Here is a 144179-nt window from a genome sequence, read left to right as displayed (position 1 = left end):
CATCTGTACCTCTTCAAAGTATTTTTTTTCCTTCTCCCTTTCCCTCCACTGTTCCATAGCCTCAAGCTCCAAGTGACATGCTGTTTATTCTGGCTTTCCCACCCCCCCTTTCCTGTTTAATTTTTTTCCCCTTAGAAGAATTCATGCAGGCTGAGAAACAGACTTTCTCAGATCAGTTTTATAGAGTTCAGCCGCTCTGCTGAGGGCTGGATGCTGCCAGTTTAAGAGGAATTTTCTCCTACTCATTTTCCCATCAGCTGGTCTGCGGGTAACTCGATGACCAAAACACCCACTGCTGGAGGAATCAAAGGGAGAACCCCTATTTTATCATATCCCTCATTCAAACAAACAAACAAACAAACAAACAAACACACGCATCGGTGAGCTGTAGGTTAAAACTGGTCAGACCCAGTTTGCTTCCCCCATGAGACTGATGCTGTTGCAGTCATAGGGTTTCTGCACAGACGGCAGCGCACGTACGATATGCCTGCCTGCTCTGCCTTCCCACAACCACAGCACACCCTCTCCCTGGGCGGGGAGGCTCTTGTGTCGCCCATGCGAGCAGTGAATTAAGGAAACCCCAAGTTTCCCATGCAGCACACATTGCTGGGCACTAAGGAGTGGGTTTTCCATATCACAGTCCCCATCTCTAGGATCAGATAAACGTACCCCTCTCCCTAAATTCACATGCCATGCTGGAGCTTGCCAGGGGTCTCTGGGAATCTTGCAGTTTAAGTAATAAAAATTTACAATCAAGTGACCGCAGCAACACAAGACAAGGAAAAAAGGGCAAAGGGATGGCAACTTTCTCTTAGGTAAATGTCCCCTTAAGGGAACAGTTTTCTGCTAAGCTAAATGCACTCGAATCTATAAAGTTCACATGAGCAACCAAATATTTGCTTATTCCCCAACACAGATGCTGAGCCCAGGCTGGGGGCTCTGAGGTTCACTGCCTCTTCTGTTCTCACAAAGAATCCTTACAGCAGACCTAAGCGGCAGGGAAGGGAGGTTTTTCTTCACATCAAAACACAACAGGTTTTTTGTTTTGTTGGGTGTTTTTTTTTTTATTTATTACCTTAGCATGGATTTACTTATATTACAGGTTTCATGGCAAGGATGAGCTTCTTGGAAAAGTGGTGAACTGAGTAGATTCCCATACTCGTGGGTGACCACCACACACAGTAAGAGCACTCATCCTGTTCTCTTGCAGTGAATGTAAAAGCAAGAACCCACATTTCAGCAGTTAACATAGAAATACATCCAGCAGAAGAAGCAGTTCATTTCGCTGTAAACAAAAACCAGACTATGCATCAATACATGCTTAGTTTTGAGGCCCCAGGTGCAGCAGAAATTGCCTGATCAAGTGCATGCTGAAAAACACCTCTTTGGATATACGAGAAGTCTGGTAGATCTCATTCTGTCTCCTCTGAGCGATTTAGGAAGAACTGGTGGATGCTAAGCTCTTTCCTACTTCTGGAGGTATCCCCCAAGCTACCAAAATTGCCAGCATCATCAGTCCCAAGTCTACAAATCACGTTAACTGCTCTGACAGTATTAATGCCTGCAGTTGATTATGGTCCACCAGCTGGTGATAACTTCACACTACAGCCTCTTACAGGCTTCAAACACACTGACTGTGAATGCTCCTGGCAAAGAAACGTATCCCCTCCTTCTGGACACAACCACAGACATGAAGAACTCCCATGATTTGGCTGAAGTGTTTAAAAAAGTCGTTGTACACTTTGAACTAAAAAAATGGGAATGGCATTTAGAAGCCAGGGTTTTTATTTGATGGCAACCATAATCATAGGGAAATTTCCAATCATAGGTTCTGTGGTTGCTAATTAATAAACCAGTTTCTGATGAGGGGCAAGCACACGTGAAATACAAAAACCAGCTCAGAACTCAAAACAGATAGACTCTGCCAAAATTTTATGCATGGAAGAGAGCAAGGAGCTGGCAAGAGCTACCTTCATTGGAAGTGAGGACCCGGATGCATACGGAAAGGGAACGGTGCTTATTTCCTAAGTGACGCTCAGCTCCAACAAGGCTAGGCATGGTCCCTCCCGCTGCCCCAAGCCATGATCAATTTGACCCAAATAATTCGACAGATGCTGGTCCAACCTATTCTTAAAAACCTCAGCAATGGAGATACCACACCCTTAGACCCATTCTTTGCTTTCATTAGAGAAAGGCAGTGCAGTTTCCTATTGGAAATTAAACCCATAACTTCTTGCTCTGTGCTTGTGGCCAGGAAGAAACAGCTCATTCCCTTAATCCCTGCAAGAGACCTTTTCAGACTAGAGGACGTCCTTCTTTCCTTCAGACTCCAGAAGCCTGTCCTCCATAAAACACAACTTAAAACTAAGTCTACAGAACAAAGTCCATAAAATAGAGCTTAGAAAAGCAGGACTACAGTTACGGGACTCAGGATCCTCCTTATCCAGTGAAAAAACTCTTGATTCAAAAAACTTTAAAAGCAGGGTGTAAACTAATCCATTTTTCCATTTTTATTTGGTAATCAAAGTTCTCCAGACATTGCTCATTCTTGCCAACATCCTCTCCACTTTAACTGAGCCAGACCTTCTTAGGATCACTCATCCAAAACATCCTGAGCACCCCAAACGCAAAGGGCCCTATCCACCAGCCAACACCTGACACAGCACCAGGAGTCAGCCAAGAAGCCACTTTGGGACACAACTCAGGAAATCAGCCAGCAGTGCTAGGGAAGGCGTCCAACAGTGCCACCAGAGCAAAGAATGTACCCCTCCACAACAGGGCTTCATAATCCTTTTTTCTTCCTCAATCTTTACCCCAGAAACACATGAATTTTCAGATCTCAACTAACTGGCACACCTAGGATCAAACTCAAACCAGGACTGAAGCTCCAGGGATGAGTTTAATTTGAGCCCTCGGGCCACAGGCAGGGGTACGGAGGGGCCTCAGCTGAGGCCACCCAGCACCCTGACACACATTGCCTGTGAACATGTTTATTATTTGTTAAATTCAGCTTTTACAGATATTTCCATCCTTCTCAGTATCTGGGTTTTATTAACTTAAATATTCCATGTGTGTTACTTATTATAGCATCCTATAAAAATCTTTCTTTTCCTGAAAGCATTTGCTGCACCCACTTTGAATTTTACTTGGCCTGTCTATTAAAATTCATCAATGTTAATGCTTAAATCATAAAATAACAGTCGCAGATGAAGAGGTGCACTTAGGTTGAAACGAAGCTTTCAGGAAACAAAGTGTTTCCATTTAAGAAATGTTTAAAAAAGAGCACTGAGAACAGCAAAGTTAATAATATGCTTTGCTGCATTATTATTTACTGTGCTTTAGTCTCACAGGCAGTTTTACTGGCTGACTTGTCTTCAAAGTCTGAGCTAGTCTGAACTCACCCTGAGCTTCTAATGGGCTCATAAAACTTCAAGCCAGCAGGTTCATTTTCCATAAATATCAAACTGCCTTTGAAGCACTGTAGGAGCATGTCTTCTTTATCCTTCACCTGCTTGTGTCCCAGGCTGGCAGCATCCATCCTATCATTCTGTTTGAAGGGATACTTAAAAAACTCCTTTGATAAATGGGGGTCTGCAGCTCCTGTGAGAACCACAATAACTTATGTGCATGTGGTGGCTTTCCTTGGAGGAAATACTCCAAAGCAGTGATCAAGGCCATTCTCCACAACTATTCAGGCAAGCAGTGACACCAATGGAAACGTCAAGGATGGAGGTCTGGGGGAAACCCTTAACAAGAAAGAGACCTTGGTGGGCCCCAGTGGGATGTTTCTGAACACAGCCTCAAAGCTAGGTCAGGTTGCTGTGAGACTTTCCAGCCAAGCTCTTAACATCTCCACAGATGGAGATGGCATGGTCTCCAGTGCTGGACTACTTTCTCTGTGAAAAACTTTTCCCTTATGCCCAGCTTTCTCCTGTTGCAGTGTGTGCTCGTTGTCTTTTGCCATCACACTGTACAGCCCTGAGGACAGTGAGGAATTTCTCCATATGCCCTCTTTGACACGGCCCTCTGCACCCCCTGCGAGTGGCTGGCACCCCTATCTGAGATGCCTTCTGCTCCCTGATGGATGAGGGCTCCAGCCACAGCAAAGTTCTGGGAGTGAAATGAATGGGACAAGAGGAATGTGCTGAGCTGCACTGGAAGAGGCACTGGCAGCTATTACCATGCCAAGACAAAGAAGGAATATTTTCCAAATTTTTTTCTCTATGTGTCATCTTTCTCTCCCAGACAGCCAGGCCATTTTCCTACTCTTCTGCACCATCTACAAAGTTGGTGTCGCCAGTCACGCTCTGCTGCACAGCTTACTCTTGCCATGTCCTCCTGTGCCCTTTACACCTTTTTTGGCTTTTGCTGGGATATCTCTGGCCTTCACCCAGTCAATCTCTGAAGCATCCAGAAGGTTGCTAAAAATCACAGGTCTCTAGGTGTGGCATTGCTGTAAGACACAACCACACAAGGAAGGCTCCAGACTTACTCAAGAGGTCTGTCTTCCATCTGAATCTAGCTTTTGGCTTATACCGCTGAGAAGTTTTTAATGTATTTTATGTACCCTGCAGAGTGAACAGGTCTGGGTAGACCAAATGTGCGGTAAAGGAGAGTGCAGAGCAGTTATCTACATCCAACTAGACACCAGCAACAAGAATAGCTGCTGGTGTCAGAGTCTAGATATAGTCTTAGAACTTATACCTGGTGTTTTAAAGGCATGTTTAAAGCCTGTTTTAAAAGAAGTTTTACTAAAACATTAAATGAAATTATCTTTAGCAGAAAAGGTGGCTGCATCCTATATCTGGAAACAAGAAGTGGATTGGCTAATACTTCCCAGGAGTATTGGGGCACTCTTGGTACAGGTCAATCCTCTTGTAACTCCTTGTAACTCTTGATGTTGTCCATCCAATGTGTATGTTTTATTCAGAGCTGTATATATGAGGCTGAATGTATGTGTCTGACTCTGAATCATTTGTTTAATACTGCATTTATTGAGGTAGTCTCACACAAGCTAAACAGTGCCACAGGTATGAGAGGGATTTTCTGGAAACTGATGATTCAACTGGAGTTCATACGTGCATATGGAAATGCAACTTGTGGTCAGTTTCTTAACTTTTACTTACAAAGCTCAAACAGGCACAAAATAAAGTGATGCTTCCAAAGACCCTAAAAAGTAGGCTGTCTGCTGGCTGCTCAGTGCAGTACCTGTCCAACAGCATTGGGGCTTGAATCCACTGAATGGCTGTTTGTCTTCTTTAAAAATCCATTTAAAGCAAAAAAAAAGACATCAGCAGGAAAATAAAATCTCTTCTGAGCACATAAAACAAAGAAATAAATCTTTTGCTCATTCTTCCACTATTTCAGCGGCTATTTTTCCCACTAATTTTTAAAATCAAATGTAATTAATCCTTTGAAACTCAGGTTTTGTTTAGCTTGACGAAACACTAACGAAACAAATTCATCGTTAAAGCTGCCAGGCAGGGCTGGGCAGAATACACATCTTTAAATATTTAAAGACTTATTTAGATAAACACTTTAATTCCTTAAAAATGGATTAAAATTATGCTTCACAAGGAGAAGCAGAGGGGGCAAACTGAAATATCAACTGATTCTTTAGCAATTTACTAAATATTTTACTCTTCTTTACTTTGATGTTATATTCACCTAAATTCAAGACAAATATCACGATAACCCTGGAAATCAGTCAGGAAAATAAACAGAATGCTAGCAAAATACAAGTAGATAGCTGTGTACAGTAGGTCTGGGGTCCAAGACACAACATTTGGACTAGGTAGGCTTCAGAAAGGAAAGGGAAAATATTATCTACAGTTGAATCTACATGTAAGTTAGTTGATGTCAGTCATAAATTTAAAACAACACTGTATGCTGAAAGGCATGCAAAAGAGAGCAAGCTCAGAGACCAGGCACAGAGTCTGGATGGCCCCCAGTGAAATAGTTGCTAGATTAGAAGTACAGCTGGCCGAAGAACGGGGATTTTGTCTCGTGAAAATAATATGAGGTTTTGACATTCTTTGTGAACGTGCCTGCACACGTACGTGTGTGTGTCCAGCTCTGTTTGCATGTGTGCCGGGGTAGATGCCCTCTGAAAAGACAATGCACCCACAACTGTGGGCACCTCCCTGTTGAGATGCTCCCCTGCGTTGTTGGGAGGTCGTTCTTCCTTTTGATTGGGAGTGGGGATATGAACCTCTGTCTCTTCTCTTTTATGTGCCAAGGGAATCAAATGCACCTTCCAGTTGCCAGCAATTGCACGTTTTTGAAAATTTTTTTTTTTTTCCTCTTCCTGCATGAACTTGCCACATCCTCCAGCCCAGAGGATCTGCCAGGAGCCACGTTGGCTCCTCCCTGCCTGTGCGTGCATTTCCTCTCGGAGGAAGGCTTTCCCATTCCCCCCCACCGGCTGCACGCAGAGAAAAATGGTGGACGCTCTTGAAAATCCCATCTGGCCCCTGCGCACACCTGGGGAGCAGGGCTGGATCTCACCTGCCCTGCAGGGAGTCCCCCCGCAGTCACAGACCCACCACGGTGTGACTGCAGGATTCGTCCCACTTTTATAGGCACTTCCTGAGGCGGCTGCAAAAGACACATTTATGAGAACTGAACATTATTGGAAAAAAAAAAAAAATCCCCCAAATTTTTCCTCCAGAAGTGATGTGCTGCATGCTCAGCTGCACTCCACAAACCGCTGCTCACCAATATGTGGACAAATACTCAGGCAAAAGGGAAAAGGGAACTTCTCCAGCTTGCTTGAGCTGAGCACAATGATTATTGTGAAAAAGATGGATTTCCTGAACAGTGAAAAAGCTTCCCATGCCTAAGTTCTGAGAAGTGGTTATGAAGAAAACCTTTCTCAGAAAGATTTCCAGAGCAGTACTGAATTCTGGAGAAGTTAGGGTGGAGTTCAGGGGTACATGAAGGGTTTGTGCTACAAAACTTCCCTAAGACCCCTACAGCCAGGATTGCTTTCCTGCCCTTCATGCTGCTCTGCAGCGTAAACCCCCCAAAATCACTTCCTCGTCATTCCTCAGCTTCCGAGTTATAACACGGAGTGAGACTGGACTTCCTCGTGAACCCATGGGGACCTACACACTGGTGGTACCCCAGTGCCACCACGGACGGATGGATGGAAATAGCTCTTGCATTTTCTGCAGGCCATGATGACATTACACCATTCAGAAAATTTTAGCGGGGGAATAAAACTGAAAAAAATAATTTTTCCACACATAAACTGCTTTGGATTAGTTCACTTTGTATTGTGGACTGTTCAAAACGCCAGGGGCAGACAGGGTAAATGAAGGGGAACCCAACATGCACTCCACAGTCAGAGCTGTTTCGGAAGACCTTAATTCATTTTTGTGTTTTTCCCCTCAAAATCTTCCACCTGAAGTGCAGCTGATCTGCAATGGCTTTATTCTACTTTGTCAGCCCCTTCTTGCACGGGGAAAGCACAGGATATTGCTCTGATTAAATCCATTCTACTTGATATGAGACTCTGGAGGTTATAACTGAAAATTATACTTTTAGCCTTCTGGATAGTTATTTAAAGGATTTATTTAACTTAATCTATTTTTAACCATAGCTCTACCTGACCTTGCTGGGGATATTACCATGTCATGGTGAAAACAGGGGTTTGCACTTGATGTGAGAATTGTAAAAGCAATGGTCCGGAGGCCAAAGGCTGGTGTTTATATAGTGCAAGGAATACAAGTGCTGCAACCCTCCTGTATCCCCCGTCCTTAGCAGAGATACTGGGACCAGCACCGGGGCGAGGTGAATTTTTCATGTTCCCAGCCATCACCTCCAAGTTACAACGTTGCCCAAACTCTCCATCACTCTGCAGCGCTGCCACTTGCACCATTCGTGTTGCCCAGAGGAACACACCTTACAGAAAAGGATTTTTGCATTAGCCTGATTAAAATTCTGAAAGTTGATTTGCAGAGTTACTGTTTGTCCTGGTACAACGATGCTAATACATGGCATCTCTCGTCCTGTGCCAGCTCTCCTCTGCCAGGATCACCGAATAACCAAATAACCCCTTGCTGTTACTAGCTGTCAGCTAAGGAATACAGCTGTGTGACACCACACCACACGGTGAAGCTGAGTAAAAGCTACAACAAAGCAAACAGTAGTCATCTGGTCCACGGAAAATTGCTTTGTAACGGGACAATCTGAAAGCAAGCTCCAGGCAGGCCACAGCCGACCCGGACGAGGCTGAGAGGTTAGTCTGTGCTTAGCACAAAGCCTGTTGTGAGCGGAGGAGCAAAAAGGCCCTTGCAGGAAACTCCCAATTAAAAATTTTCTCACCGACTCATTACCCAGTGCTGTATTTATAGGCCAAAGGAGAAAGGGGCTGTGGCTGTTCCCATCAGGCTTCATCTGCAATCAACAGAGGTCCTAAGAATTTCTGTTTTAGAAAAAACACATTGTTTTGCTCTTTCCCATTCAGAATAACAAAAAGACCCGTTAAATACAAGCATTATGCAGTTTGTTGTGTTTTGTGGTTTAAAATTTTATTATTATCTTTGTGATGCGTGCCAAGTAGTGTGTGATAACCAGATCAGCCAAAGACACAAAGAGAAACTCTTCGGATAGCAAAGATGCTCCAGTTTGTACTATTGGCTGCCTTCTTTTGTAAAACCTGACTAGATGAAAAAGGAGAATATTAAAACTCATGAACATACTAATGAGAAAAATAAAATTTCATTGCTGCCACCAGCATCGTACAGAAAATAAAAAATGTGAACATGAAGAATGAGTAAACTAAACTCCACTTTTTCGGTCTTACATGAGAGTTATCTAAAATTTTCTTTTCCTTTGCAAATATTTCCCCCAGAGGAAAAATGCAAAAAATTTGCAATTTCACGGGGAAAAAAAAAAAAAAAGGAAAAATTAATCAAGACAGCTTTTAACAAACCAATTATTTCAGTAATAACGTCTTGGCTGGGTTTTGAGGTGGGATTGTCAGCAGCCCTGGCATTGCCCTGCTGGCAGGTGCACCCTGACACTTTGCCGTGGCTGCCCCGCTGGTCAACAGGCCAGCCCGGGCTCACCAGCCTCGCCGGCAGCAAGCACAGCCAGGCCAGCGTGACAGGGCCGGTGGGGCGCAGGGAAGAGGCAAGCCCTGTACCACCCCGATCCCAGACGTCCTCCTTCCCGCGCATCCGCCCCCTTCCATGGCCTCTTTCCCTCCGCTGACCACGTCCCTGCTGGGATGCAAGCCCTGCCAGAAAGCTGCGGGAGGGAAGGGTTAGCATTGGAAGCTATAATTAAACTTCAGAGCTCCATGACACCACTGTCCAAGCATGTCCGACAAGAACGTCGCTGCGGGTCCTCCAGTGCGGAGCAGCTGGAGACGGATATTTCCGACGGCGCCTCGGAGTGGGACAACGTTGCGCTGACGTATGTGGCCCTTCAGCAAACCACTGTCATTATGGGCTGCCGAGACTCTGAAGTCAGTGCAATGCTGCAGGGGATTTATTTTATTTATTTATCTTATTATTTCAATTATTTTTGGTTTTTTTTTTTTTTTGCAAATGGAGAGTGTGAGTCTGTCAGGGAACAAGGGGTATGGTTTGCAACCATGGAGCAAGGGAGGATGGGCAAGTCAGTTTAGCCCAGGACATGCCTCAAAACGGTTCGCAGAGATGTGCGAGGCCATTCACACTTGTAATTATGTTTCTCACGTTTACATTTAGGTTCCTTGTGCCTCTCTGGTTTTATTCCACATTTCAGACCAGATGGGGAGGTGGATGCAGCTCTTTGTATGCACAGCACAAGGGAAATGCCAGACTTCGGGGGATACAAATAGATGTCAGAGCTGGTTTTTGGTGTTTCTGACGCTCGCCTGAAATACTAGGAGGGGGAAAAAGGTGTCTGTCATCACGTTTCATTCATAAATGGCTCTTTTCTGGACAGAGATGTCAGAGGATTGAAGCAGGTTTGTGAAAACCAGAACATGTATCAGTTTCTCCCCTTTCTTCCACAAATCAAAGACAGTTTATTCATTGTCTTATTTTGATCCATTTCTAGTGCTTCTCCAAGCTTATGCAGTTCTTCCTGGTCAACCTGAATCAACCAGGAAATCTTGTTCAAAAATACCCATCCCCTGAAAGGTCTCAGCGTTTCCCACGTTACACTGGACAAACATCATCCCACCCCGCGCTTCTCACGCCATCCCCATTCACAGCCCCAGCAACAAGAAGAAGCCTGTGAAAATGCAAATAAGGCCATCAGGAAAGGCAGTTTGTTTTCAGATCATGTTTTGGGTGAAGTTTGCAGTTGAAATCTATCCAATTCCTTCCTCTTTTACATGCTATCCTGCTGAAATTTGGAAATTATAATGTGCAATCATTTGTTAGAGAGATAAAAATCACATGTAAAGGAGCTGCTTTTTAGTAACATAAGTGAAACACAGGCAGGAAAGTGAGAGAATAATATCCACAAGAAAAAAAATCCATCTCAGTAGTTATTTTCTAGATTGAGACGGTCTAAATACCAGCCTAAGTACTTGGTGGCCTCAGGGGGTAGAGGTAACTGGGCAATTCCACACAAGAAACAAAGACTTCACTGCAAATGCTGTGCCTCTCCCCACCATGCGGTCTGCAATCCCTTGTACACACACCATGGAGTCAGCACATCATCATCACACCATGAAGGTACTTTTTCCTGTACCCCTGTGGCCACACCACACAATTTGGGAAGGCGGGCATCGGCGTGATGGCCAGGCGCGCCGTGGTGTCTCTGGGCTGGATGCACACGGACTTCTCTGCATGGGGCAATGGCATTTCCATCAAACCACAGGCTGGAGTCCGAGGGGATGATTGTGAAAATGTTTTGTCATCTCCAGCTCTGCCCCAGGGCTGGGAATAGTCCGCATTACAGAATTCAAAACTGGTGATGAATAAAAATCATCAATAATGTTTTATCATTCTTAACAGGGAGACTGTATTTTCAAAACAGCCTACTGCCCCTGGCAGTTGAGGCTCAGACTGAGTAACTCCTGTGATGGTTTATCTCATCCCACCCATCTTGTTTTTGCCAGCCAGGTTGCCTGCAGGACACAGGCATCCTGAAGGACCGCTGGCAAGCACACAAACTAGCAGCTGTCATGCATTAACCAGTCTAGAGACCTGAAAAAGCTGATAATGAGATGAGAGGTTTTTTACTTTACTTTTTTTTTGTTAACTTTGCTGGAGGACCATTCACATTCTACCAAGAGGCACAAACTGAACAGAGAAGACAGAAACTTCAGGATGTCAAAAAGCCAGTTTCCTAGAAACCAGTTGAAGCAGTATCTCCCTTGTTATATAGTGGCCACTGAAGAGAATTTGAATGGGCAACAAAGGGAAAGAAATGCCTCAGACTACAGAAGTCTCACAAGGTTTTGGATAGAGGCTGTGCTATAGAGGCAGCACCACACTCCTCGGCAAGGTGTATTTTTCCACAGACACCAGCAATTCTGGCTGTGATGCTCCACCTGCCCCCTCTTCTCCCTTCTCTTCCATACTTCAGCAACCATCACCTCCACCTCATTCTCTGTCTTCCTCTCACTTGGGACACATCAACTCTTGAACCATCTCATCTCCTGATAATCAAGAAAAGAAGTAGCCCTGGAGCAGACTAGGAAGTTTCAGAAATCCCTGTTTCTAGATGACTGGTCAAGAATCTGTAGAAAAATAGTGAACTTGTTGTTATTGTGACCTAATCCTCCTGTGCCTATGGAACATGGTATGAACAGATTTCTGGGACCAGCTCCAGGTAGATGCTGGAGGTCCACCTGAGTGAGGGAAAGAAGACCCAAGTGTCTCATAGGCATACATAGAAAGTGTATGTGTCTCAGACTGCAGCTCACGCCTCCCTACATCACTGCTCGTGTTCCCAAACAAACATGAATGCTCTCTATTTGGAGACACAGTAAGTTAGACAAATTGTTTCTCTGCCTTCCCTTCTTGCTCAAAAAAGGCTCTTGGCTTCTTGCCCACCTTTTTTTCCTATTTCTTTATGCTTTACATTGCTCTGTACAATAAGGGGGGTGAGGAGCTCCTTGAGTTCACTGTTCCTGAATAACTAAGAATAGAGTATTTCTGCCCCCAATATGAGCAAGAACCCAATAAATCACATACATTTGAGTATTACAGTTGCAGAGTCTGGTATCCATTTCCTAGGGAGGCAGGAAGCCTTTTTCTTAAAGCCTTCCAAAATTTTAACTGTTAAGCATGAGAATGCTACTCTTGAATCATACTGGAGTTAAGGCAAAATAAACAATCTCTTACATAAAGTAAGAAAGTCCAGAGGGAAAGCTAGCGTGAGTAGAAAGTAAACTTCCTTGTTATGCAACTCATCTTGCCTAACTTTTTAAAGAAAACCTTAAGAACTGAAGCTAAAACGGCAGATGCAGAATGATCTTATTTCCTGTTGAACATTTACTCTCTCCAGCCACACAAGGGCTGTGTGCGGATGATTATCGACGCAGACTGCTCTGTCTTGCGAAGCAGCTCTAAGGAATGGCCGTGGCTGGTTCACATCACAGAGTCACTCCATACATACACAGTGCATACAACCATGTCAACGGTGATTTAATTGTGTCACCATTTTAACACCCTTTTCTTCTCTCCTCCCAGAAAACTGAATAACTCTGCTTTTTCTTTTCCTAAGTTGGGTACATTGCTTGCACACATCTTAGCAAGCCATTCGAGCAAATCCACTTACAAAGATAGCATCACTTCATCGAGTGTGAGGAATGAAAGTCTCTTTTCAAAGTCATTCAGTCCACGTCTGCACACCGGGTTTCTCGCAGGCATGCATGTGCCTGTAGGCACCACTCACGGACTGCCAGAGCAGAGCCAGCACCCCCAGTACAGCCTGCCAAAACCAGACTGCAAGCACATTTTGAGTACCGTATGGCAGATCTGGGTTAAAGTCAGGAGCAGTGTGGTTTTCCTCTTGATACAGGATCTGTGAGAAACAGGGCTGGGGAGATACCGTCCCGCTCCGAAGCAAGGTGCCACCCACAAAGTGCCTGGAAGCATCTTACCTGTTCGGAATGGAGCATCTCCCTGTCTCTGCTGAGTTTCCAGCAGCATGCTTGGCCTCTAATTTGAGAAAGGAAAAATACAGTCTGGCACGCCACCCTTGAAATACAGCCCACCCATCTATTATGCCAAAGCTAGTGTTTATAGTTTCCCTCAAAAAAGGTCACTGAGTACTCTGCAGCACTACACAGCGTGGGACTCTGTATCCACATGGGATGTCAGAAAACTCACTAAAATGGGAACTTAGTTCTATGCAGAAGAACCATATTTCTATAACTCGCAAAACCTTCTTTAAAGCTATGGATTTCCTCTTTCTCACATTAAGCAATCACAGGAGAAGTCCTCTAGATCTCCTGTGATGTCCTCTACAACCTAACCACCCTACTGAAGCCTGCAACTCATAACAAAGTCAAATGAAGCTCTTGTGATGTAATGACTTTAAAAAGCTACATGAAGAGCAAACTTCCTAGCACCACTTGAAGAGGAAAACAGCCTTTCTTGGTATTTTAATATTTATACAACCACAGCTAGAAACACACAGACTGCAGACTGTGTGCATGGTCTCACAAGCTAGCTGAAAAAAATTGATGTTTAATATTAAAAAATGTTAAACCTTGAATTTAAAGGGGTGAAAATCGTAACAGTAATTTGCTAGAACAGTTCCAAATTTCAATTTGGAAAATGCAATTTGCCATTCATTGTAGCTCAAAAAAAAATATTTGGATATACACCGCAAGGCTTTCATCGCTGCACAAAATATTCATCATCATCTTCACTCTTCTCCTGTAGCAAGTTAAGACATGGAGTCCCTCTGGTCGGCTACCCCAGCAAGCCCTTCCCCACTAAAAGCTTTGGTTGAAGCCATTAAAATGCATGAAAGTAAAGATCTACCTCAGACTGGTTTTTATTGTCTGTAGATTGAATGAAAGCTGGCCTTGGACTAGATAACAGAAATGGTGGTGAGACCCCACCACTCTTCCTACAACATCTGTGCCTTGTTGGGATCGTGATAGCGCTTGTGATGTTCCCAAGCTCTTGTGGGGACAGAAATGGCATGGTCTGTCTACGCTGAAGTTTCCCAAATATTCCCCAACTCCTGCAGACCTTTGCCCACCTATGCCCCCTGCGCTGGGACTTGTGACCAGCCCCCAGGAAGAACAGTCATTTTCCATTTCGTCTTGTTTAGAGAGTCCCTTTACAATTAAATGTCAATTTTTTTTCAGCCCCTGGATCAATCAGGCTCTTTTACTTTGAGAAAGGAGGTCAGGAGAGGAGAATGGCTCCCAGCCACAGCTCACCATTTCTGACCATAGTTGACTGCTTTGTGGGTTCTTTGGTTCCTCTGGCAGAAAAATCACCATAATTAAGTGCTAGGAGTTTGATGAGGAAACCTTTCCTCACACCGGAGACAGGAGTCTTCACCGACCTCTTTCTCTCACTCTTTGACAATGCACCAAAGTCACAACATAAAAAGCCTTGGAATTTTCCAACATTTCTGTTTCCTTTAAAGGCAAGAAAAGAGCTTTTTAGGAAAAAAAAATTACTTCTGTGCCAAGACATTCAAAATGTAGCTGGAGGAAAAATTTTTATCAGTTTCCCTCCAGCGAGCAGTTTGTGTCAATGGCGTTTTTGGAAGAAAGTGGAGTACAGAAGATTAAATAGATATTAATTGAGATTAAATAGATACTAGCTGTTGTAATGTGGGAAACCCAACCTTAATTTTCTGCCTCTTGGCTGGTTGACTTATTACACTTATTTAAGCAATTATGCTGGAAAAAAAAATGGCTGAGGGAGGAGGCTTGATTTCTGCTTTCTTTGGTGTTTGGTTGGGGTTTTTTTTTTAAATGTTCTCACTTTGGAGGCATTTCCAGAGCTTTTTCTCAGCAACTGGGACTGGGTTCCCAAACCTTTGGAAGAGAAAATATGGATGAGGGCCAGCCTAATTCATGGATGCCAGGAGCAACAGTTCTTCACACAAGGTGGCTTTTGTAGACAACTGTCCACCCGAAGAGACCCACGACTTTGCACCCCAACTTGTCACAACACCCTTTCATTTTGCAGGACCCACAACAGAGCAGTGTGATGAGCCAGGCTGTCACCAGCTCCTCAGCAACGATGAGAAGACTTCTTGTGGATTTTTTTAACATTCTTACCTCTCAGAAATACATCCCCTCTCTGGTTTCTCTTCTGCCTTTTGCAGTTCCTTTCCTCAGTCTGAAAACTCAAGTTCATGTCCAGTTCACTTTTTATTTCAATACATTGACCTCAAGCCAGGAAGTGTGGCAGGGAGGGTGGACAGCGCTATAGCATTACAACACTTTTAAATTTTCCAGATTTGGTACAGAAGAGAAGATGTCCTACAGTCTCTGACACCCTTGCTATCACAAACAACCTAATCTTCAATGGTAATCTTTGTATGAATTTGACAGAAGGTCCAACAAAAATTCATAAATATTAATACACAAATAATTGGAACATGTTTAAAAATTCACAGGAGTTCCAAAAGAAAAGCAACTTATCAAAAGCAGTCTTTTCACCAAAATGTATGAATCTTGGGGGGAAAAAAAAAATCAGTTCTAAGTTAGCATTTATGGTCAAAATAGCTTCCCCACCAGGGTTATTGCTCTAAGCAGCAGCCAGCTCTCAGGTATTCTCCTGTCAGTCTATCTCAAGCTTTCTGTAGGAGCTGTTCCAAAATGTTTCAATGATTAAGCATTCTGTGAAGTAAGAATTTATATCTTTTGTACCATGACTTTATACTTTCCATATTCCATGTAAGGACTGTAGCCAATGGACCGTGCACTCAGCTTTTCCTTAATCCAGCCACTTCACCACAGACAGAGCCACATTAGAAGTAGAAATGACCCACAAGCTAGAGCATGTGTTTAGGATACAGAGATTTGACATTCAAGTCTATGCCTACATAACACAAGAAAACTCCCAAAAGGTTTGTTCATCCCTAGATGGAGGGTGAAATTTTTCAAATGCAAAACTTTGCAAGAGATGAAAAACGTATACCTCTCTGCTGAATCTTTATGACCAGACACAGTCAACTATAAAGATTCAGTCATATGTTCCATCTGAAATACAACATACAGAAATGACAAGCCTGGGAACAAAAACTTAGTGTTTCCACCCTCAGGTCATAGCTCAATTTGCTAATTAACACCATGTTTGCACCCAGGGACTCTCTCCCACACTGCAGCCTTTCCTGTGTGATTCATTATCCCATATGATTGACAATTTGGTCCTTATTTTACCATTATATGGTAAAAATATGGTCCTTATTTTACCATTAAATATCTTAATCATGTATTAGCATGGAGCATATGCTACTGATTACAAATTGGGCTGTATTTAATGGCCAGGCAAATATTTGGTTTTGGTGAAATGCAACAAGCTTCCAGCCCCATCTATTGGCGTAAAAGACATTATTGAAGTGAAATTTAAGAGGTGTCATAAATGCCAAGAATGGAAGAACTCATAGTAAAGGAATATGGCATCATCTCAGTGACTGTCTCGTAATTCTTCAAATTGATCAAAATTTTAACCATCAAAATCATGAGAACTGTGGTTTGATTTGAGGGAGAAAAGAGAGAAAAGGATAGCTTTTGGTTGGGTATTTATGGCCAAAGATGATGCTCCCAAGCAAACATTTGTCTGAAGTTACATCTCCATATTTTATATATAAACTGAACACAGATGTAGAGGAGTGGAACCAGAGACATTCATCACTGTACAGAAAGGAAAAGGTAGCTTCCATGCCAAGCAGAAGTGGCTCCTGGAGGAAATGAGAGAAAAATAAAGACTTTCTTTCTGGCTCTTCACCTGGTGAAATCAGGAAGCAGGTTCATTTGAGGCATGTATAAAAAGCTAAATGGAACACTGAGTTTGCTTCAAGTGTTGTTTGTTTGTTTGGATTTTTTTTTTTTTTTCAGACGAAACAGAAACTTTACTGAAGCGATGAAAAAGAAACTTTTGGGAAAGGTGCATCACAACATCTTTGACAATAAAAAATTTGAAGTTCCTCATTAGCCAATGTTTTACTCCTATTTTATAAAGGCAGAAAACAGGGAACAGAAGCATAAGAGGTATTTTAATATTTCCCCAAAGTCCAAAAGTGACAAAAGAAAAGAGTTAGGACAACTAGGTAGAAACTGTGAAAGTCCAGTGCCACCATAGCGATGGCACATTCAATAATCCAAGCACCTCAGCAGTCCATTCTGTTCAGAGATCATGATGTACTTGCATTAAGCTTTGGAAAACTTCTGAGAAAGAAATATCTTTACCCCTAAGGTATTTTTCAAAGACGTCAAGCAGTTCACCCAAGGAGGGAGCAGCAGATGTGAACAAAGCCAAGCTCCACAGAAAACCAGCAAGTCATTTCCCTGGACTTTTCTAGGAAAACAGCAGCACAATTGGTCTCAGGGGAGCAAGAGAGACATACAGACTGACATAGTCACAGACTAGTTATGATAGTCTGTATTAAAAATAACTGTTCCACGAAGATTGTATTTTATGGATTAAAGCTGCATTTATTATTTATTTGTACAGAAAAAAGATCAGACAGTCAGGTTGTATACCAGTTGCACCTCAGTTGTGATACCCAGTACCCAGCAATGATGTTGACCACATCAATTCCAGTATGATTTGGAGTTCTAATAATGAAATCAGGTACCTTATAAACTGATAGTCTACAGATTGCCTGGCTATTATACCAGATAAACTACTTGAAGAAAAATGGAAGCCCTGGCTGCAGTTGGATGAGAATGCTTGATAAAACAAATTAGATCCTGGCTTCATATAGAGGTTGTAGATGTCTCATCTCTGGAAACATTCAAGGTCAGGCTGGACGGGGCTCTGAGCATCCTGATCTAGTTGAAGATGTCCCTATTGATTACAGGGGGGTTGGACTAGATGACCTTTAAAGGTCCCTTCCAACCCAAACTATTCTATGATTCCATAGATTTTCTTAATCTTTTTCTAGAATACCCATTTCCACATGTGACACTTGTATCTTGGTCCTGAGGTGTATGGAAGAGCATCACAATCTTTGCTGCTCTCTGATCAGAGTGATCCATTGTCCTAGAGGACAGCAGAGGCCACACCACAGAGACAATGTCAAAGCTGACATACACATATGTCCTGATACAATTTTGTAGTATTTCTAGCTCTTTCTTCCTGCAGACACTTCAAGAGTACCAGCTCCTATTGCCATTCAAGTAAAGTTGTCCTCTGAAAGGTCTTAAATTCCATTTATCCTCCAAATATCCACCTGGAAGCAGCTTAATTCCATCACCATCAAACAAATTCTGTTTTGCATTTTCAAAGCAGAAGTTCATCCCAATGGAACTTAAAAGTTCTTCAGGGGAAACTACTGCAAGTACTTTCTCCTTTGCAAAATGACCTGCCCAAGATTTAATCTTCCTCTATTACAATTACTTCTGTTTCATGAGAAAAACTCATAAAATTGTTATAATTGATGCTAGCTCAAACCACACATTAATTAAGAAATGAAGGAATATTTCTATTAATACTGCCTTTGTAATGCAATGTCTCTCTCCTGAAATGAACTGCAAGCAACTAAAAATAGCAAAATGAAAAACCTTTGGGGCAAGTATTGCCTCTGAAGTATGAACAGCTTCAGTTTTTTATTCAGCACACAAAATTCCTCAGCTCTAACCCCCTTCTGTTTATCGGCAAGGAGCCAATAGAAAATAGATTTGTAATTAAAATCCTTGGAATTCATGCTGTCAAGCTATTTATTAATATCATAATATTTAGACGTTGAGTTAGCACAAGGATACCACTGTTCAAGCTTTATCACCATATCTTTTAATTCTTCTGTTTGCATTTAGCCCTTCCAACCATTTTCAAATTTATAAGCTAATGAGAATTGTTTTATGAGTGGAGAATTAAGGTGCCCACACAAATATTTTGTCTTAGAGTTTAAGTTTTTTCATACTTCCGAAGAGTTTCTTTTTTTCCTAATCCACTTCTTTTGTGTGTGGCAATTGGACAATTGCTTATTCAGTTTATTATTTTATTTTTCTTGGAATTCTTCTACAAGTTATAGTCTTTTCCAATGAAGACTTTATTTTTATTTTTCTTTTTATTAAGAGATTTCCAACCAGTTTAGAATCAATATATCAGTATATTGTTAACAAAGCAGAATCTGTTTCCAACTGTAACAACTAGATATAAATGTATAACAGAAAAGTAACTCTGCACAAATCAAAAGATAAAGTCACAAAATATAAAACTTTTCACATCAGATAAAAGTTGCGATGGAGTTAAGGCTGATATTCCAAAACTATAACTTTGTGTGAAAGATGGTACCCCAAAAGTAAACAAAACAAAGAAATATAAACTACATCAAATAATTTTTTTTAATTCTAAAGAAATAAAGAAATTTGTAGTCTGTTTTAACACAAAATTCACACATGATAAGGAAAAAAAAGAATATATGTACTCAGCAGTTATACTTATGCCTGTGTTTGAGGCACAAAACCTCAATCCCAAATCTCATAGACATGTACAATATATTCTTCCACATTTTCCCCTCTTACAGTATCCTTCCAAAGCAGCTTTGGGTTGTTTTGTTGTAGAGATTTCACCTTTCCTGGGAAAAAGACATGAAGAAGAAAACTTCTCTGAGAATTTTACAAATCACAGAAAAGAGGTTTTGGTTTATGAAGAATTACGGCTAGAAAATCATAATTTTAAAAATCTTTTAAAACTTAAGTTAGGCAAAGGATTGCCATAAATTGAAGAGGAAATCTGAACAGCATCTTCATTACTCCACCAAAAAAAAATCTGCCTGATACCAGGAACTGAATTTCACAAAGGACTTACTTTTTCATAATTTTGAATAAAGAAAAAATGGGCTTTGCTATGAACATGTGGAAAAATGAATAAACGCTGAAAGACAAAATACTGTAATTTTGATCACAATACACTACCTCACTCAAAGAAAATGAGATCTTCTCATACTTATTTCCCACAAAGAACTGCCTTAACTATGGAGCAGAATCAGCACAGCCACAGCACAGTGCTCCAGCAAGCACTTGGTCAGGATTAACCTCCTCTGATGAATAAGGTCAGAGTGAGTCCATCCAAAACACTTAAGCAACCAAAGGCAAAAGATAAAATAAAAATCAAGAGACAATGTTCGTTTCTGCTGGCTGTTGAGTATAATTCATACTCAGTGCGTGAATGCATGCTCAGTATATGAATTCACACGTACTCAGCCCAGTGGAATCCCTACCATGGAAAACTTGCCAGAAGGTTGATTCAAGAGAAAAGATTTTAACTTAGGAGAGTTAAAAAAGAAACTATCATTCTCTTCTCTTACCAGGGAAAACAATGAAATAAAGGACTTGTTTCAACAGATTGTGTTAGGAAATGCCATACCGAATCATATTGATAGTCCTTTAGGCAATTTTAGAATGATTATTGGTTAAGGAAGTTGATTTTTAATTTCTCCTGTTAAAGACTTCCAATCTCAGTCTAATAATGAAGCCACTAATAACTATCCAGCCTTGAGGTAAATACTTCCAACAAATTTGCATCCGTTTCAATGAAGCAGACAAGAAATATGCCACCAAAGAAGCAAATTTGAAAATTTTACTTGCTATATGCTCAAGATGTTATTGATACCCTATATAGACATCATATAGCTATGGCAGAAATAGACGTTAAAAAAAAATCTACTTTTAAAAATGTTCTATAATTTAAGAGAACCACAAATAGATTAGCAGCAGGTGAATCAAAATTTGATCCCAGTTCTCTATGCTTGACATTTGGCATTAAAGAATTCACACTGAAACCAAAGGAGGAATGAAGGCACCCGTAGTGAAACTGCTGCTCTCAGTGATGCCCAGGGACAGCCCTGGGTCAGAGTTTTGAGAAGAAAATCATCTCCTCATTTCCCTCTAGACTTCTTTCAAAAATTATTTCCACAGGTCAGTAGGGAGCACATTGATAATCTCCCTCTGAAATTTTATCAGGAAATTATCAAAACAAATACAAATAGTTCTCAATGTTGTTTTCTCAGTGGTGTTTCTAGACAAATTAAAGATGCTTGAGCTGGCCTCAGTAGCAGCTGCTTCTGGGCTGGGAGGTCTTTACCACATCTCTACATGAGCCATAAGGAAGGAGGAGAGTCACAGAGCAACGGCTGATGAAATACAGGAAACTGAGACAAGATTAAATATATATGGATTATGACAGGAGGAGGTTTCTGCTCAGGCGAGCTGGTATCTACAGGTCACCAGATCTTAAGGACATGGCAGATTTGCTGGGTCTACACGGGTAACCAGCAAGGTACAGGTGCCCCAGATACCTTCTGCAAATGGCAGCAGACAGAGTAACGCTGATTGAAGACAGTGTCTGCCTAACCCTGAAAAAAAGATTTGTGACTACAATGTTAAGTACCTATATTAAGAGAGACTTTAAAATAAATATTTGGGGAAACATGTTTACAGTCAGAGTACCATAAATGCACTTTGCAGCCCTTCCTCACTGAAAAATATAATTGGAATCATTTGGTCTCATACTAAAATGGGATTTGTTATATTTCAGGGAGGGATTAGAGTATAAATCTTTCTAACTTACACAGGGAGATGGACATAGAATTCATCACACTGCTTTATTCCTGTCTTCTCCCACATTCCCTCTCTTTCTAGTTTTTCTAATTTGAGTTTCAGATTCAAATAGCTGCAATTATAGAACAATTCAATCACAGAGTGTGGAAAAGAAAAAAAAAAAAAAAGCTGCCAAAGCGTGGTTTGGCAGGACACGTTCTGTCTTTAAAGAAGGATTCAAATGAGAAGGATTGTTCAAAATAAAATAAACTTATGCAAGCAATTAGTGCAAATTCCTATAATATAGGTTATTTCTCTGTTACTATTCAGCTGCAACAGGCTAGTCAGAAAAGGAATTTTCCTTTTTATGAGTGTTGTTCAAGGCATCTGTATAAACACCTAGAAAACTCACTCATCACAGTTACCAAAATTGCATTAGGATTTCAAGGATTAAAACTAAATTTGTTAAACTGGGTGAAGTTTAGACTGAGGACCAAACTTAAAACCAGCAAGAAGGCTGTTTTACTAGATCTCTTGTGCGAAGTCGAGATTAAAAGAATTTCAAGAAATGAAATCAGATGTAGACTGAAATTATTAGCAGAAACAGATTTATATTCATCTTATTTTCATAATAACAAACAGCCTTCTGGCTGACATTTCAGAAAATTCAAACCATAGTCTCAAATTCCTTAGAATTTGGAAAACAAAGAGCGATTAAATCCAGGTTTCTCGTGTGAGTAGGACCCATTCAATCAGGAGTGCAGCGCAGGGATTCCCAGGCATGGGCCACTCAGCTCAGAAATGCTGCCCCACCCGTTTACTCACCTTGAGTAAAACATCAGGGGGCCAATATGATCCAGAAAGCTGACGCACAGCTTTATAGCTATAGAAGACCCCTGAAGATGCCACCACGTTATTGGTTTCCCTTGCCCTGCATGCAGGAAGAGGCACCAGTACTCCTACAGGACATTTGCACATCACCCATGTACCAGTACTGAGGCAAATTGACAGTGCATGTAATTTGGGGAACTTTCAGCCTCAGAACTGGAAGTTGGAAGATAGAGGAGGGTTACAGCTATGACTGCATAATGTTTTCTGCATCAGGTACAGACACCTCAGCAGCAATGAAGAACTACTGTTTAGTTTGGTTTCAGAAATATTACCTTACCCTTTGAGAAAGGGTAATCAAAGGTTAGTCTTGGCAATTAATTATTTGTTTGGAATTCTATTCTATTCAATTAGTGTTAATATTTTTACATAGGCTACACTCATAACACATAAAATAAATTAATACAGAACAGGCACCTCAAGCTTAAGATTTTGTTTGCTGAAGGTGTTACTGTAAGCTGTGACTGAGGTCAGGTTTCAGGTTAGGAACACTGTGTCGGAGAAGAAGAGCAGAAGCACCTGTATTATGTCTGTAATCCTCCTGACGACAGTTGTGATGATTGGTGGACCTTGTTCAGCCTGTCTTGTCTACAAACACCCACCCACCAAAACAAAAAAGGTTCAAAGTCAAAAGAAATAAATAACTTAAATTTTATTAATAACTTAAGTTTTATTAAGGTGTAGTTCACCTCGCTATGCTTAAAGCTAAGGAAGAAGTGAGATCTGGAAGTCCTAAGGACCTCTATTAGCCGTTAAGGCTTACATTGCAAAAGCCAGAAAGTGAGACACAACTAGCAAGCATCAGAGGTTGCCCAGTTACATCCCTGTGGGACTAACAAGACTAGGACTTGGAACTGTGAAACATCTCTCGGGGCCGTTGGAAATCTGATCATGAAAATGTTAAGGCACATGTGGTTTAAAATTAGCTGCATCAAACATTTTGTAAGAGATTTTCCCCTGCCTCTCCATCAGTTACCCTTCTGCTATCATATATTTAGAAATTTTTTTTTTTAATAACATCACTTGCCAGGTAATTCATAAAGAAAAATGAGCAACAGTAAAGCATTTACTAGAACTATTGATGAACAGGGAACAATTTATTTGCTGTACCACAGTAAGACAAACAAGTTGGACTAGTGGTCCATACATAAACTCTAATGATTGCATTAACCTCAATCTATTTCAGTAATCACTACTACAGTAAAGTTCACATGCCTGTTACATCCTCTTCTATCTCTGAATATCCTGTTCCTCTGAAATTAATGAGTTCAATACTATCCTCTTTAAAACCTGTTAATGGTCACCACCTGGCTTGCTCACACTAGATCATTTTGAAAATTTGGAGAGATACTTTACGTATCACCCTACTAATTCCAAGAATTCAAATAAATCCCCATTCTCTGAAAATGAGTCATCAGGCTTTGGCCCACCATCATTGTTTCCAGTCAAAACATTTGAAAAAGGAAATTACAGCAGCCAAGATAATCAAGCATTGAGTTCTTAGGGTGGATATTTTGACACCTTAAATTTTACCATGGAAATTTGTTCTGCTTGAATGAATCAGTAACCTGGAAAAAAAACAAAATGAGTAAAAAAATACTACAATAGGTTGTGATTCATTTTTTCACCATTAAGTGGCTACGTGCATTCATACCACGTTAAAGGACACACTGTGAAGAAGAGCAGTGCAAGTAGTAAGGAGAAGAAACCCAAACTAGCATATGCATCAGCAAATAAGTGTGACACATCCACCGGGTTTCAGACCTCCATCCCTGAAAAGGTGCTTTGACACCATAATGATGAGTCCAGTAGGAAAATAAGGGGACAAAGGAAGAAAGAATAGCTGAAGAAGTCATCTTTTCACAGCAGGAATCTTTTCCTAGACATTAGGCAACATGTTTTACACCTCAGGGTGATGTTAAATATTAAACATAGTGAATAACTGGGTCTAGAGTTTTTGCAAGCCCCATTTGGCACTTAAGATGGTAAATCCTTTCATTTCAAGCCTGGAACAGAGTACAGGTAGGCATTGACTTATCACCGTGGAGAAACTGTGTGCTGGCCAGCAAGATGCAAGGAAGTGAAGAGGCATGCTGTCCATAGGGACGGCATAGCTAACTAATGGCATCTATGTCTGAAGTGGAAGGATTTACCATTTTCCCTATTAATACCAATGATATGGTAGCAGGGAAGCAGAACTTAGAGAATCGCTTTTGTCAGAGACAAGCAATCACTCTGAATGTGCTTTGCTTATACTATTTTGAACGCACATATTTTAAAGTGCCTACTTGTGCAACAGAGGCTGGTTTTGTATCACAATATGAAAATACAGATCACACCTTTGCTAAGTGATGTAACACAACAATGGTCAACCACCAGCTCTTCCAAACATCCGTCTGCCAAACCATCCAAGGTAATTCCATCAATCACTGGCTCCATATTAACAAGTTCATGGTTGGTGGTAGTGCGGGCTGATGACTGTCATGAATTAGTTTACTTATGAGCCAGTGTCTCTTAGTCTACAGACTACAATCACACCTCCTGCAAATCTGCATAATTTCACTGATCTCATCAAAATTCCATCTATTTTGGGCTGAACTGGACCTGCAATCAGGCTCACGCAACACAGGGAAACGTGGCGCTCACAGTTTAACCATCAGCCATCCAGAAGGTCTGTCTTCTGGGCACACAACGTGCACCTACATGCGTCCCTCCTGCTTCCCAGCAGCCAGGAGCTCTCCTTGGAGGTCAGACCTCAATGTCAGACTGAATTAAAAGAAATTCAATACAGAATAGGGTTGGGCCAAAAAAACATACATAGACTGCACACACAGCAACACGAATTCCACCCTCCTCAGTTTCCCCCGAGAAACAAAATATAAAATAACTTTAGAGTGAGGCAAGGATTTAAAAATGCCCCGAATTTTGGTTTTGTTTGTCGATTGTTTTCACTTAGTAGGGGAAAGGAGTTAGAAAGTTCGAAGGCATTTGGACATTTTTGACTGAAAATTTTCACTTCAAGCACAGCAAAATCTTTTTTTTAAACTGGATAAAATTAAAAGGTTATCCAAAGGCATCAGTGATTTCAAAATTAAATAAAACCTCTTCATGTGGCACAGAGTTAAGCCAAAATCACTTTTTAATGTTTTCATTTTAACAAAAAGCATTGAAGACGTTATTTTGATTCAAAAAAAGCTTTTTTTTCAAGTTTCAGTTACCTTGCTGAACCACATCTCTCTTCTGACCAACTCTATGGAAACAGGATCTGTAAAGTCCATACAGTATATAGATTGGAGCAACTAATGTGGTGAGCATGGATTAGATCAGGGGTTTTCCAGCAGAAGAAAAAAAAAACCCAGTGTTGTTTCAATTTCAAAAGTTCACAATTAGCCTACTAAAAAGGGAGAGAAACGAGAATTAAATCTCCTTATTTTAAAAAGCTGTATGTTCATAATGTTTCTTCAGGAATCCATCTGGCATGCAAAACTGGATTCATAGCTAAGATAGTTGCATTGAATTTTCTGAAGATACTCAATTTTCCATACACACAGGTAGCCTAGGAGATTACTGTTTCTTCAAAAAGAAAGAAAAAGAAAAAAGATGTTTTCAGAGCTCAAGTGTTTCTTTTATTTCAGAGACTGAAGTCATAGCAGGTCACTAAGAAGAGAAACAAAAATAGAAATCTCTATTTTTCCTTGCACTGGATTCCTAAACCACTGTGCCAAGGCTTCACAAGCGAGCAAAGGAGAAACTTTCTTTATTGGTATACTCCTCGGCTGTAAGTACAAACTTACATCATCGCCCTTTATTGATCATTGGCAATATCTGCTCCAATGTTCATGCACAAGCATTACAGGACTAACTGTTTCTAATTTTCTTATCTGGAATGTAGCCCTTCCCCACAGAGTTTATAACGGTTCAGGCAATTTTAAACCCCTCAACAGGCTCAGCCAGGAGGGCCGCCCGGGGGAAGATGCTGCAGACACGGCCATTCCCCTCCTCGTCCCCACACTCTGCATTACTAACGGCAGCCTGATGCATCACGGCCAGGCAGACGAGCCACGCAGGCATGACTGTACCGTGATGTGATCTAAGGTACTCACATTTTTGCAGAGCTGTATGCATCTGGTACCGAAAGGCAAGGAAAAACTGTTGTGGCGTTTGACATTTTGAGGAGCGGGGAGGAAAGACTGTGGTTTCGCGGGTTTCCTCCCACCCTTTCTCCATCAGCCCCCCGCGGTCTGACACCAAGACTGTTTTCCTACCGTCTGGATATCAGGACGGCAGACATGAGTGCCAGACTGGCTTATGATTTTGCCTAGCAATTATCTTCTATCTTTTGATAACAGGCTGTACCCTTTTCCTTCACAGTCAACAGCTGTCCTGACACAGACATTCTCTGAAGCAACTCTGGAAACTGCTATCCACTCCAGTTTGGGGTTTCTGTCCTTTTTCTTTAAATATTTATATTGGAACAACCTGTTGAAATATGCAAGTGTATACAGAAAAAGCCTTGAAACTGGAGAAGATAGCCAGTTCTACTTCCTTCATCTACTTGTTTTCTTGCTGCAGTAGAGAGAAGCCAAAATACAAGGCTGGAAGGAGTTCAGACCTAAACCACTGGAACATGGTAATGGGTTTTTTCCATTACTAGATAGAGTTTTATCTATTACTTTGGAAAAGATTCTCAGACCCTACAAGTAAGAGGTTAGGGGAAGGTCAGTAAAAATGAGAGAAAGCCTCCTTCGAACAAGCCCCTGCTTCAACTATTTCATTTTATGAAACTACACAACAAACTCTAAAGACAGAAAGAATACAGGAAAAGATAACGACTGCAATCTTCAGTAACAGCTGTGGGACTTATTTCACTTGGAGAGGGGTGAAGACATAGAAGAAGATTTAAGCCATCTTCGTGGTCCCCTAAGCCCAGGCCAGATGTGCCTGTTCAGTCATGTAATATAACTCACAGCATCCTGCTATAATTTCAGCCAGTTACCAATGACCCCATGGGGCTGCTGAAGATCATTGCAAGCAGCAGGTGTTCCCTTGCAGGGAAATCTGCAGGGCTGCCAAGATGGAGTGAATGGAGGGGGAAGATGATGTCTTTTTAAAGCATTTACTCTATTTTCAATTGTTAGTAAAACCGTGATTCTTTATTACATCTGGAAAGAGCAAGATACATTCATTTCAGCTTAAGCCTTCATTTCCCTTTCATCCTCATTTGAGGTACTTGCATCATCTGCACAGTATTTCCTCATTAGCTAGCTTTCACTTGCTACTTAGAAGTCCCATTACTTGTACGGACTATATCTCTGCAGCATAATTTCATTGATATTTGTCTTGAGATAAAAATGATTATGGTTTCATGTAAAACAAAAGTTTACAGTTTTCCCTCTCCACGTAGTTCCTTCAGTAAATCATTTGCAGGCTCTCAGCCCACCCAATCCAAAGTGATGCCGATAGCTCTTGTCTAGCTGATGCGCTCTTCAGAAGTCCTTTGTTTGTAACCGTGAAAGTATCTGAAATCTGACTTGACGCTTTCCTCTTGTTCCTGTTAGAAGTGCAATAAAGGAATGGTGTGACATTAAGGCCCCATCTCCCTGGACTTCTCCATTCAGAACACCCCAGCATGGCTGTACAATGTTTCCCATATTCAACTTCTTCACCCACAAAAAAGCATGTGCATATCCTGGTGAGATCTCTCTGAATATATTCACTTTACTTAGGATGCTCTGGAGTTCAGCTGTACCTCATGAATCACTATTTATTATGAGATCAACCATGTGAAGCATTAAGCATGTTCCTCTCATCTAGCAGCTGATGACGATGAACTTTTAATTCATCCATTTGATTACGTAGGCTGGGATTTCTCAAAGGAGGCTAAGGGAATTAGGTGGCGAGATTAGTGGATTTCGATGGGCACTCAGAACCGATATTACACACAGATATTCTTCAGTATGTCCTAACCAGACTGCCATTTTACAAGCGAATTCCTATCGCTTATTGTCATAGGCTTCAGGTTCTTGACTTATAAACAACACACAGCAGCTACATAGATCATACACAGCACAGAAATTTAAAAAGGCAGCTCCTCTTAATATCTAAATCTTGAGATGGGTGGGGGTCCAGCTTTCCTGAGCAAGCCACTGTCAGATGAAAGGTTGCCAAAATAGACAATGCCATCACACTTGGGGATCCTACTCTAAGCTAAAGGACCATGCATGTCCTTCTGTCTTGTCTATTTTTATTCGATCTCATTTTATTTGATCTCATCCAACCTGGCAAGATCGGATCCACAGAAATATAAGCAACGAGGATATAAGTATATATGAATATATGAAAAGTAAAGCCCTCCAGACCCTTTCCCTCTTGCTGGATAATGAACATACTCAGGGTGATTAGCCAAGAAATCATGATTGATAAAATTATAATAACCACAGCAATATTTCTCAACATTTCCCTGGATGCATTGTAATGCAATTGATAATGGAAGAAATAGTGCCAAGACTGACTCCAAGATGCATTTCATGTTAGAAGGACCCCTGTCAGATATTGACAGGTCCATTTATAAAAATCTACAAAACATTCTTGATACACGTAACCTTAGATTTTTAAAGAAGTTAGGTAACCAAGGTGTCCCCACCTGTGACAGGAGGGTTGGAACTAGATGATCTTCCTTCTAGATGATCAACTATTCGATGATCCTATGATATGTTCAGAAATTTACTTCAAATCATTCTCTCTCCTCAGATCCAGCATGTAACTGTTCATCTAAATAAAATGTCTTGAGATATTCTGCAGCTGAACACAGCCAGGCAGCTGCAATGGCTCAGGCACAGATTTCTGAGCAGAGGAACACACCACTCCCACCGTTCCCACTGTTCAGGAAATAAAACTTTGTGAGAGATGTTCACAAACATTAATTCTCACATAGAAAAGCTAACTGCTGTAAGCGTCCTCCACAGCCACTGAAAATGAAGTAGCTGGGTTTGTATTATTTTACATAAAAGTTTTTAGAACTGCAATGTTGTAAGACATAATTTTGATTAGGCTGCAGTGCTGGTGTAGAAAAGATCCAAACCAAACCCTTAGAGGCTTATGGAAAAAGGAAGGAGCCTTCAGCACAGATGTGTTAACAGCACATATATCAGGCAAGAATGGCAGCCAACACAAGTATGATTTAAGAAATGTATTAGTTCAAATAACAGAGAAAGTGAAAGCCCCAGGACACAGAAAAAGCAATCTCTTTCCCTTAAAATCTAGAATCTGCCAGATTATAGTGCTATTGGGCTCAGTGCCATTAATACCATGCCAGACTAGGCAAGAATCCTCCTCCTCAGGCAGTGATTGGCAGGTTCAACAAAGGAACTCTTTCGAAAGTCAAATGAGGTAATATAAATGCCCAAAGAAATCAGAAAAGGCCAGGGGACTATTTATAGCCTGTTCATATCTTTTTAAGTTTGTGAATCTGACATACCAGTGAGTCAAACAAAGTCAATTAGCCCATTACTTTAGCGGTACCTAAGCAAAGCCAAAGACTATGCTGAGATTGCTTGGACTGATCAAAAATCTTAGTGTTAGCTCTGGATCAATTATTGTGCTCTCTACCACAAACCACACACTTTGAATTCCCAAAGCAAAACTTAGTTGTATCTCGCCTTCTTTTCTCTCAGATTAAAAGCAATACATTTACATAAGATAACATCCAGCACCTCTGATTGTTGTGCCAATTTCTCATTCTAATTGAAATAACCTCTTGTGCTCCAAGATTTCATGACTAAATTCCCCAAATTGTCTTCTCCTAATACAAATTTGCCCTATAGTTTTTGCTATTATGAAAGAAAGGAAATGTGCATATCCATAAAAAGGGGTTAGTGAAACAAATATTTGAGACCCTTGTGAAGGGGAGAAAAGCTGCACAGAAGACAGTCACACTGATGAGAAACAATTCACCCCAGGGAAGTCCATAAGAAGTTTTCACTCAGAAAAAAGCAGAGCCACAATGCAGCAACTAGAACATGAAAATTATTTTGCCTGCTGCAACAAAGATAGCACGAAGTGGAGGTGACTGGGTCCTGCTGCCTAGAGCAGCAGTAGAAGGCTGACAGGGTACTGAACGCAGGCAGATAGTGAGACTATCTGAGACACAGAACTCAGGAGTTACCATCATAGTAACACCAAACCAAGTCCTCAAAAAAAGTTACAGATGCCTAGATGCTAATGCAAAGACTATCAGCCATGTCTTTGCTCCATCTCTGGCTCTGTCATTATACCAAAACTTAATAGATGCCAAGAGATCCCTTGGATGGTACAAGAAAGGGAATTTGGATGCTGATGTGCTACACGAAGGGAAAATGGAATATAAATGAAGGAAACATTCCTGAAGCTTAAGTTTATAGCATGGAATCTCATGATCTGTCCTTTACCCTTAGAAAGCAAAGTTAGCACATCATCTTACTCCAGACTGTCTCTGTACTGTCATGTCTTGAGCCACAACTACGTTTAAACCTCAGCCTTGCAAGAGAAGCTGGTATGGTTGACCTCAACACCTACAGAAGGGCTTAAGCATCTAGCTTAAGACAGAGATGATAACTAAGAATCTAAAAAAAAAAAAAATTTCCTTTTGCAAGGAGGGAAAGGTTACTTGAGCAAAACAAGATAAGAGCCTATTGATGTAAGCAGAAGATTATCATCAACACATTACCAAGATTACAGTAAATGACTTGCGCAGTCCTCATGGTAGTTGAGCCTCTCGTGCGATTGTCTGCAGTTGAGAGAGCTGTAGACATCCCATAATACCACAGCACAGCACTAATCCACTTGCAGCTTCAAGATGGAAGACTTAAATTCAGTTTAGCATAAAATGAACAAGTGCAAGTCAATGTCAGGCCTAGCAATTCTTATTTTACAGCACTGCTTAGATTCAATCTGTGAAAATCCTCTCTTCCTCATCTTTTACACACACACACACAAAAGTATTTTTCCTCATGTTTACTACATCTTTCATTTCATTTTAAAAAATATTTTATATAGTGTATTTTATATTGTTTTCTCACAGTTCATGCAGGAAAGCATTTGCACAGCCTAAGACTGAAGCCTGATTTGCTGGTGTCACAGATCACTTTTTAGCAGGATGGCTGTCACCAACCAAGGATTCAGGAACGTACTTGGCAACAAGCAACATTGGATCAGGTTGTGAGTTCGTCTAAGTGGCAACCCAGACTAAGTTAGACCCCGTGACTACTGAACACGTCATTTCAAATAGGTCTCATAAACAGCACATAATGCTTCTCATCTATATACCTTAATGGTTCCATCATCCCAAGTCCTACCTCTTCACCTGCATGAGACACGGACAGCTTGGAGGAAACTATAATGAGCCTGAAGCCACACAAATATTTGTAAAAGGTATATGTAATAAAGCACTAGTATAAATCTCATGCCTTGTGTGCAAAATGCCCTCTCCTACACTATCCATTTTGGTCTGTTCAAACTCAGATGCACTCTGCTTGTTCCCACAGACTGCCTCGGGTGCCTTGCCGTGGACTGCAATGACAGCAGGAGTGATCTGTGAACTCCACTCACAGTATGGCTGGCAGGTACAGAGAGATACAAACTCCTTCCTTTGACCATACAATATATAGGCCTTGAGCATAATCTTGTGCCCAAGGTAACCTGAGCAGTTTCAAATTTACCCATTCTGAGCAAATCCAGAGATGTTATTGTCTGTGTAGATACAGCTTTATTCTCTACTCTCCAGTCGATAAGGACAGCATTCTACGACTTCTTTTTAAAATCCTCTAAATAGAAAAATGAGACTTAAGAGGCCAAGAGCTGATAATAGATTTTGCAGATGAACGTGTCAATTTTATTCTAATGTCCAAGAAATGCTGTAAATCAATCAGCCATCACTAGCCCAGAAGCATCATGAAATGTCAATGTTATTGCTAAGAAAGCTTAGGTGATACAATGAAGTTTAAAGCCTTTTGAGGAAATCCCTGTCTATTCATGAGAACATAGTGTATTAAAAAAGAAAAATTTTTTATTACCTTTCTTAAGATGTTTTAGTTTTAAGTTCTTCTCTGTTGAGACAATGAAAAATTTATTGATAAACCAATGCACTTGGATTTCATTTTTAAGGTATTTATGCGCTAAGGCTTCTGTTTTGATCACAGTGGGAGGAAAAAGCACTTAAAACACATGCTTGTGTTGAATGTAATAGATCAATTGATCAGCATTATCTTGCAAAGATATAGAAAAACATCATTTGGAAAGTATGATTCAGGGCCAGAGTTTATCTTTAACATCTACGTTCATAGCCTGGAAGAAGAGAACCCAAACACACAGAAAAATGCCTCCCATTTGCCATACAGATTTAAAAATCCAGAAGAGGGGTATGTTTCTTTGAACTAAGAAAAATGAATAGTTTGAATATGGTTATTCTTCATGTCCTTCACAGCAGAGCCTCACAGCATACTCAGAAAGCTTTGTGTGTCTTTTTTCTGTTTCTTTTCACAGGAAAAGACTTGTACCAGCATCATGGTGCTGGGCACAGGTGATGCCTTACTAGTAGTTGCCAGAATTTTGCTGGGATCAGCCAGCCAAATGTGGCCTGTGCTGTGTCTTCCTGATGGGGAATTTATGTTCACCCCATCCAAGAGGAATCAGATGTGCTTACTCAATCACATGCACAAAAAAGAAATTTGAACCTCAAATACCCAAAGCAAAGGGTGCAAAAAGGACCTAAAATCTCAAACATACTTTGTAAAATTTTATCTAGGATAAAGTTCTAGTCTGTTCAGATAAAGCACTGCAACAGAAGGGCAAATACTGACTGGAAAAACAATTTTCAATGAATTAAACTTTTTCTGTAATTTTTCAGTTCCTCCAAGGAAGAGGAAACAACTCAAGAACTCACACTGCCATGTCTAAATGTGTGTGGAACATGAATATATGCAGGTGACATATATATGTTTTATGTTGTCTTACACATATATATGCATCTGAGCCAGAGATTCTTTAGTAAAAAGCTAAGACAGAAAAAGCACTGAATTTCAACTCCCAGAGGACATTTTCCAGGTCCCCTGTTCAGGAAACACAAAGACAAGTTTACTTATCCACTGAAAATACTAAGGTGGAAATTACTGAGAAGCAGTAACCATGGAGCCCAAATTATACCATTTTTTACTGTCATTTTCCAGAGTTTAACAACACTACGATGCAGTGCTTTTGTTTCTGAGACATGGACAGGGCAGCAAGCTGCCAAGAAACATCTTTGCTGGACATAATGACTACTTGGTCTCCATCGAGGAGAAGCGGCTTAGCATAACTAAACTCTTCCATGACGCAGGGGAGTAGACCTGATGGCCAATGAAGGGTTCCTTCCAAATATCTTTCTGTGATTATATGCTCATTGTCAGCTTATTTCTCCATTTTGCTCCAAATTCATTGGGCAGGCTTGGATCTGCACCACTTTGTAACGTCCGGTATTATATCAGGACCTATGAATAACTGCCCACCTCCTTTATGTGTCTGCGCCAGTCACTTCTGCTTTTTTTTTTTTTCCCCTTCCCCCTGGTTTTATAATAATTTTCTCTCTCCATGTAACTACAGCCCTTGTACACAGAGCTCCCACCCAGCCCCCACATGCAGAGAGTCAGCGCAAGCAGTCTGACATTCCCGTGGTATATTCTCCGAAGATCTGCCAAAAAGATGCCGTTGATAAACTGCAAAAACCCACCACATTATCACAGGCAATTAGAGTTTCACTGCTGCCCATGACATTCAACTTTAAATAAACTTTGGAGGAGCAGCTGGTCATTGGAGAGAAATCTGAGAAGGAGCTTAAGGAGACCAGCAAGCACTGTGCTTCTCTTGCTGTTAGAAACGGTTTGTTTGGGTTTTCTTCAAAATAGGCAAATAGGAGAGAGGTCCAAAAGACCTTTTCTGAGGTCTCAGTGAAATTGCTCAGTGGATGACTTACCGTACAGCCATTGTGGCTCTCTACCATATGACCCATGTGTACTCTGATTCTTGGAGACATCGTCCAAAGCAAGGGGAGCAAGTAGCCTGGGCTAGGAAACAGCTGCCTCAGCTGCAAACTCTTTGGACTGTGACATCCTGTAGTCAGACATCCACTTACTGCCTGCAGCTGGCATCTTAACAATTGTCTACGTGGTAAATCAATAGCTACATGAGATTACCTGCACTGCCTGGACTCTGTTAGGGGAAAACTTTCTATCTGCTTTTAAACCCTTCACTGAACCACATGCGGAGCTCTGGTTAAGCCCTGGGAAGGAAGGCAAACATATGCAAGCTGTCTGCACTTGACTGCTGAAAGCTTTTTTGGGGTGATTAATGGGTCAGTTTACTTGATCTAGCTTTGAATCTGACCCTTTTCTCCATCGAAATATTTCAGTCATGTTACATATGTTCACAACAGATTTCTGTAATGCATCCTTTACACCTAGCCCATGGCAAGCGCGGTGGGACTCTCAAGTTGGTAACATCCTAGATGATACCATATCGATCAAGTTCAAGATCATCTGAGGAACCTGAACATAGACAAGTCCATGGGACTTGACGATATGCACCCCAGGGGCCTGAGGGAGCTCACAGAGCTAGTCACTGAGTCACTCTCCATCATATTGCAAAAGTCATGGCAGTCAGGCAAAGTCCCCAGTGACTGGAAAAAGAGAAACATCCCACCCATTTTTAAAAAGGGTAACAAGGAGGACTCTGAGAACTACCAACCACTCAGTCTCACTTCTGTGCCTGGTGAGATCATGGAACCAATCCTCTTGGAAGCTATGTCAAGGCACATGGAAGGCAGGAAGGTAATTAGAGACAACCAGCATGGCTCCATCAAGGGAAGATTGCACCTGACTAATCTGATGGTATTTTACGGTGAAGTGACTGCATTTCTGGATAAAGAAAGAGGAACTGATGTGATCTATCTTGACTTCTGCAAGGCCTTTGAGACGGGCCCACACAACATCTTTCTCTCTAAATTGGAGAGATATGGGTTTGATGGACTATTTGATGGATAAAGAATTGACTGGATGACCGCATCCGAAGAGTTACAGTCAATGCTCTGTGTCCAAATGGAAATCAGTAACAAGTGGCGTCCCTCAAGGGTTCGTACTGGGACCAGTACTATTTAATATCTTCATCAACAACATAGTGGGACTGAGTGCACCCTCAGCACGTCTGTGGATGACACCAAGCTGAGAGGTGCAGTTGATTCACTAGAGGGAAGGGATGTGCCATCCAGAAGGACCTTGATGGGCTGGAGGAATGGGTCCATGCAAACCTCATGAAGTTCAACAAGGCCAGGTGCAAGGTCCTGCACATGGGCTGGAGCAATCCCAAGCACAAATACAGGGTGGGCGAGGAGTAGATTGAGAGCAGCCCTGCGGAGAAGGACTTGGGCATACAGGTGGGGTGGCAAATTGGACATGAGCTGGAAATGTGCACTCGCAGCCCAATTGTGTCCTGGGCTGCATCAAGAAAAGTGTGGCTAGCAGATTGAGGGAGGTGGTTCTCTCCCTCTACTCCACTCTTGTGAGACCTCCCCTGCAGTGCTGTGTCCAGCTCTGGGGGCACCAATATCAGAGGGACATGAACTTGTTACAGCGGGTCCAGAGGAGGCCACGAAAATGGTCCGAGGGCTGGAACACCTCCCCCATAAAGAAAGGTTGAGAGAGTTGGGGTTGTTCGGCCTGGAGAAGAGAAGGTTCTAGGAGACCTTATTTCAGCCTTTCAATAATTAAAGGGGCCTTAGAAGAAAGATGGAGAGAGATTTTTTTCCCAGGGTCTGTAGTGACAGGAAAAGGTGTAAAGGTTTTAAGGTATAAGAGGGTAGATTTAGATTAGCTTTTAGGAAGAAATTCTTAACTGTGAGGATGGTGAGGCACTGGAACAGCTCACCCAGAGATGTGGTGGCTGCCCCCTCCCTGGAAGGGTTCAAGATCATGTTCGACAGGGCTTTGAGCAAACTGCTCTAGTGAAAGATGTCCCTTCCCATGGCAGGAAGGGTGGAACTAGATGATCGTTAAGGTCCCTTCCAATCTAAACCACTCTATGATCATATTGAGGAGTGGCAATATGAGGGACATATATTACTGTTCTGGGAAAATATATATAACGAATACCTACGAGAAAACAATAGGAGAATTGCTTCATCTTACTCTGAATTGCCATTCAATTTTAGCAAGTAAAGGCTACTACTAGTAACAAAAGAGACAGAAATGTCTCATTACATGGCAACAAATTAGTATAGAAACTGCAAGTGCGTCGTTGAACAGTTCCCAGCCTCACCCTTTACCCATTGTTCTGGTGAAAGAATTTGCTGCCTACATACACCAAGCCAGAAGAAACTAAGGGGTGAGGGGAACCTTACTAAGCCTTAGGTAAGAGTGCTCCCTTCTGGCTACAGGCCTGAAAGAAGAAAATCTGAAAAGAAGCAATCTTCGTTTGCCTACACATAAACTGAGAAGTCATGCATCATACTGTGCTACGCACTTAATTTTAAAAAATAAAGTTAGGACACACGCACCTGGGTGCAAACGGAGTATTTCAACACTATCAGAGACACTCACCCCGCTGCCAAGACACTTAAGGAGGGAAAATACTTTTTAAGGAGGGAAAAAGAATATCCAACCAGATGTACAAGTACTTTCAGCTGAACATTTCCACTAACACATTTCCAGAAGCACTAGTTGCACCATGCTTTCCCCAAACATTTCATTAATAATGTATTGTTTATACAAACTTCACAATGAATGGAATACTATCGAATCAAAGTGATTGTGCCGATTTTTGTAGAGAAATGGTCACTCTTCAGAGAGGGATTAGGCCAGCTTAATTACAGGAACACACAAGCCTATTAATGGTAGTTTTTCTTTTATCGACAGGCATGAAACACAAGAATTTAGACTATTTTGCAGCCAGGCATATTGCTCAAAATCACTTCCAGCTGTCACACCTGATGAAGCTAAGGAATGCTTATTTTAGTAAACAAAGTTTCCATGTCTTGATAGGCTAATCTAAGATTTTTATCCAACCAGTAAATTCATTTAACAGTTCTGCTTAAAAAGCATTTAGATGGTTAAGTAAACTGCAATGTACACAACCTAAGGGTAGTTTACAAATACAATTGAGAGGATAACTAAGCATGGTGCAATCCACGTGATTCTTACCTCACTTTCCATGTGAAAGCATACAGAAAATAATGCAAAGTAGTATTTTGTAAACATGTTTAGGTAACATTAGCTACAGTTTATGTAATGAACAGCTGACAAGACAGTCCTTACAAAATACAACCTGAAGTGATTGGGTTTTGAGTGACTGCTTTTATAGTTTCCTCACCCAGCGCTCACTCAAAGCCACTCTAGAGACTTTATTTCCCAAAGTATCTTCCATAATGTCAGGCAACTAGTTCATGTAATTACTCTCATATAGCCACAGTCGTTACCACCATTGACAAATAATGGTGCATAGCTCTCAGGATAAAGAGGGAGGGTTTCGTTCTACAAACACATCACTGAAAACATGAAATGTTTTCAGCCAGAAAATGACTGCATAAAATATATGTAAGATGATAACTACGGATACGGTTCTCACTCTGAATTATCCTCTATTCCTCTTTTAGATATGCAAATATTTTATGAAATGTCAAGTTGCTGGATTTTTTTTTAAATACCAGGTTTGATCTTTTAAAATATGTTAAAGATAGCAAAACCTAATGATGCACCAAAACGCATACTAACATTTTCCTTCTCAGTTACATCTTTAGAACCTCAAAAGAGATCAGTGTAACCTTATTAACCAAGGGAAACTGGTACAAGCAGATATGAAAGGCAGCTGCATGTTACGTGACAGATATTACAGTGCTTCAGGCATACAGCTCTCCTTTTCAAAGGCAAACACCGACCTCTATGGGCAATATGGAATGGTGCAAAAATAAGAGTACCAAAGAAAGGCCAGACACACGTGCAAAAAAGATGCAGAAAGCTTTGTGCACCTCTCTGTAAGACAAAGTCATTAGGCTGAAGTAGGACATGGGTAAGGATCCTTCCTCTGGATGCAATGATGGATTTCAGAAGCAGTTACGTCCCTCACCAAAATGGCTTTCATCGGTTTTGCGTCATCCTTCAGTGGAACTGATTTTGTCTGTAAAGAGACTTAATTCAACATGCAAAGCATGACTAATACCAAGGGAATGACTCACAAAAGCACCCCCCCAATGCTTGAACCTCGTGCACTGCAGGTGGTCCTGAGCCCCCAGGACAATGAGGAAACACAGGCTTGACTGCATGCCAACATCTGAGATCCTCCTGGCCAAGGCTGTGATGGTCATCCAGCCCCGGCCCCGGGGCTACATGGAGGATGTAAGGATGGGCAACCAGGATGAAGGCGCAGATGTCGTGGTGCTGGAGGATGGCCTGCTGGCAGTATGGCTTCTCCTCATCCCTCTTCAAAGACAGGGCGCTGCCAGCAGGTGCAGAACCATAGCTCTCCGTGTGACGGAGACTCAGGCCACACTGGGAAAAAAACCAAGACACAAACTATGACACATAATGCAAAAATATGAAACAGCACTTCATGGCCGGGCAGTGCGAAGATGGGACAACTCTCACCTGATAGCATGAGCACAGGCAGACCTGGACTATCCCCCAGCACCTTCAGTGCTATGGTCCAGTTGCAGGAGGCTAGTCTGACCTCTTCAGTGAAAAAATAATTAAACAGACCAAAATTTTAAGGTTTGCTAGGCCTCAGAACTGCAACAGGGCAAGACACTGCAGCTCCATAACGAACGGGACACGGGAAACGCATTGCTCCTCTTCCTGCTCTTTATTTTAATCTTCCTTAAGTTAATGACAAGGATGCAAACAAATGGAGTTTTCCTAATTGGTTTAGGATCAGTTTTCATGCCAAGATTTAATCCATCTTTTTGCAACAAAGGGCTTTTTAAGCCAATAGTGAACAACTGTAATTTTGTAAATATTCTTGCAAGTACAAATTCTTCATCATTAGATATAAAACTATCATGAAATAACACTAGTAATCAGTTTATTATATAGATATTTTTCTGAAATCCTGGTACATACACTACAGCTTGCTAGCAGAGAAAATCTAATTTTAAATTAAAGACATTAAGGGCATGTTTTAACCTAAAACTGTAGAAGTGATGTCTCATCAAAAGTAAGGAAGAAAGAAGAAAAAAAAAAAAAAGAGAAAACCTAAAAATTTAATAAAACTTACTACTTGCAGAAGATTGTAAAATGTTTCTGAATGGCATTTTTAGTCCTCACAAAGTTTTTTGGCCTTGCTAATTTAAAAGGCTACCTCCACAAGGCATATTGGGAATCTTTAATGTTTTTTACATTCCTATGACTTGCAGTAGGGAAAAGTTAGAGGGTGATGAAGTTAAGACTGAGTGATGGAGTTAAGTCATATCCAGGCCTTGCGCTAAAGTGATGCTGTCACAGAGAAGGAAATTAATGACCACAGTCTGAAGCTGTAAAAATGGATGAAACAGGTAAAAGTAGAAGGTTAAGCATTTAGAAGCAATGATATTCAATATCATACTCAAATACAAAGCAGTCTCAAATCTAATGTGACCTTCTGTCTTCAAAGAACTGGGAGTTGACAAGTTTATATTTAGAAATCGCCTGCTTGCCCTTTTTCCTATACATCTGTCCTCCTCCTGTTGGGCCCTGGAAAATCTCCATCAGCTACTTCATTGCTAAATCGAATTCTGCCTGCATGATATTGTTTGAAAACAGCGATATTACATGTTTTCATAGGGTATGAAATTTCTTGTTTTGCCCTTTGGAACAGAGCTTAGAGAGCTCCCCAGTTTAATGAGATCTTCCATTAAAAATTAACAACTATCTCATAAAAGACATTTCAATATTGCATAAAGAAGCGAAAGACATGAAGCACCTGAAATCTCTGACAGCTAGTGCACGTCAGGTAGGAAATAGCTATGGGCAGTCTTAGCAAACAGAAATACAATCAAGCAGGAAACAAAACCAGGCAAACAAACAAAGAACAAATGTATATAAACTTCTACATAAATGCTAGAAGTTGGGGAAAAGATGTCACTGAACTGGAATGTCTAATTTTGAAAGGAAATGTTGTCATGTCAGCTTCTCAAAATTGTGAATTTTTTAAAATTGGGGTGCATTCAATGCTTGAGAGCTGTCGCCCTTACTCCTGGTGTTGTTGTTACCAGGATAATATCCCATCAAACCTAGTTTAGGAGTGCCAGCACGAGGGCATTTCCTCCTGGGCAACATTCCTGCCTTCTCCACTTGACACCTACACAAGATACACAGCCACTGTGTCAGCTGTCCGCAATTTAAATTGTGAGACACAGAAAAACCTACAGTAATGCGTAGCTTTGTCTTCCACGGCAATAATCTCAGTGAAGGATGTTGGCAGGTCCCCAACACGTTTACAATGCTATTTCTAAGGACGAACCAGCCTTTAATAAGAAATTGAGTTTATTGATACAGGGGAAAACTTATTTCTGTTGCTCTTCTCTAGAATTTTATTACTAAGGAAACAGTGACCCCATCTTTCAATAATTTGCCACTGATCCTTAAACAACTGTTACACTGTTAACGGCTTAATTAATCACAGAATAGCTGAGGTTGGAGGCACCTCTGGAGATGGTCCAGGCCCAAACCCCCTGCTCAAGCAGGGTCAAGTAGAGCAGGGTGCCCAGGACCAACCAGTTGAGTTTGAGTATCTCCAAGGACGGAGGCTCCATAATTTCTCCTTTGCCAGTGTTCAACAACCTTCACAGTAAAAAAGCATTTTCTTATGTTCATAGGAATTTCCTGTGTTTCAACCTGTGTCCATTGCCTCTTGTCCTGTCACCAGGCACCGCTACCCAGAGTCTGTCTCTCTCCTCTTTATACCCACCCATCAGACATTCATAAATATTGATAAGATCCCCCTTGAGCCTTCTACTCTCCAAGATGAGCACACCCAGCTCTTTTGGCTTCTCTTCATACAACAGATGCTCCAATCCCTTAATCATCTTTGTGGCCCTTCACTGGACTCGCTCCAGTAAGCTCACATCTCTCCTGTACTGGGGAACCCATGACAGGACACAGCACTCCAGATGTGCCTCTCCTGTGCCGAGATAAGCGACAGTGGCCTCACAATGACATGGGCAGCTCCCTCAGCATTCATAGGCACACCCCATGTCCCATGGACTTGATTACATCCGATTTGTTTAAATGTTCCCTGACCCGATACTCCTTCACCACAAGAAGGAGGAGTCTTTCTTCCCTGTGCCAGACTTTCTGGCCTCAAGCGGATGGAGCTTAATGAAGGCTGGTATTAACAAGGACTCAGACCTCTGGTGAGCTTTCGGTTTTATCACGGGTCACTGCTGCGTGGATAAAAGCAGGACTGGCAGTTGACTGAAGGCTGGTCATTACTTTATCACTAATATTAGTCACAAATTACACAAGACCTCGGTTAACATAAGCTACCAGATGGCCACTCCAGCAACCTCTTCAGAGAAAGATTTCCAAAAGCTCTTGGTACCCTGCAAGTCTTGCTCACTATATGCATGGGGCAGTAACCCTCACATTGCCCCTATGTAGCATGTTCTCCCCCTATATATGTTTTTTTTAACTGGTCAACGTTGCTGATTTTGGTGCAACAATAAACTGTCTCCATTGCTGCTGCATAAGCACTTTGAATGAGCTGAAGGCTAACGATGGACTGAAACTGTGCAGATGATAAAAAGAAGGCAGTTCACACTAATTTTTTCTATTAGCTTTACCCCAGCAAACATTATGAAACTTACAGTGGGATAAACCCACCAGCTAATTCTGGGTCTGAGTAGAGAGGAAGAACTCCGTAAGAAATGTGCTGCAAGAGAGAGAGCAAACAGCTCCAGGCACAGCAGTTCCCACCACCCTATGGGGTGTTGGTGGCAGCATTTCCCAGCTCCCCTTGACTGCACTGCCACAGTGAGACACAAACTCAAGGGGAGGAAGACTCTCGATTCAGGTACCTCCCTGCACTCGGATCATTTCCTCACTGCCTCACCAGGGGATCCATAAGCATGGACACCGAAGCCAGGGTCCCCATCCCTTCCCCACCTCTGCTAGCATTCATTACTTGTCACTATTTCCACAGAGCCACCCTCCTTAAGCTCGTCTGACCCACAGTGTGGGTGAGAGATAGGACCTTCTTGGTCGTAAAGCACCCAGCTATGTGTAAGAGCTACAGCTGCAGATGTTTAAATACAAGTCTTCCATTTAAAGCTGCTCTGAATTTAATGTTTCCTAATGCCACATAAGACATTTATAGTTTTCCATAGAATAAAATTCTCTCTCCCCCTTTTTTCATTTGCACTCTGTAAGTACTTCATTTTTTAAATTGATGACTAGCTAGGTATGATTGGGTGATTTATTTAAATATTAGCATCATTTCCATGAATAGTTTTATCCTTTTCATAAAAAGGAGTCCTGTCACAATTCAGAAATATTTAAAAGGCCATCAGGATTGTAAGGGTAGCTTTCCTGTGTACAGTAAAGGGTTCTTACACCATGCTTCTAATCCATCTGTATATCTTCAGCATTTTTAATACACCTTGCTCTGCAATACTAAGGTGCCATCTGTATCTCTTCTTCAGGCTCAGTTGTTTTTCTCCCTTCCCAATTGTATCTATGCACTAAATCCTTTAAACCTCTATCCAGTCTGCAACTTCATTGGCTCAAACTAATGAACAGAATTTTCTAATTCCCTTATGATAATCCTATTACCTGTCCAAAGCTATTTCTGCAAGGGTCATCATTACAGAGAGATGTAAATCTGAGACCAGGTCTATCTGTGGTCAGTTGTAATCCAGCTCCTCTCCTGGAAACCACCAAGGACATTTGTCAGCACTCAGAAAAAGTGGAGCTGAGCAACTGAGCCTCTCAGGTAGAGTAATTTGTATGTTGATTGCCTTTCAAGTTTTATTTGAGTAGGGGAATAAAATATGGTGTTTCAAAGATGGCCACAGCTGCTAAAATTTATTAGCAGTGTATTAAATGTTCTAATAGATAAACTTAACTGATATGGTCTCTCAGAAGAACCTCACCTTTGGCATCAGGCTGAAATGTAGCTGTTGAGATAAAAACTAATGCCAGATTTCCAGTGATGAATTTGGCAGGCTGTTTTGATTAAACTGAGAATAACAAGGTCTGAAAGCTGTCATTATTTGTGCTTTAAATAAATACAGGTTTTGCTCTAGCATGGACAGTAAAGCGGTGCTTCACTCCAGACAGAGTCATTTTGAGGAAGAGGAAATGTGTTAGAAATCTGACCCCTGAGCTGCTGATGGTGTGTGCCCAGACTAGCAGAAGCAACACCTATGTCTAATTTAACAGAGCTTTTATATTCCTTGCATGGAATCCTGTATCTCTTTATTTGATTTTTTCACTGATTTAATTCAACACGGGATTTCTGCTCTTTTGTAACCTATCTTTGAATATTATCCTGTATATAAAAATTTGCAAAAGAATATAAACACCCCATTTCTTCTGCCTGTAGTGGGATGGAGTTCTGTGCTCTGGTGAAAGGTGAGTGAGTCTCAAATGCCTGGGATAATCCCCAGAAAATGTTAATGTCTGGGCACATCGTTTTCAGAACCCCTGAGAAATTCTAAATCCTAACTTTAGAATAAATCCTTCTTACCTGGGTATCTAATTTCAGGCTCAGAATCATCTTCTTGCACAAGTATAAATATTGGTGTGAAAGAATAATGAACCAAATGTACCAGGCAAGAAATTTTGCTGTGTAGCTGGTGTGACAGCATTAGTTTCAGGCAGGTTGCAAGTATGTAACTAAAGGTAGAAATGATGTGTTACATGAAAAGAGGAAGAAAATGTCCCCATCTAGGTGGTGACTTTGAGGGCAATCTGCCATTGACAGCAATGAAAAAAATCACCAGGTCCACAGGTCAGTGGAGATGCAGAGACTGCTTTGCTTACCTATCAGCATTTTGCTGTTCTTAGTGACACGCCTTTGTCATTTGTACTCAGATTTGGATTTGGCAGTGGGCATAAAACCAGCCATATTTCATATCTGTATGTCAATCCTTAGAAAATAACCATAACATGAGCAAACTAAGAAAACTCAGTATATGTAACAGTCTACTAAACCCCCATTTTTTGATACTGAGAGATTGCTTTCTACAGCTGAGATCCCCAGAAGATGAGCATGTTGTGAATTGTGCAGGTCTAAGCGGTCAAGAAACCTCAGGGCAAAATTACATTTTGGATTCTTGCTTCCAACCTGCTTACACAAGCATGATCTTCACAATCAACTGCTTTACAAGTTTTCTGCAAGTACTTGAAATTTTTTTGACAGGAGGGAACAGTTTGAACGTAAAGTCACTCTTCTGCAGCTGACATATACCAGATTGTTAGAATTATATGTGAATACTTCATCCTATTTCAGAAAGGGATTTTAAGCTGATCTCTGTTATAAATATTAATGTCTAATCCTAGCAATTCTAATTACAGCACAGCTAAAATCATGGGAAAATGCACTAGGGAATGAAAGATAATAATCAAAATAATACAACATGAAAGCAAATGGCATAGCTAAAGATGATTGCTACATGCCAGCATATGCAACTACTGGTTTCCAGTGACAAAGGGAACTCATCACTAGCAGCAATGGTTCTTGAAGCCATCACAGGGTTCCCTTATTCTTAATTTACAAAGTGCATAAACCCTACAGGTATTTCACATCTTCAAAATAATCATGATGCCATCTGTTTACACCCTCCTCTCAACTGCAAAGTTTTTTTCTGGGTGAATTACATTATTAAAGGACATCTCTGCCCCTTTCCAGCCCTCCAAAAAACAAGAGCATAGAGAGCACCAAATCAGAAAAAAAGGCCTGATACAATCAGTAGCCCCACCTCAGTGGGGAAATAATTTTCAATAAATATTGCACTAGACTGGATTACAGGGATTAGTCAGCTCAGCTGTGCAACTAGCTACAGCTATAGGATGCTGTGATTCTCACTATATGCAAAATAGTGTGCAGAAGACACAAGACCTTATGAATAATCTACATCACCCCTAAATTTCCACCCCATTTTCTAGGCCTATTGCCTTCTTAGAGAACTTTCAGACAGCCAGCTGTATAAAACCAGAAGAACAAACCCATATTCCACAAGCCACCTGTGGACAGAAAACCCTCCAGAGGCTGTACAGCAGTCCGGTGAGACAGTGGTGGGCAAGGAAAAGAAAGAAAAATCAGGTTGCCTCCATGATTTGGTAGGTTTAACAGGACAAAAGGTGCAGTGAACTTAGCTGGAGCATCTGGTAACTAGCTTTCAGCTCTCAAAATACGTAATAGGCTTCACTTTAAGGCATATGGCTAACCACTGTTAGACCAAATTATAACCTTAATTCTGAATTCCTGGAATGAGCACAAAGATTTAGTCTGAGTCCCAGTACCGTGAAATGTTTCTCACAGATTCAAATGTAAGCTGGAACATGCTACAAATCAACTCAGAGAATACATCTGTCGTATTGTGACAAGTGTACGCCACAGCTTTTGCCTTTAACGCTCAACACCTACAGAGCTCAAGGGAAAGCTGTAGGGCAATTTTCATAATCAGTACCCAAGTACAGAGCAGTTCCTATTCTGCTGCTTACTGGAAGGAAGATGTCAAAGGAGTATGAGTAGAAGCACATAAACTGGAAGAGAGAAATGGAGTCTATCCAATATCAAGTATAAGCAGAGTTGGTCAAAATTAGGGGACTAGCACTTTCTTGGTAAAAGAACAAAAATCAAAACAACAAAATCCCTTCCAACTATTTCAAGGGGAAGACTTTGTGAATCAATGTCAACTCTTGTATTAATTATTTTTTTTAAGCTAAAATGAAATATTTCAATAATTCATTGGCATTTTCATTTTGGCCAGACATGCAAGGTGAGGGCAAAACAAGTAGAGAAAGTATGATAAGTCTGAAAAATAGCTCCACATATTTGCCTGCCAAAACAAACTGGTTTTGATGACCCAGAATCCTTTCCACTCCAACAGCCACAGATAATAGAAGAGAAAGAAGGAAAATGCAAGAAATCACACTGAGCAAATGCCATATAGTTTTTCCCACTGCATTCCATTAGAAGGAGTGATGGCAAGGTTGTGGGAACGATGACTCCTGCAGAGAGAGCTAAGCTAGGCTTTAAAGAGACATCTCAGCTGCTCCGAGGAAAGTACCTGCTCCATTACACAACTCCACGTGGTCATAGCCCTGCCAAGAAATTTCCCAATTATCACTCTTGTTACCGAAGCCAGCCATTCAACTAAGGCTCTGTGAACTATAACAGCAGATTTCAGCCTAAACTCAACCACACTGGCTGGCAGATTCAGTTCTTGATCTTTCTCAGCCTCATACCAAACTACTGGCTAACGGGTCTTGCACAGAGCCAGGTGAAAATGTGTTATCAAAGTTCTTGACAAAAACTATTTCACTGATTTTTTTTTTTTTTTTTTGGCAGTTGTTTCACTTTTGATGAGGGCTTCCACAAAAGCAATATCTTTGTTTTGGAAACATTAAAGTAATAAGTTCAAATGTCAACTTGAAATTAAATTTCTGTAAGTCATTTATAATATAACATCATAATTAAAATATTCTGAAATGATTCCATCTATGCAATATCTTAAGGAAAGTCGCTTTGAATGGAATTAAATATTTTATCTTAATTTGAGATGAAAGCATGCTATAATAAAGTCTTGTCATTTTGACACAAAGTATCAAATAAAATAATTGTGGTGCTGAGTCCTACGCTTCATAATTGCTGGAATCCTATTAAAATAGCTGCCTCCAGCAGTACCAAAAGATAATCACACATTTCCATTTCTCCTTATAGCAAGGATATTGTCTAGGCTTAAAGCAGTAAAGATACTAGCTAATCCTTTTCTCGGAGATCCCCTAAGGAAGGCCTTTATTTTTTAAATAAAGCAAACTGAGACAGTTTTGAAAGAAATTATGAGATAAAGCCTTGGATCTCACCTCTCTGAAAGCACACAATAATGAAATGCCTTCACCGACAATTCCAAGTTAAATCCAAGCCTGTCAATGCTGTTGACCGTTAAATTCAGTGGTGGTGTCCTTTGAACCCTCAATGACATGTGAAACTGGTCATGAGGAGACCTCAGTTCTTTCTTGAGAAGAGATCCCAGAAGGCAGCATTTAGCAACCGCTCACATTTGTTCTCTTGCACGTTGGATGCTGTCCAGGTTTATTTTTTTTTTTTTTTTTTAAGATATTGCTTTTGGTTGCAGGCAAGAGGTACATTTGAAAATACAGCCTAGCTAGAAATAACCTTGCTAAGCTTTAAGCCAAAACAGGATGAAGTGAACCCTCAGAAAGGGTTCGGAGAAGTCAGGCTGTATCAGATGAGGAAACGTGCCAGACATTGACCGTCTGAGGCCTAAATATTGTGCCTTTAGGCCTTGGGGGCTTCCTCAGTGCCCACACTACGGCCACCTCCAGGCACTCTTTGCTTTTCAGGAGACTGTCTCTCCCAATGAATGCAAATTTTTGTTCCCGTTATTCATGTCTGTATTCTCTCAAGGTTAGTTAAATTCTGTAGTTTGCCCAAAAAGGGTTTCAGCCCACTGAATCAAGTTGCGTGGAGATATCAGTAACCCACAACCTAGGGTAAACAACACACTAGAATGCATTTATTCAGAGCTTACTTAGATAACTTAATAAATCACTTTAGAAAGTGGCTACTTATTTAAAACACAGTAGCAATCATTTTAGGACTTTAGAATTTTATTATACTCTTCTGTTTAGTATGAATATTAATGCATCACCAGGACTCTCCTACAATATTTAAAATACAGGGATTAATATAGACTTGCTGTCATCCAGACCAACCTAGTGTTTATCGACTGTTAAATAGTTAAATGAATTATAATTTGATTTTTTTTAAGGGAGCTTGTTGGAACACATCAATAAATAAGGCTCTTACAAACTGATTAACTGATTCACATTTGAATTGTTCTATTGGGACAGTTAATGTGGTAACAGTCATTTATCATGTAAATCCAAATAACTGACATCACGGTAATCTGAAATAGCATGTTTTTTCTCTGATTTATGATGCTCTCTGGTTTTGTATCTGAGTCTAATTCCCCCAAAGGGAGACTGAATGCTCTTGCATGCATTCACATCTTATTTTTAACACTGGAGAATCCACAAATGAAGCCCCTTTAAGTGCTGAAGCTACAGCAAAAAGCTTTTAGACACCAAAATCATTAGAAGAAAAATCAGATTTCATTACTTCTAATCCTCACAGAATTCCTCCCCTTTCCTAAATACAGCACACTGCCTATGGCTGCTACTCCATCCACGCCCCACATCTGCTGCAGCTAATAGCTGCAGTCAGGTTCCTACAGCAGCTCAGGTTTAACCAAACGTTCCACTCTGCTGCATAAACAAATCCCGAGGGAGGAGAAAAACCATCAGCAGAACACCGTCAGTATCTCTTGTTCTTACTCCTCTTGATCCTACCACCAGCTGCTGCAAAGCTGCAAAGAAGAGGTCAGGACCAGGTTTATCTTACGACGTCAGCCACAGCAGCCATGAGACAGGGCTGCTCTGACACTGCAGAAGGTACCTAATCCTGCAGCAACCTCCTACAACACAAGGAACAGTACATTCAGACACTTACCACTCATATCTTATATTTTATTCACTAGAAAGTCACGCTGTTGAGTTTATTTTCCATTTACTCTTAAGATCAGCCCTGAGGAACCAAAGGAATTCAGGCGCCTTTGCCCACACCCAGGACTGAAGTATCTGTGATACTGTTATTTCTTGGGTTTTGCATAAGCATTTTCACATCACGCAGGTGATAGTAATGCTTCACCTGGGCTTTGCTCCAAATTCTGTCCCTAGGAGGTAAACTGGCATTCAAACGCTGTACTGGTGTGCACATACAAAGAGGATTAAATGAATCAGAGGCTTTTACAGTAAGATGTTCTCCAATAAGATCATTTTGTTCCCTTCATTTTCCCTTTCCCTTTTTTCCCCCCACACTTTTCCCTAAGCAAACAAGCTTTCTGGTACTTCCTGCTGCTTGTTACAACAAGCCCCTTTCTGCTGATGCTATTTTCTTCCGCTCAGATGAATGTTAGAAGCCTTCAAGAAATGATCACTCTTAGATGGCTGCAGCTGGGCTGGCTTCTTATGGGGTGATACAACTGTAGCCTAACCATGGGGAAGGCTGAAATATTTGGAATTAATTTCAGGATAGAGCCATGCCAGTCCCAGTGAGGGATTCTTAGAAACAACCAACTCTACGCAGAAAAACTGGCCCAGAATTTGCGCTCCAGTTTCTACATAAATAAGAGCAAGTTCCAGGGAAAGGATTTACTATGCTGTTTACCTGAGCTAGGTTTTGGAGCAGGATAGGAAAAGCATCTGTTTTAAGCCATCGGCCTTTTCTTTAAATGGTAACATTTATTTACACATTCAGAGAATCTTGTGTAAAAACTACAGGCCCAGTTTGCTTAGTTTCAGCCTGCAGAGGAAGCGAAAACATTACTTCTAATTTTATGCAGTTTTACAAGCCACGTGTAAAGCTGTTTACAATTTAGCTGGTGCAAGTTGACCATTTATAATTAAGAGTCAGGATCCAAAGAAAAACATAAAGCCTCTGGAATGACACTGATGGTATAAAAGATCTGTGCAGGAAAGGGATAATCCAGGACCTGACGTAACCGCTGCAGGAGTTACAGCTCTCCAGGGCTCTCTGTGGCCACACAATACTGACCACTTTGGCTTCCATCTTCTGATTAATACAGGTGACATGAGGAATATGTTCCTACTATTGCTTTTACTTCATGCAAACGTAGTTGCCACAGGGATGTCAGGATCATACAGTAGAGACATTATTTCTGATATTGCAAGCAAGGGGGCCAGGCAACCCTGTAGCACACACTGTGAGGTTGCAGCTGGTTGGAACGGGACTTGGACGTCCTTCATTTAATCAGTTATTCTATAAACAGTTACTGCATTTTTTGGCAAATGATCAAGTAAAAAACAACCCCACCGTTCTGTTGTAACACATCCAGCTGGCAACAGCTTTACAGTTAACAGAGGAAATTTTCTTCTTCTGATGTGGATATACTGACCTGACCCAAGATTGCCTGCAGCCTCCTCATGGTGTCTTTGCTGCTTTTTGAGAAATACAGATATACCACTTCTACATGTGGATCTTCCCATGTAAGATAAACACAGATATTAATCCCCCAAACTAGCAGGTTTCACTTTCTGCTCCATAAAGGGAAAACAATTTTGCATCTAATAGCTGCAGGTGTAGCTATTGTGTTAGTGTGTGTCAGGAGAGAAGAAAAACATTTTTTTTTTTTTATTCATACTTCTGCACACATAAGAAACATTAGTTGATGGCTGGGAAGAGAGATCACAGAACTTAGAACTATCCCACCTTTAGGTAGTGGCTCTTCCTGTATTAATAGAGTAGCTGAAAGCCATTAGTACAGAATGAATATCCACTTGGTAACATAACAGGCAGAAGGATGGGAGATTCTCACCTGCCTAACCCAACCCCTACGTTACATAGCTGGTTTCTCCAGCTGTAAAAGGCAATACGGGCTGATTTTCTGCAAAGCTACCTGGAGAGCTCACCCCACATATTGAGTAGATAAAGTTGAGAAAAACCAGTTTCCCATTGTTGCTGCCTTAAGTTAAATGCCTGTAACAAGATGATGTGAACAACTGACTCCATCAACTCTTCTAAAACGTGGAGATGTGCTTGGTGGAGTCTCAGGACACTTTACCAGAAGGGTGAGAAAGGGAATGGCAGAACAGCAGGCACGTGGCAGTCACAAGCAAGCCCTGTCTGCTTGGCTCTGCCAGTCCTACAGGAACAGCTCCAAGGCAGCAGGCTGGAAGACACAACAAATTCTTGAGAGCACAGGTTGAAGATACTGCCTTCATTGATGTCCCCTTCCTTACCACAGCACGGTCTTATTTGGTCTGCTCTGACTTACTTTATTCTTGAAACACCACTGCAAGACATATGTAAATCTAATTAAACTGCCAAGAAGTTAATAAATACTCCCTGTCAAGAGCTACTGCCCTAGCTTGCCAAGCTGCCCTAGCTTGCATTCTCTCCCAATGAGGTGAGTAGATCAGCTGCAGAGAAAGGTACTAATTCAGTGTGAGAGTGTCAGAATTGGAAGATAATATGACTTTTCAAATGATGGGAAAGCAGCAAACAAAATCTGCATGCATCTTAGCAGATGCACGTTAATGCTCAGAGAAAGCCAGGAATGAAGACTACATGAAATGGAAAGCTGTCATGAACAATTTTTAAAAAAAAAATAAATTGCTTAATTCTCTCAAATTTGTGAGAAAGACTGCTTAGGTAGACCCTGCATTTATAGGGAGCATGTTGGCTAGGTCAAGCCTGCCTTTTGCAGATGATGATAACAAAGTATAGATATGAAGACAGCAAAAGCAAGAATTCCTACTGATTTACAGTTACAAATATGAAAAAATTTGAAAAAAACTTCAAGCAAGCTAAGAAAAAAACCAAACCAAACAATCCACACCAGAATTAATTATTATCATTTCTGAGCCAAACCTGTTCTGCTGTTTTCTGTGGGCAACTTTTTTGCATATGCAGAGCTTTAGGAGGCATTCTTAGTCAAGCCCTACCCCAAAACAGACAGCGGATGTTCTCCCAACTTCACAAGTTTTGATTCCTCCCAGCCCTCCCCTGCAGGCGCACTTTTTTTTTTTTTTTTTTGGATGGAAAGGAGCAGTAAGAGTCTGTTCAAAGTCCCTACAGGGTACTACTACTTCTAGATCTTTAATTAACCTCACAATAAATTTGTTTCTTTCCTTCTCCATAAAATGCTGGCCATCAATCTCTCTAAATGCCTGTCTCCAGTCACTGCTAGAGTTACAGCTCTGACATAAGTGATTTTTAACAAATTATAGGGATTATACACACTGCCAAACATCTTTCAAGCTTGGGGAGAAAAAAAAAAAAAAAAAAAATCTGTCCCCTGGGTTTCTGCCATTCATCATGCCTTTGTTAATTACAGCAATTAACTCCAACCAAAACTCTGAAGGACATGTCAGTTCTAGCGGGCATACAGATGTTTACTTCGAGTTCAGAAATTAAATATGTACTTAAACATCAGCTGAAAACTCTGTCCTGACTTTCAGAGTACCGTGGTGAAATGCTCAATCCATCTGACAAATCCGGCCAGGCACCGAGGTTAAACATGGATTGAGGTTCACGCCCTTAAATACCTGCATTTGAAAATATTGGCTATTCTGCTTTTGCTTCAAATAAACATTTTCTTAGCATTCAACCATCCTCTTCTTCCACCCTACTTGATACATCCAAGTTTTTTTAAGAAGATGAATGAATGACAGGTTTCCTGACAGGAAAAAAAAAAAAAAAAAAGAGAAGGATTAATTCATCACCATAGTAACAACTATGTAACTGCTCCAACAAATATGTAACATGCTCCAAAAATCCGCGTCCTGAGTTTCAAAAGACATTCACCATTTAATATACAAAATTAGGATTTTTCAAATAAAATGTTTTGATTAATGATAATTGAAATTTGACATTATTAATATCAACTAATATTCTTTCTGAAATAATAAAACAAGTCCTGTCTTAAAATACCTGCTCTCTGCCTTTCCATACAAAACGTAGTGGTACTGTGGTAGAAGTACTGTGTTCAGTTTTGGGCCCCTCACTCCAAAAAGGCCATTGAATGACTCGAGCGTGTCCAGAGAAGGGCAACGGAGCTGGTGCAGGGTCTGGAGCACAGGTCTGATGGGGAGCGGCTGAGGGAACTGGGGGGGTTTAGTCTGGAGAAGAGGAGGCTGAGGGGAGACCTCATGGCCCTCTACAACTGGGGGATGGGTCTCTTTAACCAAGTAATAAGTGATAGGACAAGAGGGAATGGCCTCAAGTTGTGTCAGGGAAGGTTTAGACTGGATATTAGGAAGTATTTCCTTACAGAAGGGGTTGTTGGGCGTTGGAATGGGCTGCCCAGGGAGGTGGTGGAGTCCCCATCCCTGGAGGTGTTCAAGAGGTGGGTTGACATAGTGCTTAGAGATATGGTGTAGTTGAGATCTGTCAGTGCTGGGTTAATGGTTGGACTGGATGATCTTCAAGGTCCTTTCCAACCTAGATGATTCTGTGATTCTGTGAGGTGAAGCTGATTGACATGAAAGACGTTGAGCCAATTTACCATTTTTGAGTGAAATCCAGAAATAAACGCGCAATCCATAAAACAAGAATAATTTCTGGTGCATAACTATAGGCCAAATTTTGAAAGACTTAAAAAAAAAAAAAAAAAAGAGGAAGAGAAAGAGAAAGAGAAAGGGATTTTTTTTTTAATCCTGTGATTTTTAGCCTAACACAATGTTGAAGCCAGGGGTAGTCACACAGGGAACTTCCTAATTGGTGGCAAAGCCTTAAGGATAAATGAAACATTGGGCTGCAGCTATTTAAAATGTTTCCATCTCACAGATAAGGAACAGGGTAACTCTCCTAAAGCGGATAGAGCAAATAATCCAATCCTATAACCCTCTCATCAGTCATGGTGACCTGCAGCAAAGCTGACAGCTTTCTACGTCAACCCATCCTGGTTCATATTTTCTTCCTACCGTATGACCTCTTCTTTAATCAAATAAAGTCCTGTTCCAGTGTTTTGAAATTATGTTTTTTCTCCAAATACAGTGATCTAATCATTACATGATACACCATGTTTTTCCTTTAGGTCAGCCCAGGAAATTTCCATTTATCCATAGAATAAGCCCGTCTTTGCACATCGGGGTATCACAATGCTGGTGCAAGTGGTCAAAGCAGGCAACTGCGGCTTTCAAGCCTGGCTCTTAAATCTGTATTTACCCACCTCAATGTAAGGGACCTGAGTGTCTCTGAACGCAAAGGGAGCTGCAGGTACTCTGTGTTTTTGACTGGCTTGGTACCTGACAGCCGTCATCAGGAGCAGATCACTAAAGGTGCTTATGGCTTTCGGCTCCCTCTGCAACGCTCTGGCAACGGGTCTGAAATTCTGACCTCCAGCCCTGACATCGATTTTGCTTACGTAGTGATGCTAATGCCTCTCGCAAATCTAAATGCATACATGACCAAGGATGGATAGCATTCTCACTACCTCCCACCCCTTTTTTTAAAAAAATGGACCAGCTGAAAAGCACTTGGTTCATATGATACTGATGTGCTCCAAAACCCTGCCCAGTCTCTCATTCAGAAATCATGATATGGATTAACAGCACGAACTACACAACATACAGAACACAGCATGAAAAATGAATAGTCCGCTGGAAATGTAGCACTTCGGCACAGGGAAGTGCTGCTAAAATTCAGATGCTTTCCCAAGAGGCAAAAGCCCTAGGGACACTCCAGGCACACATACCAACGGACCAACCACCCACACGTAGCTCGAAACATAAATATGCAATCACATCTCACTGACGAACATACTTTACTTTTTGTTCTTACACTTCCATGAGTCCCCAAAATATCGTACTTCCCAGTTCACAGGCAATGTCCCACCCATTGCTGGGGATTAGCAGCATGCTGCTGATTTATAGCCTTCCGTAAACCCAAACACAGAACAGCATTTTTGGTGGGATTTGCACATATGGAGAGCAGCAAATCTGCCTAGAGCATGCCTATATTTTGAGAAAAATATTTCTCATGTTTATTTATTGGGCTAGTAGCAAGACCTCTTACTTCAGAAAGAAAGTTTTATTTATTGGCTTTGTCCTTTACAGAATGTATCTTGCCTTTTGCAGGTTTTTGTTTTTTTTTTTTTTTAATTTCCCTCTCTTCCATAACTATAATTTACCACTAGAAGACACTATTTTTGTATTTACAGCTACAATATCTTACAAGGATTAAGTAAGCCTTCCTTACAAATACACAGGTACAGTGCTTTCTTCCTGAGCTACCTCAGAAATGCAATATGCATAAGATAAAATAGTAAAAAAAAAAAAATATTGTAATTTTAGGTAAACAGAAAACACTCTGTGAAGGCCAAAGTCAAAAAATATTTGATCCTAAGTAGAAAACATTTTTTCATATTGGATAAAAAGGAAACACCTTATTAAATGGTCATTTCTACCCAGCAGTAAGGCTGGCCCACCTGGTGTAATGACAGCAAAAGGATGAGCGTCAGTAACAGGAGCTGCTATTCTTGAGCTACCACAGATCCAAAGCTCATAGAACTTAAATGGTAGCTTCAGGCACATGCTTAGGTTTTGGGCTTTTTTCTTACTAAAGAAGTGACTTTTGGGACTCAGAAAGGTCTCAGATCTCCTCTATGAAGAAATCGTAATTTTTGCTTTCCTCATGCAGAAAATCTGACATAAAGACAGGAAAGTAAAGAAGTTACAGAACAATCAGTCTCTTAAAATAGGTATGTGAAGTCACCGTATGCATTACAAAATATGGCCTAATACTTTGATGATCTGCAGACCTGACAGGGCAAATTTTTTCTCCCCATTAGCACCTTTCAAATAAAAACATCAGGAGCCGCTTTCAGTTGTCAAAACCAATGACAGAAGCGAATGAAAATGCAATATATCTTCCAAATCAGCAATTCTTTTCCCCCACAAAGATCACCATTCATCTGGCACAGCACATGCTGTTGAAATGGCGCTAAGGGAGAACTTGGGATCAGTAGCAATGCAGCTGGTGTCCTGAAAGGTCTGTCGGTGCTTCCTCTGAACTAGCAGACACAAGTAGCTTTAGTGATGACATTTATTATCACTTTAGCATCACTGCACATCATCCTGCGCTACTGTTTAACTGGACCACCCTCTCATAGGGTATAGGACGAGAGGGAATGGCCTCAACCTGCGCCAGGGCAGGGTCAGACTGGCTCTTAGGAAGGATTTCTTTGCAGAAGGGGTTGTTGGGCGTTGGAATGGGCTGCCCAGGGCAGCGGGGGAGTCCCCATCCCTGGAGGGGTTGAAGAGTCGGGTTGACCCAGCGCTGAGGGATCTGGTGGAGTTGGGAACAGTCAGGGTGAGGTTCATGGTTGGACTGGAGGAGCTTCAAGGGCTTTTCCAACCGAGATGACTCTGTGATTCTCAGGATATTCTGCTCTTACCCTGAGCATGTATTTAGCAGGCTTGTGAGACATTTACATGAAAAAAAAGATTAGATTTAAAGCAGTAAGGATTCTATAAGAGATGGTTGCAATGGCCAGGGATGTACGTTCTCCAGCATGCAAGCCCACTGCTATCGAATCCAACCATCCCCACACAGCTAAGTTCTGCCTCTGACCTCTGCGCCTCACGTTGCTCTCAGGCTGACTCATGTTTAAGGGGGTTGTGTTAACAGATGACCTCAAAGAATTTCTAAAAGACAGCACTGTCAGCCAGCTAATTGGGACCCACTTGCAGCTGGGGGCACGAATGTGAGTGCTGCGGTCCGTCCGTGGGGCTGCGAAGTGAAGCTGCTCTGGGGAGAGCTGCTGCCTGGCACAGAGGACAGCTCTCACTGTCCCCACTGCCAGGCACTCCCGGGCACCTGACAAGCTGGGGAGGTGACAACTTTAGACCTAAGACACCTTGTGACGGGTCATTACTCTGTGACACTACCTGCTTTACTGTCTCAGCATTACGCACTGACATTTCCTCATGGAGGCACTTGTAGAACGTGCTGCAGAGCTGGTAGCACCCACATTTCTCCAACTGCTAGGAGCCTAATTTTTTCATTTGGAAAACGCTGCTTGCCCAGCATACAAAAGAACACCACCTCACCACCCAAAAAACCCCCAACCAGCAACAAAAAAACTCCATCGAAACCCTTCATGAGGATGTGGGAGGACTTCCTGCCCTGCTGATTGCCCTTTTTTGCCCACAGACTAAACATAATAGCTTACACCTTTTTCCACTGTGCTTTCTTGGAAGGAAGAGTATGCGCTACAGGAGAGCCAGCTCATCCTACAACCGAGCTTCCCACAGGTCACCTCGCAGTTACATGTTCATATGCCTTTGTCCTCAGGTGCCTAACTGGGAAACACCTGGCTTGAACGGCCCGATTCTCACAGTGCCAAGAGAAGAATGATAAATATTTATAACTCCACTGAACAGAAAGGAAAATGGTTTGCATGACTTGCTCCAGGCTCAGCCTGACTCAGTCACAGGGCCAGGATTAAGCTTTATGAGATCCCCACCTCCAGGTCCATGGTTAGCTTACCAGCCTGTGTATTGTCAGGGTAGTTGCTTCATGCTGTGCTGCAGAAGAATGGTGAAATGCAGCTTTCTGTGCTGTTATGATTCACCTAATCTTTTCAGATTTATTAGGTACAACAGATCAGTAACATAAACTTTACAGAGAGCTTTCATTTGTGAAGCAATCCGCTCCCATCTCTAATGTTTCACCAGAAGTGTGGTCACTTTTCTGGTTCAAACCAGCAACAGACAGCTTAAGTTTCATATCCTGTATTTTTTGTGCCTTTCGGGGCTAAAAGCTACGAAACAGAAAAATATACAGAGAATCAAACCCTCTCTTTCCTCATGGAACAAAGAAAATCCTCAGCATCAGCAGACAGAAGAGTTTTTTGTAGATGTCCATGTAAGTCACAGGAATGACTTACAAGGCTTTGACCCAGCATATCCACATAGCTGTCCATCCCTGACGTGGCAAAGGATTTTAGTTTTGCCTGAGACAGGATTAGCTTCATATTTCTATTTAAGAATTGATTGAATAGCAATTGATCCAGTAATCTGGATCCATATGCTGACAATTATCTATCTACAGGTCTATCTACAGAAGGAATTTATACTAAAAAATGTTAATTCATTACTGCTTTTGTTCCAAATTTATTTGCAACGCTTCCAAGAAGTTTTGATTAATTGCTACAAGTACACGTACGGAACTATTTATCTGCACATTTACTAATCAGCTTTAGTCCCAATACACACAAGAATTGGATTCCTTGTATCTTGCTCAGCCATTATTCCACTTGAGCCCTTGATGCTGGTATGTAAAAATGAAGATGCACTTCCTCCTGTGCGTACATGCTACAACACTAACATCACTCTAGTCTAACAACCAGCAGCTTTTTAATACAACATTCATGGCATGATAACATCTTAGCGTTTGCTTCAAGATGGGATTTACTGTGAAGTCAAATAAAGCTTACCTTAACATCTGAACTAGTCTAGACTAAATGGGAGCACTCAAATCATCTGCTTTAAGACTCCTGTGGACAGTGACGCTTTATCACATTAGAATTACAGTTTTCAACTAAGAAAGGAAATTTGTCGCTGATGTGCAACATGAGAAAAAGACTCAGTACTATGTGGTGGCAGAGCTCCTGCAGAGGGGTATGTAGGTATCTACCAGCAGTGTAGTAAAAATGCACATGAAGAATCGGTACTTTTCTCCCCCAGTATATCCTCCTGCAACAGATAACTGATCTTCCCAAGAAAGCTGCAGGACCCCAAGAACATTTACTATGACTTTCAGGAACCAGCAGAACATCAGCCTGACCTTGAGAGCTTGATGCTCTGGCCCAGCCCTGCTGCTCTGTAATGCTCTGGTAACACCCAGCCAGGCTCACCTCGTCGGTGGGAATACAGGAAGAGAAACCTCTCCTCTTCCCCCAGAGAACAGTGGTTATACTTCACCCCTCAAAAACTCCACCATAAAAGATAAAAAGGGCGTTGCTCGAGTACTGCTGTATTGCAGTGCCCTGTGACTGCCATCTGGCTCCTTGGGTTGCCTTATTTATAGAATGGGTGGAACAATAAAGTAACTTTGATTTATAACCCCCATATTTTTTTCTGTTTTGTAACAAACACGGCCCAACCAGTACAAGCAGTCTAGCTCCAGGATGTTCAGAGGTCTCTTGCCCAACAGGTTCAAATACTCGTCTCAGTCTTCTGTATGAGAAATGAGCAGTTCAGGCAACCTTTAAAAAGAAATACCTACAGCACTTGGAATATAGGTTCCTGATTCCAAGGGGGGGGGGGTAAAAAAAAAAAAAAAAAAAAAAAAAGATAATACTACACATTCCCATGGCAGAACATTTTACAACCATTATTTCACACCACGTTCCCAATATTCTCCAATGACTGAGAGGAAACAGCATAATGAAGAAACCCTCACCTAGGCACTTTCAGTAAGAATCTGGCCAGATATCTTTTCAAAGAGACTGACCTATATCCTAATTGCTTTTTATGAGACGATGAGAAGCTCTACAATTATCATGTGTATTTTGATCTTCGCTGATACCCAACAGCTGCAGGAAATTACACACTGTGCTGTACCTGTTCTAGGCTTATTCCTTTTCTATCCTGTTATTAACTGTTCTCCTTTTGAACTTGCAGCATCTCCTACTCCAGCCACCAAAATGGAAGAAAATGTCAACACCAGCTTTGATGAAGATTTTGAAGGACAGGCGACACACACAGGCAAGGAAACTAACTGTATTTTTTTTTTTTTTTTTCTAAAGATAAGCTAAGCTGTCCCTGTTCACTGGGGAAGCCCAGAATTCGAGTAGAACCAATTGGTTTGCCAGACCCCTTGCACAGAAACATAGGCTTCAAAGCCAATGAGAAAGTATTTTGGAGTAAGTGACACCCCTCAGGAATGGCAGGTAACACCAAGTTGATCTTTGTGCCAATCCTCCTCATACCTGAAGCAAATGGCAAACACAGAAGACACCTGAAGAAGCCACCCACAGCAATGGCCCAAAGCAGCTCCTGTTGGTTTATTGCTTCAGTCATGAACAATGGCCTTTCTTCCTCTGGGGAAGAGAAGAAAACAAAACAGCAACAAAAAACACACTCACACACTAGAATTAGGTTATAAGGTTTCACTACAAAGGCTGAATTATTTTTTCCTTCTTATAGAAGGAACATTCAGTGCTAAAAGTGAACCTATAAATCCTTTTGGCAAACACAGCACAGCATTTAAAGCTTTAAAAGCATCCTTGCTCAGAATCACAATTCTTTTTAATCCAGCACTCAATCACTGTGATTTTTATGAGTACTGACATTGTATTCAGCTCTACACACAGGTATCACTTCATCCCACCCCACCAACAGGTAACTATATGGCAATCATTCCCCCCCTGTGCTCTGAGGGCTTCTTTTTCTTTGTGCTATAATAAATATAGCTCTTGTAATAACTCTTTCTGGAGTTATTTCCCAAGCAGCCCTGCTGTCGTTGGCTAAGATTATTGTATGTGTATTTTTTAGGGACCCAAATGTAGGGCACTAAATCCTCACCTAGGCTTCCAAATAGTTCTGGAAATCAGGCTGCTGTACTGTTATCACTATGCCAAGTGGTTCAGGCTAATTCCAGCTTTGGAATCTTGTTTGCAAAAGATCAGGTCACCTTCCCTTCCCACTGAGGGGTGTAGTGCCTGTAGGACTTCAAGATGTTGAAATTTAATCCAAAACAGTCTTGGTACCTGGCAACACCACGTCTCTCTCACGAGAGGGAGAGCTGCTTACCTAGCCTTTTCTAAATTTTCCATAGAAATAAACTTCACCACTGAAAACACTAAAATAGTCCTTGTTTTTGCTTTATAATCTAAGATGCAGATTAAAACGTTTCATTTTGAAAAATACCACCGGAATTTTGAAATTAATTTCTTTTTCCCATTCCAAAATTTAACTGCTTTAATCAACCATCTCCAAAGACCAAGATCTGCATTACAATCAGAATTATCATAGCATTTGCCTTACAGGTTACTCTTCCAGTTGAACATGTATGGGGCTTTTTTAAAAAAAAAAGTTTCAAGTGTCCTGTATTCTTAGTTTTACTAGAAGTCCTTACGCATGTTCTGTATTCAAATACACTGTCTATAAAGAAATGCAAATGTACTTCTACGAAACACTAGCTTTGGCCAGCATGTCAGTTTTAACAGGTTTCGACATCCTCATCCTTGTGAATTACTCAGAGTTCGCCAAAATCCTTTTACAGGATCCTGATAGGAACCAGACCACCAAAGCAATCCAGGTTTGGAAAAAACATCTTTCTTTTGGAGGCTGATGTAACACATTGGTCCCAGAGCTCTGGTTTTCAGCACTCCTGGAGAGAGCTGTGGAAGGAAGAGGGGTAGACAGATAAACTGCGGCACAGAAGGACGAACCAACAACGAGCAGAACCTTCTTAAGACAGCTTCTTGTTGCAGCCAGTTTCTCATCTAACTTCATCTCTCTTAGGGCCCAAAGGCGTGATCAATGACTGGAGGAAGTTTAAATTAGAAAGTGAAGACGGAGACTCTTTATCCTTGAGCAAGAAAGAAATTCTTAGACAAATGTCTTCACCACACAGATCTTTCAGTAAAGATGATAAAGACAGCAGAGAGAGATTCTGCCGTAAGGTAAGAAAAGCAACATAAGTTCATTTTGATTCTATATAAAAAAAAAAATCCTGAATTTGCCAGACCAAATTCCTTTGCAGCTTAGCAAAGCTCACACAATATAGACAGAACAAATGCATGTGCAACCATCTATCTAGTCCTCTCCCAAGCAAAGACTAACTTCAGTAAAATAAGCATATCACACAACACGGAGTTTGACCTTTCTTCCTCCCTTCCCCTGCCTCAGTGGTCTATCCTTGGTTAAGGCAATAGAAAATTTTTAACATGTTTAAAAACCTACTAGTCAGAATAGAGCTGTGAGCCTCAGTGTCACTTATCACCATTTATCACTTCTGAAAGGGGGGGACCCTAAACCCAAAACCTCACAGGAATTAAACTCTGACCCCACCCCACTACAGACAGTGGCAAAATTCCCACCAACTCTGGACGATCCAGAAGTTTTTGCCAAATATGGCAACTGCCTTCCATACCATCAAGTTGACATGCAAGTGTTGAGACAGGACCTTCACCCGTCTCTTGAAGAGACCTTCCAGAGTCACTGCAGGAAGGGACTGCTCTTCTGGCTAAGCTTTCAATGCGATGTGCTTTACACAACAACTTAGTCTCTCCCTGTTTCAGCGCCAACAGATTACCATTATTAATACAGCATTCTCTCAATATTCACAGATGAGCATGCAGGAGTATGAATTAATTCAGGATGAGCAAGAAGATGAAAGTTGCCTACAAAAATACCGCAGACGCTGCATGCAGGATATGCACCAGAGGCTGAGTTTTGGGCCGAAATACGGTTATCTGTGTGAGCTGCAGAACGGGGAACAGTTCCTGGAAACCATTGAGAAAGAACGGAAAACTACCACCGTCATTGTCCACATTTACGAAGACGGCATCAAGGGCTGCGATGCTCTCAACGACAGCTTGACCTGCCTGGCGGCTGAGTACGCCACCGTCAAGTTCTGCAAGATCAAGGCCTCCGACACGGGGGCTGGAGACCGCTTCTCAAACGAAGTGCTTCCCACTCTACTTGTCTATAAGGGCGGGGAGCTTCTGAGCAATTTCATTAGCATTTCTGAACAATTCAATGAGGAGTTTTTTGCTGTGGATGTGGAGTCTTTCCTAAATGAGTATGGGCTGCTACCTGAAAGGGAGCTTCCAGCACTGGAAAATGGCAACACGGATGAGCAAGATGTTGAATAATTAGAGAGCCATAGTCCTCACTGCCTCCCTTTCCTCTTCAGTATGTTGTAAATTAATCTCAGTAACACCCATCTCATTTAGAGAAGTCTTTGCTAACTTATTTGTAAGATACACACATATAAAAATTGCTTAAGTGTTAGTATGGGAATCTTACTTAAAACACATGCAACTGGTAGTCCTGTACATAAATATTTCTATGCCAGCCACAAGTAATAAGAAGTATAGGAGATGAAACTGGTGATCTGTAAGAAATTAAGGAAAAAAAATAAATTAAGAATTGAGGGCCCACGCCTGTCACCACGAAGCACAAGAAGAACTTCATTTCAACAGAAACAGGACTGATCCATCCCTCTGCATACACAAAGCCATCTCTGTGCTCTGGAAATACGGCAAGTCCTGGCTCCTCAGATTCACCTCTACCAACTTCAGTAGTAACAAGATCTCATCCGGCAGTTTGAAGGACAAACAGCCCAGAGTCCTTGTATTCCTAAACGGCTTAGGTATCTAGGACATTATTTCAGGCTTCCGCATTTATCTTTCAATATTCATGAAAATACAGAAGCGCTTCTGTATCCAAACAGCTAACACAGACACATTATCAGCTAATTTCAGTTCATTGTCGCTCCATATTTTGAACAGTAATATCAAAAATGTCTGCAAGTTATTGAAAAAATATATTATGCTTATGTAATAACTCTAAATAAAGCTTAACAGCTCTCAAAACCTTCTATTGGAAGTGTGAAATATATTGGTAGTACATAACCTTTACCTTCAAACGTGAAATATTTGTAAGAACTCATTAGACATTTACTAAACTCAAAATTTGAAGTTTTGCTATAGAGATGCTGCTGAGAACTACAATTTAACAATCTGTTTGAGAGAAAGATGGGGTAAACTCACTATAAACCTTCCTCTCTCTCTGTCTAGGTCTAAAAAATCCACCTCATCCAGTTCTGATACAAGACAGAAAACATTAGAAACATTTCAATGACTTCGTTTGCATAGCAGCAAAGCAAGACGCTGGGTTTTACTCCGAGGATAGAAAAATCTGTATCTTACTCTGAGGACAGAACTATCTATATCTTAACTGCACACAATGTTGCTAACATTTCTTACCACTCTTTTAAACATGTTTTTTTCTCTACTTTTTATTCACATGGAAAAATCACAAGAGTAGCTGAAATTTACACTACTTTCCAAGAGATCGGCACAACAAAATAATTCTACTCAAAAAGATTTGGGAAATATAACCCTGTAAAACATTACTGAAGGAGTCACAAGTTACTCTTTCGAAAAAAATAATTTAAAACATAACTGATGCCTTGTTTTAAATAATGGCCAAAACAAAACAAAAAAAGATTAAATCTGTCTTTTTTGTTTGTCCAATTTTAGGGACTATCAAAATGCTACTGAATTTCTACTTTTAATATTGTTTTGCCATGGATTACTATTTTAACAGAGCACTAGAAAGATCCCCTCGTGTACACTAAGCAATAAGAATGAAGTTCCTTATCTTTTAACAACGTACACTCTTCTTTAACCTGTAAAACAATTCATGATTTTATTCCACCAAGAATTCAAATAGCATCTTCACAAAACGTTATGATTTCTGTGTTGTAAATTCCTGAATGCAAGACTGTCATAAGTCTTTCTGGTGGAATAAAGCTTTTCCCTAAGAGCAGTCCCCTTTTTCCCCTTACTCAAGCATGTTTACCCCTCAGATAAAATCACCTTCATTTTAACATTGCATTTGCATCAGTAATCTTCAGAAAGTTATTATTTGCAGATATACCTAACATTATGAAAATCTGATGGTTTTATAACATGTTATGTAGAAAATAACGAATTATCTTCTGTCTATCATAAAAATAACCAGTTACCTGAGTAGGCAGATGGTATTTGTCTTATATTTTTTGATGAGATGTTTTAAAGAAGCAGCAGGAAAAATTTTTGTCCTCCACACACCAGAAATCTCCACGTAACTGGTGAGAACTTAATATTCTGTCTTTATCAAACGTGGTACAAAAGCTACTAGGCTGCATATCAGCAGCCTGATCATATAAGCTTCATTTCTTTGAGACACCAAGCTGAAAGCAAAAAAACCTGAACAAACTATAACCACCACAGAAACTACATTTATAACTAGTTTTAAGAAATAAGCTAACACTCCAACTTAAGAGACAGATTAAGCATGCTTAAGCAGGATTTCCTTTAACCTGTAATTTTAAAAAAAAATGAAGAAAAACACACATGTGACGCCAAGCCTCAACAGAAGCTCATGACTAATGAAGTTGCAAATAAAGCTCTGATCACAGCAGTCATCCATATTTCTGCAGAAAAATAAAACAAATCACCTTAAACACAAAAAGCAAGACTTGACTCAAACAGCGTACTACTGTATGAAGATTCTCGAATAACAAAAAATAAATGCTTCAATAAGTACACGTGAGCAGCCTTCCTGCTACCCTCAGCTACAGTTATTCTTCCTTTTGACTCAGCCACAGGGACCCTGAGTGTCCCCAAATATTCTGATGCAGACAAAAATGGAGGAGATGGGGGAACTAATTATCAATGATGTCACTGCTGATCCAACCGAGCACAGAAGCTCTAGCAGATGCATGTCTGTTACCGGCATGCTGAATGCCACCCCTCAGATGCGAGGAATTATAAACCTCATTGTACAAGACCACTGAGGTTTTTTTAAAACTATGTTTTAAAACTACATAGCACAGAAAATAAGCTTTCTGTAAAATTATCCCCCAACATCAATTTTAGAACTACACTTAGAAGAGCCAGATTTTCAGATGTGGAAGTCCCAACTGTTCCTCTAGACTCTTACATATTAAAATAAAAATATATCTGCAGTCATGCATACGAGGTAACAAAGCTCAATTTCTGTCACGATGGAGTTTTCACAAACTAGAAGCTTCAGAAGATTATATAGGCAGCAGGAAAAGGATAATCCTGTATGAAACCTGAGCAAAAGTTAAACAGTAGTCAAGAAATAAGTCTTTTAAAAGGTTGCTTTTTTTTTTTTTCCTTAAACACACCTTTTTGTTTTTCTTTAAGAACTCATTTTCTTACGTTATCACTAGCTAACAGTACAAAAAGGATGGAGAGCAAGACGACAATGAAATCCCCTCTTGGTTAGTTCTGTAATTCTTAGACAAGCAAGAACCTGCTTTCTTCTACATCCACTATTTCCTCATGGCAGGATGACTGGAAGGCTCAGTCTGTAGATCCAAGTCAAATTACTCATTTTTCTTTGACAGGGTTAAATTATTATCTTATTACACAGATGGTAGTTAAATGCAGTCTCCTGTATTAAAGCAGAAATCTCATCCAGAGCAACTTTTTTCTTTGCCTTTGTCCAACCTCAAATTGGAAAATTAGACTCCCACAGAACCTTGATACCTAGCTAGTTATAAGCTGACGGATTAATTTGATGGTCTGTAGTAACACCATAAAGAAAAGGATAATTTACTAAACAGTGAATAATCTTGCAGGGAGGGAAGAAAAACAAAGAGTTCTTTGCTAGGGGATCCATGGAATAATACCTCCAAACAAGATCTACTTTTTATACCACAGATGCTAAACAAGAACTAATGGAAGAGTGTTTCATGACACTTTTCTTCTCTGGTGTAGGATATTTAGCATCTCAAATGTTGTACATCACTTCTATGGCTGAGTTTTGAGTAACAGGCAACTACAGAATAACCATTTTGCATTTTATCAACAAAAGCAACCCCCTTCCCCCAAAAAAGAAAAAAAGGAGACAAAAAGAGACAAAAGACAAAGTTCTTTCTTCTCATTATTCCCCTGCTCCTTCTTGTAACAGAGACCTTGCCAGAGGAATTTTTAAACCAACTACATTTTGAAGCACGTTACAAATTTCATCTCATTTTCTGGATAGCACTCAACCTCCCCTGGAATCAACTGCTTCTGCACAATACCATCCTGCCTGTTGGTTCCACCCATCCACACGGAATAACAGGCATCTATAAAACATGCAGCAGCTGAAAACAGTGCCTCCATTACAACATTCCCTTTCCTCTGAGAGGCCCTACTTGAGCAATACCAAGCACAAAAGATCAACGCTGCGTTCCAAAATGTAGTTACAGTACTAAAAGCAGCTCTTTTTCCAAACATGTAAAAACAGAATACACAGATGAGGCAAAAGTATTTAAGACACCTTTCTCACAGTTGCCTTTTATTAAAAGCATCCCAGTACATCCTTGATTATGCTTTAGAACCAAAGTGTTCATATTTGTTTCTTAAGCATTCCACTGCCTTTATGCAAAAATGAAATTTGCAGTGGTATTAAAATGGCCTAAAATCTGGATTTTTTTTTTTTCTATTGTAGTTCAGATCCAAGTAAACATCACATTTCATATACAAATTATCTTTACTAACCTTATTAGAATTCTTCCCTCCTTCCTCTCTCCTTGTGGCAAGTAAACAATAATGTTATTGCCTAACATACCCAGGAGAAGATCTCATAATGGAAAGCTATCTGTTTAATCTGTTTATTTGTATGGTCTAAAAATCCTGATTAGCAAACAATTTTGACAACTTGCATGTATCTACAAGATAATCCACAAGGGCTGCCTAGATGTACCTGTTGCTGAAATAGTTAATATTCCAAGGGAACGATGATTGAATTGGAGCTGGACAGAGAAATCCTCAAGAGTCACTGAGTAAAAAGCGACACACACACCCCCCTCAAAAGTTCTATGCGTTTTATTGATTTCTGAGTTCTCCAGGTCTTGAACTAAGGTATTTACAGGCTGCATTGGTCTAGTCTTTAAACTACTAGAAACTGTTTGTGTCCCTGTTACGCTAGTTAACCAGTATTACCTAAAACAATGCATACGCTGAAATGCTGGCTTCATTAAATCTAATTTTTCCCCAATTAACTTTAATGAGATGAGAATTCTCTCAGCAAAGGAACCCTAAAAGGAAGAATTGTCATACCAGGTAACTATGCTAGAGTCTTACCAATAGCCTGAAAAACACCAGTAGTAGCATTTTGCATTAAAACAGCACATCGGAAGAAAATGCAGGGTCTACATTTGTTTAAGGGATCTTTCTAGAAAATCATACTATCGTTCATTTATACAGAGCGACAAGGTTAGTTTCCTGTAAACCTGATTCACATTCTACTTGATATTGTAACTGCAAGATTCTACTTGATACAGTAAGTGCATGCTGGAACAAGGTAACTGAACCTACCATTACAATTTATATTGCACATCTAACCTGTGATATTTAGGCAACAATTCTTAACTACTAATATATTAAACCCAGATGTTTCCATCTTGTAACTGGCCAATACTTCCATGAAGTTCCGGTTGCTTGAGTTTAATCACTGAAGTAATTGAAAGAGAAGATCGATGCAAAGACTGCAACAGCAGCTGCTATTACCACACCTAAAATAACAAAGAAAATGCATTCAGTGAGTGCCAAGGGCAGCACAGTCAGCAGCAGCTAGGGTGTGGAGGGCAGGGTCAAGGTCAAGGACAAGCAGGAGGATAAAGAGCCACCCCAAAAACTATCTACTGCTGCTAAGCCTAAATCTAAAGCTACAACGTCAGATAATTAAATTATAAAAGCTCCATATGACATTTCTAATCAGAGCAGGATCCTTCCAGAAATCCAGCTGACTGTATACTTCTGCAGTACCTTAGCCACGTCCTCTGCACTACTGCTTAATTCTAGGAATCAGATGAGGAAAAATAACAAAAATTTTAAGCTTTAAGAAAGAGAAGCTATGAAAGGTTTTTCTCTTCTGTGTGGCATTACATCTACTCTGTGTTTGTAGCACAACAATCATTTCCCTATTCATTAACATGCTTGTTACTGATGCAGTTGAGAAGATGACAAAAAAACCCCAGAACACCTGAGTGATGATTCAAGGGAAAACATTTTTACATCCAAAGCAAACACATATTTACTGCTACTACTCTTTAATGTTCCAGTTACCATGTTCTACTTCTAAGAATTAATAGAAAACAAAAGTTACTGTTTTGTTGACTGAAGTGTAACTGTATTTTAGTACAAAAAGACAGTCAAAACTCACAGCAAAGAGAACCATACTAAGTGCAGACAGATCTATGAGAACTGGACAAAGGAGTATCATGGAGAAGTTGTATTTGAAAGCAGAGTTCTGTGGCTGGTGTTCCCTGAATTTTTGAGGGTTACCATCAGCACCAAGCCCATACGTATTTGTCAGCTTCAGAAGATTAGCAAGTCACTAGCTGATTTATGGATGCCTGCTTGACAAAGCCATTCAACCGTGTTTATTTTTAAGTACAGAATTATAAAAGTGGTGGCTCTCCAAAAAAGAAATAACACTACATGAGCCTTTTGTATCGACTTGTAGGCTGAAGGAATGCAAATGCCGTTTTTGTTCCAACAGCAGGCTCTGCTTTCTTCCCCAGAAACACCCTGCACCTACAATACTGAAATGGACTCATTTTAGAAAAGTATTGTATGAACTTCACCAGTTTTTTAATAACGCTGTGGATGCTAACTGTACTGAAAGGGCCCATTATAGTTTCTGGATGGCCATAACAAAAATCAGGGAAGTAACATACCCATATTTTGTTGAAGTTTCAACAGCAATGTTGCTTTTGTCAGTTGTTTCTGTGGTGTGTCATCCATGTTGTCAGTAACTGGACAAATATCAACTGCATGGAAATCAAGTGAAGAAGTAAATACCAGGTTAAAAGCTAACAGCTGTGTTTTACAGTTGAATTAATGCAAAAGGACAAGAACTTCATATCAACTTTATAAAGTACATTTATGGTAAAAACAGTTTATTTCAGTAGAAATGGTACAGTAGCAACAGCATAGTACTAAACTATTCTGTATGGCTGAAAGAGTAAAATAAAGAGAAAAAAAAATACATTTGGGAAGGAGTTCCTCTTCCAAAACTCATTTTCCACACCCTGTTCCCAGAGTAAGACATCCAACCCCCTTTACATATCCTGGGGAGAATTTGACTATTCTGAGAGGGAACCACCAAAATGAACCATTAACCACTTTCCAACACCAAAGTTTTCCTTTCAAAGCCATCTGTCAAGAGTTCAGGCTACAGGCAAAACCCACTGCCACTAAAACAGTGAGCCCAGAAACATTTCCCTACCCGATAGCCATAAATGCATTTTTTCAAAGCACAGAAATTCTTTTTTGACGATCCCCTAAAATTACACTTTCAGAGGAGGCATAGAAGGCACATTCCTCTTTGGAACAATTACTAAATCCTTAGACTGCTCAGCCAGGACGTGAGAGAGCTTGTCTCTATCTCCAGACTGATGGGATTCCAAACAAAATATGAATTTCCTTTCCAAAGATTTCACTAATCAATTGGCTATACCCATCTTGTTAAAGAGAGGGAGGAGAGAAAGAAGGGGATTAATCTTGAGTCCTCTGAACCTGTTTGCTTGTCCCACACAGAGCAAGCATGTTTTGGACTACACAGTTCAGTGGTAAGATTACTTGATGGTAGGGGGCCAAAGGTCTTCAAAATTTGCATTCCTGTTTCCAGGATAGTTTGCTAAGACATCACTCATCAAAAGTTCTGATTACAATTCAGTAGCTACTATTGCAGACATCTTCTGGACAAGTCAGCAGTAAGAGAAAGCGTCTGTGCTATTGCAGTGAGATCTGGATGTCTTCAGAAAGAACAGAACGGGCATGTTCAGCTAAGAAAAAAAGCCTAACAGATTGTTCTTGTTCAGAAGATGAAGAAGAAAAAGCCACAGCAGTACCAGATATCAAGTTTTAGCAGCCCATAGACTACTGATCTTAATAAAAATAGATCTCCCATTTCCAGAGTGGGGTTGTCAACCACCTGTAAATTACAAAGTAAATAGTCGAGCAGTAAGGCACATCCCTTGTATGATTCATATGAAAATGATTCATGGAAAAGTACTTTCTCTATCATATCATTAGCTATGGGGGAAATGTATAATCTAGATGTGTGATCAGAAAGGTTGTTTCTGTCATCTAAGATGAGTCGTGCATGATTGTCTTCCAAATCTTAAATCAAACTTGCACAAGATCTGTTGTTATGCAAAAGCACTCAAACTAGACATTTAGGACCAGTCTTTACCCATTTTTACCCTTGAACCCACTGACTTTGTATAGAATGTACTAGAGCAGAGCAATTAGTAACTGTCTGATACGAAACTTAACAAGATAGCAAGATATATAGATATGCACACACATACATATGCACACATGGGGCCTAAATGTTGCTTTGAGACGTCTCTGCAAGTTGCACAAATATGTATAATAAAAATAAGAACACAACATTTCAGTGCAAGGGGTGCTATTTTGAAGAGAAATTATCAAGTATCTCTGAAGCCCACCAGTCCACAGCAAGGCTGTAGTTTCATCATTATTTTTTCTGTGCAAAGGAAAACACACCCTCATCTGCCCAAAATATGAGTAGAAATCTTCAACTAGAGTAAATGCATTACTAATTGCTGCAAGATAACTTTTTAAGTAAGCACCTTAACTAGCACAGTAAGGGCACCACATTCCCTCTGAACCACAACAGTTTTCAATTCATAAATTAATATATAAAACAATAACATATCCCTTTTAGAGAAGCTGACCACCTTTCTTGGGTCACCTTTGAAGTCTACATCCAGCAGGTTTCTTTCTGCTTTAGTTTTGATGAGCAAGTAGGATAGTTTGTGCCCTCTACCTTCATGTTTCTTTGCACCTTCAGAAGAACTGTTGCACTTTTCTGAAGGTAACTTTTGAAGCTGCACATCAAGGTAGCAATGCTCACTTGCTGGAGGGGGCATGGGGAGAAAGAGGAAAAAATAAAAAAAACAAACACCCTTGAGCTATTTAGTTACCAAAGGCATTTATGCCATTAAATTATGGAAGACTTGCACGTGAAGCAGCTGTAGTATAAATCACACAAAGAGTTTTCAAAAGCAGATGCTTTCTAGTATTAATTATATGAATGCTTAATTCTTCATTAATTCTTAAATTTGCTAACGAAGATGGGGATGTGATTACCACTAATGAAGTCTTATTTATGTTTATCCACTCAGGGTATTTAGCACACCACCCTCCCACCCCCTGCACAAAGGAGGAGCAGGGATTTAGTAAAGCCAATCATAAATGCAGAGCTTTCAATTGCTTGTATTAAAGCAGTAAATACCCTGAAACTACAGCGTTAGAGCTATTTATATCTTTCAATTATAAACAGGTCAGTTTTTACTTTCTATTTTCCATGTAACTATTGCAAAGCATAACCCAGTAGTGACCTCACTGGAGAGCTGTTCAAGGAATCAAGAGAATAAAATTGTAGGAGACAGCAGCAGAGGCGTGCTAAGCAAGCACATAAAACTGACCTTCTCAAAATACCATTATTTCATATGTTTTGACTAAAAGCTGCTTAAAAAGTAAAACTTTTGGTTATACTGATTAGATCCTCCTTCTCTCAAGTGCATCTTTTAAAGAGCAACAAAAAAAGAAATTATTTCAAATGCCTGCTCATGTTCTTTAATTTTAAACAATTTTTTTTAATCAGCAAACTTTCCCCAGAACTTCACTATGGATAGCATTTCCATTTAATTCAACGTTAGTGTCTAAGACCACAGGAATTGTGATACAAACAGAAAGGCTGGTGTCAGAATTCACTACAAACCAATTTTCACACCATTACTGAATATAGAGTATTATTGATAAAGATAGCACCAAGCTTTGGGAAAAAACAAATGCTACCCAAACTGGAACGATGCATTGAAAACACCTTTACACAAGGGAAACCACAAACTCTCATTATGTCACAAAACCAGCAATACTTAGACACTTCATACTGAAGTACCAATAAATATCATACTGCAAAATTAATGCTTTTCTTCACACTTCTTACACAAGTTAACAAGTCTAATTTCTAAAAACAGCCTTACTGGTATTAATAAAAGTGTATAAATAAACCACGAGTTAATAACACCATAACAATAATTATCAGAATCAAACAGTGTTGTGCTGATAGCATTGTTACTATCACTGCTATTAACAGAACTCATTCTAAGGACAAACTTTATGGTGTTTATTGGGCCAAGGCCAGTCTCTCAGTTTGTTCTGAAATCCCCTTTCTATGTTTTTTTCCCTTTCCTCTGCTATGCACTTACTTTAATTTACTTTTTTTTTTTTTTTTAAAGAAGAAAATAAATCCCACACACCTAACTATAACCTGCAAGCTACAAGAACACACAAACTCATTTTGTGAGCTATCTGGACATCACATATATTAATGGCATCAAATCTTTGTGAGGCATTGCTGTTAGTCTAATTGTGCTTTCTTCCTACATCCTGATCATACATCCTTACATAAGCAATAAAGCTCAACTGAATCATCTCTCTCCCTCCCACGCCTATCTCCACTGCTACAACAATATTAATTTGTTTCCCTAAGTTATACTAATTCCTTAAAGCTCAGTAATAATTAGCTTTTAAGATTACTAAAGTTACTCTTATAATGCAAGAGAGATTTTTATTGGCTTTCCTGTTTTTCTTGAGGTTCTTGAGCTGTGTACATCTTTGACTTCTTGAGATAATGAGTCAGACTCACTGCTAACAGGTTTAGTTAAAACCTGGGAAAACTGTCTAATTTGGAAAGACATAAGAATCTATGATTAGCTCTGAAATTAAGAAACTCAAAAAACCCTCCAACTAAACAAGTAGGTCAAGCAGAGTATCAGTTACCACAGTTCACCCGACACAGCAAGCTCATGGCTACATTCTCCATTTTTTGTCCTAAATATCAACATTAAAAAGTGTCCAAAGTTCTTATCTGAGAATTAGTGATATTATTTCTTTAAATTTACATTATAAAACCGTAATCTGCAGCTCACATTCACACTGATGGGACAAAAAAGGGAAGAAAAGAAATCTCTTCCATAAGATCACAGGAATTATTATTAGATGCATTTGAACTACAGCTTTGACTCTACATTGAAATCAAAGTCGTATGGGGAAAAAAAAAAACAGGAAACAATACAAACCAGAAATATTCAGAAAAATAAAGTCAGTAACCAGATTCTCCAAAATATCTGTATTAAAATGAATGTAAGAGTCTCATAATCAGATCATAAACTTGTAAGACATTCAGCAGAAAATGAAAAGCTCTCTCCATTTCCTTTCCATTTTGGGTCAGTCACAAAACTTCAGTTTTGGGCACTGCATTTGATACATAAATGAAAACACTCAGAACAAAGAAAGGTACTTGGTATTTTTGAAAGTCAGGTTTTAGCATGAGATCATCCTGGAAGACACATTCAAGAATATATGTATTTTTTAATATTTAGTGAAAAAAACAGTAGATTTGAGTCAAGCTTTCAACTTCTTATTCTAACTTATTCTTAGTATCAGAACTACTCAGCTCTTAAACCACCAGAGTTGAACTACTAAAAAAGTAACCAGAACATAAAGCTTTACAAGTTTTTCTTAACAGTTTATTTGCCAATATAGATCACCCTGAATTCATGTGCAGAGTAATGTACACAAACCTTGTTCAACCATATATTTATGTATCTACGGTAGCTCATGAGCCGTAACCATGGTTGCACAGATAATGCAGTGAAAAAGCAAAGCATTTGAGAGAAGAGAGAGAGAGACATTTGTTTTAAGTCAGATACAAAACCTGCAAGAACCCTTACCACTTTTCACAAATATATTAAACTGTAACTAGATTGATATAAACCTTTAGAGCTTGATACAAAGTAAGCCAACTTTAAGCATATCTATATCTAGATAAAACTGGCCTATGCCATTAGTCAGTGTTTTCGTAATCCATGATGCAGTCTATCCTGGTTCTCAGATACTGTATTTACCTGTGTTAATCTCCTCTGCTATATGGATATCTTCAGCTTGCACAGATTGATCCAACATCTCAACAAAACGTTCCTGAATTTCTCCAGTGGCCTCATCACCAAATTTATAATCACTGAGCATCACATTGGATCCAGCAACAGGGACAAACAGTCTTTGAGGCAAGACATGATATTCCCTCTCAAAATCTAAAAGAAAAGGAGGAAAAATACCATCCAACTAAAAGCCTTGCCAGTTATGATAAGATTCCTCATTAATCTCTGACCATAAGATACAGCTATTGCAAAAGAACTGCTCAAGGTTTCCATGTAAAAACCCTGTTTTCTGGCATCGCTTGTTCAGTTGCTACTGTTTTGTGAAAGTTTTGGCTGCTATTATACTGATTTATGTTCTAATGATCTCTCTATAAATGCCCAAGACACCTCCAAACTAGACCATAAAATGTTAAACAGACCTTTTTTTTCACGTTTAGAATGACTGGCAAAAGAACTCCGGGAAAGACTGCAGATAAGAGCGTACACAGAACAGCACATGATTTCAATACCACAAAGGATTGCAAACATTTGGCTGCTTTACGCCATAAACCACAAAGTACGGGTGCCACCTAAAGAGGAAACTGAGAACTGCATGCAATTGAAAACAAGCTTAAATCATACAAGTTGGATAAAGCTGGCTAACAGCAGAAGGAACCACGTTAGCCTAAAGTAAATGGTAATTCCGAGCATGAATCGTTTTTCCTTACACGATCAAACTGTTTCCATTTCTTTTCACTACCAAAGATAGTATCTTTTTAAAGGCTTTCCTTTATATAGGATCTTCAAACCGATTTTTCAGTTAACTAATATTTAAAAAAAACACCAAAACAATACCAGAAGATAACTTGACACCATTGCACTGACTCAAAGAAGTTTAAAGAATCACCCAGCATGAGCTAGGAGATCTGGTCTCAGCATATACCCCTTAGTTTTTAATATAATCACAACAGGAAGTTTTACTTCCATTAGATCAATGTGCATTGTGTTCTGGCCACTGCATGGTGCCCTGTTAAATTCAAGCTAACACAATCCAGCAATTATTCATGGTGCTGAAATAAGATCTACTTATTTAAAAGACACAAAGCCAGTAAAATAGTATTTGATGAAGAAAAATAAATCCAGGGGGCAGAGACAACACAAATTATATATTTGTATAGTTAAAAAAAAAAAAAATAGTCAGGATACTTCTTCACACCATAATCACTACATACAATGCCAGATTTAATTTAATGGAGATGAACTACTGAACTTCAGAGCTCATGCTTACTAGGATTCATAACTCAGGTGATACAAGGACATGGAAGGCCATGTCCAGATGGTTCTTTTAATCCTACCAAGTTTCAGCATACTTCAATATTAACAGCAATACTGTACAGTGATTTAAAAAAAAAAAAACAAAAAAAAAAACAAACCAAAAAAAAAAAAAAAACAAAAACAAATTTAAAATGTGCAAGTTACAGGCAGAACTTCAGAGACAGGAGTTTCAACTACAAAATTTTTAAAAATTAAAAAATTTCTGATCAGTGAGCAAGAAGCTGAAATTGCATGTTATGGTCATGAGAAAGGAACACAAACCTTGTGTGAAAACTGTGATGCCAAAGAACGTACCTGAACTTAACAAAAATTCTCATGATTTAAGAAAAATTCAAGGCTGCCAAACAAATTACACTATTCGTTTTTTATCCTGTTCTAACCAAAGCAGAATTTTCTATGAGAACCAAACTTCACTGCAAATGTAAGCTGTTTTTTTCTCTGAATTCCTACTTTTTTTGTGAGGTCCTTCATTTATAATGAGATCTTCAAACAATATTTCACAACGATCACTCAATGTGTTTATTATGTCTCTCTTCAAAGCCTGCAAGGACAAAGCAAAAACATCAGTAATATAAAAGCCATTTGCAAAGCTTTTGACTACTAAGAAACAACAAGAGTCCCTCACAGGGTTTAACCCATGTTGAAAGAATATTATTCCAGAAAATAAAAACTTTCAAGAGAATTTTAAGAGTCCACTAAGGAAAAGTTAATATCAAAAGAATTAAAATCAAAAAAGAAAACAACAAAAATGAAAAGCTGAGAAAAATGTTTTCTTAGAGTAAGAACTGACAACTTCTAGACATTACTATTAAAAAGAAAAATAATCACAAGGCATTGACTCAATAAGGGAAAAAAAAAAAAAATCACTGAACAAATAAAGCTGTATTTTCCCTCTACACATACAAAAATAGTCTGTAGCCTTTTCTTAATTCTAAATTAAATTAAAATAAAAATTAATTTAGAAATTTTAGATTTCTAAAAGTGAAAAAGAAACTGAATCCATCACACATGCACACAGATGGTTTCTAAAGAAGCCCTTATGTTCGAGGGGACGAACACCTTGATGCCAGTTTAGACCATGATGTTTTGGCAAAGAAAAACCAGTATGACAAATTTCATGTACTTCAGAAAAATGCTTTTTTTAACCACCTTTTCACTACCTGAATAGCTTCTTTGACTTTTGGCTTGTTGTTATGTACGTAGGCTCTGCATTTCACAGCACCTTTGAGATTTATGGAACCACTGCAGACCTGGACTGTAGCTGTTGATCTATGACTTGAACTCTGGGACTGAAAAATAAACATGGTTCAGTTTTATCTTGTTACCTAGGCACTTACAGCACGAATAACAAAAACAGAGCTAGGAAATTACTAGCATACCTTAGATGTTTACATATAACCTGTTTTCCCTCATAATTCAGAACTCTAATTTTTATTTTTTTTCTAGCTTTCTTAGTGAAGACTGAAAATGCCTCTCCTTTTTCATTACGGAAAATTTATTTACTTTTCCAGATATTCCATTTCTTGCAATTTATATATTTGTGTCTATAAGACTTCTAAAACTTTTCAGGCAAGTGGCTTGTGACTAATATCAATACTATAATCTAGAAATATTTTTAAGATTTTTTTGGTTTTTTGAACGATGAAGTCTGAATGTTTACTATATAGTAGACATAGCCTATGATATCCTGAGAGTCATCCCATCAGTCAGTGCTAGATTATATATGTGGTCACATTGAGAACTGTATCAAACTGTTGCCTAGAAATATTCGCCCTAATTACCAAAACAATGAGTGTGCTGCATGAGGCACTCTAAGACAACACCTGGAAACACCGGGATGCATAACTTTCACATGAACTGCATCAACTACCTCTGCCAAAATAAAAAGCTTTCCTTTCTCTGAGGCAATTAACCACCGGAACAACGTAACAACAAAAGAAGTCGAGATACTCATCAAGTCTTTAAAATGGCATTTTATACATTTCTAAAAGTTTTGCTAAACATAACTTCAGAGAATCTAGGAACTATCTGACAAAGCGGGACAGCCTGTGCTGTGCATGAAGCCTACAAAACAATGTCTGGACACATTTGGACTTTAGGACCCAGTCTCAGGCACCTAATTCAGGGTTCAGGTCAACATAACCTCTGGTAGAGAGGAAACTTCTGACACAGACCCAACAGCTCCAGACTATGATTCAGCTCACAGGATCTGCACCTTAATCCAGAACTAGTGACTGAGCTTCTGATGAAAGCATTCAAGTAAATGTGCGTAGCTAGCCATGGCAAGTTGAAGTGTGAGGGTGATACTGAACTTCAGAATGATTTAAAGTCACCTTGAAATCAACACATGCAGGTACGTACAGATACCCTACTATTAAATTAATTAGTTCACGGGACTCCATTTCTATAATCAGTTTTTCAAATTTTCCTTGCAGCATACTGTGCAATTCTTCAGCAACATGGTTATCACTGCACAAGAACTTTTAAAGACATGAAATACGCAGATTTGTCCACAATCAGTTTCACAGTCAATAACTGGGGGCGGGGGGGGAAGTCTTAGGATTAAGTAAACTGGATTTCTAGACAATAATTCAGAATGTTATTTTATTTTTTATTCTATTTTAGAAGACAACAGCGAGGTTATACTTTACGAACCACTAAATACTTACCAACTGTGTCAGAACCTTGACATCAGAAAACTGAGTGCTGGACTGAGTATTTCCTCTTAATTTTTTCTGAGGGAAGAAAAATTCCTTGTATCATGAAACATGAAAAAAGATCTCCCTGAATCAGCCTCCTCACTGTGGTATAAAATGTGCCCTAGTCTATAGCTTTTAAGAGAGAAAAATGGTGCATAGAAAACAGCCATGAGAATATAATTACAAAACTAAAAGGAGAGATTCAGTCATCAGCCAAACAAGGCACTTCCACTCTGTTAAACATTTAGACATACGTAGGTCTTAGAAATCTTATCACCTACATTCACACCTTACTTATGTTTTTTAGTGAGACAGCATATAGAAAAATTTTTAGTCAAACTTTACATATAATTATTGTGTTCACATTGCCAGAAGAGGCAATCTGCAGCAATGAAGATGGGAACACAAGCGGTCCTGAGATTAGTTACCTGACACAGGCCAATTAGATCAACAAATATTGTACAGAAGGCATCTCAGCCAATGCTTTATCTCTAACTACAGAGGTTCTAACTACACATCTATCAGAGTTCAATTCCTTGTTGTTCGGTACTCACCTGCCCTTCCAGTAGCTCTGTATCATCATCTTTAATTTGTCCATTGATCAGAAAAACACTGTCTTCTATCTGTTTTGACCATCGATTTAACCCATTCTTTAAAAAAGTGCAAACACAAAAATCTCATGAGAAAAAAGAATTTCACTAAAAGAGTTGGATAGTATGCTAAAATTATAGAAATACATGTTTCAACAGTTACTCCAAGAGAGTTTTAAAGTCTCTGAAAAATCTGTCTATATGCTTTTCTGAAACTAAATCTTAAAACCAGCATGTTCAGAATATATCCCTTAAGAAACAAGCATTTCAAAAAACTGAAGTGCTACCCCAGGGATTTCATTTATGTAGAGAGGGATGCAGCCTACTGAAAGTCAATTCATATTAAAAGCACCCCATACCCCTGTTCTCAGTGGATGTAACCTTTCACCAGGTGAAGCAGAAGAGACTTTAGTTTGACAATTGCAAATAATTTTGAGCAAAGGAAACTGTCAACACTAAGCACAGCAGAAGAAAAGCTATCCACATTTTTTATACTATGAATGCTTCATAGGACCTTCAAATTACATGTAAAAGAGGAATACCTGTCAAATATTCTCCACTGTTTAGTTCTACTCCACTCACACTATTGAAATCTTTCTTTCTCGCTTTATTTTCAACAGAAAAAGTAGGGTAGAGACCAACTACAAAACTGGTGCAGCCGGTTAGTTACCTTGGTATTCTTCTCCAAGTCATGGTTTGGTGAAGTAGCAAGCAGTGGAATGTGAATATTAACATTTACTGTGCAATCCAAAGCTAACCAGGAAGCAGAGAGAGCACTCTGATATTTCCAATCTGCTGGTTTAGCTGAACTCTGAGAGCAGAAAAAAAAACAATAAAGCATCTATACAAAACACTGTATAACTCAATTATTTTTTTTTTTAAAGATTATTTGTTACACATTAAAATCTGTACATGACACAGAGGGTGACCAGCTTACCTTTGGATCTTGGACATCATAGGTTCGGCAAACTACTCTTTGCTACTTAAAGAAAAAGATCCAGTGAAAAGCAAAAAACCGAGCAAGAACAATTCGTAATTAACTTGGTCCTTTACTTCTTTGTTGAGCTAATTTATGCTCTGAAGAAAGTTCTCACCTTTCATTAGCGTAAAAAAGTGGAAAAACATTTGACTGTAAACTCCAACTATCATAATGATGCTGTCCCATCTCTTACAAATATATTAAGATCAATAGGTATTCACAGGGAGACCACCAATGCACCAATTTGCAATTTGTCCTCGTCTCTCTCACCTAAGGAAACACCTTGCTTTCTCTACTTGAATTACCTCATTATCAACAGACCCAGCACTCTTCTGCACCACTAGTACACATCCCACATGCCCGCTACTTCCCCACTTCCCTGTAAGTTATCACTGATAACAGCAAGCTCAATAAACTATACAGTATTTTAGATGTTTTTTTCAATTTATGCAAAGCAAAACTGACTGGGGAAGGCAAAATTTGATGCCACCACATCAACAAACCTAACATTAAGAAATGATGAAAATTTTGCACGGCTAAGAGGGTCAATAGTCTTACTCATGGCTAATCAGAAACCTTCATGATTTCACCTTACTGATCTGAATTCAAACTTAACTTCCTCCTCCCAATTTATCATTCACTCAGAAATCACTACAGAAAAGAGGTTGGGGGTAGCAGTCTCAATCAATAAAGCTTGCTCATAAAGGATACTTTTTTGTAGCAGAACAGATTTGAAGAGCTGCTCTGTCCGAGACCTCCTCCTCAGCAGGTTTCCAGAGCCGCCTTTTAGTCAAGGACTTTTCCACTGAGAAGATTAGCTAAAGATAAAAACAAGTATTATGGATTTTCCCACAAAAAAAAGGCATTATAATTTCTGGAAAATAGTCTTGTACTAAAGTTCTAAGTCCAAGCAATATCATAATTATGTATAAATGGGAAATACAGCTTACATGTCACATTAAAAGAACATTCAACAAAGATTCATAGGCAACTACTCCAAAGCAAATGTTGTTTGTGAAATCTTAATTCAGCTTCCTCGTAAATCAAACCAAGCAACACACATTCACGTATTCAACTTGTATGCTTTTCTCCTTGTAAAAATACTACAGCTTTATGCCTACTAGTCGAGGATCAGGAAAAACAGCTGTGCAAAATGGCTACTAGATTCACAGAATCACAGAATCATCTAGGTTGGAAAAGACCTTGAAGATCATCCAGTCCAACCATTGACCTAACACTGACTGTTCCCAACTACACCAGATCCCTAAGCACTAAGTCAACTTTACTCTTAAATACCTCCAGGGATGGGGACTCCACCACCTCCCTGGGCAGCCCATTCCAACGCCCAACAACCCCTTCTGGAAAGAAATGCTTCCTAATATCCAGTCTAAACCTTCCCTGGCGCAACTTGAGGCCATTACCTCTTGTCCTATCACTCATTACTTGGTTGAAGAGACTCATCCCCCCTCTCTGCACCCTCCTTTCAGGTAGTTGTAGAGGGCGATGAGGTCTCCCCTCAGCCTCCTCTTCTCCAGACTAAACCCCCCCAGTTCCCTCAGCCACTCCTCGTACGACATGTGCTCCAGACCCTTCACGAGCTTCTTCAGTAACCACAACGGAAACACAATTGCATTGCACTGCCAAAACTGAATCTTGGAACTTAGGCTTCAAAACCTACTCATGCTTAAATCACTTACCATGCCTACCTTATGAAAACTATAAAATGAACCTACATCTACAGAACAGAAACTAAATATGGCACTAGATGCCCCAGTACTGTAACAAAAATGCATTTTAAGTCTATCAGACAGTAGCACATTCTAAGTAGTTTTTAAATATAACCCCACACACCTAAGTCAAACACCGCTAGTTCTATACAAGATACTCCTTTTAAAGGAATCAGAGCTATAGATCTTTCATTATTGTAAACATCTCTAATCTGAACAATTCATTCAGGAAAAAAAGCTAACATGCTACCATTACTAACAATTGTGCCACAAGGATTTAGCTCAATATAAACCTCAAAGATGTTTTCCTTATGCCAGAATGTCTGTTTTCAGTAAACACAATGAGATCTGCTATTGCAGTAACAAACATCACAAGAAACAGAAATTCAGCTAGTACAAGCTGTGGTACAGTTCCACAGGACAGCGATTTCTGTGGTTTCCATCTCAAAACCATATATCAAACCAGAATATTTGTGCTTTTAAAAATAAAGCAACAAAGCAACCACATATACTCAACTCAATGATAGAGAATTACTCAAATACACACCTAAAGGTATTCCTATTTCCACCAGGAAGTCTACTTACCTTACGCAAAGCATTTTGACTATCTTTTGACAGTTCTGGAGTTGCAATAATAAATACACCAAGAACTAATAAGCCTCCAGGAAGCATTCTAGAAACCTTAAAAATAAAAATGAGCATTTATTAATAGGAATCAGAGATCTAGCAACCATGTAACTGGATATATCAAAAATGTATAATCAGACAAGTATGCATCAAGAGCAGAAATTAAATAAGCAAGACTGCTTTTCACTTTTAGGTTCCTCTGAAATGTAGGAACACATCTCAGATTTTCTCGCTCCAGTCCTGTTAAGCCTTTATTTCTTCATGAACTTTGAAAACAATATAGATATTTTGGTTTAAAATATCTATGCCTAGCACAGTTAGGAAGGTTCTTTTTATAGAAAAAGGCTTGAGATTACACTAGTGATGAAATAGTTTTTTGTTGATCTTATTTCCTTTCTCTTCCTCCCATCCCCTTCACTAACTCAGACTGTGCTACCTGACTGGCGTGTGTAGTTATCCATTCTTCATCAACGGATGCCAGTTTTGAAGGACTGATGTGGTCTTCCTTCTGCTCCTCCTTTGGAGGCGTTCGAACAGCCCGAATTACGTAGTCTCTTTGTGGGGAACACTTTCAAAAACACCAATATAAGCAACATACCATGAGACTGATATCCAGTCTGAGAATATACTGCATAACATAGTAAATATAAGGGCTGCTTTACACTAGGTATTGTTAAACTCTATAGTAATCTGTTACAAAAATAATTCCTTCATGATTTTTTTTTGCCTTTGCCTTAAAGCTTTGTTTAGCGATAAATTTTATCTTCACGATTTTAATTTCTTTTCTGTGAGTCATATCTTTCACAAAACGATTTTAAAAGACTTGAGTAGTTGGCTGACACTGCAAACCCTTTACAGAAGTCCCTTCTGGTCATATTACCACCCTCCTGCATTATACAAGCTCAATGTGATGTTACTAGACTACTTATCCTAGATAATTAAGGCCAAGGGGGTTTTCCCCTATTATCATGACTGAATGGAACAGAATTCAGATATTACACTTACCTGCCCTATTAACAGGCCAGTGACATAAGGCTTTAAGTTTGTGCTGAGGTCTGAAAGATACTGCCCAATAGCTTCCTCAACAAAGTAAGTTCTACCCATTGCTGCAGGTTTAAGACTAAGTATTATAGCTCCAACCTGCAAAACAGAGTGTATAAAGTCAAAGAAAGTATAAATACTATACCTGTTACATAAAAATAAGTCTCACACAAAGATCCTGAATAGATTAATACTTTATCTGTCAACAAAGGTTACTTGAGTAGCTTCATGGTCCGCCGAGTTTGGTTTTTTAAATGAAAAGCGTAAGTCTCTATACTGGAGAAAGAAGTATGTGACCCTTACCTGAAAGAAAACTATTTTAAATACCTGCCACTGAAATGACATGGCAAGTCATGCAAGTAAATGCTAGGAAAAACATGTCTCCAAACAATTTCTCGCTGCATTATGTTTCACAGAGAATCACAGAATCATCTAGGTTGGAAGGGGCCTTGAAGATCACCTAGTCCAACCATTAACCCAGCACTGACAGATCTCAACTACACCATATCTCTAAGCACTATGTCAACCCGCCTCTTGAACACCTCCAGGGATGGGGACTCCACCACCTCCCTGGGCAGCCCATTCCAACGCCTGACCACATTATACAGAAATACTTCCTAATATCCAGTCCAAACCCTCCCTGGCACAACTCGAGGCCATCACCTCTTGTCCCATCACTTATTACTTGATTAAAGAGGCTCATCCCCAGCTTTCTGCAACCTCCTTTCAGGTAGTTTCATCAGAGGCCAGAATATAAAGTGTGCATTTTTGCATTCTTATTCCTCTTTGACAGAGTTGCTAAATTCCACACTTCTACTTAAACATGCCATGCACAATTGTCATTCCAGTCCTAAGGCACTAGAGGAGGAGCATCTGTGGAGCATCCAAACACCATTCTCACAGCTGCCGTCAGCAGCCATACAAATCACAGACATGGGGACTGCCACAAACACTTCTCCCTTCCGTGCGGCCCTGTTCTGAAAACTGCTTCGCACGTTGAGGACTTTCACGACAACTGACTGTGAAAAAGCTGAAGCTAAAGATCACACGGTGAGGAAGCAAAGGGCATTCTGAGTCCCCGCAGAGGTGTCTGCTGGAGAAAGCGGCACAGGGATGGCAGAGCTGAACCTGTGGACTGGGGCGCGGAGAAAGGCTGTCACCCACCTCACCCCGCCTCAGCCCACGCAGCCGGGCCGACAGCCCCTCCGCACCGCCTGCGCCCACACTGGAGCCCGGCCCAAAGCTCGGCGGCCGCTCCCGCGCAGCTCCCCCACCGCCCCGGGGCGCGGGCCGCCCCCAGCGCTCCCCGCACTGGCCTGACGGGCGCGGCCGCCGCCGGGTCCCCAAGCTCGGCCACCGCCACCTCAGCGCCGCCGCCTCAGCCGAGCCCTGAGGCGGCCACCGGCCGCGTCACCGTCAGGCGCCTCCCGCGCCCGGCGCGGCGGGATGACGCCACGAACCCCGGCCCGAGCGCGGGAAAAGGCCCCGCGGAGGGAGAGCGCAGCGCCGGCGCCGCCATGCTTGGAGCGGCAGAAGCGGTGACACCTCCCCCTGCACCCCGCGGGCGCACAGGACACCTTAGGAGGCCTAGCGGCCTCGTGTCGAGCTTGGAGACGAAGCCCTCGGGCCTCCTGTCTCGATTTTAGCAGGTTTCATGCACCAACCAGCGACTCTCGCCTCACCCAACATGGCGGAAAGAGCCGCCTTACCGGAAGCGGAAGTGCCCGTGGGCGCATTCTGCGTGCGCCTGGAAAACTACACTTCCTATGATGCCTCAGGGCACGGCCCACCGGCGCCATTCCTGCGCCTGCGCTGTTGGGTGTGTGGCGGCCGGCGGCGCTGAGGCCGGAAAGCGCAGCGGCGGCTGCTGCCAAGATGGCGGCCGTGCTGCAGCAGGTCCTGGAGCGGGCCGAGCTCTCCAAGTTGCCCAAGCCGGTGCAGGGGAAGCTGGAGCGCTTCCTGGCCGATCAGCAGAGCGAGATCGACGGGCTCCGAGCCAGGCATGAGCGCTTCAAGGTGGACAGCGGTGAGTGTGGGGAGGGGGAAGCTGAGAGGACGGGAATGGAGGTGAGGGGGCAGCGGGAACGGGGCAGGCCCCGGGGTGGTCCCTGGGGAGGGGGCTGAGTTGCCCAAGGGCTGAGCGGGATCCGCTCGTCCGGGTCCTCGGGCAGAGGCAGCGGGCTGACAGCTCGGCTGGGGACGGATGAGCTGGGGTCGGGCCGGTTGCCCCCCCCTCCGACGCGCTTTTAGCGAGTAGCAGTGTCGTGGCCCCCTCTGATGAGAGGAGTGGGGGGGCAGGGCTGGGCCTGACAGATCGTGGTTGCCTGCGAAATGCTTTCAGGGGGTGACCTGGGGCCTGTGAGGTGGGGACGTGCGTTCTCTGCCTGGCCGGGGGCCGTGAGGCGGGGGCGTGTCTGTTGACTGGGAAGGGTCCCTTCAGTTGAGGCCTGATAGGGTTTTTTCTCTCAGTTTTGCTTGGCAAGAGGAGTCTGATTTTATTTTTTTCTTTTGCGAAAGACTACTTGGGGTTAAAACTGCATTCAAAATCGGCTTAAAGAACAGCTTTTCATCAGATTTTTAACAAGCTTCAGTCTGCTTTGATCCTTGTTGTGGAAAAGAAATAATGATTTGTTTACCCAACTCTCAAATAACCTTAGGTTTATACTTTTTCTGTTAACTTCCGTGTTGAAGACCATAATCTTTCTGTTAAATGCTCCTGATAGAATAAACGTTTTGATATTGATTTGGAGGTCACTTGATCACAGAAAGATAATACCAGTAGAGAACTGGGGTAGAAATGAGACAAGAGTGTAGATGAGTGTAAGCGCTGGGCAGGGTTGTGAATATGAATTAATTTATCAGGTGGGTGATGTACTTCTGATATAAACTTCCACCCATCTCTTTCATGATAAAAATCTTGCTAAAGTAAATTAATAAATATAGTGTAAATTAAGGTAACCCACAGATTTTAACAGGTCAGTCTCAGGTCGGTTCTTTTCATATGTGGTTGGAGGAGCAGCATTATTTGAAGTTGTAGGGTATGATAGGAAGCATAAGATAAATAAAAATCCTTTGGTATTTCCTTAGAAGCCCCACTATGCCAGAGGGTGAGATTAGTTCTGCTTTTATTAAGTATTTTACAGTTAAGCTCTCTGACACAGTTGCTGTTTCAGATAACCAAAATTTAGATCTGATTATTTTTTTCAGTGCTATGGGATATGCAGCATTGAGCATAAGAGTTCATTTTAAGAAGTGTTCATTAAAAATAATCAGATCCCTTGATACCTAGGGTTGTGTGGATTTTATTGTATGTGCATAGAAAGACGCTACAGATAAAAGAAGTTTTAAGTTGTTGAGACTCTACTGCATAATTGTGCTGATACAATGTTCTCTAGCTACATCAGAAATGTAAAAGAACTATTAAAATTAATTAGGCTGTTATTTTATGGATCATTTCTGGAAGCATATCACTTTCCATGCTAACAAAGTATTTTAAACAATGTTAATTCAATCCAGAAATGCATTTTTTTGCTTTCAAAAATACCTTTTTTCAAATTCTACTGCAGTCTTATTATTTTTAGCTACTTTCTTTAGAAGTACTGTTCTTTATTAAAGATGTCCATTAATAAGGATCCTTGATAAAGGTGAGAGAGAAAAATAAATGTTTATTAAGTGGAATTGAGTTAACATTGTTATTTTGCAGAACAACAGTACTTTGAAGTAGAAAAGCGTCTGGCTCAAAGTCAGGAGAGACTTGTTAATGAGACACAAGAATGTCAGACTCTCCGTGAGGAGCTTAAAAAACTTCGTGAGTATAACTGCACATTCTTAAGATTGGACAGGATATTCATTCTTTAGTCCAGTGTTATGCTGCAATGTTTCAAGTTTTAAATAGGAGTTGCAAATCCATCCATCAACTATATTATTTCTGCAAGAGAGATGTTTTGATTTTCTGTTTAAGTGGGGTTCTTCTTAATGGCATTTTTGTTAGAGATAAAAAACCTCTTGCTTTCTGATTTTTGTAGTAATAGTAGTACAGTGGATTATGTATTGATCTTGACAATAAATGCCTCTGCTCTAAGGATTGCATTAGTTTGTCGCAGTACTACCTAGTCCATCCATAGCGAAGTCTTGAATTCTTCTTTCTCTATTTTTTTTTTAATGTTGTTAAGGGGAATTTTGGCTTCATTGCATTTGGAGAGTGAATTCTATCATTGTTACAGTGGAGATCCCTCACTACTGTTTCTTCTCATCCAACAGATGAACAGTTGAAGTCACTGAATGAGAAAAATAAAGAACTTGAAGCTGCTCAGGATCGTAATGCAGCCATTCAGGTACTGGAAAAACTGGATGATAAGTTGAAAGACTTTGGTTTACCTGTCTCATTGCAGCAAGGAACGCAATCAGTTTCCAAACTGGACTATATCAATATCAGTACAAATATGTATTGTTGTACATACGTATATGGCCGTGTGTACAGGAAAATTGTGTAGGTTTTTTTAAGTAAATGCTGGTGTTTTAGCAAACTGAATTATAGGTAAATATATGTCAGAGCAGATGCTTTTATTTCAGTTTGGATAGATTTTTTTGTTCTAACTGAAACCTGTTGTGAAGTGACTTTAAGCCAAACCTCAAAAATCGGTCAAAGGTGTGAAGGGTTCTGTTTTTTTCCCTTACCCTTTCCTGCACTCTGGCACAGTTTTCCTTGCGTGACGCTCAAAAGTCATGGGGTTGCAGGATGAGTCACTTCAGCTGACTGATCCATCCAGCAGAACACTAATTTTGCAGCAGGAAGTGAGAACATTATTATTAGATTGATTTGTCCACAATGAGAAGATGGATTGGATTGTTTCCCCAGAGGGGCTTACCTGGGCCTGGCTAACGTGGTTTGTATTGACACCTTAGAAGGCAGAGGCAGTACTATAGCCTATAAATGATCCAAGACTATTGACTTTTATTTGATTTTTATATTGGTTTGTTGCATGTGTTCATTCCTTGTAAACTATTTAACCAAATATTAACTTTTATTTAACCAAACTGTTTCAGTGAAGTCTTAACTATCAAAGCTGTCTTTCAAAGAATATTAAAATAAGATGCAGTTTTGAATACTTCCTGTTGCTTGTTTTGGATTTCTGTTAGGCCTTCAGTTTGTTTCATCTGCTCTGAGTTCAACCATTTTCATGCTGATCTTCATTTGAATACAGCTGGAACCAGAGGGAGTCCTGTGGCAGTCTGGACCTCTCTGCCAATTGAAAAGCAAAGGCATGAACACTACCTGTTCAGTATGCTGGTCTTGAAAGCTGTGTGATACTTCTCTCAGCTTTGCTGTCTAATCTTATGTGATAGTGGCATTTCGCACTTAAGCACAAAGGGCCAGCTGGACATCAGTATCAGAGTGATTTATGGGGAAAAAACATTAATTGAAATGTGTTGGCTATTAGGCACTAGAAGAGGTACATTAACCTGCATTTGTTTGAATTATATATGCCAGCATGATAGAAGAAATGGAAGCAGCCATGCTTTCATACTGTGTAGTTTAGACTGATTCAGCTGCCCACCATAAAAGCCTCTTAATCCCAGTGTTCAGTTGGCTGGGGCAACTTGTGGTTTAGCATGCTTCTCTGTGATGATAAGTGTCAATAGTGACTATAAACTGTTATAGAAAGCTGATCATGTTTCTTTATCGCTGTTTTGCAATTTTTTTCAGAGCCATTTAAGTAGAGAAAAAGAAGAACTGGAAGCTGAAAAGAGAGATTTGGTTCGAACAAGTGAAAGACAATCTCAGGAAGTCGAACATTTAAATGGTACAGCCAAGAACATACTAACAAAGTACTTCACATGATTTTGCTAAATAAAAGACATGCTTGAACAATTGAGCTAGTACGGAGTATCCAGTCTGTATAGGCAGCACCAGATAATGGATTAACAGGAAACAGTATTCAGAGAAAAGAAAGCAAGGCAGGAAATTACATGCTAATTGCAGAAGAACACAGCAGTTTGATGCTTGGTTTTATAGATACAAAAACCTACACTATACAGTATCTTATTGCACAGTATACAGTTACATTATATCTTGCTTGTTCTCGTTCTTTACAATTTAGTCAAGCTGAGTAATTAAAGCTGTTATACAATTAGGCTTTTTAACACTGATTTCCCTCCTCCAGAGGATGTTAAACGTTTAAATGAAAAGCTTACAGAAGCAAACACAGAAAAGGTGAAACTTCAGTTAAAGCTGGATGAACTTCAAACATCAGATATTTCCATGAAGGTGAGTAGTACTTTATATGCATATTACGTGTTAAATGTTCTAATAAGTAATTGTTTACATGTGATGGCATTATTGACTTGGAAAGTAGGTCGAGTGGGCTCCTGTTATTTATAACAAATTACTTTGTAATAAAAATTGGTGGCTGTGACTGGAAGTGAGACACATTTATAGAAGGCAAGGGGGCATCAAGTTGGGCAAGCATGTTCAAGCCTTATTGGTGGCAATGGTGGCTGCTCCTACCCACTAGGAAGAAGGACTCCAGTCCATGAAGGTGGGTAGAACGGAGAAAAATATTTATTTTGAACCTGCACCGATTCTCTATGGGTGGAATAAACTCTATAAAGAGCTGAAAGAGAGGAGGAAAGGAGAAAAGAGGAGGAAATCTTTGATACCTTAATTTATTTCCTTTAGATATTAATCTAGTTAATATACCCAGCTAACGTAAACTTTGAGTAAAGTAGCTCAAGTTTCAAGAAGTTCTCGTAGTTTGAGACTGGTAAGTTAGTATTACTAATGTAATAAGGAACACTGCCTGTCATTTGGTGCTCTTTACCAAATTACAGTATGCTTCTGCTATTCCTACTCTGATCATAATACTTTGATTAGCTTCTTTATTTTCTGGGGAACCAGTATGATTACACTACGCAATTTTCTTTTTAGTATCGTGAGAAAAGATTGGAGCAAGAAAAAGAACTACTACAGAATCAAAACACGTGGCTGAACGCTGAGTTGAAAGCCAAAACAGATGAACTTCTACATACTGCCAGGGAGAAAGGCAATGAAATCTTGGAGCTTAAATGTAATCTGGAGAACAAGAAGGAGGAGGTAGTGTAATTGCTGAATGCTTTTGCCATCTCTTATAAACTATAGCTTCTGTTTAACTGTATTTTTTAATACCAAGTTTTTTAACTGTATTTTTTAAAACCAAGTACTTTAATAACTGTCTTTGAGTAAAAAAAAAAAAAAAGTGTGTTTTGCAATTAATAAGGAGGTATTCTTTCTTTTAACTTGTGATTTTTAAGGAATACATGTAGTTAGCATTATCTAGAATAGAAAAGTCAAAGATTGTAAGCTAGAAATTTTGGAGTTCCTGATAACAAAGCTATATAATGGTACAATGCTATTAAAATGTATGGGAATACAGTTCTTAGTGAGGAGAAGGGGCAGAAGGATCTGACTTATCATACCACTCTGCAAAGAATGTTGATATTTTTCCTGCAACAAAATACATGGCAGACTCAATGGCCCTATTTTGGAAATACACAGCTTCAGTGAACTTCCGTTTGAGTACCTGAGCAGTTTCTTTAATAACTATGACAATTGGACAGGTTTTCTGTGGCACTTAACTTCTCTGAGGCTTGTGGGTTTATTTGGTTATGCATAATGAGAGAAATTTGGGGATTCTCGCTTTTTCATTTAGCTGAACGCATGAGAGCGAAGACTGTTAGAAAATGTGACCAATTATGCTCTTTCTGGAACTTCCGGGGTTTTTTTAAAGTAAAAAAAAATGTGGTGGGTATTTTCCAAAATAAACTGGACTGGAAAGACAAATTTATACATGATGATCATGATCTCATTTATTCTTTGAACAGGTTTCCAGAATGGAGGAACAGGTAAATGGCTTAAAGCAGTCAAATGAAAATCTTCAGAAGCATGTGGAAGACCTTTTGAATAAACTGAAGGAGGTAAGACAACTTGAAGTACATGTGAAACAGCGTTACAGTTGCTTCAACAAATTAAAAAACAAAATGTGTGAAATAGAAGTAGTAGAATGCTCCCTAACCCTCTCTCTTCTTTAATTTATTAGGGAAAAGAACAGCAAGCTAGTATGGAGGAACGATTCCACAATGAACTGAATGCCCACATAAAATTATCCAATTTGTATAAGGTGAGTTTACTGGTTCTATTATAAGTGTATATTAATGTTATTTGGGTCTGAATCGTAGCATTAAATATAATGCATGCCACTTTTGGTTTTTTTCCCCACAAATTGTGGATGTGGGGGAGACTAACTTCCACTGCAAAACATTGTGAAACATCCAAAACGTTGTTTTCTTTGTTGCTGTCTTAAGCAGCATTTGAAATCTTACATTGCTTGGATCATTTTGTAGGTTAAGCAAAAATGAGGTTAAAATAATAATTTTATGCTCTCTGTTTTGAGGCTTCGTGATGTATGAGCGTGGCTGCGTCTTATGATGTTGTATTAGGAGGTAAAGGTTTGTAAATTATGACTGTGCAAGAGATTTTTCTGAGTTTGGTTGGTAGACGTTCATTTCAAATAACGCTGCAAGTGTTAGTGATCTCATTAAGACACAGCTGAATGTCATGTATTGTGTCAAATAAGCACCATCTAAACAAGTAATTTTTGTTTTGTTGGCTCAAAGAGTGAAAAATATCCTGTAACGTATTGACTAAGGGAAAGTCAGCTATAGAGGACAACTGATTGCTCTGTAGTTTATGCAAATTAGATTCACAGGTTAATGAATTCTGTTTCCTGTGTTTTCTTGCATAGATACCCCCATAAACATTCTACCCTGCTTAATTCTGAGTTCTACATTAATACTTTGATGAGCTGTAAACTGATGTCTGTTCAGCTGAACAGCAAGTCAATAGCTAACTTTTCTGGAGCATAATGCATTACCATTTGCCTTTTAATTTGGTTTTGTTTTGGTTTTGTTGGGGTTTTTTTACTCCTATTCATTCATGCTTTTATTACAGAATCATTGATTTGAAGGGGCTTAAAGTTTTTTCTTCTCCTTAACATAGGGTTTGCTACGTACTTATAACTGCTGACATATCTGTCTGACCTGATATTAAAAGCATCGAGATTGAGTGCCCTCCTATGGGAGCCTGTTCTGAGTCTTCACTGATTAGCAAAAGTTGAATCCACTTCATTTCAGTTATCTCTAATGGACCTGCAGAATTGCTAAAGTATTGTACGGTCTTGCACTTGTGAGATCTCTGACTGGAAGCAAAGGAACATAAACTGTTTATATAAGATGCCCTAAAAATACCAAAATTTTCAGAATGATCGAAATTGAGCGCTCAAAATTTCTCCAAATTTTCTTTAGTGAAGAGAAGGAACAAAGCCAGCACCAGCTATAAAGCAGCTAGAGGGCATATGTTTTATTTGGATTTGTCATATCAAATCAATGTCTGATACTTTATGCTCAGATGGGCAGTTTGCATTGAAGGAGGACTTTATCCAAGTGGAAGGAGAATGTCCAGTTTAGGTGAATCTTTTAGCATTTTACTCAAGAAAAACCTGCATGTCAGTTTGAACTTTCTTATAAAAATACAGTTGCTGTTGCTACGTACTAAAAGATTAAATAAAATGCTTTTATCTAGAGTGCGGCTGATGACTCGGAGGCAAAGAGCAATGAACTGACGGGAGCAGTAGAAGAGCTGCACAAGCTGCTGAAGGAAGCAGGTGAAGGTAAGCTGTGAGTGAGAAATGGGAAATGGAACAGAACAGTTGCACTCCTTTGTAACTACCGTGATGCGTTGAAAAGTAGGTGTTGAGCGTTTATGAAAGGAGCTTCATTAGGCTTTTGGGATGGTGGGAACATCAGTCACTTTGTAACAAAAAATGTTACCTGGCTAGTTGAATTTACTTGGCGTAGGTGAGGGCGAGGGAAATATTTTCAAATATACCTGGAACTTCACTTTAGATTTTCATGAGAGGAGCTAATTTTGCAAGATACATCATTGGTTTAGTTTAGCAGTTTAGATTCCTTTTCACTGATAAAAGGACAGTTCACATTTTAGCCCTCTTCTAAGTAAAGGGGTTAGGCAGCAGTTCGTGCTTCTGTCGTGCTACTGAGTTTTCTTATCAGCATGAGCTTCTGCAGATCATATAAAGTAAAATTTAAGGTACATATGCAAATTTTGATCTTTTTAGAAGAAGAAAATAAAACCAACCACAACACTGCAAACTGCTTGTCTGATTTAATTTTAGCTAATAAAGCAACCCAGGAGCATTTGGCTGAGGTGGAAGAGTCAAAAGCTGTAATGGAGAAAGAACTGAGAGAGAAGATCAGTAAGCTGGAAAAGGAGCTGGAGAATGCTAATGATTTACTGTCTGCCACAAAGCGCAAAGGTAGGGATGATACTGGGAACTAAAATACATAAAGCCTCAGGCTTTCTGTCGTCTTGCATGAAAATAATATGCTGAATTTCTAGAGGAAGTAAGTGCATTAATCGTAATTCATCTTTGCTAATTTCCTGTCGTGAATTTTAGAAGCTTTTTCATGTGTGTATATATATGAAAATACATACTACCCCACCACCACCACTAGAAAATGCATTTTTATCAAAATGTGTTCTGAAGTTCTTTTGTAGATCTGACTTACCTTTTCAAAGAAAAGGGAGAGGAAACATTTCCTTAAGGCCGAATGATCATGCTTTTAATGCTTTTCTGGAGAGGGGAGTGGGGATGAGAAACTATTCTTACTTTCCTTGAAAAAAAAAGGCAACAGAAAACAAACTTCTGTCCTTAAATTTCAATTTAACATTAAATTTTGCTCAATATTCACTGTTGTATCTTTTTTTGGTGAAAGGAATAGTTTATTTGCTACATATAAGTAATTTCTAAAGGAAAGAGAGAGCAGAGCAGGAAGGAACAGAGAGGCATTCCGATGATTCCGATGTTAAGCCCTGCTCCAGCTATTTCATATTTGAAATATGATCTAAATTTTAAGAGTCTAATAGCAAAAGCCTTTCTGACCAGTTTAATTTGAAATGCTGAGATGTTGATAATGTATGACATAGAATATTGTATATAATACCAGTCACTTGCACGTGTATAAATATGATACAGATTACAGAAAATTCTTAAACCAGTAACTTTAAGGGCTTAAAATAGTCATTTAAAATACGGTAGTTATAAAGCACAAAGGCGTACAAAGACATTCTTTATATTAGTAAAGAATATTTATGTGGGAATTATTGCAGCTTTCTAACAGTAATTGGTGGGATTCTGTCTTCAGGAGCCATATTGTCTGAGGAGGAGCTGGCAGCTATGTCTCCCACTGCTGCAGCAGTAGCTAAAGTAGTCAAACCTGGAATGAAATTAACTGAGGTAAGTGAGAAGAAACTCTTCAATTTCAAGGCCTTTGGAATGCCAACAGAGATATACTAATAATAAAAGGGTGCAGACTTCATTCACTGTTTTGGGTTTGGTGTAATGCCTGACTGAAGTCGAGGAAATCTTTTCATGCGTTTGAGGCACTTTGAGCTAAATTATTGGGATTTTTTTTTGCCATACCTTACAGTTTCTCTTTAGTAGATCTAAACATTTGTAAGGTCTTTTAAGTTGTTCTTCTGAAATATGGGGGGTTTTGTGCACATAAACTTATTTTCTATATGCATTTTTGGGAGGAGCTTTTTTTTTTGCTTATTTACATAATTTTAAAATCTGTACCTCTGTGCATTTGGCTGATACTTGCAGAAAAAATTAACATAATGGTATATATTCTAGGGTTTTTTTACACTTCTGTTTATGCAATTTGTATTTTAATTTTGTTTGTTACTGGTCATTCTGTCCAGCCATTAAATTACTTTCTTCTGTGCTTGCTGCTTTCTTTTGTGATACTAGCTTTGATATTTCTATTGTCTTAAACTTGCTTAAGAATTGTCCTTTTTACAAAGAATTCAAACTGCATACAGTTGCACAACAAAAGTTTGCCATTTTTAAATGAATAGGGATAACTGCTTTGCCATGGTATGAGTCCTAAAAACACATTGTTTTGAAAGTCCAACTTGTTTCTCTGAATTAACTAGTTTAGAATTATATAAAATTATATACTACCTTAAGGTATGAATTGTATAATTACCAGTGGTTCTCTTTTAAGAAGTCTGTCCAGATGTGTCAAAAACAAAGAAACAAAAAACCAAACCAAACCAAAAAAATGTTTTGTTGCAGCTGTACAATGCATATGTAGAAGCTCAGGATCAGTTGCTTTTGGAAAAGATGGAGAATAAGAGAATCAATAAATATTTGGATGAAATAGTGCAGGAAGTAGAAGCCAAAGCACCAATCTTAAAACGTCAGCGTGAAGAATTTGAGCGTTCCCAAAAAGCTGTTGCTAGTCTGTCTGCAAAGCTTGAACAAGCTATGAAGGTCAGTATAAAACAAAAGAGCATGTAAAATTATGGAAAAAATTATTTTTAATTCCTTAATGGCTGTTAGTAAATATATAAAATGGATCTTCTAGTCAACTTTTATTGGGGGAAAATATCTGTTGAACTTCTAGCTTGCGATTTATTGGACAGTATGAAGTATTTCACAGAACCAACATTTTTCAGAGTTTTTTGTAGTGAAGGCTTAAATGTGGTGACTTACAATCTGTTTTTTCTGAGAGAGAATTCTTCATAAACAAAGACTAGTATTTGTCTGTCCAAAGAAATAAAATTGGACTTCAGTGCTCACTTCCCATTAATTTTTATGTATACACTAACTAATACAGCATGAAAGAGCATGGCTTTTGATTCCTAAATATGTGGAATTTAAACTCGGGAGTGTAGTTTTAAAGTAGTAAAGCAGGGTTTGATTCACAAGGCATGTCTCTACATGACATTATCTCTCTGGAAAGGCGTGTGTCTGAGTTGAATTGATATGTGTTTCTTAATGTTTATATGCTTGCAGGAAATCCAGCGATTGCAGGAGGATGCCGATAAAGCTAATAAGCACGCCTCTCTGCTTGAAAGAGAAAATCAGAGACTGGAAATCCAAGTAAAAGATCTTTCACAGCAGGTAGAATAAATGTTGCTGTGGTTAAATGTACTATTTGCAATTTATTTATTAATACGGTGCTGTGTTTCTGAAGTTTACTTGACAGTTGTGTTCAGCCACAGTCATGTAGACTTTGGTTGTCATAAGAGCCTTAGTGATGTTAAAAGCTTCTCCTTAGGACAGCGTGGTATTTTACATTTCTGCTTACAAAACTGGCATAAGTTTAGCTGTATAAAAGTGATGCTGCTTAGGATAATAGTTAAACATCTGACATGGAAAACTCATATATTTAACTTCTTTGATTGGAATGTCCTGTGTTTGTAGAACTGAACACAGATTATCTACTTCTGTTCTTGAAGTGGTTTTCTTTTGTCAAACTGTTTTTTCTATAACATAATTATTTTACAATGATTTATTGATTGTAATAGTTTGTATATTGTAGGAAAAAGTACTTAATTTCCAAGTACTTTATTTCTAATACATTGTTTTTTCAGAGCGAACTTTTGAGTCTGTGCAAGTCTTAGACTAGAATGTTCTCTTTCAGATTCGTGTGCTTTTAATGGAACTTGAAGAAGCTAGAGGCAATCATGTGATTCGTGATGAAGAAGTGAGCTCTGCTGACATCAGTAGCTCTTCTGAAGTGATATCTCAACATCTAGTCTCTTACAGAAATATTGAAGAACTTCAGCAGCAGAATCAGCGTCTCTTGGTGGCTCTTCGGGAGCTGGGAGAGGCGAGAGAAAAAGAGGAGCAAGAAACAACATCATCTAAGTTAGTTATCTGTTCCTTCTAGTAAACTGTTTCTACTAAGTAGTATCAGGGATTTATTCAAACACTTTTCCAGTTTTTTGCTTCTGATTGCTATTGTGTGCATATGTAAGTGAGCATATGCTCATGAGCAGCTATGTAATTCATAAAGGCAAATTGTTATTAAGCAACATTGTCTTCAGGTGTAGATTAAAAGGGCTTTATAGCTATGTATCTTGTAATAGGTCCTCATCAAAATCCAAAGTGAGAATAACTGTCAGTCTTTTAGTGAACATGGCTTCACACAACAGAGGTGTTTCTTGAAAAAGAAAGATAAGTTTTCATTCCTGAAGTAGCTGAAGAAGTTTTGATTCCTTCATAGCTGAAGAAAAAATTGAATATGTGCATATCTAATTCACTAGCTGTAAAGCCCATAGATAACGTAATTCTGGATTTAAAGCGCTTAGCCTGATTCTCTGCTCATGCCACTGACTGTTGTTTGAAGTTGTTCACATGAATAGGATTGCCTCAGTTCTGCTCTTCATGGAAGAGGCCTACTTTACTTGTCACAAAATGGCAAGCCCGATCTTCCTGTAAGTTTGCTCAAAAATCTTGGTGGTGCTTAACTTGTCAAAGATGCAATCAATGTGCACTGAAGGACTTGTGACAAAACGTAAGGGTTGTGTCATCTTGGTACGTCTCACTGTATATGTTACTGAAAACAACTGTTCTTGTTTTTAGAATTTCTGAGCTTCAGAGTCAGCTTGAGGAAGCTCTCAATGAGCTAGAAAAACTGCGTGAATCGCGTCATCATCAGTTGCAGCTTGTTGAGTCTATAGTGCGTCAGCGTGATATGTTCCGCATATTGTTGGCACAGACCACAGGAGCTATCATTCCTTTGCAAGGTAAGCCTCACGTTTCTGCACCATTGAAAAAGAAAAATTGTCATTTGTTATGAGCTTTCAGCAGTGGTGCTGTAATGGTACTAGTAACTTCTGTTACTCGTATTCAACTTTTACCCTTACTCACTAGAAAACCCATGAATTTGGATTTAGACATGTGATTTTATTTTTACAGTATAGTAACTTGCTACGTAATGACTGATGTGTAGTGGTGACTACGTGTGTTCTGGTAGCATATTGTAGGTATAAAGAATCGTTGCTGAGCAGAGCCCAAGACCTTCCTAGCAATACAGTACTGGTTTTAGTCATATTTCAGTGTGGTTAATGATCTTCTGCTTTGACAAGCATTCGTTCAACTGTTTCCTTTAAAATCCCCTTCATTTTTTTTTTTTTTTTTTTTTTTTTAGCTTCAGGTATATTACCAGAGGAGATTTCTCTTACATCTACTCCAAAGCGCCCAAGTTTACCTCAGGCCATGTCAACTCCTGCTCCAGTGTCAATGACTGAGTCAGTGGAGACTGTGGAGGCTAAGGCAGCACTTAAGCAGGTATGTTTTTCAATAAATACGGTAGAAAGCTATCACTATTTCTTTTTACTCTTGTAGGCACGTTAATGTCTGTTCTTTGATGTAGTTGCAGGAAGTTTTTGAGAACTATAAAAAAGAAAAGGCGGAGAATGACAAGTTGCTGAATGAACAAAATGAAAAGCTTCAGGAGCAGGTCACAGACTTGAGGTCACAAAATGCAAAGATATCCACACAGCTGGAGTTTGCCTCCAAACGGTAAATCGGCTATTTAAATTCACTGCCTTGTGTGTGTGTTCTCTGTCAGTAGAATCATGTGGACTGGTTGGTATCGTTTGCTCAAGAAGAGTTGCAAGTTAAACATTAATATTGTCTATTCTGTTAAAGAACACAAAGGAAATAGTGAAGGTGGGATCAAGAACATACCTTCTAGTTGAGTGAGCCACATGTGTGCAAACTGACACACAAGAACATGAAACATACACCTGTGTACATACACCTCTTGCAATTATATCCAACAATTTAATGTGGCAAACACATACTTTGCTTTGTTATTCCATGGGAAGTTATGAAATGCTGCAGGATAACGTTGAAGGCTATCGTCGAGAAATAACATCCCTGCATGAAAGAACCCAGAAACTCACAGCAACAACTCAGAAGCAAGAGCAGATAATTAACACTATGACTCAAGACCTGAGGGGAGCTAATGAAAAACTGGCAGTGGCAGAGGTTAGTAATACAGTGTGTTTATACTGCTAGATATTCCAAGTTAGCACAAGAGTTTTTCATATTGAAAGCTGTCAGAACTTGAGAGTGTGGCTTTTTGCGTGCATCAGCTGTTAAATTTGTCAGAGTTTGTGTGCACGTTTATTTGGTGCCTACATTTGTCAAACAGTTGTGTTCTTACTGTTCTTGGCTTAATTTGCGTGGATTTTAATTTACAATCTATAGCCTTAAATGCTCTTTCAAAATAGCATTAACAGATCATAAAAAATACTGAAATTGCTGGACAGATTTGGGATTGGTAACAAAGCTCTTGGTATTTGCTGTCTTTTAAAGGTGAGAGCAGAAAACTTAAAAAAAGAGAAAGATATCTTAAAGATGTCAGATGTGCGTTTGACTCAGCAACGTGAGTCTTTATTAGTTGAACAAAGAGGACAGAACTTGCTGCTTACTAACTTGCGAACCATTCAGGTATGTGGTATTGTTCTTATGTCCAAGTTTGGTCTGTCTTTCAGAGTTTTCAGTAAATACCCATGGGAATCAAATAAAACAGTCATGAGATGGGTGGATTTTTTTTTTTTTTTGTTACAAATTGACACTGAACATAAAATGTTTGAGTAACTTCTTTAAGCAAGTTTTTTATTCCTATCCTAAATTATGATATTCTGTTATTTACCTGGGCAAAGCCCTGAGAATTTTGAGTTGATGAGAAGGGTTTTCACAATAAAATGAAAACAAAACACATGAAATAAAGTGAAAAGAAAAAAATCTGTCTGTTGATTTTTATGATAGCAAAATATACCAGAGCCTGCCTTGGTAGTTTATTTTCCTATTGTTTTAAGGTATATTTACTTTTATTTTTTATGTCTTCTGTTGGAAGGTATATTGATTCTAGAGTATAAATATTTAAGGTTGCACATTTTATCATGTGACTGAATTCTGTTTTCGTAGTAGAACTTCTGTGATTTTTTTTTTAATGCCTGGAATTAGACTGCATGGATAATAGATTTTCTTCTAATAAAACTTATTGTATCAATATTATTAAATCTTTCAAAACTAAGTCAAAACGTTGTAAGTGCTACTTTGCATAATTTTCTGTATCTACCTGTTATTGCTTGCTCCCTGCAGTAATAATTTTGTGTATGGAGGAAGTGTTGTGACAATTTTTTTTGAAGTGCTGCAGTAATTCAGAAGGAAATTATTGAAGTGTATTGTAAGCATAGTGCATTGGGCTCTTTTTTATCAGGGAATACTGGAGAGGTCCGAGACAGAAACAAAGCAACGACTCAATAATCAGATAGAAAAGCTAGAGCGTGAGATATCTCAGCTGAAGAAGAAACTAGAAAGCGAGGTGGAACAAAGACATTCCCTTACCAAAAATCAAGAGGTAAGTATAACTATAAATATGCTAAACATGTTTTATACGTGTTTAATAAAGCCACAGTGGCATGACTTCCACCAACTTATAGTGTATCGTTTTTCATACGTGAAATTTATAAACATACAAACATATTTGGTCTTTGTGCCATTTGTGAATAATTACAAGTTTAAGAACCTTGTGTTTTCAGGTTCATATCCTGGATCTTAAGAGGCAACTCGAGACTGAGACAAACCGTCACATTAACACGAAGGAGCTTTTAAAGAATGCCCAGAAAGAAACTGCCATGTTGAAACAGCAGCTTAACAACACGGAGGCTCAGCTAGCATCTCAATCATCTCAGAGGGTTCCAGGGAAAGGTAAGATGTTTTTCTACATTGCATTTCTCTTTATGTTAAATATTGCTGTTTGAAGAATGGTAAAATTTGTAATAACTTATCATTAGGAGGACAGTACACAAAATAATACATAATAAACCTCTTCATGATTACAATCACATATTTGAACAAATGATAACCAGGATGATTTGTTAAAGTAAAATGAATGTCCAAGCAGTCTTTGACAAAGGATAAAAATAAAGCAAAACTTACTAAAAGGTACCTTTTATTTTTATTTGAAGGAACTTAAGTCTATTAGGTTGCTTATTTTTAAATAGCCAGCTTTTTTTGTCTGATTCAACAATGTTTATTGTAAGCTGCTATTTTGGTTAGGGCTGACAATTTTATTTAGGGAAGCTTTGTGAGGGTGATTGTTTTTCCATGTTGTTATCCTAAGAAGACTTCAGTTTTCAACAGAACAGTTGTTTAAAAAACTGAATTAAACCTCATTAATGTTAATGAATGTGTTCTAATATTATAGGTCAGCCTAGTACAAATGAAGATGTGGATGATCTTGTAAGTCGACTAAGACAAGCTGACGAACAAGTTAATGACCTGAGAGAAAGACTCAAGACTAGTTCTAGTAATGTGGAACAGTACAGGGCCATGGTTCTTAGTCTAGAGGAATCCCTTAATAAGGAAAAACAAGTAAGTAGTAACCGTTGTGTATTAGAGCAAAATGATAAACAAAGTGAAAGATTTTTTCTTTGTACTACAGGACAGTCCATAGGATTATGGGAGGAATTACAAAAAAACTAAAGTTACTTTAGAAGGCATTGGAATGTACTGAGTATGAATATGTAAGACCATATTTTAGACAACTTTATTAAAAACATTTATGGAAATACTAAATGATTTTGCAGCGTATTTTTAAAATGTTGAATAGTAAATTTGACTCAAAGCTGCATTCTGCTAATGTCCTCCTTCAAAAGAGGGGAATTGACTTTTAAAAACTCTTCCTTATAACCCTGTGATCAATGATGAAAAATATTAATTAGCTGTCAATCAAAAGCGGTTAATTTCACGCCTTCTGCATCAGTAAGGTCTTCAGTGATGCAAAAGAACACTCTGTATGTGTTAGCTTAAGAATGACCTTCTGATCTGTAATACACTCCACCATGTTAATAGCGAATGAAGCCTGTTCTTCCAAGCTGCTCAGCATATCAAAATAAAATAGATGGGGGAAACAGAATTCTCATTTTCTACTGAAGTAACAGCATCAGTAGACGATGGAGTGCTCTTTGTCCAGTACCCAAGTTACCTGTCTGTGTTCTGTTACTGTAAAAACTTCATCGTGGCTTGATATGCTTTAACAATATTGCAGATTCTAGTGCATAAAAAAAGATATGCTGGCTACTACACTTTAGAGTGCTGTCACCTAAAACTTTTCTTAGGTGTACTTCATGAGGTATTGCAGCTTTGAAGGGAGGAAAAAAAAAAAAGAAAAAAAATCAACATTATTTGTGATTCTCCATATTTTCAATGTTGTTGTTCTAAATGAGATGCTGAGAATACCTATTTTGACTTAAGTTAATAAAATACTGGTTTCACATGAGAATACCATATTTAAAGGAAAAAAAATTGATCTGTTATGATGGATTTTAATGAAGGTGACGGAGGAAGTTCGTGCAACAGTTGAAGCTCGTCTGAAGGAGTCTTCAGAGTATCAGGCACAGCTAGAAAAAAAGCTGATGGAGTCAGAGAAAGAAAAGCAAGAGCTACAAGAGGAGAAACGTAAAGCTGTGGAGAATATGGAACAACAGGTATGCACTGAATGCCCCCCCCTTAAACTCCCTTGTAGACAGTCCACAGAATGCGTTTTTACAGAATTCCCTAAACTTGTTGGTTTTCACAGTATAGTAGTGTCCATAACTAAATCTTTTAAGATGTACAAAAGGCTAACTAAATTTGTGAGAGGTTTCCAAGCATGAATAGTACATTAACCTTATCACTTTGTTAGGGTGATTGTGCATGTAAAGCTGTTACTGTCTTCCTGAACTTTGAGCAGAATTTGCAGAAAAACATGAGAAAAGCCTTTGAGAAAGGTTTCAGAAAACCTTTTTGGAACATGAGCCAAAACCAAAGTTGTAGCGTGCATGTCTCTTAAAACTGGAGTGTTCTATGCCCTTATTTGTCTGTTTTATATTTGGGCTCTTATTGGGGTTGAAAGAAGCAAGATGACTGCAACAGGAACTACTGCAGGCCCAACTCTGAAAGAACAGTAATATATTTTTACCAGGAAAGAGCTCTATGTCAGTAAATCAAAATATTGGAAGTATTTCTCTTTAGGTTAAAATTAGTATTTAAAAATAGCCACCCTTCAGTTCTACTATTCATGACTGTCTACATTCAAAGCCTTGCTGTGTTCAATACTCTGTAAAATCCTTGGCCATTTAGTCTTGGTTTTGTTCTTGTTTTGTTTTTTTTGTTGTTTCCCCCCTCCCCCATCACTGTAGCTGTCAGAACTAAAGAAGAGTCTGTCAACCGTGCAATCAGAAGTTCAGGAAGCTCTTCAGAGAGCCAGCACAGCTCTGAATAATGAACAACAAGCCAGACGTGACTGCCAGGAACAAGTATGTTTGTAGTATTTGCCTACTTTAGCCAGAGGTAGTAAACTCAACATTAGTTTTTCATTGTTTTCCAGTTGAACTCCAAACATTTTTAAAGGTAGTTGAGTCTCTCCAGAGACTCATGGAGGCAAGAAAAGTGCTCTGTTTTGTGAACAGCTGCTTATGTAATGCTGCATTTTTCTACCTGATCAAGCATTGCAGTAATATCAACTAAACTGACTTTGAATATAAAGTTGTGCTACAAGCACAGTTTGTGTCACATTTAAGAAAACAACAGAAGATGCAATGGATTACTGTTTCTAAGGTCTGTTTCGTTATGTAAAAAAAAATGATTGGAGAATGTAATTAATTGTTTTTAATGAATTACTATCTCAGTCTAAGAGGGGATCAAAAAAGAAAACTCTCGCAACCAGACAGCGGGGAAAATACCTTTCTAACTCGAAGCATAGTTGTCTTTTAAAACTGTGGGGTAGTATGGTATTTTTGTTACCAACCGTTTTTAAAGGGAATCTCCTTTTCTGCAGGAGAGAATTCCAGCAACACTGATCAGTGTAAAAGATGTAGAAAAACTTTGGCTGTTGCTTAATCCAACCCAAAACTTAAAAGATGGGCATTTCCATTTTTTTCAGCTAATCCTATGACCATAGTCTGTCCTTAGCTTTTTAACCTCATCCAGTGGATGTCCATAGACTAATACCTCCCTCTTATCCATGCAGAACCTACAGCAAGAGGTTTGACTGTAGAGTCTCTGACAATAGAGAGTGTGTCCTCCTGCTAGCCACTCAAAGAAAATTATTTAAAATTCTATTTTTTCTTAAAGGGAGTTGTTCTGAGCTTATCCATTTTTTTGTACTTGAGAATGACAGTGGTTTTGGCCAGTGGTTTTCTTTTTGTTTAGTGGTTATGGATTTTGTCTAGAATTTGAGAATCTCTTTGTACACCTCAAATATATAACATGGAAGGTAACAATCTATTTTTTATATTTTTTCTGCAGGCAAAGATGGCTTCTGAAGCTCAGAATAAATATGAACGGGAATTAATGCTTCATGCTGCCGATGTTGAAGCATTACAGGCTATTAAAGACCAAGTTGCCAAGAATGCAGCGGTAAGGCAGCAGCTAGAGGATGCTGCTCAGAAAGCTGAGTCTGAATTGTTAGAGTGCAGAGCCTCCTGGGAAGAGAGAGAGAGAATGATGAAGGTATGATTGTTTTTTATGGTTTCAGTGGGTTTTTTTCAGTTAACAGAAATTCAGCAACAGAATTCACAGCCATTGAACAATTTTGTTGTAGGATGAAGCTTCAAAACTTGCATCCCGCTGTGAAGATTTGGAAAAACAAAATCGATTATTACATGAACAGCTGGAAAGTCTGAGTGATAAGATGGTGACTTCTATGAAGGAAGCCATACCAACTGCAGTGAATGTTTCTCTTAATGAGGAAGGCAAATCCCAGGAACAAATCTTAGAAATTCTTAGGTAAATCTAGCTCTCGGCTCCTTCTCTCAGTGGTTATAAAGTAGTTGCCAAATTAAATTGTTCTGTATTTATATTTGAAGGATAACGTATAAAATTTAAGCACTTTTTTGCTAAGTAAGATGTGGTTGTGCTACCTCAGTAACTAATAGAGGAGATTTCTTTCTAGTCCTAGTAAAAAACTGTGGGTCAATTATGACAACAAGCTAAATTGGATTTTAGCAAATTTGATTGGTAAGAAAGTTTCATAGAGGTGATTTTTTTCTCATTGTGGTTTTTAGGGGTTTTTTGTAAATTTTCAATAATTTTTATCTAGGATTTTCTTTTGGTCTTTCTGAACTGATTTCTATACTTAGTAGACCTTCAGATGTAAGATGCTTCAACTTAAAATGCTTTGTCTTGCATTTTCATTGACATGACGTGTGGTTCATTTTCTTACTGCAGATTTATACGTCGAGAAAAGGAGATTGCAGAAACTAGATTCGAAGTGGCCCAGGTGGAGAGTTTGCGTTACCGTCAGAGAGTGGAGCACCTGGAGAGGGAACTCCAGGAACTGCAGGACAGTCTCAATGCTGAGAGGGAGAAGGTGCAGGTATGGTTGGATATTACTGGTTATGATTTCAATAAGTAGAGAGGGCTGTTCTCTATGTTCTACTCTTTGTCTTTGCTGCCTGTGCCCAAAAATGAAGTTTTGGAAGAGTCGGGAGCCTGTAAACTGATGTTGCTATATAGCCAAATAGAGGACCTTGTTCTGAGTCCCGTGAAGCAGTGTGGCAATTCCAAAATCACATAAATAGGAAAAATAAAGATAATTTATCTCAATTTTTTTCCCATCTCCCATTTCTTAAGTGATACTTGGTTTGAATGTACATGTGAGATAATGAATGCCATGATAGCTCTCCAAGATGGTGTTATGCCAGATCCAGGTAAGTATATATGCATGTGCAAGCAAAACAAATGACCGAGTTAAATCTTTTTAAAAGGTAACAGCAAAAACCATTGCACAGCATGAAGAATTAATGAAAAAAACTGAGACCATGAACGTACTGATAGAAACCAACAAGATGCTAAGAGAAGAGAAGGAGAGGCTAGAACAAGAGCTACAACAAATTCAAGCAAAGGTTAGTACTGAGGTTCATGTAAATTTTTCAGATATTCAAGCTGGTGAGTTAGTGTTTGGATATACCATTGCAAATTACAATAAATACATGATTTAGATTGTGATTATTCCTTTACATCATACAAATGAGGAAACCTTCCATTTAGAATTTTAGAAGACATTAGTCCACCTAGCACACTGAAGAGTTTAAAGTTCAGTTTTCTTTAAATGAAACTGAAAATCAGCATTTATCCTTGGTTAGAGGTATACCAGTAACAAGGATATTATCAGCGGATAAGTGAAAAATGGCACAGGAATACATATAAAGCTCACAACAACTTTATTAAGACTTTAAAAGGGAAATACTGCCTCTTCCCATTCTACACAGCAGTTACTTTAATGGAATCCAGTGCAGTGTTGCTTGGCTTCTAACATGTAATGAGTAATCTGTTTCCTGTACCAAAGCAGAAAGAGTGAGAATCTAAGATTGTGAAGTTGTACGTATATTTTTTTCTCTCTCTATAGGATCATCCTTTGCTCTTGCTCCTCATCCTTCTCCCTGCCCCCAGCTGACACTGAAAGGCAGAGATTTGGAAAAGAAGCTATATCATGACTTGAGGGTGTTGATCTTGCTCTCTCTGTCCCTCTTTCTATCGTTGTTCAAGGCCTACTGTACTCTATTTCCTTCAGTCTCATAAGATCCAGAGCATTTAATCCCCAATTGTGTTTCTTCAGGTACGCAAGCTTGAGGCAGACATTCTACCTCTACAAGAGTCTAATGCTGAACTGAGTGAGAAAAGTGGAATGTTGCAGGCGGAGAAAAAGCTGTTGGAAGAAGATGTTAAACGCTGGAAAGCCCGGACTCAGGTGGGGGATGCATGTTTTGAAAGAAGGTGATGGGGGATGGGAACAGCTAAAAAAAGTTCTAAGTTTTCTTAAAACAACAACAAATTAAGAATGTGTTTGAATTATAAAGCATTGTTTATGCAGCTTCACAATAGGCTATTATAATTCATAAGCATTCCAAATCAAAACACAAAAGCAGTAGCTTTAATTCAGAGAGACTTTTGGGGTATAACTGTATAATCATCTTAGAAAATGCAAACTTTTCTCAACCTTTCAGCATTTATTGAGTCAACAGAAGGACACTGATCTCGAAGAGTATCGGAAGCTGCTTTCAGAGAAGGAGGCAAACACAAAGCGTATACAACAAATGAGCGAAGAAACAGGCAGGCTTAAAGCAGAAATAGCCAGGTGTGGTATAAGTCAATTAGTAAAGAGTTTTTTGCAAAGTGAAATATTTTAAATAAAGCTGTATCTGGAAGTGTAATTTCTCAAGTGTCTACATGTAACTATGAAACCTTTGGTATTCTTACTGTAGCTTAGTAATATGCAGGTAAAATGAAGTCAGAATTGTTTTGGAAACTGTCATTTAGCTGAACTTACTCTACACAAATGTGTTGTAGAATAATTTGTATTCTACAAATAGTCATTTCTACTGCAAAATCCTAGAAAACATAATTCACTGCAGATAATGCCTGTGATATTACATAAATGAGCAAAATTGAAATGTACTGATTATTTCAGAGATCTCATTTGCATCTTCCTCTAATCTCTTGTTATTTAGAACTACTGCATCCTTGACTACAAGCCAGAATCTTGTTCAGAGCCTGAAGGATGAAGTAACTAAAATAAGAACAGAAAAGGATACTTTGCAGAAAGAACTAGATGCTAAAGTGGCTGACATACAGGAAAAAGTGAAAACTATAACACAGGTCAAGAAAATTGGGCGCAGATACAAGACTCAGTATGAGGAGCTAAAAGCACAACATGATAAGGTAGATTTTCTTTGCAAACAAAGAAAAAGCATATTAAAAAAATATGTTTTCACTTAGTCATGTATTATCTAGCTAATGATCTTCACTTTCCCTTAGTATAATACTGTATGAATACTTACCTGTGAAGAGAAAAGCAGAAAATTACGTCGTTTATTCTGTTGTCAGCACAAACTGCCACAAAACGTGAACTGCATATCACTTCGTGTTTTGCAGTATTCTTAACAGAACTTTAATGTTTATTAGAATTCCTGGGTTTTGCCCAAAACTTTTTAAACGATCAATTTACATGCAAAAGCAACTTGTGAAAGTAATGACATTCTAATTGGATAGTACCCTTTAGCTTAATACTGCTTGATATATTTCAGATGGTTGCCGAAGCATCAACTCAGTCTTTTGTAGAACAACAAGAAGAGCAAGTTTCTGTCCAGGAAGTACAAGAGCTGAAAGAGGCTCTCAGTCAAGCTGAAGTGAAGACGAAGACTTTGGAAACTCAGGTTGAAAGTTTGCAAAAGGTAAGAACAGAGTGAATAAGGTAAAAACAATGAACAATTTCATAGTACTGTGTTCTGCTGCAATCTTAAATGTGTAATTGAAGAATGTGAGGGTGTTTTTCTGTATGTGTCTGTGTGTGCACATGTATGCACAGGAATATGTGAAGTGACCTATTTGTGCCTCTACCATGTTGGGAGAGAGGGACCTTAAACCTGGTTTAAATCCTGTGTCTAGTGTGTTTCACATTGTTTCTTGGAATAAATAAGTGAGAAAGAGAATGCTATTGTCTCAACTATTGCATTCAGAGGACTGGACTCCTGTATTACTGATTAGAAGCCTTTTAACCTTAATACAGTGGCCAGCTAATACTAAGTCCTCAGAGCCTGTTAGGCTATATATTTGCTAAAGTAGCTGGTTGTGGCCAATAGCTTCAATCTCTCTTTCTCTCTCTAGACTATAGCAGAAAAGGAAGCTGAAGTTAGAAATCTTCAGGAGCAGATAACACAGCTACAGTCAGAACTTGCTCGTTTTCATCAAGATTTGCAAGAGAAGACTACACAGGAAGAACAGCTCAGGCAACAGATCACTGAGAAAGAAGAGAAAACTAGGAAGACGTTGCTTGCAGCCAAGCAGAAAATTGCACAGTTAGCTGGTACAGTAATTTTTTTTTTTCTATCCTTAAGGTGTTGTCTTGTGTTTGGGTGTTTGACTATTCCTATGGGAAAGCATTTAGACAGGATGCTTGGGAAAATATGGCCTGCTTCATATTTTACTTAAAAGTTTGTTCTAGATTAGACGTTACAGGTATTGTTCTAAAACTTAAATTTTAATTCCTTAAGGAGATAATAAAAGTATATAACTAGCTGTACACTGCAGGTAGAAAAAGTTTTGCTTAGTTTTGGCCAGCCAATGTGAGAACTCCCATTTTTTTATCCTTCTTTTGATTGGAGCAGACTGACCCTACTAACAACTCGGGTAATTGCCCCCTTCCCTCATGCCTTCCCTAAGTGTACAGGTGGAAAACATACTGCCACCTCTATTTTTAATGAATATTGAGAGGAATGATGGTGTAAGAGCTTGCTGAAAGCATCTTGTTCTTTTGTGACTACTTTATTTATATATATATTTATTTTTATTTAATTGGAATTAAATGGAAAAATGGCATGTGAAAGTTAAAATTACTTTTAAGAGCTCCTTTGATAGCTTAACGTTTTTAAGATTTCAAAATCCTTACTAACCTATTAAAATAGCCATGTATTCAGTATGCAGAGACTTAGTAGGCAGCTTTACAGTGGCAAGACTGAATTCTTTCCTATTCAATTAGGTACAAAAGAACAGCTAACAAAAGAAAATGAAGAGTGGAAGCAAAAGAGCAGCTCATTAGAAGAGCAGAAGACTGAATTGGAGGTGCGGATGAGTGCACTCAAATCACAGTATGAGGGTCGAATCTGCCGTCTGGAAAGAGAGCTTAGAGAGCATCAAGAGCGACACCACGAACAGAGAGATGAGCCACCAGAGTCTACAAACAAGGTACAAAATCCTTTTAGCTAACTCTGTGAGAGGGAGCAAACAGCTTGCATGTCTCCTGGCTGAATGAGAACAGCAGCTGTCTGTACAGGCATCATTGTCCAGCTTGGTTTTGTTTTGTGTGTACAGTAGTTAATACTCGACTACTTTACGTGAAGGTGTTTTCCCTAAACGTCCTAAATAGCAGATGAAAATTCTGGTCATAGGACTCCTACACTTTAAAAAAAGAAAGAAAATTTAAAAAATCAATGATCCCAACAAACTGTGTGCTGTTCAGGTTCCACTGTCTCCTGGTTTTTGGAAATATACAAGTAGGCTTTAATAAGGATTCAGAAATTAATTTAAAACTTCTTTCCTGCCGCAGTCAGAATCCCCAGTGCTAACAAGCATACAGTTATATCGTTCACTGTGAATTAGCCAACAAGCTGTTTGCACTCTGCTCTCTATTTTTGTGTTTTTATCCATGCATTCAGTGTAATGAGTTCTAGCTGCTATTGTCTCAACAGTTTCAGGAAACAGCTGAGAAATTGCTGAATTGGTTTACATCCTTGGTATGACTGGTATGATTTGTTTTGGAGAATTTGCAATAGTCATGGAGTCTGATTAGGTATGCTAGCAAATATGTGAGAAGTGATTATTAGTAAAGAGATCTGTCTGCCGAAGTATTTTACCAAATTACTTGCTCTGTTTCATATTTACATGGCATGATACTTCTTTTTCTTACTTAACAGGTCCCAGAACAGCAGAGGCAAATCTCACTCAAGTCTACGCCAGCTTCAGGTGAAAGAGGAATGTGAGTTGAAGGATTTGGTGTTTTTTTGGTTTTGTCTTTATCTAGCTGCTGCTCTTCTTAGTAAAACACTGGCTTTTCACAATTTTTCTTAAGCCACTTTGAAGATACTGATTGACATAATATGTTCCTCCTGTTTTCTCAACTACATTTAATCAATAAAGCTTTTAAGCTGTTAAATTGTCATGTTAACCACCAGGACCATGGTATCTGGGAAACATAAAAGATTTTTTTTAAACATTTTCAGACTTCAAGATTCTTGAAGCTGTAGAGTTTTGATTGTTACCTTTAACTTTTTTGGTCTGGGGGGAGATCTTCCTTGTGTAAGAATCTCAAACATGACAAACAGACTAAATAGATGGTAACTTTGACAACAGATAGAGCTTAGTCATTTGACTATTTTAATATTTGGCTATTTAATGTTACTAAGTTTAGGTAACAAACCCCCTTTCAGTTTTTATGATGGCGTCCTTCTGAAAGCAAGGCTTTCAAAAATGCCTCTTAAAATTTGGCTGATCCTTGTCTCAACTAAGAGATGGTGTCGCTCTGTACTGAGTGAATCAGTTTTAATGTAAGATGATTATTTGCTGTAGTAAAGACTCAGCACAGCTAATAGTGCGAGCTACGCACTGCTGCTTTTGATCTGCTTACTGGTTTCTAGTTGATTACCTTTGAAGAAACCTGTCAGACCTCTAAGCTGGACAGAATGCTACTGATGGCTTAGTGGGTCTGTCTAACTATAAACAAATTTTGGAAGACAATTCATTATGCCCTTGTCAGACTTTTAAATTTTAAACCTTTAAAAATTAGTATTTCTGGCTGTGATAATATAATTGCATTTGGTATTTTTAAAATCTGCTTTCTGCACTCCCATGATGAAACCAATATCCTGTTTTTTAGTGCTAGCACTTCAGATCCACCAACAGCAAATATTAAACCAACTCCTGTTGTGTCAACTCCGAGTAAAGTGACTGCTGCTGCAATAGCTGGGAATAAGTCTACTCCAAGAGCCAGTATCCGTCCAATGGTTACTCCTGCTACGGTCACCAATCCTACCACTACTCCAACAGCCACAGTTATGCCTACAACACAGGTGGAGACTCAGGAAGGTGAGCATTTTAGTATAGTATAAGGATCTACAGTAACCATAAATGCTACCTTTGCCTTGAAATTTCGGTAATTATTAGTTTGAAAGTACCTCAGATAGTTTTATTGTCCCAGCATCTCTTTCAATATTACACTTTTATGTCCACTTCTATTGCAACAAAGTTCATGATTCCTCAACTGAAGATGGGTGTAAGCAATGTTAACTCAATCTGCAAAACATTGAATCTTATGCTTATTTAGGGCATTCTGAAATGGAGGATGTGAACTGTACTAGATAATATGAAGACAGTTGAATGTGCTACTGTTTGCCTTTCAGCTATGCAATCAGAAGGACCTGTGGAGCATGTTCCAGTCTTTGGAAGCACTAGTGGGTCTGTGCGTTCCACCAGTCCTAATGTTCAGACATCTCTCTCTCAGCCCATCTTGACTGTTCAGCAGCAGACACAAGCGACTGCGTTTGTGCAGCCCACTCAGCAAAGTCATCCTCAGATTGAGCCTGCTAATCAGGAGCCATCCCCTACCATTGTAGAAGTTGTACAGAGCTCTCAAATAGAGAGGCCTTCCACTTCTACGGCAGTGTTTGGCACAGGTTGGTTTTATTTTATAGGCCTACCTTTTTGAATAGTTCCTTTTAAGTAGCTCGGATTGGACCTTTGTCAAACCAGGCCTAACTTCAGCGAAAGAATTTGCTCCTTTTGGGTTTTTTTCCTCCCTTTAGTTTATTGCACATTTCACAAACTTCTGAGGTTAGGCTTCTTTCCTGAACCTTCAGAAATGGTACCTCTGAAATGCTGTTGGCACTGCATTCCTTAAAGTACAAAATAAAAACTCACTGTTTGTTTATCTATTCAGAGCAGCATTGGGGTTTAATACATTAAACCTAGCTGCCTCTGTTTCCGTGGTACTGTTGGAGCAATGTTAATTTTAGGAGTCATATCTAAACTACTTAAGCTGGAATATGAAATAGAGAGAAGAACTCTAAAGCTACTCGGTGTGATACACAGTTGCACATCTCTTTGCCCTACATAGTATAGATTTTAGTGTAGAAAGTTTATTCCCCAAAATACACTTTTGTAAACTACTTTTTTTTTTGTTGTTGTTGTTTCCCAGCTGATAACTCTGTTAAACATTTAGGTGTACTTTTCAGAAGCAAAGATGTTGGAAAAAATATTTTAGTTGTACCCTGAAGCTTACATTTGGGGTCAGTTAGGTTGTGAATATAGGTCCAAGAGCATAAGACTTGTAACAAAAGGGACTGATGTTTTCACGTCCTAGGAAATGACACAAGGTGATTCTATCTAATTCTATTTGTTATCGGTCAATGAAGAAAAAGAGGTGATCTTCCAGAGTAAAATACCAAACCTTTTGATTTTCTGTTTTGTACATTTGTTGTTCTGAAAATAACTGAGAGGCTCTTTTAAGTTTCAGCTACCCCAAGTTCTTCACTGTCTAAACGTCCACGAGAGGAAGAGGAGGATAACACTGTGGAAAACTCAGACCAAATTTCAGAGGAAACAGTGGATGTACCTCTTCCAAAGAAACTGAAAAGCATACAGAGAGTTGGACCTGAGGTTTGCAAGACCATAAAATGCTACTACTTAATCTGTCCCTTTGGAAGATTTTAATGGGAAGAGCAAGTGTATTACTTCAGAGCAAGCCAGTTAATTCTTAATGTGCCTTTTTAATCTTTTCAGGGAGGAAGCAGTTATGTTTGGGTATTGTAAAAGGCAGAGGTTATATCAGTTGCAATAAATGATGCAAATCTTAGTGAACCTTAGGATGGAAGAGAGGGGGCCATATCCTAGCATTGAGGAGGAAGAAGTTAAACACTTTTCAATGTGGTCTGGAAAGTCATTATCTACAGTTATTGGAATAACATACAGTGTACTTGGGGAGATGCCAGGGAAGCAAAGATTAATTCCATGGAAAAGCATACAGGAGATGCATGTGAAATATTGCTGTGAGGGAATTGGGATGTCCTGCAACGATGAATGAACTTGAGACGGAACTTGCAGCAGGCAACTTACAAATAATGTTAAGGAAGTCAAAGATGTTTTGTTAACTCTGTATGAGAGGGATGTTGCATAACAGAAAAGAGCAAGATTGTGTAAGAAAGTTATCACATAATTAGCTGAGAGGATGGAGGTGAAATGGGAAACCTTGAGGGTTCTTTTTTGGTCCTGAAAAGATTTAGACACACTGAGGTCTAGTGGACTAGAATGGGGAAATTGTATTTCTCCAGGATGGAGAAATGGGGTGCTAGATAAAAGCAGAGCTAAGAAATAATAGCGAAAGGGGAACAAAATGTTTCCCATAAAGATTTGTGGGAAAAGATAATTTTTTTAAAAAGGTAAAAAAAATCTCAAACACGTTAAAGAACCAAACTTTAGGGCTAATGATGTGTTTTAAGCAAGAAAAATATGTGTTCTTTCAGGAGGAAGTGACAGCAGAAGAGAGCACTGATGGTGAGGTAGAAACTCAAACATACAATCAAGACTCACAAGACTCAATTGGAGAAGTAAGCATATTTGTAAAGAAAAAAATCTTCATATCAGCAGAAATAGCTTGCTTTCCCCTACCCCTTAGAGAAGCTCTTAGAAATACAACGGACGCTTTGCTGAAGAACATTTTAAGAATGGCATATGCTGTGTTTCATTTTGTTTATTCTGATAATTCTTTTATCTTTTACAGGGTGTTACACAGGGAGAGTACACACCCATGGAGGATAGTGAAGAAACTTCCCAGTCTATCCCAATAGATCTTGGACCTCTTCAGTCAGATCAGCAAAATACTACTTCATCCCAGGATGGTCAATCCAAGAGAGATGATGTCATTGTAATTGATAGTGATGATGAAGATGATGATGATGAAGAAAATGAAGGCGAACAGGAAGTATGTATATCATGGAATTACTTTATGAACTACTTTATTATTTTGTTCTGCTCACTCAGGACTAATTCAATCAAAATATTTTTGACTGTGTAAATAGTCTGTATTTATGTAGCCTGAACTTCTGGTGTTTTAAAGACACTTGCTAATTCAGCTTGATTTTAAGTCATAAAATTCCACAGTGCCTCTGGATTATCTCTGACTACTGAACATACAAGGGTGGCTTCTGTGAGGAGAGGCTGGGGGCTACCCCGTGCCAGACACAGCCTGTTCCAGCTGGCTCCACAGTGGCCCCTCTGCAAGACACAGCTGAGCCTGTGAGCTGGTGAAAACGTAGATAAAAAAGGGCAAAATGCCACATGCTAAGGAAAAGGGGGGGAAAAATAAATGTGAGAAACAGTCCTGCGAACAGCAAGGTCAGAGAATGAGGGGAAGAAGGCATTGGAGCAGATACTCCTTGTAGCCCATGGAAGAGACCACAGTACAGCCTGTGGAGAGGAGGGTGTTCCCTGAAGGAAGCTGCGGCCCGTGGAGGAGTCGGCTCTGCTGCCAGGAGCTGTGGCCCGTGGAGAGGAGCCAGTGCAGGAGCAGGTTTATCCTGCTGGACGGCAGCTCTTCAGTGGGAAGCACCCACTGCTGGGGTAGTTCTTGAGGGACTGCAGTCTGAGGAGAGGACCCCTGCATCAGGGGGAAAAGTGTGAGGAGGAAGGAGTAGCTGAGAGAAACTGTTACAGACTGACCACAACCCCACATTCTTTGTGCTCTCTGTCCTGCTTGGGGTGGAAGAGGAGGAAGAGCAGTTGGGAACGGGGGAGTGAAGTTGAGCCTGGGAGAAAAAAGGGGGTGGGGGGAAGGTGTTCTAGTTTTTGTCTTTGTTTCTCACCAGCCAACTCTAATTGACAACAGATTGAATTAATTTTCCCTGAGTTTGCCCGTAATGGTAATTGGTAAGTGATGGGGTTGCTGCCTCATCTTGACTCTCAAGCTTTTCCTTCTTATTTTCTACCCTTGTCATATTGAAGAGGGAGTGAGGAAGTGGCTGGGTGGGTGTCTGGCAGCCAGCCAAGGTTAACCTACCACAGCAATCAAAAAATACACACCTGCACTCTGTGGTAATAAATGATGACCGTCTTTGGAAGGAGATCCACAGACAGAGGTGGTCTGTGTACCACTTCAAGATTTGGAATTATTTTGCTACCCTTTCTGCACTTCCTTAAGGCTTTTTTATGGTCTTATCGTAGGACTATGAGGATGAGGAAGAGGAAGATGAGGATGATGATGAAGACACAGGGATGGGAGATGAAGGTGATGACAGTAATGAAGGAACTGGTAGTGCTGATGGTAATGATGGATATGAAGCAGATGATGCTGAGGTGAGATTTGTACCTTTTTTCATAGCTGTTAAATTTCTTGGAATAAATGGGTGGTGTAATGCATCTGCACAGACTTGAATACTTAAAAGAGAAAAATCTTAGAATTAATTCATCCCAGAAAATTGAGGCTGCTAGTAGGTGATAGTAATTTCTGTTATAACTGGTGTTTTCACAAGAAAAAACAACTTTGAATGTTTAAGAGGGCTGAATGAAAATGCAAAGTACAGGAGCCAGCAACAAATACTGTCGTTGCAAAGCTAGTAAGGCAGTTTCTTCAAAAGCTGGATATTTCATTGTCTGTTGTTAATGATGATGGCTACACTGCTCACGTCTGTGTATGTACAGTTATGCAGAACTTCTGGAATTTCATACAGTGGTATACATTTACCTGATTTTGTAGATAGTTACAGAAATAGTTAAAGATTTTCATATATTTGATTTTGTTTACTTTCTGAATATTTTAGTTCTGCTTTTATATTTGCTTTCCAGCCTGTAAGTTGTTTAGTGCTAAGTCATATTATGTTTATGTGGTGTGTTTTAGGGTGCTGATGGTACAGATCCTGGAACAGAAACTGAGGAAAGCATGGGAGGAGGTGAAAGCAACCAGAGGGCAGCAGATTCTCAAAACAGTGGTATGGTTATTCCGTTTCTTTAAAGTCTGTGTCTGTAAAGGGGGAAAATGGAGAAGCTGTCTTGCATGTGTTGAAATAGGCACTTAAAAGTAAGAATATAAGGTGAAATGCTGAAGACCATTTTAACCTGAAATGTGGATTCTTCTGATGTGTTCTTTGCTGGATTTATTCTACATCCCTTTGAAAACCCTGCAAGCTCTGGTTGCTATGGAAACTGCTGTTGATGGCTGAGTAGATTAATCTTTCTAAATCAGCACTTGAATAATCAATAGTTTGTTTTGGTGCTGGTGTTGACGTAGCTGGCACAAGTCCTCTTTTAAGCGGTTTAGATAACAGTACTGAGCTGTTCCCACTCTTGCAAGGGTAAAAATGTCTTTGTTAATGTGGTAGCAGTAAGAAGACTTACCTTTATGTTTTCAACTCAGTTTGGAGGGCATAGGTTTACTCCTCTATACTTCTGTATGTTTTAGGAGAAGGGAGTACAAGTGCTGCGGAGTCCACTTTTCCTCATGAAAGTTCAAGAGAACAGCAGCCATCGTCTGCCTCAGAGAGACAGGGCCCTCGGCCCCCACAGTCACCACGCAGACCGCCACATCCACTGCCCCCACGACTGACTATCCATGCTCCTCCTCAAGAACTGGGTCCCCCAGTACAGGTATAAACTACCTCTAGTGGGTCAGAAGACTTTTAAAAGATTACTCTCTGATTTCTTCTAAATAAAACCTAAGTACTCTGCCTGTTGTAAAAATAGATGACATCTATTCAGCATCCTTAAAACGGTAGCTGAGCAAAATTAGTTAACGTGTCTTGTCCTGCAGATTATGGCTGGACAGGGAACACTAAAAGCAGTAAGGCACTCATGCTGGATTTGTGTCTTGAAATTATTATACCAGTGTTGTTTCAGTCAGTGACTGCTGATATTTCCACTACAAAATCTGTTCTTGAGCAGGTAGCTCAGACCCGTTGGCAGGGGTTTTTACTAGCCTCTGCCCCAGTGCAGACTGGGCAAAGGAATGTTGCTGTTCATTTTCTAAGTTAAGCCTTTCACAGTCAGTGCCCGACCCATGATTATGCTTTGACATAGGACCTACAGATTTTTTAACTGAAAACGTCACAATGTGAATTTTGTAAAAATATCCTGACTGAAATTACCCTTTACCATTAACTTTTTGTGAGGCTTGGGGCCACAATATTTCTGTGTTCAAGTTTTCTGTCCTCAGTAGAAAGTTGAGTAAAATAGCAATGTCACTTACCCAGAATTTAAATCTACATGATTCTCTTTCATAGTTTAGACCAGGCAGCAGACACGAGATGTGGAGTAGCTGCTGCTGTGGGCTATTCTTTAAGAGGGTATGATGCTATACTGAGCAGTGTTGTACACTGACATATAATTGTTACGCTTACTCATTTAGCCACTATCCTTGGCTCTGACTGAACAATTGTATGTTATTAGAATTCCAGGAAAGCATTCACACCACTCCATTTTTTCTTTACTATAAAGAGAATCCAGATGACTCGAAGACAGTCGGTGGGGCGTGGACTTCAGCTAACTCCTGGTATAGGTGGGATGGTAAGTATATGAAAGTTTACTAGTAAAAACCTGCATTGAGGGAACATTCGTAACTCTTAGGCTTTGTTTTTTAAAGAAGCCTAGCTACTGACTTCAGGGGTGGGATGGCTTCTGTAATCTTGCAGAAAGTATCTTAGTCCTGTTAATTTCTGTATTAATGGAAGGCAAATACTAGAAAGCTCCCAGGAAGCTAAAGGTCTTCAAAGGAGGTTGAATTCCTTTTGTCTAAGGCAGTTTTAATTACTTGTTTTTAGAATCAGTCTCTTAAAGTTGATACGTTACTGGAAAAAATAATAAAATGTTTTCAGCCTCATCCTAAAGGAACAAGGCTGATTTATGCTTTCTGTCTGTGTCCTTCAGCTAATTCTGAACCCTTTATTCAACTTCAACTGTATTTGACAGAACGAATGCAAGTTCAGTGAGGGAGGGGAGAGAGACTGACTGACTAAAAAAGTATCTTTTCTGAGATCAAAGGCATCAGCTCAGATTTTTTGATTCTGCTTGGCTTGCATGTACCTGTCATTCAATTTCTGCTTGGAAGTGGCCTCAGTACCTAACTGGTTTTTGCCTGGACAGTAACTGAGCACATGGGAGGGACCTTATGGGTACTTTGGAGAGAAAGTTTTAAAAGATACGGGAGGAAGACAAAGAGATGAAGAGAATGCCTTGTGAAGGGTGAGGGAAGAGGGAGCTGAGGTTTCTGCCGTTGGAGGCAATGCAGGAACGAAAGACACAAGTCTAAAGGGAACAGATGATTTGATTCACACTGTGAAAAATCCCATATGCTAGGTACCTTACAGCAATCCAGGTTAAGACAGATGATTCATATCTATTTATGAATGAGTCACCCTGAGATTCCTTTGTAGTCAACAGGGAGATATGGCATGTTGACGGTAGCATGGCCTCATGGAATAGATGTCTAAAAATCCTTTGAAAGATGGGTGCCCTGCAGGTGTATGGGGTTTATTTTTGTTTGGTTGCCTGTAAGGATGATCTGTATAACTAACTAAGATTTAGATGTCTGAAATTAATTTTGTTAGAGCTAAATCCGTCTTTGTTTTGCTGGACTACATGAGAAAAGCAAACTGACCTTTAACTCGGCTTGATAGAAACTAGAAATACATTGTAGGCTCTCATATCAGTCTCTTTTTTTCCAGCAGCAGCACTTCTTTGATGATGAGGACAGAACAGTTCCAAGCACACCAACTCTTGTAGTTCCACATCGTACAGATGGGTTTGCAGAAGCCATTCAGTAAGTAGATGTCAAGAGGGGGAAAAAAGGCATCTATTTCTTTCTATTTTTCAGTGGAATGAAAATAAATGAAATGAACTTGTGACTGGAGTAACGTGCCAAAATGCACTAAGTAATATGATAAATGACTGCATCTACAAATAAGTAATCATTGTTTGAATTGTGTATCATAAAACTTACTAGAAAATTAGGAGGCAGATAATTGCCAGTGTATTGTAATTGAGTGATTTAAGAAGAGATTAAGCAAAGAAAATAGGTTCTTCTATTTAATTTCTTCCCTGCTACACCCCCCCCACCCCCACCCCCCGCCTGATCATTGGAAAAATTGCAGGATTTCTGAAATCTTTATTTTGATAGTTCCCCCCAGGTAGCTGGAGTTCCCAGATTCAGATTTGGACCCCCTGAAGATATGCCACAAACTAGCTCAAGTCACTCAGATCTTGGTCAACTTGCATCACAAGGAGGTAAACCATTTCTGTACTTCCTTTTCCGTGGTTGCTAGAGTGAAAAACAAATAACGCAGTCAATAAAATGCAATTCTACTTTGGGTACTTGTTGAAGTGTGGAAACCTGCAACTCTGAAGTAGTTGTCAGCAGAGAGAGACTAACAAAGTAAAAAGGTGTTTCCCCTCAAGCTGCTACATTTCTCCTTGTAATATGTTTTAGAAAGGAGAATGCTTCTGTGGGTAGGAACAACAGGCTTGTGAACCAGAGAAGCTAAAATTTTATGTAGGACAAATTGCCTGCTGGGCAGAAGGTAACTCATGTAAGGAGAAATGAAATATTGAATGAACAGCTTTTAACTTGCATTTTACAGTTGATTGTAGCTTTCCTGTAGTAAAACCATAGGGCAAAACAGCAAATGCAAAGAAATCTTTGGGGTATGTCCTTACCTGCTAAGAGATGGCCAGACAATTTGGCTGTATAGTCTTTGTTGTTGTCCTGAATCAGTCCCTGTCCCCTGCATCCCTGGCAGCATGGAACAGTACGCTGGCCGTTGAAGAAAGCTCACAGTGAAATAATGGCATAAGAAGAGGATGAAAGTAAAACAAGTAGTAGTATTTTCATCAAGGTTTTGCCTTTTAATAAATTATAATTAGCTCTGACAGTAGGTTGAAACAACTTAAAATAACAAAAATCTCCATATTTAAGCACTAATTGCTGGATTTCGTCAAGCGTACAGAGGGAAGACAGCAGTTAATCTGGTTTTTAACTGGCTATTTTAATCGTCACTGAAACTTCCTGTGTTGCAGGTTTAGGAATGTATGAAACCCCACTATTCCTTGCTCATGAGGAAGAATCAGGTGGTCGTAGCGTTCCCACAACACCATTACAAGTAGCAGCACCAGGTAAGTGGCAAGAACTTTACAAGCTGCAAACCTTGACTTCCCAGAAAAGTTAGATTATTGTTGGTTTAGGGCTTATTGATACATCAGGAGTATTCCAGTAACCCTTTCCCCGACCTACCTAAGATTTCCACAGATTTTCTGTAGGAAATTTAAACTAACTGGATGTTTATTAAACTACCTTTCCTATACAGTGACAGTTTTTACCGAAAGTGCTTCGGCGGACGCTTCAGAGCACGCTTCGCAGTCTGTTCCAATGGTTACCACATCGACTGGCAATCTGTCCACCACGGCCGAGCCTGGAGCCGGTGACGACGGGGATGAAGTTTTTGCAGAGGCAGAATCTGAAGGGTAAACTCTGACTTGTTTGGTTGGCTAAGACTTGATGTCATGTTAGTTTTAATGATTTGTTTTCATCCAAGTGTGCCTGTGATTCCTTTTCAATTTAACCTGTTCTGGCAGGAAGGACGGTTCAAACAGGAGCTAGTAGTTTTGTGAACTAGTACAATCTGACCTTTTTGTCTAAACCCAAAGATTTTCTTCTGATTTAACATACCTAATATAGAAGTCACCAAAAAGAAAAATACTACTTTGTTTTTCAGTGTGCAGAGGGCAATATAGTAGTCAAATACTGATGATAAAGGCCCCAGTTTGAAGGACTGGGGTTTGTAGAATAAACACTAAAGCATTCCTGTTTGTTACTAAAGAAAATCACTCCTCGTTACAAAGCCAGCATATATAATGAGGTCAGTCAGTTAAGGCAGTGCAAGTACAAAAGATGTAGCACAAGGGAAGGGGATAAGCACTTCTTAAGAATTTGTCTTCCACTTTGCAAATGCAATTTTTAATATTTATAATAATTGTTATATTTTGATCTGTATTATGATCAAATACATTACAAATCTAAAAGGGATAGGTTATCATTTAATGCTCTATTTTACTTTTGATTTTTTTGGTTGCAGAATAATAAAAGATGTGTAGTTCACAGTTTACTTAAACTTCTATCTACTGATTGCAGGAGCTAGGAGATTTGGTCATCAGAAAATGAAATGTAACTGCTGCAAGTTTAATATGCCACACAGTTTTCTTGATGCAGCACTAACTTGGACTGCAATAGTCTGCCTATGAGTAGATAGAACATAGGATGGGTATTCTAATATTAAGGCCTCGTATTTGTTTCTTACATCTAATCTTTAGTGAATTGGAGGTATATCCATAGAGGAACTAATTGGTTCATAGAACAATCTGTAGTTCGGAACAGGCTTTCATAGCAGAGCAAGTCAATCTGGTGCTAGTAGAGAACAGATATTTCCCACAGTTTATGACTTTTAGTTATCATCCTCTAACAAGTCGCATATACTAATTAAGGTAAGTAAAATGTATACCAAAAAGTGAGCTGCATTTAAACTAAATTGAATGTTTAATATTTTTCCAGCCCTATAATGCTTTTTGTCTTTTGAAGACAGAGTCCACATAACTTAGGTGTTGCACCAGTGAGTGATCTTTAGACATAACTGGTCAGTGTGGTCCCTCCAATTCATTCTTCCCCTGTCTAAACATACACACCACCATCATGTTGGGTTTTTTGTAGTTACCGTTACTACATAGCTTTGTGACCTTCTCTGACAGACAATTAGCATGTTGAATATGCATCTGGAGTTGGGCTGTATATCAAGGAAATTGCATTGTTATTTTTCTAAAAACCAGATAAATCTCTCATGATTGGGGCAGGGGGGGCACAACAAAACAGAATAAAACCAGTGAGAATTTCTGGGGAAAGGTATTTGCATACGAATCTTTCTGCTCCAGGATGATGGGGTTTTGTCTGACCTTTTTGAAACTATGTGAATACACTTACCTGTTTTTCCTCCCCCTCCTTGTCTTGTAGAATTACTTCAGAAGCAGGCCTAGAAATTGATAGCCAGCAAGAAGAAGAATCTGTTCAGGCATCTGATGAGTCAGATCTTCCTTCAACTAGTCAAGATCCTCCTTCTAGTTCATCTGCAGGTATGGGTTAATTGCTGGAACCAGTTGTTTCTTACCATTTCATTAAGTGTGAGAACTTTTTGGACCAGCATTGTGTGCTGCTGGTAGTCAAGATACACAGAATCTTAAGATGGAACTCTTAGAGTAAGATCACGTTTTGATGCCTATGGTCTTAATGGCAAACAATTTTTACTTGGACTGCAGTAGACTGTAGTAAGAATAATGCTTCAAGGAGCAAAAGTTACTGATATTTTGGTGATTCTACCCACTGTTATGTTTGATGTCAGATTTTAAAATACTTTTTCATTCAATTAAATTGTCAAAGAACAGTAAGTTAAACCACTGTTGAGTTACCAATTTACCACCTAGCACAGGTGATGAAAGAAGACCCAAACTTACGTGTTTCGAGGCTTTTATTTATTTCACAGAAGTTGTCAATGAAATAAGGATGCACCTTCATTTTAAAGTAAATTCAAGAGCATAATGCGTATCAAATCATGTAAATATTAGCAGTGAGAAACTACTAGACACAGACACTTTCTTGAATTATCACTCCTTCACAGACACAAGCAGTAACCAGCCTAAGCCATTTCGACGCGTCAGACTTCAGCCACCGACATTAAGAACTGGTGTTCGTGGTCGTCAGTTCAACAGACAGAGGGGTAAGTGTTCGTGGTTGCTCAAATTCATGCTTTTTCAAAGAAGTTTTTAGTACTTTCTTTGCTGTGGGGACCATATATGAAGTACTACTTTATATGCCTGTGTTTGATTGTAAGACATTGAGTAATACAGCATCCCTGCTCTAGCTTTCAATGTGTTGCCCTAAAAGCTCTCCAGTTTTGTTTCAGTATGTTAGTCTGAGCGTTTCCTAGATAGGCAAACTCTCTTCTTAGGCAGCACACGGTTCTCACCGTGGAGAGAAAGTACATGGCAGTAGATCTTCAACTTCACAAAGTTTTAAAAGAAGATTTTAAAAAATAACGTTAGGATAAAGTTTAGAAATCTTTGGTTTTAACATTACATATCAGTTTCCCGTTTGGTACATTAAGGGTTCCAGTTGTTATATTACTGTGTCTTACACTGAGTTTAAAAAAGCCAACAAAAAAAGTTTGTGGAAGCATTACAGATTTTTATAATGCAATATAGAGTTAAATCACAACAATAAACTATTGTTTGCAACTTCTGTGTTAAGAAAAATCCTTAGATGAGTTGTATTCAGTTTGGCATTATTCTAACACTGTAGAAGACTTGATACTAGCATTGAAATATAGGTATCTGGTATTTTAGAGAAAAAAAAGGGAGGAGGTGGGCCTAGGTTATTTTTTCTTTCTAGTCTATCACCATGTCTTTAATAACAAGAGAGGGTCTAACTGATTCTAGATATGGTAAGAATGCTATGCTTGTTCTTTGCGCACAGGGCCTGAAATAAAATCCCAAGTGAACACCCTTTTTAAGTGACAGAAGGGCGATGTGCCCATATCACTGGGCTCTAGGGGAGGGAGGGAGGGGCACCCTGAATTTTATCAGAAAGGATGTGCTCCACTGCACAGCGATTCCTTACAGAAGGATGAAGTATCACATGTACCAATGGTTGATTAAAAGGGGGGAAAGGATTTATATTAATGCATTTGTTTTCTTTCCCAACACAGGTGTAACTCATGCAATGGGAGGCAGAGGAGGCCTGAACAGAGGAAATATTAGTTAAAGGATCTGTAAAGGAATTACAGCTGTGTATACAAAAGTGCCAGTTTGCCTGTGGTTGCTTTAGTGTAATGAAGCCAGAGCTTAAAGCAGCATTTTATACTTAGGTTTGTGTGCACACATTTCAATGTCTTTATTAATAAAATTAGACAAAATGTCAACATTCAAATGGCATCTTTTTTTTAAAATCCTTTGCTGTGCATCACTTGCTAGGACAGTTGTACCAGTCTTTGGATACAGTCTTTCCTGTGAGAGCCGTCACAGGTCTTGCTATTCTTTTGCCAATGTCCAAACTGTAGTACCGATCTGAAATGAAGATTTATGTCACAATTAAATTCCAGAAACTACATGGAAAGGATCTTGAAGTTAAAACCTTCCTTTTAATTTCATTTAGGCATGAATAACAGATTTTTCATTCCACAGTAAATATATGGAGTTGAGAGGGTATAACAATTAATTTTTGTCTTCAACTTTATTTTTTACATGTCCTTCGTTGTGTTTAGCTAAGTTTTAGAGTACTACTAGTAATGAAATATGCCCCAAGAACAGGGAGTAGGGAAGAATACTCATACTGCTAGAACACAGACTAGTCTTAAGAATTTGAAAATCAAACTCGAAATAAAACAATCCTGCACTAACTACAAAAGTGGGAACTCCGTGGTCCCTGGGTGTGAATTGGCCTCTGTTAAGGTTAGGAATTAGTTCACACAGAAACTTACTTTAGCATCCTGGTTTTGGATACAGCTAGTTCTTAGAAAAATTCTGAGGAATGCTTTTACATGATTCTGACTAGAGAGAAAGGATCTACCTAATCTGGAATCATAAATAATTTTTCTCCTGTGAAGCAAAATGGTTCATGTCCCACCCTTTTTTATTTTGTCAGAAACATAGTTCCATGGAAACCAGTGAAAAAACTATCAATGTGTAGTGGTCCAAGGATTTCAAGCTATCATAAATGCAGAATTTAATAAAGTGTCAGGTTTTTTTGTCACTTGATAAGCCTGAACTCTTACAGCAATGCATTCCACAACTGGCTAGTTTGAATCGTTGTACCTCACTGCTGCTAGTTGTCCTGTAACTATTGATTTTTTTAATAGAATCATCTCAATTACAGGCAACGTTTTAATTCTCAGGACTTTTCAATAGCGCTTAAAATTAGTCTTGCAGAACCACAGGCGCTAACCTCACGCTTCGGAAAGCTGAGAGATACGTGGGCTTCTTTCTTCCCCATCCCCTAGTCTTTTGAGATTGATAGTAACGTGCATTAGCTTTAACTTACTGTAGGAGAAGGCGTAATAGTCGTAGCCATCTGGCTTATTGTAGTTGGGTAGTGAGATAGTTGAATGAATCACTTTGGGGAGCCCTCTCCAGTAGGCAGTCATTCTGACTGCCTCGCGCAAAACTCCTGCAAGTGGAAGAAAACTTCAGTTAGGAGGTGTTGCAGTGTGTCTGCTGTCAACTATTACTTGCTTGTATAATCTACAGCAAGCGTGCTCTATTGGATTAAAAAATATTAAAAGTATTTAAAAAAAAAAAATGGAACAGAATGTTGTGTTACAGAAACTACTACGCTTGAAACGGTTGTATAAAAGAAACTTAATAAAGATAAGTTACCAGATGGATATGGGTTGATTCTGACAGTCTGAATAATGGTTGGCATTCTTACTGCACGTTGAAAGCGTCGTCTTATTACAAGTCTTGGGACGTAAACTGGGTATCTCACGGTAACCTGGGTTCTTCTTTGACACTTCTTGGCAGGCTCCTGTCTGTACACATACTGTTGCATGTTGCCATCTAAAGCAGACATTTGTTTCATTTGGTTAAAAAAAAAAAAACCAAAACAAACCAAAGTCCCCACCAAAACACCAGCTAGATCAGAAAATGTCCTTGATATCTGCATTACATGTGGGAAATCAATGGCATCATTTTAATACAGCTACAGCCGTGGCAGCAGCCTTCAGCACTTTGTTCCTACATTTTGAGATTAGAAAAAGCCTTGCTCCCTAAATCCATCATGTGCTTTTAGACATAGTAATGCCTTCTGCAGGCTCATTACGATTACAGTAGTAAGTACAACTCTGGGGGAGCTCCTTTTGCTGCCATTGTTCCTATTTATCAAGAAGAGGGTAAGGCCATCATTGTAGGCTGCATAAAAGGAGGACTAGAGCCCAGAAAAAGGGTTTGCACTTTATTAATCTCTGCTTTGTAAATTCAGATAATTCTTATGTTGGCAGCTCATCATTCATGTCAGATAAGGAAAGTAATTTAAAATATGAAATAAGAGATCAGGAGGGAGATTCCCATACATAGTTATGTACCAGTAAGATTAAAGCCTTCCCCTTTCTAACTTGAGACTAAAATAGTTTTGCCACCAGATAAAATTTAATGTTTGTCTGCTACAATGCTGGATTCTGTCCCTTACAGTCCTGTCTATTTTAGAACACACTTAAAGATCTGTAAGTACTAATACAAATTTTTAAAGCTTCAGGCTATTTTTTGATCACCTAGCACACTCTGTCATCACTTACGTTTCTGTTTTTGAAAGAAATACATCTTTCAGTCAAGAGGAATGGTGGTTTATTCCTGACTAAGGCAACTGAAGGACCTTTTGCTCATCTGCAAACTTCTGAAATATGAGACATACCTTTTTTGATAAAATAAACAGATTCTGGTCTGTTGTTGTATCTTGCCACGGGGAGGGTTGCTACTATTTTCCCGCTTAGCCCTGCAAATCCGTTTGCGAGAGGTTTGGGATAGCCTTTATCCATAACACCGTTAGTGAAACGCCAGTATAAGGGACCCTGATGATTTAAGGAAAGAACGAGCTTTAGAGGAAATTCATTCTTGGTAATTGAGCTTCAACACAGACATGGAAAATAATCATAACGCTAGCATTTTGATAACTAAAACTGGAACCACTCCTACATACATTAAAAACAGGAAAAAATATTACAACTTCATAAAATACCTTCTGCGGTCTTCCAACACCACCTTTGATAGGGATAGCGTATCTTAGAAATGAACTGTTAAAGAGTCGTTACTGAGCGAAGCGATTTGCTTTCTAAATTTTCACAGATAGGAAAAGCTGCTTGAATTCCAGGACTGAATGATTAAATGGGAAATAACTATATAACTCCTTTAATGAGGTGTGTACATTTCATTATAATCTTTCAGGAAGGAAAATGTATTAGGAACAAATTTAGGCCACGTTTGGGCAAGGGAAAGACACGATAAAATACCTGTATTAAAGATTTGGATTTTTTTGGAAGTGTGGCTCATATGTAAACTTTACTCAATTGTCAATTATTTTGCCAATGCTTTGTCTCCTAGAGGAGAAAAACACTGAATTGAGGTTTTGCCTAAAAAGCACCATCTCAAGTCAGATGGGGGGGCTGGAGAAGAGACACTTCACCCGCAGATTTTCAAACCCACCACACTGTTCAAAAACACCATTTGTTCTATAAAACGAGCAACACGGCCCCAGAGCGACGCAAGGCTCCTCTTCTGCTGGGCTGCATTTCATAACCCACACCTTTTTTTTAAGCTGATCTGCTCCCCACGCCCTCCTGGCGCCTCCTGCACCCACCACACTCTCGCTCCCCACCTTGACGAAGAAGGTCTTGCCGTCGCAGTTGCACCTGGAGAAGACGGCGTCGATGGGGGACGGGACGCCCCAGCCATCGCTGATCCGGCGGGGGCTGGTTGTTGGCGGGCTCCTGCCGTTCAGCAGCCAGTAGTAGTGACCTGCACAGTGGGAGGAGAGATGGTGAAACGCAGACAGACAGACAGACAGACGCAGGGAGAAAGACACAGGAAACGAGGATCCCCCTCCCCTCTTTCCTCTCTCCTGCCCTCAGGCCGCGGCTGAGGGGGTAAGGCGGCTCCTGCACCCGCAGCACCCCTGAGGCGTGGCCAGGCTCGGGAGTCACTTCATGAGGGCTCAGAGCGCTGAAGTGGGTTGGGGGGTTGGGGCTGGGGCGGGTGAGGGTGGTGGGGGAAGGAGGAGGAGGAAGACAAAGAGGAGGAAGAGGAGGAGGGCAAGGGCTGGCCTACCTCGGAAGACGGCCAGGGTGCCATTAGGCAGGGCCACCATGCCATCCGCTGGCTTCCCGCTGCACAGGTCCTTCTCGTCCTTCTTCGCTGCAAAACACAGTGGCTTGGGTTTGTTTAACATTTAACACAAACGATGTTACCTGCCCAGCCCACCGCCAGTAGCACTATGACTGTTAAATGTGATCATCCGTGTCGGGTGATGTTTGACGCCCTCCATCGTTCAGGCCTCTGCCTGGCACTTGTCCCACAAAGGGTATAGTTACTCATTTGAGATCAGTTCTTGGAAAGTTTGGCTCTCGTGTTTTGGTCCCAGGAGTGCCAGACCAGCTGTTTACATGACTAGGTATGGATCGCTTTGCTTATTGCTTACCTAAGTACCTGTAATTCAGAAAAAGACCTATAAATGCATTGTATGCTACAGCCCTCAATTAATTTTTTCATGCTCCGGGATGTTTACTTGATGTTTCTCCAAGCTGCTCTAATGGGTTCCATTCCCCCTCCTTATTTCTTAAAAAAACATTTACATTTACTTTCAGTTAAATATAAAGAAAGGATGAATCCGTTTTGGACAAAATCTAAGTATTTTCCATCTAAAACACCTCTTTTTTTCTTTCCTTCCAATATATGATTGGAAAAAATTCCCAAGAACGTGCAGGCCATATGTGGTTAAAATAAATACCGAGGACATGAAAAAAAAAACATTGTGGCAAAAAGCACAGAGGGAAGAGAATACAAGGAAAAGACTTCTTGTCTGTCTTATGTGGTGTTTTTTGTATGAGACTACGAAACGCCACATTAGGTACCGTGAGTAATGGTGGATATTCAGCCTGACTCCCTAGCAATGTTTTCATGGGCCTTAGAAATTTATCTTCTTTTTCCTTGACTTTTTTTTGTTTGCATCTTTTACAGTACTTACGGCAGGACCAACTACTGAAACCAAGTACTAAAACAAGATCACGCTCTAAACTAACATGAAGAATTTCACTAACAATACAATTGAAAACTGAAGTACCCGTATTCAGGATGCTGAGTACCGTAGCACCGTGGTTATGGCTGACCCCTGGGCCAGGACTGCCATGTTCTTGTGGCACTGTATAGAAAGGCCTTGCCATGTCCTTTACTCATGGATTTTGTTGTGCTCTCTGGTGGAGTTATTGGTGCTTTTGTACCTACTGGAATGCAATTACCTTGTGTTTCTCCGGGTAAAATGGGCAAGTCTGCAGTTTGTATTAAAGGCTTGTTGTTGATCTCAGGCTCTTCTTTTACTGGCAGAGTTTCAGGGTCGGCTGGATGAGGCTCATCTCTTGTGTCAGTAACCTCCTGGAAATGTATAGTTGGCTTGGATGTCCCTTTGGAAACAATAAACATTTCTTCTATCGTGTCTTTTTTATCTCTTGTAGTGGTCTCTTTAGTAACTGTAGTTTCCTCTTTGTTAATACTGGGGGCCTTTTCAGTGGCATCTTCCATTTCTTTTTCAGGTGTGATATTAGTTTCTTTGATGGTCGTTACCTCTTTTTTACCAGCTGTTGTTGGCTCTACAACAACACAAGTAGTACTTATGCTCTCTTTTGCTGCAACTGTTACAGTCTGCTTAGTTTCCACAGTCGTCTCTCTTTTATTTGTTGTTACAGTCTCCCTGGGTTTAGGAGTTGAATCTCTTTTGGCAGTTGTTGTCAACAGAGTGGGCTTGGGCAAGGGAGTTGTAGCTGCTGCAGCTGCTGTTTTTACAGTCGCTGTTCGCACAGGGCTTTCTTCTTTTTTAGCTGTTAAAGTCTCTTTTGGTATGGGAGTCTTGTCCTGTTTAGCTGGGGTTACTTCTCTTTGCACAGATGTTGTTGCAGTCTTTTTGTCCGCAGTAGTTGCTTCTGATTCAGCTGCTGTAGTGACAGCTTGCTTGGCTGTAGGAGTTGTATTTGGAATATCATCCTTACCTTTAGGAGAGTCATCTGGTTTAGCTGTTATCACCCTAGTTACCGTAGTTGTGTCTTTCCTACTTGTTGTTAAAATGTCTTTAAGCACAGTAATTTTCTCTTTCTTGGATGTTGTTACCTCTTTATTCACCGTGGTTGTTTCTATTTTACTTGCCTCTTTGGTTATAGGAGTAGCAACAGTTTTAGCTGGTTTTTTGTCTTTTTTTTCAGTAGTACTAGCTGCAGTCACCACTATCCTTTGTACTTCTGTAGTTGTATCTTTTGCAGTTGTACTGGTTGCTACTTTGGGTGCAGAAATTGTGATTTTCTTTTCTGTGGTTGTTTCTGAAAACATAGTGTCGGCTTCAGGTATGGCTGTTTCTTTCCTAGTTGTTGTGACCAGCTCTATGTTTTGAGTGCTTGTGTCTTTCTTAACGGTAGTTACTAATCCAGGGACAGGAGCTCTCACTTCAACAGATGTTGTTTTCTCTACAGCAGGGGTGTCAGCCTCAGCGCCTGCAGGGGTAGTCCGCTTAACTGTAGGGGTTGTGGGAGAGTCCGCCTTGGTCATTGGTGCTTTGGGGGTGGTGGGAGAATCAGCCTTGGTCGTTGGTGCCTCCGTGGCCTCTGGGGTTGCATCTTCAGGTTTAGGGGTGGTGGGAGAGTCTGCCTTGGTTGTTGGTGCCTCCGGGGTTGTGTCTTCAGGTTTAGGGGTGGTGGGAGAGTCAGCCTTCGTCGTTGGTGCCTCTGGGGTTGTATCTTCAGGTTTGGGGGTGGTTGGAGAGTCAGCCTTGGTCGTTGGTGCCTCTGGGGTTGTGTCTTCAGGTTTGGGGGTGGTGGGAGCGTCAGCCTTGGTCGTTGGTGCCTCTGGGGTGGTGTCTTCAGGTTTAGGGGTGGTGGGAGAGTCAGCCTTGGTCGTTGGTGCCTCTGGGGTTGTGTCTTCAGGTTTAGGGGTGGTGGGAGAGTCAGCCTTGGTCATTGGTGCCTCTGGGGTTGTGTCTTCAGGTTTAGGGGTGGTGGGAGAGTCAGCCTTGGTCGTTGGTGCCTTTGGGGTGGTGTCTTCAGGTTTGGGGGTGGTGGGAGAGTCTGCCTTGGTCGTTGGTGCCTCCGTGGCCTCTGGGGTTGCGTCTTCAGGTTTGGGGGTGGTGGGAGAGTCAGCCTTGGTCGTTGGTGCCTCTGGGGTGGTGTCTTCAGGTTTGGGGGTGGTGGGAGAGTCAGCCTTGGTCATTGGTGCCTCTGGGGTGGTGTCTTCAGGTTTGGGGGTGGTGGGAGAGTCAGCCTTGGTCGTTGGTGCCTCCGTGGCCTCTGGGGTTGCGTCTTCAGGTTTGGGGGTGGTTGGAGAGTCAGCCTCGGTTGTTGGTGCCTCTGGGGTGGTGTCTTCAGGTTTGGGGGTGGTGGGAGAGTCTGCCTTGGTCGTTGGTGCCTCCGTGGCCTCTGGGGTTGTGTCTTCAGGTTTGGGGGTGGTGGGAGAGTCAGCCTTGGTCGTTGGTGCCTCTGGGGTTGTGTCTTCAGGTTTGGGGGTGGTTGGAGAGTCAGCCTCAGTTGTTGGTGCCTCTGGGGTGGTGTCTTCAGGTTTGGGGGTGGTGGGAGAGTCTGCCTTGGTCGTTGGTGCCTCTGTGGCCTCTGGGGTTGTATCTTCAGGTATGGGGGTGGTGGGAGAGTCAGCCTTGGTTGTTGGTGCCTCTGGGGTTGTGTCTTCAGGTATGGGGGTGGTGGGAGCATCTACCTTGGTCGTTGGTGCCTCCGGGGTTGTGTCTTCAGGTTTGGGGGTGGTGGGAGAGTCAGCCTTGGTCGTTGGTGCCTCTGGGGTTGTGTCTTCAGGTTTGGGGGTGGTTGGAGAGTCAGCCTCAGTTGTTGGTGCCTCTGTGGCCTCTGGGGTTGTATCTTCAGGTATGGGGGTGGTGGGAGAGTCAGCCTCAGTTGTTGGTGCCTCTGGGGTTGTGTCTTCAGGTATGGGGGTGGTGGGAGCATCTGCCTTGGTCGTTGGTGCCTCTGGGGTGGTGTCTTCAGGTTTGGGGGTGGTGGGAAAGTCAGCCTCAGTTGTTGGTGCCTCTGTGGCCTCTGGGGTGGTGTCTTCAGGTTTGGGGGTGGTTGGAGAGTCAGCCTCGGTTGTTGGTGCCTCTGGGGTTGTATCTTCAGGTTTGGGGGTGGTTGGAGAGTCAGCCTCAGTTGTTGGTGCCTCTGTGGCCTCTGGGGTGGTGTCTTCAGGTTTGGGGGTGGTTGGAGAGTCAGCCTCGGTTGTTGGTGCCTCTGGGGTTGTGTCTTCAGGTTTGGGGGTGGTTGGAGATTCAGCCTCAGTTGTTGGTGCCTCTGTGGCCTCTGGGGTTGTGTCTTCAGGTTTGGGGGTGGTAGGAGATTCAGCCTCGGTTGTTGGTGCCTCTGTGGCCTCTGGGGTTGTGTCTTCAGGTTTGGGGGTGGTTGGAGATTCAGCCTCGGTTGTTGGTGCCTCTGTGGCCTCTGGGGTTGTGTCTTCAGGTTTGGGGGTGGTGGGAGAGTCAGCCTTGGTCGTCGGTGCCGCTGTTGTCCCAGGTGTTTCTTTCTGAGCTGTAGTGGCCTCTGTGGTGGTTGTTGTTATTTTAGCAGTACTCGTTGTAGCGGGTAAACTTGGCTTTGGATCAGTTGTAGTTGCTTTGGTTGTTGTGGTTGTATCAGGTTTTTTTGTAGTTGGAGCAGGACTGGTCACTTTTTTTTCCTGTTCGCTGCCAGTATCTATGAAAACAAATATTTATTAAGACACTGGAATTGCAGTGCATGCACCTATTGCGTATCAATTCATTATACAGGTGAGAAATTTATCTTTTGAGTAGCAATAGTTTTTTTTATGGTCTTTGCTCTAAACACTTTCTGTGCAAAATTGCACTTAATTTTCTTTAAAGTGGTTGAAATATTCATTTATTTAAACTGGCAAAAAAAAAAAAGAAAGGGGGTGTATTTGGAAACCTAAGTTAAATATATAAATGTCAGTTTATGGACTTAAGTAACTGTCAAATATAAATAGTACAGAAGAGCAAAGCTAACCTGGACTGGGTTAAATGTGACTTCTTTTTGTCTGCATGGGACTTTGCAGCAGCTTACCTAAGTTTTAAGTAATCCTTTTGTCTGACCTGTCACAGCTCCGAGTACAACATGTCAGATTTTAGTTTGGTGTTTGCAGGTGAGGCCACCTGGTGTTTCCATCCTTTCTCATGGAAGGGAACCACGCTATAACGTATAGTCCTTCTAATATGACACTTCCCTTCTCTGTCCGTTCTTTTGATTTATTCCTCTGACCTTAATTGTAACATAGCCTGCACCAATGACCTCAACTTGAAGGAGAGAGGTAGGGAAAGGTGAGGAAAACAAACTTCCTGAATACAGACACCTGACTGCATCTCCTACTGTATCTTTGTGTCTTGAGTGATTTTCTTCTCATTTATGGCTTTAAGACTCTCTTTACTTGTATATAGTTACACTGACTTGAGTCAAATTGTTATTATAGCTATATTCAGTAAAAAGTAACAGTAAATACTTCTGCATTTTAATGTCTCAGTAAGTGTTATCTCTCTGAAGTTTTGCCATTTAGTTCTGTTTTCACACAGGTTTTGTGGTGTTTGTTTCTTTTTTTTTTTTCTCTGTCATTCCTGCTGTGTTGCTCTCTACCATTCCAACTGAATTGGCATTTGTTTCTTGAAAACCTGAAAAAACCAAGTGCAGCATCATATGGTTTGGGGCCATATCTTTCAGATTTTTGAATACATTTAAAAATATAAAAAGACCTGAGCTATTGCTGATGGTCACGGCCTGATGACTGTTAGCAGCATTGAGGCAGTGTCTCTCCCAGCAGACTGGAAGAACGTACAATACTGCAGTGTGAGACATAATCCCTGTGTAAATGTATTGTAGAAACAGTGTGGTATGAGCAGAGCCTTACAGAATAGGTTTTTCTCCCACCCAGGCCCAATGAGTCTGAAATACCATGAACCAAGTGAGATCCTGTTAACGGTTATTTGAACTTCCTTAATTGTTTTTCACTTAAGGCACTATATTGATTTTTTTGTAATAGGAAATTGACACAGCAGAAAGGTAAGTACTCCAAATTTAAATTTTTTTTTTTTTAAGTAAGCGTTAAAATATTGGCCAACATTGACCAATCTCATTTCATTCTTGTTACTTCAAGTTTCAAGTTCAAACTGATCTCCTGAATTATCACTTAAAATGCTGGAACAGAATATCAAAGAACGCAGGAAAGCAACATATTTTCCATTGAGAAAAAAATAAATTATGTGTTTTCTGAAGCTGCGTGAGGCCTGGCATGATTAAAGCTAGAGAAACCTGCTAGATTTTCCTATCTTGGTCCGGCCAATTCATCACTGTCCCAAAATACAACACCCTTCCTGTTCCAGCTGTGGACTTTGTCCAAAACTGACAATGGTGTGTAACATATTTGTGGAAGATATGTGTGAAAATCCAATAGAGACACCGGAGACATCACCACACTTCAACATCTGTGCTAAGTGAACTCTCCGAAGTCAGTACCCTGAGGTCTAGGTGAGGTAATTAGTTTATAAACTGAGCGGTTCCAAGCTTGGTAACTGTCTGGTAATGTCTTGCATCGACTTTCTATTTCCAGAGCAGGAAAATGGTCTTTAATGTTTCCTTCAGGTAACACCCATCCTGTTTCATTCATATACTTTCCTACCTTCCATAACTTCATGGGGCTGCGTTACTTCCTCCGGCTTATTTTCCTCATTTTTGGATGACCTTTTAGATGTTGGTTTGTTTGCTGGAGGAGTCTTCGGTGATGGCTTTTCTGCATGTGCTGAAAGAAATAAAATAATCTGTTAATGGGAGCATTTTTCTTCATAGGTGCTTGGTGTCAACTATATAAGAGGAACGATTACAGAATTTCAGTGACCATCTTCCATATAAATCTAAGTTTCTTCCTACCTATCATATTACAGTATTATTCAGGGGAAAAAGAGCAAAAATATCCTTTGCATCCCTAAGTGCTTCATCACAAATGGGAGCAATGTTTTTCCCAGAAGCTCGAGGTAAGACATTCTTTGCTAATGGGAATTTTGAGGTGGGAAAAAGACAAATTCTAAGTGGAGTTCTATGTTCTGAAAATTTGTCTAATTTTTTTTTTGTCAGGTTATTTTTCTGACTGCAGATGACTTGGGATTAACTCTCTATAGTGGATCTGTGAGAGCTATCATTAACCAAGCATTTACTTCAATAATCCCCTGAAAATTTAGTTATATTGTAGTTCTTCAGACATGATAATTCAACACAAATGATCATTTTGGAAAGACATCTTAAAAGCAATAGTTTCCTTGAAAGAGACGGGAACTAGAAAGCAGACATGGACCAAAGAAACAAAACAAGGTCTAAGTATTAAGCTGACTTCCAGTAGGCTGAGTTTTAGGGAAAACTGGAAGCTTGTGTTCAGATTTTCCAACTCTGAAGATTGAATAGGATTTCACTTCCATCCAGTAAGTGCCAGAAAATACTTTTTAATTAATTGTTGGGTCAAATTCACAGAATCACAGAATCATCTAGGTTGGAAAAGACCTTGAAGATCATCTAGTTGTAGATCATCAAATTGTACAACTGGAAGTGAGACCTCTTTTCTCACTAGCATAGCCTTGTAGAAGGATCTTGTTCGTTGTGAAAAAAGCATGATGGATCTCAGGGAACCTGCAGAGTGTTTCTGACCCCACTAAAGGAGCTGGTAGCTGCCATGGGTATGTATAATCAACTTTTTATAAAAGGAGCAGTATTTTTGTCTCATAAGGTGACGACCCTGGTATCAAAGCATCTACTTTCATAGTAAGTAAGGTTAGGTGTTGGACTATATCCTGAAGCTTTTATTGAGAAAGAGAGAAATTGTAATTGTTGAATAAAATCACTTTGGGAGCTGAATTGGCTTTCAGAGGAGTCAGCAGCGGCAGGGGGAATGTTTGATCAGTCCTTAACTATGTGTGCATGCGTATTCAGGGGATACAGGGCTTCTGGAGGATAAGAAACGTAAAAATGATCTCTAGATATATGTTGTAAACTTAGCTTCACTGTGCAGAACAAGGTGTTCAGAAGATGCATAAACAGCAAAATTATTCCAAGAGGTTTAACAGGTTTCTCAGTTACTCACACATAGCAAAAATATTAAAATACCAAGTACAGAGATAGGCTGGGTTTGGTGGATATTTTGTTGTTTGTTTTATAAAAATTAATCACAAAGTTAAGTAACTAAAATACTAGAAGCAGCTCTCTTGAGATTAGGAGCAATTGGTTAAGTTTTCCTTATATTTGAACTGAAGAACAAGTGAAAATGGCAGCAAAACGAAGGTGTTAAGCAACCTCAAAGGCAACAAATTAATCTCAAGACACTTCCAAGACATTTATCCTCCTCTAGACATCCAGTCAAAAAATGCTGAATACAGAGTCTATTTCAGTATCAATGACAGTGCAACTGAGTGGCAAAAGCAAGCAGTTATACCAGCACCTGGGGACTGGGAGTGGTTGTTAAAGTGAACCAAATGATAATCTGTAGCTCATCTTGTTTGTTAAACTGCACGCTTTGAAAATTGGCTGCCTTGCAAGTTGTCTGGTCTGTGAAGGCAGTAACCCGGTGCCAAGGCATATTTGCCAAGTGTGTTCACAGAAATGAATTTAGGTCCGTAAGTAGCTGAACGTTTAAGGACATGATGAAATGAAACATATTCTGTTAGTGTTTTCTAGACTAGAATTCAATTGCTAGTGTCATTAAAGCCACATGAAGGGGAGACTGCACCTCTAGATCTGTGCCTTTGTGCTCAACTAACAAAAACCCACCAGGTTCTGCAGTGAAGTACAGAATAACCAAAAGTGACTGTGGGTCAGTGTAATTCTTCCCTGAACTGAACTTGTAGCCTAAAGGTTAAATGTGTGTTTTCTTAAAATTCCTCTCGCTGCAGTGTGAGTATGTAACCACTTCTAACCAGGCGGATCCTGCGGTTCCTCCCTCTTGCCCCAGAGGATGGGTTTCTGCATTGGGCTGCCCTTCCCATCTTGGATTTGAGGTGGGGAGGATCTAGGACATCTCTCTCTATATGCTGCCGGTGACTGCAGGAACCCGAGCAAGTGGCCTGGAGGCTCAGGTAGTGCTGTCCCAATGCATGGAGGAGGTATTCTCCACATTTGCATGGGTGGGGAATTTAAAGGAGTTGGATCTTCCTTCATTACTACTTCTTTTGTAGGATGAACCAGGATTTTTACTGCAATATGCCATTCATTCTCCTCAGCTTCTGTCCTTGAATTCTATTATTGATGTAATTTAAGTAGCAGGAGTGGAAGTGCAAATGCAAAGCCTGAGCTTACACGTTATTCTGGGTGACAGTTCTGACAGTAAATTAGAGAATGGCTAGTGCCAGAAGAAGCTAATGCAAAATAAAACATTACCCTCAGAATTCGTACCTTGGTGATGGCTTTCAGTGCATCTACCTGTATGTGCCGATAAAGTGTTCATGCTTGAGAAAACGGCCATTTCATTTTTTAAATTAGATTTTGTTATTTTTGTTTGGTTTCTTTTGTTCAGTACCTAACCTCTTGTGTCCTAAGAAGCCTGCACAACTGATGTTTTATTATAATGCAACGCATCTCTGTTTAAATATATCTAGGAAAAATATAGCGATAAAGAAATTTCTTACCCTCTTTACAGTGTTCCGTGTAGTCTGGGCAACATTTGCCATATCTTTCACAGTCTGCATCACAGTCACACTCTCGTCCTCTTTCAAAGGCTTCAAAGCAACGTCCTCTGCAGGAGACTGCTGCGTAAGGCAGAACAACAGAATTAGTATTTTTGGCTAGCTCACCTTTAAGACTGGGACCTTTCTACAGCGAAATCATTTGCTTAAGCTGATGTCAAGAACAGCTTCATAAAATCAGGTGGTTATTCTGGTCTGATCCAGAACTTGTTTGTGTAATTATGGGTTTTGATTCAGGCTGTACAACCAGACCTGCACTTTGCCACTGCGGTACTTTGAGACCATTCAGAACTTAGAGTGTAATAAAATGTGACCTCAACATTCACTTTAGCTAGGTCCCATCAGAGAAGGTTTCCATTTCCCTAATCAAATAGCAGTTAGCTCAAGAACAGTATTTAAATTCTGTGTTGGGTTTTCAAAAAGGTGTTCATCAGGGTACCACTTTGCATCAAGAGTGATGTGTCTACACATCAACATTTCTGAAAAATAATTTGCCTAAATTGTCATGACCAAGTGTACTGGTGTCTCTGGGCAAATACTGCAGTTTAATTGTGTGAATGAGTTAACAAAGTTACACCGAGTGACTATTTTTGAAATGTTATCCCAGTCTATTTAATACAGTTCTTAAATTATTGGTACTAAAGGAGTATCTACCATGTTTTGACATGATCAATAACCACCTGCTTTTAATATTTCATTATTGGTTATCTTCTGACAACTTCAGTCACTACAGTACTTCTGTTTCATATCAAATAATGACAAAATTGTTCTAGAAAGTGTGTGAACAGCTATTAGAGACTTCAGCAAAACATGCTTGCTGTATTTTTCAAGGACAAAATTTGATCCTAAACATTTACATCATATTACAATCCAATATTTATTAACATTCAGTAGTACCTTTAATAGGTACTTAGTTAACTGTTAAATTGAAGTGATTATGTTAGCCCTGAAGTATTTTTGAGGATGCTTAGCATCTCATAGAATTGAACCAACAATTAGCTATCATTTGGTATTTCCAGAAGTTACCATATGACTTGTTATTCTTGTCCCGTATCTTTTCTGTACATAAATCTCTTTTCAAGTCATTGTCCTTGTGGCATGTAGGGCATAAATTAATATTTTACAATTAAATCACTATCTAGCAAAATTAGGATTACTGTATAGGCAGATTCTGATCGTCTTTTGACCGGTGTAGATGTGGAGTTGATGCCAGTGGATTCATCCCACACACACAGGTGAGAATTGTTTTTATTTTATGATGTTAGGGCAGTGTTTATCATAACCAATGTCTGGCATTTCTCTAATTTAGTCACCATCAATCACACGCTAACTGGTCCACAGTCCTTCGTCAGACTGCCTGTATCCTTTAAGGATGGCACCTAATATGCTTGCCTGAATTCAATGATTTATGGTAGAACAGGAAACACTTCCTCTAGCCTTAGAGATTTTATTAAATATTATATAGATGCCAGAATAACTTTAGAATCTGGCCCACAATAAATAAATGGTCTACATAATTAAAATGCCTCAGTATGTACTTTCAGTTACGAAAAATGCTGACGTCCCCTCGCAAATTGAAATCAGGATGGGGAAGACTGAAGTGCAAGTGTTTCCAGTGTGCATGTCAGAGAGGCAGAATTAGCATTTTGGGGAGTGCTGCATCTGCATTTTGAACAACACTCAACCTGGTTGCTGGATCTAAGAAGTCTTATCTTACACCTGTAATCTTACTAGAACTACAGTGTAGTGTAACAAACTGCAGCTATCTAAATTACTGATATTTTTGACACTGGTGATTCATAAGAAAATGTTTTTTAATGCTCAGTAAAAGAGTCTGAAATACCTGTACACACTATACAGTTTTGCATATAAATAAAGCATAAAAAATAATACTCATCCAACCATCTTTTCCATAAAACTCTGGGCATGGTTCTGATCCAGAGTCAGTTTCTGTCCATGGAAGGACACCCTCTGACTTTGGGTTAGACCATACAGCCTCCACACTTCTTAAATTTGAGTTGGGATGTCCCAGAATTTCTTCCTGGAAAACCCTGAATTTGCTTTTACCAATTTTTTGTAGAAGAGACAAACAGATACAGTACAAATACATTAAGGAGAAGAAAACAAGCAGCAGCTAAACTGTTCCCCCCCCTCTCTTGCCTAGCTCTGGCCTTCTGAAAAGCAAAACCCTTTTCTCAGTGATAACCTGTGTATCCACAGTTTTCTTTGAATGGGTTGCAAGAGGTTATCACTGAGATTTTGAAGGGGAGAAAAATACATGCATGAGAGGAGAACAAGGATGCAGAGAACTAAAAGAGACATGTAAGCATTCAGAGGAGAGACACTGGTGTGGTGGGGAGCTGGAGCAAACGGGAGGCGAAGTCTTGCTGATAGGAACTGGCTGTGTTTGGGAACTTACCCACCGTGCAGAATTTCTTGAAGTCAGGGCAGCACTCCATGTAGTGTTGACAGTTAAAATCACAGTGGCAGTGATGCTCTCTAGAATACCCTTCCCCACATCTCCCTGTACAGCTTGATAAATCTAAAATCACACAACACTGGTGTAAACATTGCCAAACCAAAATGGTACCTAAGGAAATGCTGAATGGCAAAGTAGTAAGATTTATCTTTTTTTCTATAGAATGCCATTTCTTCACTTGGTATTGCAGAAACTGTGGGCCCGGTGCAACCCCTTCTGAAAGTATGTGGATCAGAGGTTTGCTCTGAGCCAACCTTGAGGAGCAGCAGCAGCGCCCGCTCAGGCTAGGGGGATGTTCTGCTGAGGCTAACTTAGCCTGTTTCTCCTGAAGATTTATGAAGCTCTGAGGACTGGTTCAGTAGTATGACCACAGCAGTTCTGGCCTCCAAAGTGACCCGTGCAGATCTCACTTAGGCAGTATATCAGCCAGACACTATATTGATTTGCAGACTTATTTTCCATCTTAGGCCACCCTACGTATGGTTATAGATGGGCGTCTGCACAACTGTACCTGACAGACCCATTAGGCCTGTCTGATTTTTACTTTTGGTGATGTTCTTCATAATACCAGATAAAATCAGTTTAGCTTGCAAACTGGTGAGCCCTGTCACAATAAATACAGGTCCACGGAGCCTCTTTTATTGGAAGTTGTCAAAATCTGCCTGCCCTCTACATAATATTTTTCCGAGTTCAGAGAGGAATTTGATATCAAATCTGAGGTTAGGAACAGTTGGGGCCTAGTCCTGCAATCTTCTGTAAAGTACTTTCTGTTTGTTAATTAGGAGATTATTTACTAGCAGACTAACATAAAAGCTCATCCCACAACGGCTTTACTGTTGGACTGCTGTAGTGTTGGCAAATGCTAGATGATAATAAATGGTGCAGATTACAGCTGGTAAGCAAGACGTCAGGAGGTCTGCTTTCAAACTGCAAGCATTCAAGCTCGGCAGTGGTTTGTTTCCTTCTACTGCCAGATCAGATATTCACCCTGCAACAACTCCCCTTCCTATGTGAAATCTCTACTAACATCATACGCTAACAGCTTCTTCTGGAAAATGAAACATGCAGGACCACAAGTGAAGCATCCCTAAATGCAAACAAAGAAGCTGAACAATCAACAAGCTAAAACAGAGTTAAGGTAATCAGCTGAAACATTGAGGAACGACAAGAAAATAACAAGAAATAACATGTAACGCAACACAACACCAAAGACAATTTCTAACAGCACACACTCCACGTGTGTGTATGAAGGAAGGCCATGGGATAACAAATAATTATATATACTGTGATTTTCAGCAGTTAGGTATAATGTTTGTTATCACTTCTTTACAAATAATGAAGTGGGACTAGGGAATAAATGGAGAATTTAATGGACCTGAGTTAAAGGGCTCTTAATACAGGAGTTGGAAAGAGAAGCTAGACACATTCTTTTATGGCTATGCATCCAATATATGGTACCCTTCTTTCATTATGGGAAGAAAATAAGTCCAAAAAGTAACACTTTTTCATTTATTTATTTGTTTTAAGTTTATGAATTGTAAGTTATGAAGTTGCTTCTAAGGAAAATATCTAAATGGCTCTAGTTTCTGTTGGTAAGAGTCTTGATTTTTGCTGAAAATAGTGGGAAGGGTCCCATCAAGTATAGAGAGTGCAGTGACAGACTGCTCTGCCCTGCAGGTCAAATCTGACATCTGCTGTGCCCTGATGAGCTGCTCAGATTTACAAATGTTATGTCTTCTACTGTCAAGTAGTAATAAATTATTTTCTACCAGCAAGCAATACCCAGTGTTATCACTACAACAATTCGATAGCACAGGAATTACCAGGCTGCAAGTTCTTCTGTTCATAATGGTGCTACTTTAGTTAGAAATCAATAACAGAGCTTTGAGAGTAAATAAAAACCTGTAGTATTAGACAAATAATTGCCAAAATTGGCGTCGGTGGTGGCAATAACAGTGCATATAATGACAAAGCACTTAGCATGGTATAGGCATTCCTTTCCCTGAGCATATTGTATTTAAACATTTCTAACCAAATTATGTGGATATTCTAATTTTAGATTCTTCCTTGAATTGTACTGCAAATCACTTGGTCTAAATATGTCAGTCTGAGGGCAAAAGGATCTACAGCAAAAGAAGTAAGTTCACAGGCATTTTGCATTATATTCATAGCTATATGTTATTCCTCAAAAAAAGAGGACCATGCTGCATCAAAATATGAAAATATTCAGTGATGATAAAACTGAATCATAGTGCCTGTCTGAATAAATATAAAGTTCTAGAACTTAGTATTTTTATGAAGATGCTTTTGAAGCATTCTTAATATTTGTCAGATATCCTAGACACCCTTCCTTCAACTTTGTATGTTACAGTACCTTCAGAAGACACTTCTTGAATCAAGGACAGTGAAAGGATCACCAGGGATACACAAAGTATGTTCCATATGATCATTACTTTCAGGTACGACATCATGCCTAAAAAGATAATCTCACATCACTACATGCAATTCAATTGATCAGTTCATAATTTAAAAAAAAAGATTGCAGTGCATATCTTTATGCATAATACTAGTTTAATAACAACATAAAACTATTCAAGGACAAATTGCTAATTTAGAATTACTCCATAAATTCTGTCTTGGTTATTAGTTGATTACATGTTAAATTTTGTAGTAAGACTAGGAAAATTCATTAT

General features: G+C 39.8%; 4 protein-coding genes across 9 annotated transcripts; 2 read left to right on the top strand and 2 right to left on the bottom strand.

Annotated features, from left to right (window-relative positions):
• The first annotated feature begins 43354 nt into the window (after positions 1-43354).
• Positions 43355-63883, top strand: PDC (phosducin). The gene is made up of 4 exons (XM_074833148.1): positions 43355-43486; positions 59956-60039; positions 61801-61961; positions 62628-63883. Exons 2-4 carry the CDS (start codon positions 59979-59981, stop codon positions 63153-63155), a joined length of 750 nt encoding a protein of 249 aa, XP_074689249.1. The 5' UTR covers positions 43355-43486; positions 59956-59978; the 3' UTR covers positions 63156-63883.
• A 3996-nt stretch (positions 63884-67879) lies between these two features.
• ODR4 (odr-4 GPCR localization factor homolog) lies at positions 67880-85707 on the bottom strand. 4 transcript variants are annotated; one of them, XM_074833147.1, is made up of 14 exons: positions 85194-85514; positions 83994-84128; positions 83425-83556; positions 82947-83042; positions 81346-81452; positions 80593-80629; positions 80326-80466; positions 79620-79715; positions 79036-79101; positions 77527-77655; positions 76817-76907; positions 75020-75205; positions 69752-69844; positions 67880-68584 (listed from the first exon to the last, which is right to left on the bottom strand). In XM_074833147.1, exons 2-14 carry the CDS (start codon positions 84090-84092, stop codon positions 68517-68519), a joined length of 1341 nt encoding a protein of 446 aa, XP_074689248.1. In that variant the 5' UTR covers positions 84093-84128; positions 85194-85514; the 3' UTR covers positions 67880-68516. The 4 variants fall into 4 exon arrangements, with proteins under 4 accessions (XP_074689248.1, XP_074689247.1, XP_074689246.1 ...); XM_074833146.1 differs by lacking the exons at positions 67880-68584; positions 69752-69844; positions 85194-85514 and adding exons at positions 71321-71961; positions 85607-85707; XM_074833145.1 differs by lacking the exons at positions 67880-68584; positions 69752-69844 and adding an exon at positions 71321-71961 and having other exon boundaries at positions 85346-85532.
• A 145-nt stretch (positions 85708-85852) lies between these two features.
• TPR (translocated promoter region, nuclear basket protein) lies at positions 85853-125492 on the top strand. 3 transcript variants are annotated; one of them, XM_074833143.1, is made up of 51 exons: positions 85853-86055; positions 87733-87837; positions 88290-88363; positions 89737-89833; positions 90194-90297; positions 90958-91122; positions 91890-91982; positions 92105-92185; positions 93646-93733; positions 94256-94396; positions 95286-95377; positions 96221-96418; positions 96944-97051; positions 97575-97801; positions 98519-98682; positions 99087-99226; positions 99312-99460; positions 99769-99931; positions 100262-100396; positions 101172-101312; positions 101494-101662; positions 102162-102328; positions 103291-103443; positions 104137-104253; positions 105245-105448; positions 105540-105724; positions 106166-106313; positions 106705-106842; positions 107556-107687; positions 107944-108074; positions 108448-108658; positions 109024-109170; positions 109604-109802; positions 110475-110680; positions 111409-111470; positions 112368-112576; positions 112891-113163; positions 113997-114145; positions 115009-115092; positions 115266-115466; positions 116705-116836; positions 117378-117468; positions 117939-118123; positions 118970-119038; positions 120199-120290; positions 120648-120754; positions 121544-121639; positions 121831-121987; positions 123525-123643; positions 124186-124284; positions 125272-125492. In XM_074833143.1, exons 1-51 carry the CDS (start codon positions 85905-85907, stop codon positions 125325-125327), a joined length of 7104 nt encoding a protein of 2367 aa, XP_074689244.1. In that variant the 5' UTR covers positions 85853-85904; the 3' UTR covers positions 125328-125492. The 3 variants fall into 3 exon arrangements, with proteins under 3 accessions (XP_074689244.1, XP_074689243.1, XP_074689241.1); XM_074833142.1 differs by having other exon boundaries at positions 120196-120290; XM_074833140.1 differs by having other exon boundaries at positions 120181-120290.
• A 1-nt stretch (position 125493) lies between these two features.
• PRG4 (proteoglycan 4) lies at positions 125494-143954 on the bottom strand. The gene is made up of 11 exons (XM_074833207.1): positions 143940-143954; positions 138951-139070; positions 138243-138561; positions 135965-136084; positions 130564-133995; positions 129377-129463; positions 128928-129067; positions 127968-128124; positions 126938-127117; positions 126603-126728; positions 125494-125629 (listed from the first exon to the last, which is right to left on the bottom strand). The coding sequence occupies exons 1-11, from the start codon at positions 143952-143954 to the stop codon at positions 125526-125528; spliced, it is 4800 nt and encodes a 1599-aa protein (XP_074689308.1). The 3' UTR covers positions 125494-125525.
• Positions 143955-144179: the final 225 nt, after the last annotated feature.

This window comes from Strix aluco, chromosome 8, assembly GCF_031877795.1.
Source record: "Strix aluco isolate bStrAlu1 chromosome 8, bStrAlu1.hap1, whole genome shotgun sequence".
Classification (NCBI taxonomy): domain Eukaryota; kingdom Metazoa; phylum Chordata; class Aves; order Strigiformes; family Strigidae; genus Strix; species Strix aluco.
The sequence above is the reverse complement of the archived record's forward strand: the minus strand, read 5'-3'. Positions and strand labels throughout refer to the sequence as shown.

Excerpts from the sequence above, each read along its gene's own strand:
- TPR (XM_074833140.1), top strand. The coding sequence starts at position 85,905 with ATGGCGGCCGTGCTGCAGCAGGTCCTGGAGCGGGCCGAGCTCTCCAAG. Across the intron at positions 110,681-111,408 it reads CACCAGAGTCTACAAACAAG|GTCCCAGAACAGCAGAGGCA; the intron begins GTACAAAATCCT and ends CTTACTTAACAG. Across the intron at positions 111,471-112,367 it reads GCTTCAGGTGAAAGAGGAAT|TGCTAGCACTTCAGATCCAC; the intron begins GTGAGTTGAAGG and ends CCTGTTTTTTAG.
- PDC (XM_074833148.1), top strand. The coding sequence starts at position 59,979 with ATGGAAGAAAATGTCAACACCAGCTTTGATGAAGATTTTGAAGGACAG. Across the intron at positions 60,040-61,800 it reads AGGACAGGCGACACACACAG|GGCCCAAAGGCGTGATCAAT; the intron begins GCAAGGAAACTA and ends CATCTCTCTTAG. Across the intron at positions 61,962-62,627 it reads GAGAGAGATTCTGCCGTAAG|ATGAGCATGCAGGAGTATGA; the intron begins GTAAGAAAAGCA and ends CAATATTCACAG.
- PRG4 (XM_074833207.1), bottom strand. Across the intron at positions 129,068-129,376 it reads CACCCTGGCCGTCTTCCGAG|GTCACTACTACTGGCTGCTG; the intron begins GTAGGCCAGCCC and ends CCCACTGTGCAG. Across the intron at positions 128,125-128,927 it reads GCAAGACCTTCTTCGTCAAG|GGTCCCTTATACTGGCGTTT; the intron begins GTGGGGAGCGAG and ends TTAAATCATCAG.
- ODR4 (XM_074833146.1), bottom strand. The coding sequence starts at position 84,092 with ATGGGTAGAACTTACTTTGTTGAGGAAGCTATTGGGCAGTATCTTTCA. Across the intron at positions 83,557-83,993 it reads CTGGCCTGTTAATAGGGCAG|TGTTCCCCACAAAGAGACTA; the intron begins GTAAGTGTAATA and ends TGTTTTTGAAAG. Across the intron at positions 76,908-77,526 it reads AAGTCAAAGAAGCTATTCAG|GCTTTGAAGAGAGACATAAT; the intron begins GTAGTGAAAAGG and ends TTGTCCTTGCAG.